General features: G+C 44.3%; 8 protein-coding genes across 10 annotated transcripts; all 8 read right to left on the bottom strand.

The window, feature by feature from the left end:
* Nucleotides 1–22,189: 22,189 nt before the first annotated feature.
* st6galnac (ST6 (alpha-N-acetyl-neuraminyl-2,3-beta-galactosyl-1,3)-N-acetylgalactosaminide alpha-2,6-sialyltransferase) lies at nt 22,190–40,651 on the bottom strand. Its single transcript, XM_079183362.1, is given in 11 exon segments — nt 22,190–25,086; nt 25,501–25,600; nt 25,797–25,880; nt 26,450–26,553; nt 27,182–27,320; nt 27,674–27,848; nt 28,372–28,390; nt 28,392–28,538; nt 29,821–30,109; nt 38,833–39,058; nt 40,383–40,651. Coding segments are annotated over 10 exon segments (1,380 nt in total). The 5' UTR covers nt 38,985–39,058; nt 40,383–40,651; the 3' UTR covers nt 22,190–24,915.
* Nucleotides 40,652–43,752: 3,101 nt separating this feature from the next.
* On the bottom strand, nt 43,753–60,410 carry cep131 (centrosomal protein 131). 2 transcript variants are annotated; one of them, XM_079181994.1, is made up of 29 exons: nt 60,277–60,410; nt 59,021–59,218; nt 58,753–58,847; nt 57,157–57,268; nt 56,746–56,873; nt 56,256–56,360; nt 55,958–56,137; nt 55,743–55,860; nt 55,517–55,633; nt 54,894–55,083; nt 54,630–54,724; nt 54,191–54,307; nt 53,916–54,093; nt 53,509–53,606; nt 53,239–53,418; nt 52,937–53,128; nt 52,677–52,814; nt 52,459–52,584; nt 52,254–52,370; nt 51,465–51,567; nt 50,516–50,717; nt 48,397–48,504; nt 47,607–47,724; nt 47,408–47,482; nt 46,894–47,036; nt 44,770–44,947; nt 44,480–44,676; nt 44,140–44,200; nt 43,753–44,027 (listed from the first exon to the last, which is right to left on the bottom strand). In XM_079181994.1, the coding sequence occupies exons 2-29, from the start codon at nt 59,204–59,206 to the stop codon at nt 43,956–43,958; spliced, it is 3,729 nt and encodes a 1,242-aa protein (XP_079038120.1). In that variant the 5' UTR covers nt 59,207–59,218; nt 60,277–60,410; the 3' UTR covers nt 43,753–43,955. The 2 variants fall into 2 exon arrangements, with proteins under 2 accessions (XP_079038120.1, XP_079038121.1); XM_079181995.1 differs by having other exon boundaries at nt 54,206–54,307.
* A 259-nt stretch (nt 60,411–60,669) lies between these two features.
* Nucleotides 60,670–95,016, bottom strand: rnf213b (ring finger protein 213b). Its single transcript, XM_079182423.1, has 65 exons — nt 94,974–95,016; nt 94,339–94,534; nt 93,607–94,256; nt 92,959–93,108; nt 91,818–91,984; nt 91,448–91,728; nt 91,121–91,368; nt 90,624–90,830; nt 90,305–90,518; nt 90,156–90,211; nt 89,911–90,076; nt 89,687–89,836; nt 88,828–88,926; nt 88,563–88,691; nt 88,000–88,153; nt 87,737–87,904; nt 87,498–87,647; nt 86,353–86,984; nt 85,986–86,145; nt 85,688–85,905; nt 85,461–85,604; nt 84,568–84,720; nt 82,779–84,084; nt 82,425–82,609; nt 82,189–82,341; nt 77,671–81,414; nt 77,438–77,574; nt 77,251–77,349; nt 77,018–77,130; nt 76,238–76,351; nt 76,066–76,112; nt 75,822–75,978; nt 75,470–75,605; nt 75,089–75,277; nt 74,676–74,809; nt 74,380–74,555; nt 74,095–74,298; nt 73,670–73,857; nt 73,465–73,585; nt 73,168–73,268; nt 72,868–73,044; nt 72,614–72,759; nt 72,417–72,516; nt 71,534–71,645; nt 71,152–71,356; nt 70,870–71,060; nt 70,171–70,293; nt 69,328–69,426; nt 68,989–69,231; nt 68,602–68,686; nt 68,472–68,506; nt 68,285–68,382; nt 68,050–68,200; nt 67,804–67,966; nt 67,614–67,708; nt 66,667–66,915; nt 65,971–66,103; nt 65,793–65,876; nt 65,107–65,263; nt 64,201–64,402; nt 64,034–64,111; nt 62,921–63,118; nt 62,329–62,418; nt 61,606–61,784; nt 60,670–61,070 (listed from the first exon to the last, which is right to left on the bottom strand). The coding sequence occupies exons 2-65, from the start codon at nt 94,426–94,428 to the stop codon at nt 60,932–60,934; spliced, it is 15,222 nt and encodes a 5,073-aa protein (XP_079038549.1). The 5' UTR covers nt 94,429–94,534; nt 94,974–95,016; the 3' UTR covers nt 60,670–60,931.
* A 7,439-nt stretch (nt 95,017–102,455) lies between these two features.
* LOC306713305 (uncharacterized protein) lies at nt 102,456–104,224 on the bottom strand (the record flags this gene model as incomplete). The annotated part of the gene is made up of 3 exons (XM_079182958.1): nt 104,106–104,224; nt 103,262–103,391; nt 102,456–102,711 (listed from the first exon to the last, which is right to left on the bottom strand). Exons 1-3 carry the CDS (start codon nt 104,188–104,190, stop codon nt 102,456–102,458), a joined length of 471 nt encoding a protein of 156 aa, XP_079039084.1. The 5' UTR covers nt 104,191–104,224.
* Nucleotides 104,225–107,353: 3,129 nt separating this feature from the next.
* Nucleotides 107,354–115,616, bottom strand: nploc4 (NPL4 homolog, ubiquitin recognition factor). The gene is made up of 17 exons (XM_079183102.1): nt 115,470–115,616; nt 114,151–114,231; nt 112,205–112,314; nt 111,777–112,025; nt 111,647–111,695; nt 111,455–111,549; nt 111,252–111,375; nt 110,741–110,920; nt 110,504–110,590; nt 110,083–110,154; nt 109,867–109,993; nt 109,258–109,418; nt 108,966–109,037; nt 108,791–108,883; nt 108,283–108,399; nt 108,004–108,106; nt 107,354–107,534 (listed from the first exon to the last, which is right to left on the bottom strand). The coding sequence occupies exons 1-17, from the start codon at nt 115,482–115,484 to the stop codon at nt 107,374–107,376; spliced, it is 1,896 nt and encodes a 631-aa protein (XP_079039228.1). The 5' UTR covers nt 115,485–115,616; the 3' UTR covers nt 107,354–107,373.
* Nucleotides 115,617–117,697: 2,081 nt separating this feature from the next.
* Nucleotides 117,698–118,128, bottom strand: pde6gb (phosphodiesterase 6G, cGMP-specific, rod, gamma, paralog b; the record flags this gene model as incomplete). The annotated part of the gene is made up of 3 exons (XM_079183272.1): nt 117,698–117,774; nt 117,864–117,904; nt 117,983–118,128. The coding sequence occupies 3 exons, from the start codon at nt 118,126–118,128 to the stop codon at nt 117,698–117,700; spliced, it is 264 nt and encodes an 87-aa protein (XP_079039398.1).
* Nucleotides 118,129–119,908: 1,780 nt separating this feature from the next.
* Nucleotides 119,909–122,124, bottom strand: oxld1 (oxidoreductase-like domain containing 1). Its single transcript, XM_079182226.1, has 2 exons — nt 121,961–122,124; nt 119,909–121,530 (listed from the first exon to the last, which is right to left on the bottom strand). The coding sequence occupies exons 1-2, from the start codon at nt 122,009–122,011 to the stop codon at nt 121,132–121,134; spliced, it is 450 nt and encodes a 149-aa protein (XP_079038352.1). The 5' UTR covers nt 122,012–122,124; the 3' UTR covers nt 119,909–121,131.
* Nucleotides 122,125–131,819: 9,695 nt separating this feature from the next.
* On the bottom strand, nt 131,820–141,447 carry gprc5c (G protein-coupled receptor, class C, group 5, member C). 2 transcript variants are annotated; one of them, XM_079182197.1, is made up of 5 exons: nt 141,283–141,447; nt 137,712–138,758; nt 134,786–134,886; nt 133,877–134,008; nt 131,820–133,380 (listed from the first exon to the last, which is right to left on the bottom strand). In XM_079182197.1, exons 2-5 carry the CDS (start codon nt 138,697–138,699, stop codon nt 133,348–133,350), a joined length of 1,254 nt encoding a protein of 417 aa, XP_079038323.1. In that variant the 5' UTR covers nt 138,700–138,758; nt 141,283–141,447; the 3' UTR covers nt 131,820–133,347. The 2 variants fall into 2 exon arrangements, with proteins under 2 accessions (XP_079038323.1, XP_079038324.1); XM_079182198.1 differs by lacking the exon at nt 133,877–134,008.
* Between the last annotated feature and the right edge of the window lie 1,419 nt (nt 141,448–142,866).

Raw genomic sequence — 142,866 nt, 5'->3', positions numbered from 1 at the left:
CTTTATGTCGATGTAGAGCCTCGGCGTACGCATGCACGGGGAAAAAAGACAAATGGTAGAGCACCACACAGGAAACACGGTGCACCTGAGTGGAGCTCGTTTAGCATGATAGCAGAGCACGAGCATGTCGTGATGTTTGTTTGTGGCTGTTATCTGGATAAATCATCTCAGTAGAGACTCAACAGAGCAGAGAAAATAATCACTATCACCCATCACAGACTGTGGAGCATGGGTTCAATTATCCCTCCATTACTTCCTCCAGTTCCTCTGAATCCTTAATCTCAGACTTCCTCCTTGGTCCTCGCTGCCTGTTCTCTTTTTCTACACTCACAGACTTTTGGATTTATTTATTTTCTCTTTCTCCTTCCATCGCTGTCTGTTTGTGGACGAGTCTCCCAGAGAGGAAGAGGGAGGCCACTCGAGCAGAATCTATCTCTTCTTCCTGCACTCTGTCCCCATCGGCACTGACTGCACACGCTCAGATGTGACATCGCGCCACAGATGCAGGGTCAATTACATAACACACACACACACACACCTCACAGGAGAGCAGCGCACACAACGTGATCTCATCTGTATAGTTGCAGCCTTTGCCGTGTTGTCTTGATGAAGGTTTGGGCGTGGTTCATTGTGTAACATGTGGTTAACGTTGTGAAGCGGTTTACATCGGACGTACATCGGTGTCGTATTTGTCTCTTTTCAAAACAAACTTCCAACAAAGGTTTACTTAGTTTTTAGGTTTAGTTGCTCAACAAAACTGCTTGGTCAGGTTCAGGAAAAGATCTTGGATGAGGTCAAAATAAGTACATTTGTTCCATAAAACTACCTTTGTTGTAGTAAAGTCTGGAAGTTACAGACAAAACTACGGTGAAGTAACTCAACTTTGACTTGTTTCTCAGCCTCCTGAGTGAAAGTCCTGTGTTTGTTTGACCGTCCACACTAAGTGGAATGTCACTCTGTTTATACTGCGTTGGTTGCTCAGTCTAATGCTGACGCGGGTTTACACTGGAGCTAGTTAGAAGCCTGGTGCGTCTCATGCAGACGCTAAAGGGTGCCTCAGCGACCCGAGGGCCAGTCCGGTCTTTGACGAGTCGGGAACCAGAACGGGAAGGTTCCTCCGGAGCGGGTGGAGGCCAAAAGCAGAGCTAACAGGAAATAACAACCCAAAATAAATCCTCCAGCACATGCTGGATGTATATTCAACTGAAATGTAAATCTTTGACTCAGCGCTAAACTCAGCGTAACATCAGCACAAAGAGTCATTAAGTCAGCAAACGGACTCAGTAATGTCAGTAGCACAGCAAGCTAACATCCATCTAACATCAGTCACTTTAAGCTACGGCTCATACCGGCTATAACCACATGAGGCTGCAGAAGTAAAAAGTGTCTTCTTGCTGCAGGAAACTGATCTGCTCCATAAAAAACGAACATAATGAACCTTGATTATTTAATAACGAGGCGGCGCCCTGCGGCTCTGAGAAGCCTTAAACCTGCATTCTCTCTAATGTCCACCAGGGACTGTGCTTTAGGGCGGGGCTGCCTAGTGATTGACAGGTCTCTACCGAGGCGTTGACGGTCTGTGTGTTTCTCTTCTACCTTTTGCCCTTTGACCGTGTTTTCACTTCATGAAAGTTAATTAGAACATTTTGGTCATCTAAAAATGTCTTATTCAGTGTTCTGTTGTCCTTAGCTCCGCCCTCTCGTGTCATAGTTACAAAAAAAGGCCAAAAACAAAGATGGCACCTGCCAAAATGCCAAACTTGAGGCTCATGGTGACTACGGCCACTTCTTATATACAGTCAATAAAACCTTAGCGTTGTATGATGACACAATAATGAAGAAAACTAAAAAAACGTATAACACAACTGGTCTCCAAATGTTTGCAGAACTAATAAAGATATGTGAGCAGATATTAGAGAGAACCACGGCATGTGGATGTGTTGACACAAATCAGGTTTGACTGCAGTGTCATCACCAGTATATTAAGAAAGAAGGGATGATATGAGTCACAACAACGTGTAGACGAAGAAGAAGAAGACTTTGATGAAAGGAAACTGCATTACTGGATGAAGTCAGCTCATTCAAAGTCCAACAAATCATTACTGCAGTAATTCTCAGCAGAACTGTTTAAATGTGTTGGTCTTGTTCTTGTGTTACTCTGGACATTTGCATAAAAGCAGCTTTGGACTGATGGAGCGTCTCCGCTTTAAAGGGCGTGTGGAGCGCACAGAGACCGCGGCGTCTTTTCAAGTATTAATTGAGAGACGCTGGCCAGGTTTGTGATGTGTGTCTGCCGTTATTATGTACAATCACAGGGAGCAGATCCGCTCCAAAGTGCCCCCTCCCGCACCAGTTTCGAAGCACGGTTGCCATGGAGACACTCTTAGTATATCAGGCTGTGAAATGGCTTTGTGGCCAGAAACATTACGCATCTGAAGAGCTTTTAGCAGGAGATCATTTAGTTCTACCTGTTCAGGAATGGAATAAGAATGTGCATGTTGAAGCATCACGTGATGAACACGTGCAGGCTGCTTTATATAACGGAGATGATCCGGCTCTGGCATGATGCTACAAACAGACTACATGAATACTCCACGAACAGAACAGCAGAAAGGGTTCTCCAGAAATGTTGTGATTTATTTTTCATGTTCACTGTTCGTGGGCCTAATGGGTTTCTTATGTAACCAGTTGGAAAAAAGCAGTGGTTGAACTGGGCCAGTGTCCCGTCTCATTCATACTTCTTATGGACCATACTGCCTATGACTGTCAGTACACATCTCTGATTAGAAACTTTAATGCACAAATCAATGTTTTTTATGACCATGTTTATGTGTAATGTTAAAGTGAATGAATGGAAGTGAGCATATCTGGACTGAGGAGGAGTGACGTAGAGACGCCGTATACGTCTCTGGTAGAGACCTGTCAATCACTGTGTAGCCCCGCCCTAAAGCATCCCCTGCTTTATGGTCTGTGTGACTCTAAATGGACCATCATTTACTAAATGAACATCACGCTGTATTGAAGAAGACTTGAAACTAGAGATTGAGACCATAAACTCATGTTTACAATGTTTACTGAGGTAATAAATCAAGAGAGAAGTAGAGTCATTTTCTCATAGACTTCTATACAACCAGAGGAGTCGCCCCCTGGTGGACACTAGAGAGAATGCAGCTTTAACACACGAAGCCTCGTCTTCACTCGGCAGAACTAGAGGTCGCCGCCTGTGCAAAACATAGCAAATAGTATTTTTTCCCCCCAAAAAAGAGAAAAGTATCCAACTCAGAGAAAACTCAATCTGATGAAGATCTTCATTGTTGCAGACTTCAGTTTCTAGTTACAGTGCAGATCACACTGAGCCTGTAGGTGGTACTAACAATGGCAGCACTGACTGCTCCCCCATTCACACTATCAAGATGACATTTAATTTGCCTTCACTGTTGGAAACAAGTCCCTCGTAAACATTAAGTCTGTGCCTTGAGTGAAAATGTCTCCCATTGTAATTAGTGTTAATGACATAAGAACTCATAATGCCAATAAACATGTTGTCAATGGTTTTGGTGATGTCCCTTTGAATGCTTGTGTACTGCAGTGAATTTGTGTCTACTTTCATACAAACATGGATTATAACCACCATTTATGTTTGTCCCCCCCTCCCCTCTATCCACTATGTTCCTTCTTTATATGCCTTAGCATGGCAATAACATGTCTTGCCAAAAAGAAAATTGAAATTATGAAAATGAAATTGAGTGTGTCTGTGTATCTGGAGGATTGTGGTCGTCCAGCTCCGGCCATGGGGGACTCGACTGATCCGGGCCCGGATGACTGACGTTCTAAATATTGGATGAGCTCATCTGTGACCAAAGAAGGAGGCGGGGGAAGAGGCCAGAACTAGAGAACTGGAGCAAATGCTGTCACACAATGTGCACTTACACATCCACCCACAGCAACTACACAGACGCTCCCTTTTCTTTCTCATTCTATCTGAAACCGACGTGTAAAATACAGTAAAAACATACATATGAATATATATACACGCATGTACACTCGCAGACTTAAACTGTCACATGCACAAGAAAAATGACACACAGACTCAAAGCATCTCCTCAACCTCCATCACAGCACAACATGAAGAGCCAAACTCCTCCAGCAGCAGCAGCTTCACTGTGGCGTCTGCCTGCTCATGTGCAAATTATAATGAAGCCTATGTGAGTGAGAGAGGAAGAGAGGAAGAGAGAGAGAGAGAGAGAGAGACACAGAGAGAGAGAGAGAGAGAGAGAGAGAGAGACAGACAGAGAGACAGACAGAGAGAGAGAGAGAGAGAGAGAGAGAGAGAGAGAGAGAGAGAGAGAGAGAGAGAGAGAGAGAGAGACTCGTTGTATTGACTCGCTCAGACCTTGATCAGTCAAAGAGTTCTGAAATGCTGAATTAACCTGTAATGAATGACACCACTGACTCAGTGAGATGTGTTGCTGTCTGCTGTGTTGTAACTACTGACGCATACGGTGGCGTATCAGCTGTGTGGGTGTTCAGTGGCCGTCACCTCACAGGGCCACCGCCACGCAGATCTGACATAAAGCGGATCTCTGCAGGTACAACAATGACGTGTACTAGTACACTTTCAATATAGTGCCTCCACACGGCCCTCAACATGGCGACGGCTGAGCTAACAGCGCTAACAGTGCAAACAGTGCTAACAGTGCTAACAGAGCTAACAGTGCTAACACAGCAAACAGTGTTTACCTGAGTGGGAACTGGAGGGTGGTTAGGGTCCACGCGGACGCTGTCGGAGTGATGCACGCTCACAGGCACTAAGATGCACGTGGCCGACCAGCAATGTCAAGAATAAAGAAGCTGCGATAACAACACACACACACACACACACACACAGGGAGAGAGACTTCATTCTCTGCTCAGGTAGACTTTACTCCTCTTTATCCGACAACGATCCAACTGGGATCGAAATGTGGTCTAATAAAACTAAATAGTTGTGCGGTTTGGAGTGAGTGTGCTGTGGTTTGACAACAGTTCAGAACAAATGAACGAGGATCAGAAGGTTCTAATACAGGGAAGATTTGGAGAATCAGGTTTACATCATTCTGAGTGATTTCTCTGCTTCAGTAACGGCTTCTCATTCTCCAAGAAAGATGTTGAATGAAGTACAACATCCCTCAGTAGAAACATTCTTGCTAAAGTTCATTAATACGACAAATACCGCTGAAATTGATGTCATTGTGGTGCTGAAAACCAATCAGCAACCTTGTCCTCTAACAATTTACATTTCCACACAACTAAAGTGCTCAAGTAGGTTTGAAACAGTTTGAAACAGTTTGAAACAGTTTGAAACGTGTTCAACAAAAAAAGTGCAAAAAAGGGCGTCCACAGCATGAGATGGATGGATACATATATATACATATATATACATGTATATACATGTATATATATGTATATATACATGTATATGGAGAGAGAGGTTTAGAAAGAGAGAAACGGGGAATTCAAAGAGAGCTACATTAAAGAGGACACAGAAGACAAAAGTGACATAAAACGGGAAAGTTTATGGTTTTAAAACCCAAAGAGGAGACGAGCAGCATCAACATGAATCACCAGCTCGTGTATTGATTGAATGCGCAGTCCTCCACTCAACTGTTGACTCGGCTGTCCTCGAGTCTAGTGATTAGCCTCTCTTGTGCAAACAGACTAAACAGAGCAGAGATGATAACTGGATGTCTCTCTAACCGAGCGTCGCTCTGCAGCCAATCGATTTGCCGTTAATGCCTCAGCTGAGAGGCTGAATAGGAACCAGGATATGAAATTATTCCATAATTACACCGGGCAGGCAAAGTAATAAAAGAAATCATAGCTCGCATGATTTCATCCGGAGAGCAAATGGTTGTATTTTGAGGCAACTCAGTGGAGCGATGAGTGAGGCGGCCGGTCAGTCTGGAGTTCTGCTGTTTTCAACAATTCAGAAGAAGGACGGAAGACGGAAGTGATGACACACGAGTGTATCAACCACTGTGTGGGGAATGTGATACCACGTTCTAACGCACATAAAATGCATTTTAAACGTATACGGTTTGTTATAATCTATATGCTTTATAACAATAATCATGAAACAGTAAAGAGCGTTTTATGATTACTTCTATGGTCAGTGCTACAATACTTCATAGTTGCTGGTCACTTACTGACTTTTCTGCAGAGTATTATAATTTTCATAGTTTATAATTAATTATATTCAGTTATAATGTGATTATAAGTCACTTTAAGCCTCAGGTTTGCTTATAAACACTGGATGTTCACACAAAAGCTCCACAGAGAACTTGATATAAAAGTCATCACAGTCCTGCACGCCGATGTTCACATGAAGGAAAACGATCCGCACAAAACGTATTTTGCAAAACTAGCCTCAGTTTTGTTCCTCGGCTCACCGTTTGTTGTCACTGTGGGAGCTGTCCATTGTGCTGAAACACCAACACAGGCGCTGTAATATGGGAGAGCACTCACACTCCCTCCTGTTCTACATCTGTGTCAGCTGGCCGGGAGAGAGATTACCCATCAGGCCTCTGTGTTCAGTAAACAACGTTCACTCTGAGACGCTTGAGACCGGAGGACGGAGCTGCAGCACACAGCAGATCTAAACAGGTGACATGGTGTCACGCTGCATCGTCTGTCCCGTTAGTCAGGCCTGCAACAGGGCAACGTGGAAGTGGCCGGCTAGTAAAACTTGCTCCGGGGCACCACGGCAGAGATCCTGCATCAGAGAGCAGAGCACGGTGAGCATGAAACGCTCAATGTGAGGATTAAGAGATAAAACAACACGGTTCGACTCCTGTTGAGGTTAAAGTTGTAATGCAACTCAAGCTTCAGCAGTTTATCATCATCATCATCATCATCATCATCATCGTTATCATCATCATCATCATCATCATCGTCATCGTCATCATCATCGTCAGCGTCAGTGTTTTACTGCTGGTTCTAGTATATTAAAGGTTTGTGAGCAGACTTCAACTGGATTATGATGCGATTAAACAATCTGAAACTCTTGTAAATTTCATCAGTAAAAAAGAAATGAACCATAAACCGATTTCCACATAAAACACGACACTAGAATCGCTCCTCAGCAACACAGCACATGTGGTAATGTAGTCAAAGACTTTCTTAACCGCTTCTCCTTTGACGCAATAATTATTAAGACGTGAAGGAGAACTACGGAAAAGACAACAGCGTTGTTCAGATAACGAGGCTACGCAAATATTTATTTACACGTTATATCTTTATATATTTCATATGCTTTACACTTTATATATAAAAGTCGTTTTCACGTCTCGATGACGATATCACAACATAGCTCGCTGGTTTTCTGACGTTTCAATAAATAAGTAGTCTGTGAAAGGACCACATGGTTTAGTGAACATACTGTATATTTGCATTTCGATTTTGTAATTGAATACTGCTGCAGCAACTACTCCATCAATAGGTTCTTCTTTGAGGTCAGTCGTCATTTATCAAGCAGAAATGCTACATTGTGAGAATTTTAAACTTCTCTCTGTTTTATCATTGAAAATTATTAAATAAACAATAAAATTAAGCAATCTAACACCTTTATTTCTTTTCTTTTTTTTTACTAATTTTAGATATTTGATGGACTCTATAAAGATTACTGGAGTAATTGAAAGTGTTTCCTGATTAAACAATGATAATGAGCGGTAACCTATTCTCTGATACAGTGAAACACAAAGACTCAGTAACAGTATGGATCATTGATCCCCGATCAGGTGTAAATGGAGATGTTCGATAAAGCGGTTTCAGATGCAGAGTGGTGAACCGCTCTGTTGTTCCAGCCTCACTGATGAAAGTCTTTGTGTACGACTGTTGTGACTCGAGGATGTTTACGTCGTCTTTCATTCACTGGAGGTTGACAGGAAGTCGCTTTAATCACTCAAATGAATGTGAGCAGAGGCGGAGCCGAATGAGAACAAGTCAGTTTGTATCCTTCAACCAAATTAGTTGTTGTACAATCAGAGGCTCTTATTCTCCAGACATACACACACACACACACATACACATACGCACACACAAACACACACACACACACACACACACACACACACACACACACACACACACACACACACACACATACACACAAAGAGGTAGAGTATAGCAATCAGCAGCCTCACTTATGGGAACGATTATGTTGTGAACACTCTGTTCTACAGAAACAGACAAAAGAACAAACGGAGCTCCACGGTCCTGTTCATCAGCTCGGATCAGACGAGTTGTTGCTAATGGGAGGTTTCGAGGTGATCAGGGGAGAAAAGCTTTTAGAGGCGGTTCAATTGCTGTAAATGGCACGAATCCAATTCATAGCCACAGCTTTGTGGTCTCCACTTCTTCAGCCTGCCAACTGCTCACCATTTACCCTGAAACATACCTATCATACCATATCTAGTATCTACTTTGAAAATGATGCAGCTTCTCAATCAAATCCCATCTCTGACCAAGTTACCAAAGCTAACCTCCAGCTACATCTCCTCCAGACGTACGTCCTTTAAGCCAACATCCTCTGGGTTTACCTGCTCAATAAGCTCCATGCTCGTGTCCTCCAGCACCTGGACCCGGTAGCTTCTCGATAGCCCGGAGAAAGAGAAGTCCACTGGGCTTTCAAACAGACCGTGTCGTGCTTTTGTGTCCGTATAATGAGAGTGTGCTTCTGTATGCGCAGCCAGGAGTCCACTGAGAGATGTGAAATGGATAACCTGGGGCCTGGGAAAGCAGCCAGCACTGCCAGTAATAAAATAAAAGTCCCCCCTCCACCACCACTGATACCAAGCCCTGCCTTAACTGGGCAGTGATGTCATTCCTAGACCCGCCTCCAAACGCAGGAGGAAGATCCAAGCTACAGGACAAGCACCTTCCTTCCCTTCTCTCTCTGCTTTTTAATCTTTTCTTCTTTGATTTGGTTTTTGCTTTGACATTCCCATTTCTTCTCTGCCTCCATCCTTTCATTTTCTTTCTCTCGCATCCACATCCCTTCATTAAACTCATCTGTGCAACTGATGCTCCCTCAGACAAACAAACAAGATGTGCCAGGATACGACCAGCAGCTCTGTCCGCTCACAACATGACCTTAATCAGGAACAGATAGACAATCTACTGGATGAAGGAAAACTGCATATCAAGTAGCACCTTTATAAAAAGAGTGAGTTTACAAACTGAGGATCAAAATAGTCTGACAAATATTTGACCCATTAACCGTTTACTCTCGGAAGAACATGGTGGGAAATTCCCATCACAAGTTTTTGACGTTTTGACCAAATGGCTTGATTTGTCTGATATTCAGACATCCAGATAAAATATTACATATATATATATATATACATATATATATATATATATATATATATATATATATATATATATTACATTTGATATATTCAAAGACCAAGAAAATCAGCAAATGTACTGACATTTACCAACAAGATAACGTTTACAATGTTTGTTTTTCTTTCGATAAACTAATGAATTTTAAGTAAAAGTCTTTTGATGATTGAGACCGTTCAGCAGCGACCAACAACCTCACACACATCAACACACTGTGTTTGAAGGAGATCTCCACACAGTTAACTTCAACAGCTGATCCAAGGCCTCATTTATGTCAAACTCAGAGACAAGCCTTTGAAATGATTCCTGTAATACTGGATACGTAATATGTCCAATATATGAAATGTAATATTTGGAAAGCTTGTCATAATACAGGATGTGTGGCCAGAGTCCATGTTTCTACAATTAAGGTCGCAATCTGAGATTAAAAGTATCGGAAGTTTCCTAAAAAGAATCCCCCGTCATGATTTCAGCACCGTGGTCAGCTCCATGACAGAGACTGATGTTTGAAGAGCATTTAGTCTGTAAAGAGTCCATTTTATTTCGGCCTTTAGTGCTGAAATCCTTCTCAGGCTGCATTTAGTTTCTCAGACTGTAGTTTGTAAAGTCTGTTGTTTTTTTAATTGCATGTATGAAATCGCTCAACTGCTGCCATCTTAGATCACCAACGTAAAACACATCTGATCTCAATCTGGTTAAATAAACACAATAAGCACAACTGGCAGTGTAGGTCTGTTAGAACACAAGTAACACTCACTCAGTCAGAACTAGCAAGAGATTTAAAAATAGAACATTTAAATGAGCCGTCACATCCACATGTTGTAAATGTAAACAAAGAGACGAAGCAGAGAATGAAAAGCTTCTGCTTCTCGTCTGGTCATCCGGTACAAACCAACTGCTGCCGAGACTAAAACGCTGGGATGGATTGATGCATTTGAATGAACGTGTTTGGAAAAGAGCAGCAGGGCATTATTATGGAACAAGGTGGCCATGAGCAGAGACCCACTGGAGCGTGTTTACAGGATTAAAACAGGATTCTGTTTGATGCAACTCCAGAAGATGCTTCGGCTCTGTGGGGGTGAACCCGTTGTTTTGAGACGCAAAGCCGGAGACTGCTGCACCTTTTGGTTGCCATAGGAACCATCTGAATGACAGGCCAGTAGCTGCTTATGCTGCATAATGATGAAATAGACGCTCGCTTTGCAGTGATTTCTGATTTATGTCCAAGATGGATGTGAGAAACAATGAGGCACTCTGCCTGCATTCATCATCTCCCACAATCCCGTTCTTTCCCAGCACTAATTGGATAACAGGAGCTGCACCGCCGGCTCCAATTAGAGGAAGCCTTTCTGCTCCCACTATTCACCTTTCACCTTCACTTCTGCCTTTCACCTTAATATGCTTTGCAGCTTTACACCAATCTGACCTGAGAGACAGATCTCAGAGCTGCATCTAAAAACAGACCGTTAATTACACATGATGTTTCCAGCTCGCTTTTCTTTTTATGCAAAAACATCAATAGGGACGCACGCGCAAGGACACACCGCGCTGACAATTGCGGATGAGGACAACTGCACCGTTTAAATCCGGTACTGATGTGTAGGCGTTTATCGGCAACCGATAGTGTTCATGCAAAAATAACGAGTGTTAACAGACAACAGCACATTAACAGCATTATTCTGGGATGTTACAGCGGAATGTCGGCTCACCTGAGCTGAAATGAGAGCTGAGGGCAAAGCCGGGGCTGAAAACCACCGAAGACATCGTCACCAGGAGCACCAACGTCTTCATATCGGTGTTTAAAAAAATGATTTTAAAAAGTAAAACTGCAGGGCTCGGATGGCAAAGAGCTAGGCAACACTATTTCTTGAACACAGCTTCATTTCCCCTCGTGATCTCTCTGCGCGCCCCTCCATCTCACACCGGCGTGACTGAGACAGACGCGGACAGAAACGCGCTCCTCCTCCGGTGTGAAGTCACCGCAGACCGAGGCCGGTGGATTTATGTCTTCCTCCTGAACTCTTCAATCGAGACTGTGGCTGCAGAGGAGCAGGAGCAGGAGGAGGAGGAGGAGGAGGAGGAAGAGGAGGAAGTCCTGTTCAGCAGTCAAGTTGATCCAGAATTTGATTTCCCTCTCTGGCTGCAGCTAATAGCGCACAGCTTCTTCACGTGACACCTGGCTGCAGTCACAATCATCTGGACGCTCTGACCGAACCAGAGCAGTCACGTGACACCTCCACCTCCGCAAATAAATATAAAACAAATCGAACAGACTCAGTTTAGAGTCAGAGCCGCCGGGAGCTGTCCGAGGTGCTGACAGGCAAGAGCGCCATCTTGCTCGCCAATGCGCCCAAATAGAATTTATGGAGCGCGTTTTTGCGCTCTCTGTCTGCAGGAGGGGGGGGGGGGGGGGGGGGGGGGGGGGGGGGGGGAGAGGCTGATAGGCTACTGTGCTGCCTGAACATGTTCAGCTGACTGAAACATACAGTGCAGAATCGGACAGTGGAGGGGGGGGGGGGGGGGACACTTTCTATTTACGTTGCTGAAACTGGTGCATCTTCACCTACAAAGTAAACATTCCTGTCATGACTTGTGTGTTGTTGTACTTCTGGAGGCAGAGCCTGCAGCTGTCTCTTCCTCGGCCTCCGTTAGAAAAGATGAGATTTATAAATAACAAAAGAAATCTCCCATGAACAGATGTGATGTAGCAGCAGAGGAAAGGCACACAGCAGGACTTGGCTCTCCGGACTATCCCCACTGTAATCCTACTGTTCATACATGTTGGATGAGGCCCCCTCCCCCACCCGGCAACATTCATCCTCTCCCAATCCCCCCTCCTCTCCTGCCTCCCTCATCCTCTCTTCCCATCAGATTCCTGGCAGCAGAGGGTCAACTTTCCCCTCGTGCATGTTGCACGCTTACAACGGTTGTGACAGAAATGTCACAGACTGAGCTATAACAAAAGTAGAGAAAGATCCGTCCAAGCACAATTGTCTTTGTCTGTTTCCCCATCAGTCTCCTTGTGCACGCTGCTCTTTGTTGCATGGATGAATAGTTATGCAATGTATCATTTATAATTAATAGACATTTATAGTCTCAGAGACTTTCAGTGCTCTGTTTGAAGGAGCTTCTCTTAAGAGGGCGGCCAAGATCACATAGAGACGTGCTAAAAGTAAGCAATTATGAGAAAACATCATCTCTGCAATAGTTCGCTCTATTGTTTTGTAACACAATCAGCTGACTGTGCACTCCATAACCAATATGATCACCCAACATTACCCTCATGTGATGAAGGGTAAGCTTCATTTTACTGTTGTACTGTAGATGCTTGAGTAAATCATATTGTGAAATGAAATATGTTTCCCAGCACATTTGTGCTGAGAAACAGGCCTTACAGTAACAGAATATTGATTCATATTTGATCAGCGCTGCCGAGTCTGATCAGACTTCACGTAGAGAGTCCTCGGCTCTGATTGGTTGTTTTTCATCCGGCGCGGTGGAAGCGACCAGAGATCTTTAGGAGCACTGAGAGGAGGAACCTGATGTATTCACTGATGATCTGTCTCATTTTCTACTGACAGGATATTGTGACTCTTAAAGCATTTTATTTTTATTATTATAGTCCAACTGTAGCTTCAGATGAAGTACTTTAGCAGATGTACTTAGTTACTTTCTACCACTGGTCTTGAAAAGAAGTCTACATTTTGAAGTTGTTGAGAGTCTACTGACATTTAGAGGTGGTCTAAAAAGACGTTTTGACGATTGACGTTCTAATGTGGTCTTGAAAAGACGTCTAAATCCTGGATGGAAGTCCAGATCCTAACCTGGGACAAAGGTGGGTCCAGACCAACCCGCACATTCTGAAAGTCCATTTGACATCGAGTTTGTATTTGATCCTTTCAAAAAAGTCACAACTTATCTTTTTGCTTTTAGTTTTCAGTTTCAGTGTCAGCAGGACAAAACCTCCCTCCATGTCTCCTCACATCAGAGCAGCTCCAGAGTCCAGTGCTCTCCTCAGGAGTCCTGGTCCCGGTCACGTCCATCCAGCTCTTCACCTGCAGGCTGAGGGTCCGGTCCAGGTCTCTGCGATCACATATTCAGATTGTTCCCTGAATGTGTCACCTGTCTGCACATCACAACTGAACTATGAACTTTTGAATGAATTCATCTTCACCACATGGAGGAGTTTCAATTTGCTGACAATCATTTAGAGTCAGAAGGACTTTTCTAGCAACAGAGACGGAGGACTGAACCATCAGTGACCGGGACATAATTGAGGTCTTTTTTGTTTCTGTGAGTTACTAAATGTGACATCTTCATCTTCCTGCAGAGACAGTGGAAGCAGAGGAACGAGGAGAGAGGGTGATGTATGGCTTCTCATCCCGGTCTCTGATTCCCTTCCAGACCCATTTACTTCTTAATGGAGTCTCAGTGTGATGAATAAGACCTCCGAGAGGACGAGGACGGCGGACGGACACAGTTTATATTTCACATAACGGTTCCTATTTTTGGACGTTGGATTCCTCTGACAGGAATATTCCTCCTAAATCTTTTCACTCCTCCTCCTCCTCCTCCTCCTCCTCCTCCTCCTCCTCTTCTTTCACCGTCTCGTCATGTTCCGCTCTCTGATACGTTCATGTCTGCCGTTTCCCTGGAAACAGCAAGCGGAGGACAAGATGGATTTCTCGGGTGAGACGGCAGCGGAGCGGTTTGAGCTTTCTAGTCGCTTCACCTTCCATCCGATGAAGAGCTTTAGGTTCACTATCACTGCACCTTTATATTTCTATCCAAGCACAAAGCTAACTGCACCTGCTCCCAGAGGAGCATCCTGCTGGATGTTCTCTGCACATCCGTCCCTTTAGTGAGAGGAACTGGAATTACACTGAAGGAGTTTAAGAGGAGAAAAACACTGTTGTTTCAATTCAGAGATTTTGGTCCATTTTTCCTCCGTAACTCGTCTTCTTTCAGACTAGTGGAAAGAAAACATTTGTTTTATTACTTTGTCTGTTCGCGTCTGTAGATTTCTCCTAAATTCAACAAAAGTTACCATTACATAATGCCTCATTTACATATTCAAACATAACATTTCAGAAAACTGTAATACGAAAAAGACTTGTCTTGAAGTCAGTGATGAACTGGGGAGGTTTGATGGCACATATATTAGTTGTTGTTTTTATCCTGTTGAACTCGGGTGTCAGCCGTCCGGCTCCATCCTCACCCCACATGTCAGAGCTGTCCCCCGGGGGCCATGAGGGAGGGAAACAGGGGCCCGGAGCCGGCTTTAAGCTCAGCTTTAACCTCGGTCACACCGAGCAGCTGCTCCTCTCTGGTTTCACTGTGAGGCTTGTAAAGAGTCTGGATCCACTCCACCGAGCTGTAATGTTTAGTTTACTGAGAGCATTTTACGATCGCTTCATGAAAAGCTGTCAGAACAGTTCAAACTGTTCGGGGGTCGATCTGAAAACAATGCAGAGTTTCCCTGAGGAGCTGAAAAAGTATATTTTCAGTAAATAGAGAGAAATTTAAGAAAAATCACTGCTAAACTTAAGTGACATGATTTCTCTGTTTCAGTGTGTTTTCATGCTGACATGGGAAACTCATTGTGCTCATGAGCACTGAGAGCCCTGCTCGCTGACTCACAGGCTGCTTCAATAACACATGAACCAAAGGAAGGAAGTGCTGGGGAATGTGCATGTTTTTGCTCATTTACTACAAATGTGCTTGGTTTACAACATCAAATCTAACCAATGATAAATAGAATAAGTGATTAATGAAATAACAATGAAATATATGAAAACAATTATGTAAAAATGTATTTCTTAAATAAAAGAATGAATAAAATGTCTTTAATGTGTATAAACCTTTGTAGATCAAAGGCCGGGCTGATGGTTCACGGAGCCGTTTGTGTAAAGATGATAAATCTACTTTGTGTTTATTATGGAGGTCGTTTCTCACTGAAAGGTGTTTCTCATGTTTAGTCCCGTCCTGTATGTGAATGTGGTGAACACTTACAGACTCAAATGATTAATAGATGATTAGTTATTGAAGATAACCCTGAGCAGCAGCCTGGAGGCTCGTCGTCTATTACTGGAGTGCATCTCGCAGGAATAGAGACGAGTGCACACATTCCCCCTCACAGCTCAGTGCAGCAGTGTTACACACAGAGTGACAGGACTCTGGCGCGCTAATCCACCGCGCTAATGTACGTCTGCTGAACGTGACGCCTCAGCTGAACGGCTTCATGGAGTCAATTTCAATCAGGCTTCAAGGCGACTTGTTGGACATTCATGGTCTTCATGGTATTAAATGTAGATATCGAGAGAAACAGGGTTTAAATTATAGATATCACCATGAAACCTCCAGTTGATTATTTACAGGAAGACGATTCTATTCTAAGTTTTCTTGAATATGATGCTTAAATATGCAGATGTGGCAATATCTTAATTCATTAATTATGTGCTAACTTTTCTACAACATGAATGTGAACGTTGGATGAGGCCAGGTTCAACATTCGTGTTTCATGTTGTTGACATATTAGTTGATTTAGTTCATTACAGACATTTAGAGACTCTACAGGTGAAGAGGGTCAACACATGAACTCATAGAGATCACCATGAAGCTTCACCACTTCATCACTCACATTAAGAGGAGGATTTAATGTATTACACGTTTTCTGAAATGTTATGTTTAAATATGCAAATGAGGCATTATGTGATGGTAACTTTTGGTGAATTTAGGAGAAATCTACAGACGTAAACAGACAAAGTAATAAAATAAATGTTTTATTTCTACTAGTCTGAAAGAAGACGTGTTATGGAAGGAAAATAGCACAAAATCTTTAAATTGATCCGGACATGAAAAACGATGTTTTTGCCTGCAGTGTCTCGCCTTGAGAGAATTGTGTTGAGTGTGACAGGAATGTCAAGATGTGGTTTCTCTCAGTGTTCAGTCTGCGCTCCCAAACCTTCAGATCAATGACATCAGAGTCAACCGACGTGAAGGTTTCAGCTCAGTGTGTCCCAACAGAACATCGCTCAGTAGAAGAGTCCGGACTCAAAACACCGTTCACCTGATGTTAAAGGCTGGGGACGCACACAAGCATGCTGCAGTGTACTGTTCACACACACACACACACACACACACACACACACACACACACACACACACACACACACACACACACACACACACGGTGAGGGCTTAAAGGCTGCAGTATATAGCTGTGCTCTCGTTTCTGTTTGATTTTCAGATCTGAATAATAGATCCTTCGTCTGACATCCTCCCTGATAACGGCTTTGAGTAGCGTCTCCTTCAAACAAAGCATGAAAATAATGTAAAAAGTATAAGCCCTGTGTGTGTGTGTGAGCGTGTGTGTGTGTGTGTGTGTGTGTGTGTGTGTGTGTGTGTGTGTGTGTGTGTGTGTGTGTGTGTGTGTGTGTGTGTGTATGTGTGTGTGTGTGTGTGTGTGTGTGTGGGATGACATCAGTGGATCACCCCGAGCAACGAGAATACAGTCTGTTGAAGGACACTTTGTAAAATGTTTTAAATGAACCAAAGTAAAATGTTTTGTTCTTTGTTTGTAGTCCTTTGTTGTGAACTGACCCTTTAACATGAAGTATTATTCACAGGTTCTTTATTACTCCTCATGTCCTTCTTTAGAAAAAGATCTTTCACTCCTGCAGCTCCAGCGGAGTCTGCTCTCAGAGGCTCTGGATCAATACTCAGCAGGACTCGAGCTCAAAGCCTCGACATGCAATCACAGAGGCTTCGGCTGCGTTAATAACCTGAGGTTACTGGCTCTTCTATCAATCACATCAGGAAAACATCTGCACACAAAAACAAAAGAAATTCACACATGTATCAAACTAAGCTTCCTCTGCTCTGTGATCACTGATCCTTCAGTGTTTCACTGCTCATGCGTTATTTAGCGCACACGGTTATGTAACTGTGACACGTTTCTATCTGCCTGCAGCTCTCGCATGTGACGCACGGCGAGCGGGCAGCAGACCTGATTACCTGCCCGATGCCGGCGGGGGGGCGGGACCGTCGCTCTGAACCGATTCATCCCTGAGATTCCTGATCAAAGAGGTGATGCTGCGTGTGGAATAGAAGCTCCAGATGTTCAGGGTCAGATATAATAAAGGGCTCTGACGTCAGAGTGCAGCACAATGCAGAACGACACACATGACATTAGAAATAAAAAGGAACTAAAGATTCACGTTCACGAGGTGGAATGGGAGAGAAGAGAGCGGACGAATACGACTCCTTTTTCAATCAGACTCAGGAAATGAGATGAGCAGTGAACTAATTGAACTACTTTAGCTTCCTCTTGCATTAGCTTGTTGGTAGTTCAACTATATTCATATTTGCAAAGTGATAGAAGAATTATTTTCTCCCATTTTTGTTTAGTTAAATGGTAACTTCTGTCTTTGTCTTCGTGACTAATGGGGGTATTTGTTTTATTGGTTGAGTATTGAGGGAGAACGATGTGACCAGCAACCGTGAAGCAAGCTGCGGAGACATGCGAACAACATAGTTAAGATAAAATAATCCTTTATTAATCCCACAGGATTACTGGATTACAGCAAAGTGGACATCAGCAAAAAAACAAAAGAAGAAAATAACAAAAGAAGTACAATAAATAGTCCAACAGTAAAGGTATAATAAATAAGCTAAAAATACAAGATAACACACATTGTAATTACATTTCTTTATCTCATGGTCGATATGATCTCTTTTCTTCAAAATGGTTTGAAGGACTTTTTCTTCGAAGCTTTAGTTCATCACACTAGATTCCTCCTCATGTAGCTGTTCTTTAGGCATCAGAGCTCCAGAAGAAATGAGCCGGTTCTACATGAAGGAAAGTGAAGGAAACAGGTGATCAGGTGAAGGAGTCAGGTGGAGAACAACAGGAAGGCCCGATCCTAATCTCCACACTCACGGACTCATGGATTTGGATGCAGGTTCCTGCAAAGTCCGTGCGGGTTTAGTTCTGTCCCACCGTCACATCTCTGAGTGTTTGAGGGTTTTCTCTCCAGCGGGTTTGAGGAGGTGGGAACGTGGCTGGAGGGAGAGGCAGAATGTGACATTTATAAAGACTTCAAATAGAGGAGAGGAGACACTGAGAGCAGTTCATCTCGAGTGGGACGTGAAGGCGAGCGCCACATGTCATGTCAATCCCTCCGATAAGTGTTGAGATATTTCAGTCTGGATCAAAGTGACCAAGAGACAGACATGTCCATCCCCAGAGCCGTGCTGCTAGACATGTTAATGATTATCATTTCATTTAGAGAGAACTCGATATAAATAGACATAAACACTACATGGACGAGCACAAAAGCATAAACCAGAGGCTCTGATTGGTCTATTTGGTGTCTCTGGTGACTCTGGTGACTCAGGCTTTGGTGTTTTGAGCCATTGCCTTGACGGCTAACCTTGAGAGAGAGATTCTTTATTGAAATGATGACTGCTGGCTGAAGGAGCAACTATTCATGAAATAGCAGCACTAATGCATTCAGGAATGACTTGCTGAAATGTCGCCAGTGCAGACTGCTAATAATCTCTGGATGCAACAGGCATTATGAATCATTTTCAAGCACCGTGCCAGGGCTGGCCCGAGCCCACCAATGGGTGTCTGTCCTCAGGCCTAATGTGTGGGGTCTAGTCTCAGTACATCTGGAGAGACGTGTGCCGGGGGAGGGTCGGCTGGACTGCTCCAGGAAACCTTGGATCTGGTGAGCAGCACTGGACAGGATGTGGTCAAAAGGGGGGAAATGGTTGCTGGGATGGATCTGGTGGAAATGATTTTTCATTAGTTTGTCAAAGTTGTAAACAGCCTGAGGACGAAGTTTTAATTTCTGTCTTTTTCTCTTCAGAACTCGTAGAGTGAGAGTGTTGTTTGATGGAGCGTCTGGATGACTTCCCCAATGAGAAACCAAAAACATTCATCTTGATGAGAAAGTACTTGAAGTGCAAATGATGTGAAATTGGAGCGAACGAGAAAAAAGAGGAAATGATGAAAGAAGCGTGGAGACGCAGCAACGCTCACCGGCTGCTTTCACATTCTGCTTCATTCTGTTTGCTCAACCAATCCACGACAGCGCTCGTCCCTTCAGATTATCCCCCATTACTGTCCGATGCTCGCATACCGATGAACGACGTGTCCTCTGACATCAGACGTTAATAAGATGGGGACCCAAAATACCCACGGCCCCCCTGCATGAATAACCAGCTATGGCTGATCACTTAACCAGGTAATTGAGGTCGTATTGATTTAGAGCGGGGCAACGTTTGATTCAGCCTCTGAGTCTGCAGGGAATTACAGAGAAGCAGACGCTTGTTAGAGATTCAGTGATGAAGTAAATCACCAGCAAGCAACTTCCTGTCAGTCATCGCTGTGTGATCAAGCCAGAAAGATGAAAAATACTCCATAACAAACCGCTTATATTGAAGAAGAGTAGGGTTTACTTATGCCTTGTTTTAAATGATTTAAGATCAGCTGTGAAAGAAAGATCAGTTAAAAAAAAAAACGAAGGAGAAAGGAGTCGAGTGAAGTCAGTTTTATTCATGCAGCCCAAAATGTACAAATCTGTCTCAGAGGCTTCCTCTGCTCCAACCTTTGACCCTCATTCAGATAAAGGAAAATACATAATAAATAAACAGAGGAAAGAAAAAGGGACTGAAGTTAAAGTTAAGCTAGACGGCTGCTGGCTTTAGCTTCATATTCAACAAGAGTGGCATCAGTCTTCTCATCTGACTCTCCACCTCTGGTTCTGAAGTGTGTTAAAGCTGCATTCTCTCTAGTGTCCACCAGGGGGCGACTCCTCTGGTTGTATAGAAGTCTATGAGAAAATGACTCTACTTCTCTCTTGATTTATTACCTCAGTAAACATTGTAAACATGAGTTTATGGTCTCAATCTCTAGTTTCAAGTCTTCTTCAATACAGCATGATGTTCATTTAGTAAATTATTAAAGCAGGGGATGCTTTAGGGCGGGGCTACTGTGATGGCTACTGTGATTGACAGGTCTCTACCGCCGCGATGTTTTCGTTTTGAACCTTTTCACAGTGTGTTTTTACTTCATGAAAGTTAATTATGACAATTTAGTCCCCTTCATGTCTGAAGGGGAAAAAGCTCACTCACACATTACGTTTTGTAAAGGAAATAAAAGGTAAATAAAAAACGTCTTCAACAGCTGAGTTGTAAAATACAGCTTCATTAAGTCTCTAAAGCAGACCCAACCTATGGCTCTGTCTCTCCCTCCTCAACCTCTCAGACATGGTGAAGATGGAGAAGAAACCAAAGAATCAATCCGTGCTCCAGGGTGTGACCAGAGAGTGAAAGACAGGAGGAGAGGAAGACGTTACAGCCTCCCTCAAAGATGCTCCTCCTCCTCCCGAGTGTGAGGATGTTATCATCAGTGCTGTTCGCTGAATGAAAATAAAGAACCAATAAATAAATGATTAGAGAAAAGTAGATCAGCTCAGGTTGTTCTAAACATATTTACTTCACTAGTCTCCTGGAAATGATTACGTGATTTGGTGCTAATTAAAGGGACGGTATGTAGGATTTGGCACCATCTGGTGGAACAGTTTCAGATTGCACCCCACTGAACACTGCGTTCACTCCCAGCTTTCAAACCTCTTTAGGGGCAACAGAAGTCAAACGGCGACCCAACAAGTTAACTAACTTGAAAAATATTCAACACGTATAATAATATTTGAGATCTCCTCTCTGGGGAGGAGGAGGAGGAGGAGGAGGAGGCCATGACCCCGGCTGTGTGCACTGATGGAGAAGCACCAACTCCAGAGATCTGGACCTTCATCATGTCACACTCTGGTGCACTGACCTGGTTTCACCACTAGGAGGCAGCAGTCAGTAACTCTTCATGTCTGAGGGACAGCAGCTCTCTCCCTTCAGCTTTTGAATCATTTACTTTCTATACAATGAATAAAAATGCAGACATGGAAGCTGCTTTCTGTGCTATTTTTATTTATTCAAACCTCGTTTTAAAAAGGCTGCGATCACAGATATGAGCTCATCATTACGTGAGCACATGCTGAGAAGTCCATGTTGTCACGGAGGAATAAGAGCCCACATTGGTTATCACAGAGCGGAAGAGACCAAAGCTACTTTTCTAAGATGTTTCTAAAACAAACTAATAAACATAAAATCTCCATCGTGGAACAAAAAGCATCAAGTGGAAGTTGATACAGCATCCACACTGATACCAGTTGTTCACCTGAAAAGACATGAAACTTAGAAAAGAAGGATCCACAACATGCAATAAATCCAAAAGCATCTATTTATATCTCAGCGTCAGAAAGGCCTCATGTTGCAGGCCGGTGGCTGTACACTACCAACTACAGTATGTAATTGTAACCTCCTGCTGCCAGACATCTTGGCATCGCTGCAGAGCCTGACTCATGCACTCCCTGGAGCAGCAGCCCCCCCCCCCCCCCCCGACCACACCACGCACATCTGGCTGTGTGCGTCTCCCTCCACGCCTCAGAGCCCTCGGACACAGAAGATGAAGCAGAAACCCAAGAAGTCGATCTGTGCTTCAGAGTGTTACTACGGAGAGAGAGAGATCGTCTCTCTCTGTGGATGTTTATCAGTTTGCTAAATGAAAATGAATAAAAAGGTAAATTGTTAAAACGACAGTCGACTGATTAACCCTCAATCTGAGTGTTTGCCTGTTAAAACTATAGAGGAGGCGTTAGCACACAGCTGACGCCTGAATACGTATTCCCCTAAAAGCACGGAACCAGACCAACCAGAAGAAATGAAAGAATCACAAACCAGCCGAGATTAAATCACAGTTTAGTTTATACAGATTATAAAAAGGTCAAAATCAAAAATTGCACTGTAAAGTTATCCCCTTTCCGGTTTGCACTTTGTTAAAATACGATCCCACACTTCAACAGTAAATGTTAAATACAAATGTTCCCTGATCTGCAGTTTGTCTTTGGTTCCTTCCATCTCAGACCGGCAGTGTGTCGTCATCGCCGTTATCACGATAGCATGTGATATCACTGCTGAGGATGTGACGCGAGTCCGGTTGGAGGTCGAGTAGCAACGATAAATCTGGAGGCGCGTTGGCCCGTCGGTGCCCCGGCTCAGAGGAGTCCAGGTGCAGATTCCACCAGACGAGTCCCTGGAAACCGCACAAAATCCACAACAGAGGGAAAATGCCAAACCACTTCCCGGTTGGTGTCGTTGTGGAAACGTCCAGAATCACCTCAGAAATGTTCATCTCAGCAGCAAACAAACTACTGAATCACAGTTTGTTATCGTCACACTGCGGAACCTTGTGGACAAGAAGTACACTTGTGTGCTTTAAGAAATCACAAAACAAATAAATTAAGTCCCTTTAACCAAATACACTTTCAGGTTCAAATGCTTTTCCCAATGAGCTCTTCAGTCACACACACACACACACACACACACAAACACACACACACACACACACAGTAATCTGAGTAAATGTCAGAACAGACTCGGCCACTGCCAGCAGGGCTGCGACCGTCTATTTAGAGACGGGGAGACGGGATATTTTAAGAAAGCGGCCAACTCAATTGCAGTCTTGTCAACGCGCTGCATCACACGGTAACGAGACGGGACTCTGACTCACACAGACGGATTGTGTGACACGCTCTGAACCAGTAAACATGGGTTTTGGTGATTGGTCCGGGTGAAGGGCGACTTTTGTTTCAATCACCGTTTAAGAGGTTTTCTATGCGACATTCGGAGCGTTAGTTAAGCAGCAAACAACTATCATCTATGTGAAGATACAGAGTGATGAGAACCAAGTCTCTCCCTCCGTGAGTGCTTTTATCAGAGCTCCTCTGTGATTCGTTTAAATAGCCGCGAGCCTTTCAGTGCACGTGAGCGTGCGTCACGGGTCAGCTAACGGCCGCCGCTCTGCACCGCTGTCATGTGGCGGTGATGAGATGCTGATGAGACTGTCCACCCTCCGGTTCCCCCTCAGGTGAACACCACAGCAGGCCAACCCAGAAGTCAGCACCAAACACAAAGATGGGAGCTTTCCACTGTGAGGCCGTGGCCATGTTGAGAGCCGTGCAGAGGCAATAGATGTGCTCCCACTTGAATTCAGCACCAGGGTAATAAGGCTGATGAGCCTGTGGAGCGATCAATACCAGGCGATCAAATGTAAATACAGAGAACAAATAGATTCAACGCAGACGTTGAGCTCCTGCTGTTGATTGAGGGGGAGGAGGAACATTAGGTCATCGGAATCAACGCTAATATCAACCGTTCCTCGATCTACTGGCATCAAAACAGGAAGTGGTAAAGCCAAGAGCGACGTGACAACGAGCGGTGTGACTGCGCTGGAAAGTTTCGAATATTTTGACTTTTATGGTTTTGAGGGCGTCTCGGTGTGATCGGGGCCTTTAATCTGAATAAATGTCCGTTAAGCCGCAACACAATGGTGATTAGAAGTATAACAATATTTATGTTTGCAGTATTATGAACCGGGTGTCTGTGGTCACGTTAACCGAACGATTGCTGCATTACCGCTTCTCTCCATTTTATTCCCACTAAAGATGCTGAACTATTTAGTTTTCACTCAAATAGAAAGTGTAAATCAACCGGCGCTGAGCTCTGAAGGATTAGCACTTTAAACGTGTGGCCGCTTTTTAACGACACTTTGAGGTTGACGAGGTTCTGTAAAACATTTAAAGGACTTTGTTTCAGACACTTCTAATAGAGATTAAAGTTCAAGTCTAAAAGGTCATTAAAAAAAATGTAGAAGCGTAAAATAAAGATAAAAACAATCTGTAAACTCATTGCTTTGACACGTTATCTGTACAAATTAAAGCAACAACAACTTAAACTGCTGACATTTCTCACTTATTTCCCCAAAACATGTTTCCATTCCTCAACCCGATTTCACTTTTAAACTAACCGCATCAAATAAACTAGTTAATGTCATTTTGATGCCACTTCCAGCGACGGTGGCTTTGACCGGAATAACATGCTCACAAATGCTAACATGCTAATGTTAGCTCACAACTTCTGTTTCCCGCTCACGTTAGCTTATTAGCACTAAAGGAAGTAGCAGAGGCTGGTCATTTTGGTCATTAAATATTCAACATAATTAAAGTTTGGACCCGACGAGGCCGGATTAAAATAATCTGGATTTTACCAAAGTTTTGTGCCAAATTAAATGGCGATCAATTCAATAGTTGTCGAATTATTCTATACAATCTTTTTAACCAAATTTAGTCTGGTTTTGACGTCTTCAACTATTTTGACCCACAAATCACCCAAAAAGAGATTTAAATGTTTCGTAACAAATACTAAAAAAATAAAACTAAAAAGCAAGTCTCCATGCTGAACAATACCCGCGGCCGTCAATAAAATAATATCCTCGTTTGCTTCATAAAAAGAAAACTTTTTCTTCTTGCTTTGCTCAGTTCAGAGAGTCTTGAACAAGTCGTCTTCAGGAAAAACAGGGTCGTCCATCTTTGGACTTCCTGTCGACGTGGTTCTCCGGTCGACCTGGATTCACCTGTGCATGTAGAGGCGTATGAGGCCCGCCTGGTGCAGCTGCTGCCACAGAGACATCTCCATACGCAGGTCGTGGTTGATGAAGAAGCCCACTCGGTGGTAGCTGCGGTCGTAGTAGTGGTCCGAGTAGTTCCTGTAGTCCGGGGTCATGAACCCGTACGCGCTCACCTTAATGAGCACAAGAAACAAGCGCTGCAGTCAGGATTAAACAGATCCCGTCATGTGAGAGATTAATCTTTTAACGACCTTTAGATCGTGTTTTAACAGTTTGTTTTTACCCCCCCCCCCCCCCCCCCCCCCCCCCACAGGTTGAAAAACGGGTTTTAAATGTTACGACTGATCTGTCTGCGATCTAACTAATGAATCATACATTCTGGCACAGCAGAACAACTTTAATGTTCCTCGAGTTCCTGGCAGCACCAAGTCGAGGCGGCACAAGTTCAGAGGATTCGTGCCTTCACAAGGCTGAGTGCTCGCGGTCAAAACATTCTCAGGTTATCAGGCGAGTGCAGTCTTGTCCCACAGTGAATGAACAGCTGACATTGAGCAGAAAAGTGCAACACAGTAATGATGCATTCCAACCTGGTCGCAGGTGTGCAGCGCAGCCAGCAGCATCACGGCACCTGTCGACGGACGGTAAATGTTCTTATATTTGGTTTTCAGAGCGCTGGAACGAAGGAATCTGAAACCGAAACAGTCAAACAACACCGACATTATTACATCTGCAGCGTCGGGGGTTAAAAGTTGCACAAACTCAGCGTGTGGGGGAACTCCCCCCCCCTCCCTGCAGCTTCTCTTTTAATCTCATTTCCAACTATTTGAAATGTGAGCCCGGCCTTTCATTCTGTCCACCTGCTCTAGCGGATCATTCCGCTCACCTGTTTCTGAGGTAACGGATGAAGTCGGGGTGGTACATCTTCAGCTTCTCCACGGACACGTCCTCTCCAAAGTACCTGGATGGACTGTGGGATAAAACACATCACATTATATGACATTAAGAGTCAAGGTTTATCAGAGAACGTTTACTGTACGAGCTCCTTTCTCTAGACGGCCACCGGGGTTGCAACATCCCAGGGTGTGAATGTGGAAGTGGTGGAGATGAGGTTTGAAGTTTTCCGTTGGTGAAGCAACAGAAACTAAGCGCCGACTTACTGACTCAGGTAGGAACGCTGCTCTGTTTCAGCCCAGAGAGAGAAAGACACCAAACTCCAGAACAATCCATCCAATAGCTGTTAAGACTTTTCACTCTAAACTACTAAAGACCAGCCTCACTGTGGCGTTGACCCAAGTCAGCAGGGTTCATCCTCTGGGGATCATGAAAACCCCGTCAAAATGTTAACGGCAATCTGAGCAACATTTGTTGAGATATTTCAGTCTGGACTAAAGTGATGCCGACATTGACCTCCCTAGAGCGAAGACGCTCGAGCGGCTGAAATGTCTGTGCGGCATTTCTAGCTGAACATCATCATCATCATCATCATCATCATCATCATCATCATCATCATCATGACAGCCGGTGGGTGTGGCTTACTCTCTGGCCCGATCGCGTCCTCTCTCCACTAGCCTGTGTGTCGCTGCAGCCTTCATCAGCAGGTAATCGCGGTCGTGATCCGGCAGAAAAACGTATCGTGTTTCCTGTTGGAGAGCAGCAGATGTTGTAGAATAACCTCGTGTAAATTGGCATTCTGAAACCAGCTTGTATTAACATGTTTGAAAGATAAACAGAACATGTCCCAGAGAAGTACACACCAACATCATTGGACTTGAAATAAAGTGTGAACCTGACTCGGTCAGCAGAAGGAGGGCATGATGAGAGGATAACACTGGATTAGTTCAGTCATGAGATTTGAATCGGTGAAATGTGGTGCGAGGTTTTGGACTAGCGTATAAAAGTCACATGTTCAAAATTAACTTCCGTCTTCACAGGAAGCAACGCAGTTAGGTTTAGGAGAAGGTCGTGAACAGCGGTCTCCTGGGTCACAGACTGGTCTTTGTTTGACCCGGGCACCGCTCTACTTTGTTCAGTCTTCAGACCTCCTGATCACGATTACATACAAATTCATTTTGTGACAGCGCATTCGTTTCTGTAGGTTTCGCTACGAACGCTGTATAAGAACCGCCTGCACGGAGTCATGAAGCCCAAACACCAAAAAAAAGAACAAATACAAATTGCTAAAACAAGACCAAAAGATTTACATAATACAAAATAAATAAGTAATTTAAGCATTTTATGGAGGAAAGACTTTGAATTTTGGGTCCTCACTTTGGACTGAGGGGGTCCTCTGTAGCCGGCGCCGGCGTAGCTCCTCATGGAGTTCATCATGGTGTTGGTGGAGAAGGTGTAGTGGGTGGTCCGAGACCCCACGTCCTGCTCAAAGCCCTTAATGATCGCCCCGTTGGTCCTGAAGATATACAAGTGTCCACAAACACAGATGAAAACACACAAACATCCTGGTTCTCTCTCCCGCTGACTTTCATGTCATTAAGATTTTCTTATTCTCAAACATCCTGCAGCATCACAGCACTAAACACACTTTCCATGTCGGCAGGAACTCCATATTGCCATCTAATAATCCGCTCCTCATGAATCTGAGGGATTTATACAGTATAGAAAAGATGTATTGCATTTTTAATGGGTTCCCTCATTGCTAGATGTTTTGTAGAGTGGGGATATTAAAAGCTGCTTAGAGCACAAACACATGCGGCTTTAGAAACCAACAAACAGATTAGACTGGAAGCTCTTCACAGCGTCTACCTGAAGACGTAGTGGTGCCCGTCGATCTCCTTCCCTTTCTTTGAGTCCTTCAGGATGCCGCCGTTCCCCACCGCAGCACAGCGGATACACTCCGACTGATTGCTGCGATCCTTCCAGTCGTCCAACAACCGCCAGCTCGACGAAGAGTTGAGGACGGACAGAGTTTCCACCAACGCTGTTGACAGACAGAAAAACAAACAAATCACAGCATTAATCTGGACGAGATTTATTCAACACACAGCTTTTCAAAAACAATCCTTGAATCATGAGAAAAAGATTTAGCTGCTGAACCGCTGATTATTTTTGTGGCTTTAATTGCATCCGCCCACAGATTCAGTTCTTTGTGATCGGTCTGAAAGAAAAGAGCCCCGAGGAGACACACGAAGCTACAATTATCTCAGCAGTGACGAGGCCCACATGTCCTCAATCAAATACCCACAATACTTTGCTTCTGTCTGGGTACATTTGGAATGTAATCAGAGAGCAGATTATCAGCTTTAGACGACCGCCGGTCTCTACACGACAAGTCCATTTGGTTCATTCTTTTGTTTACATTCTGATGTGTTTTTGTACAAATGAAGGGAAAAAAACATATAAAATAACATTTTAAAAATATTTAAAAAAGGAAAATATTGTAATAAATTAAAACAAATATGAAGAAAATAAGATATGTAGAAAAAACAAAACCAAAAACTCACTATTGTAGTCGAGCCCCCCCCCAGCCATGTGCTCCTGGGTACTGGATCAGGCGCTGGTGCTGTTCAGGAGTGACGTCTTCGGCCCACTGCAGGACCGGAATGTGTTCCAGAAACCGCTCACCAAACGCCGTCTTTGTGACCCGACTTCTGATATCGTCTGGGCATTCCTGAGGGAGGAGGTGACACCTTGTTATCAAACCACAGACACAAAGTACTTTGTCCACGCTCTACGTAGGACTCAGCAGTAACACACATTTGTGTCCCACATGATCTTTGCAAAGCCAGCATCATTAGTTCCACTTGGCAGGTTGCACAACCTCAAAATTAACCTCCAGGCTCTCACTGGAGCTAATTATCTAGGAATTACACGGCTGCAAAAAACAAACGCTTACAACAAGAGCTTTCAACCACTGAGAGACGTATTCATTAAGACATTTACATGCACACGTTTTGCTGACGCATTAAATATGAAACCACAAGTGGGCAAAACAAGGAAACATGAAAACATTCCACAAACGCAAACATGGCAACACACACGCATGGCGAGGCCTCATCTCATCAATTGTGTTCTCTAAGGAATCGATTATCAAATCAGCCTGTGTGCACTCTCCTCTTAAGTAACAGCTCGAAACCTAAACGGCAGCTTAACCGAGTTTACTGGAGGACAGCGTGTGCACGGCAGGAAACAGATCGGGATTCACCACGTTGATGCCTTATTCTGTTAAACTCTTAAAGAGCCCTGCAATTGCTCCCACCAGGTTCAAAGACTTAGAGGCAGATTTTGAGTTTCATCCTGTGGGTTTTCTTCCTCGGTGGACCATCTGACAGACGGACAAAGAGATGTGGCGTTGACGACACATTCAGGGAGGGAGTGGGAGAAAACAAGAGCCAGGGCCGAAGGAGTGGCTGTTTCCTACGAGGCGTTTACTGGAAACACAGACCCACCCAGCGGGGCAGCCGCCCGATGACTGCATCTCCAGCCCCGCGATGGAAACCAGAAGCGTGCGACCATCTGAAGCGCTGACGCTCAACATGTGTGATACACAACATCATGTGACACAGATCACAAGGTTACAAGGTAGAAATTACAACTCTCACCACCAAACCATGAGGAATATTTACACGTTTTCAAAACTCCAGTGGGGGATTTTTGCCATTAATTGGAGGATAAGATAAAAATCAACTATTAGCTGATCCAACCAGCAAGTATCTTCTCTGGACGTAAAATGAACCCATCAGAACATTAGAAATGTAGGTGAATCAATGAGTCTCATTTAGCGGCTGGCTAGCTAGCTAGCTAGCTTTTTAATCTGACGCAGGAACTGGACTAAAAGCAACATGTTTAATTTCCTACGAATAATGAATCAAATATGGAATATAAAGGTGCTGTAATCACAGAAACATAATTGTTAGAGGTCTGCACCAATGAAACCCAAACAAGTAACCAACCGTTAGCGGCGGGATGTCTTCGCTCATGTAAGTGTCTCCGATGAACGGAGGATCTTTTGGCCCGTCTGCCTGGACGAGCTGCAGTATTGGGGGGCCTTTGGTCCTGGTTCCGTCCGCATCATCAGACCTAGAACTGGACTTGGAGACCTCCGGGGCGTTGTTGTTCTCGGCTGGTTTGTGTTGAGCGGCCGTGGATGTTCGAGTCTTTACGGTGGAGGTTGGAGGGGGACGGGTCGACTGGTCTCTGCTGGTCTCTCTGTCAGGAGGCTCCTCATAGTCAAGTGAGCTGCTGTGGAGGACAGAACAAGAATTTGCGGTGAGCCCGACAGGTGACTGCTGGAAATAACTCCCCCCCCCCCACACACACACACACACACACACACACACACACTTCCTCTCTCTCTGTTTTCATGAGTCGTGTGCACGTTCTTAAAAAGGAATAGTTCAACATTTTTGGGAAACATCCAACTTTATTCATTATGTGCAATAAAAAGTTTATTATTTTTCAATATCGTCGCCGATATTACCAAGCACAATATTACCTTCGTATTTTAGTTTCTTACACTTAGTTAAATTCACCTCGGTCTCATTGCTATCGTAGTTCACACTGTCGTCAGTATAACGTCTTATACACTTAAGATTTATTACTCCATTGTTCATTTATGTTTACTTTTTTACTCTATTGTTCTCTTTCTTATTGTTGTAATCTTTGATCGATCTGTCAGAGATTATTAAATCTAATTATATCTCATCTTATTTGTGTTCTTGACTAGGGTTAGATAAGAGGATTGATAAGAATAATACATTTAATTTGTAAAACTCCTTTAGTGCAAGAAATGCAGCACAAGGTTTTACAATAAAGTAAGATAGACGTAGACTTAAAAGTACATTTTGAAAGTTTGAGTCAGTTCAAGTTCAGTCAGGGGTTTCACTGATAATAATACAAAAGAAGTTAAAAAGATTAGGATTGGTACCCATATTTACAACGAGCACACTTATAAATCAGAACATAAGAAATATAATAAATAATCAAGTGAAATACAACATTTTAAAAGAAGCGCAAAAAAGACTTTCAGGCCTTTTACAGTTTGTTAAAAGCTGAAGTGTAGAGATAAGTATTTAAAAAATATAAATGTTCAATAGCTTTGGGGCTTAACTGACAAAGTCAGCCGCTAGTTAGCTTAGCTTAGCATAGGGACTGGAAACAGTGGGAAACAGCTAGCCTGGCTCTGTCAGAGGTTTCCAGCTGCTCCAAATCTAACTGATCCTCAACACTTTGCATCTTGTTTGTTTGGAGCTTCACAGGTGCTGGTGGAGGAATGAACTTTGAGCAGTTTAGCCATTTCCCCAATGTTTCCAGCCTTTATGCTAAGCTAAGCTAAGCGACTGCTCACTCCGAAATCACATACAACGGACAGATGTGTGGTATCTATCCGACTGAGGAAGCAAAAATTCATATTTCCCTGAATATCTAACTATTGCTTCAAATGTATTATTGTATTTTATTGTATTTTAATTGACAGCATAAAAATATTTTACTGTTGAAAACTATTGACAGGCCGTCTGTGGCTAAAAACCACAAGGGGTAAATGGAAACATGCGTTTTATTTTGCAATTTGGAAAAACCAACCCTTTAATTAAGTTAATAACTTTCCACACAATAACACGTTAATCATGTGTGAGAAACTGGGAGAATCTGAGGTTTATTTTGAAAAGTACGCTGATTTATGACTCCCACTGCATAACTTAACTTATAACGTAACACATATTACAGTCATGAAGAAGAGGGAGGAGGCTGCATTTCATTTAATGTTTGTGGGCTTTTCTCAACTAACTCAAGGTTCACTTACTAGCTCCCCCCCCCAGAGCTTTTAGATAAATCTTCTCCTCAGCAGGTGGGAGCTGGTCAGGAGGGATGAAGCTTATTGGGGGGGGGGGGGGGGGGGGGGGGGGTTGAGGAAGGCAGCGAGATGCAGCTGAAAGTTCCAGAAAAGGCCAGTAAGTGGACCTTGATTTAAGGTTGTTTTTTTTGTTGTTGTTATTTTTGTCAAATCTTTATTGTAGAGAGGAATCCTGTAGTCTCAGGCAAGGTAACCTTATCTTTATCCCTTTATTTACCTTTTATAGCACCAGGTGCTGCTGCCACCCTCATAAAAGATGCAAACATGCAATAAAGCGGCTGAATTTAGGTAGGTGTAAATGGAAACTCGTTAATGTTGAACAAAGATCAAAGGTTGACCTGCGGAGGGGACAGGAAGACGTCACCTTAATAATTTATAAGGTATAAGATAAAATTAAAGCTGCAAGCAGCGATGTACGGGCCCTTGCATCCTCCCGTACGTCGGGGGTACTGGCGGGATGCCGGCAGAAGCGGCCATAAATATCTGCGACCATCAGACAGCGAGCCCACAAGTTAGACGTATTTCTAATGCTTGGACTGTGTGACACTGGAAATTATGTAGTGCAAATATTTCACCAGTTCCCCTATCCACTATGTGGATCCATCTATCTTAGTTTGCACATATTTAGATCAGAGAAGTCTTTTTCTCATGGTGTGCCCACAAACCCTTTTAATAAGTTCAGTGTTTGGGCAGCTGTAATTATAGAATCCTGCTTACGTCCGTGCTTATCAGTAGGTGGCGCTATGACTAGGAGTTAATATTGGCATGCAGAAGTCCTAAAGTCATGACAGTCAACAACCATGTCAAGTTTGGGACAGTTTTGACAAAGTACAGTTGAGTTACAACAGCTTGATGGATGATGGTGAACCATGTGAAATGGCTGCCACACCAAATCCATGTCTTTTGATGCAACCTAAAGCTTTTAGTAACTTTTAATCACTAAGGTCTTGAGATTGTTCTGACCAAATTCTAAGTTGATCTGATTAATTCCCGAGGAGGAGTTTGTTAAAGTAGAGCGCCTGGAAATTGCACAAACAACACTATAAATTCATAAAAAATTCAAAATGGCTGACTTCTGGTTAGGTTTAGAGCTCTAAGACCTTTTTTTAAGTCTACATGTGATACACCTTCTTACCAAATTTTATATATCTAGGTGAGACGTACTGCGAGGGCTGCATCGTTGAAATATTGTAGGGGGTGCTATCGAGCCGACTTGCCACTCTGAAGCATTAAAGTCACATCAGATAACTACATTCAGGGTTTTAAATGTGTTTGACAGGTTTTGTTATGTTTTGAGCATTTTTAGCCTCTCAAAAAACACCTTCATTTTTCATGATTTGTTTTGTTCTCCTTTTGTCCTCATTAAATGGTGTGGCTGGAGCTGGGTGACGTACAGACTGCTTTTTGTGCCGGGGTTGTTGTTGGTCGACTCGAGTCATGTTTATGGAAAAATGGAAATTTCTAGTATCATGCATAGGCAACGCAGTTACACTCTAAACAATTTCATCGTAAAATAACGGTAATTTACTGGCAGCAGGGATGCCAGTAATTTACTGTTTTTTTACCGTGAAGCTATTGTAATTTACGTGTACGATATTGTACCGTATACTGGATTACGGTATGTGATAGTAGAACAACTGGGTTTTACGGTGATTTTATGATATATGCCAGAATGTTACCGTTTATTTACAAAGGGTAATACAACCCAATAGTTTTGCATTTAAGTGGTATGCTGCTGTTGTTCAGTGGTAGGTACCTATCCCTGGAGTGGTATGCTGCTGTTGTTCAGTGGTAGGTACTGTTGCGTTTTCTCTCTTCAACAATAAACTATTGGTTATATTCCCTCAGTGTCCCAGGCTTCCGGGGAGGCTAGGCCGGTTTTAGCAAACCCTTTGCCCCTATTTCGACACCAGAGGTACTCCCACAATAGCCATTATCGCCTCTCACCCCCTAGGTTCCTTACTGTAAACAGTCTATCAGTTTACCAATGTTGGGTAACGATTTCAAGGAGGATTTTTAGTTTTTAGAACAACTTACGCTGAACTACACAAATCCGGTTCTGTAGGTTCACTTTGTGGGATTTAGGCAGACGTCTTAACTACCAGGACACTTAGGCAGAATCTGTGGGTGGATTTACCCCACTGTAAACGACCTACTTTTTGGTTTCTTTAGAGACGTTTTATATGGTTTGACCAATCACGAGTCTAAATAAGAATTCACACTCACCTCTGACGGAAGGCGCCCCTCCTGGTACGACGAAGGGGGAGAAGGAAAGAAAGAGAGGAAACTCTAGTTCTAATTTCCTTGCAATACTATGGTAAAGCAACTGTCTTTATTTCCAAAATCAAGTTAGTACAAGTTTACATGCTAAAGCGTGTAAGGCCCCACCCCCCTTTTTGGCAGGCTTCCTATCGGGCCCCCTCTTACATGACGTAATTAATTTACAGTAGAAGAGTAGCTGTGGCCGATATTTCCTATTATGGTGTTGAGCACATTTAACCCTCCTGTTATGTTGCGGGTCTAATTGACCCGTTTCAAAGTTTGAAAATCTAGAAAAAATATTTCAAAGTACTCTTTCTGTATGAAACTTCTGTATCGGTCCCTCCCTCTGAACAACAGCAGCATACCACTCCAGGGATCGGTCCCTCCCTCTGAACAACAGCAGCATACCACTCCAGGGATCGGTACCTCCCTCTGAACAACAGCAGCATACCACTCCAGGGATCGGTACCTCCCTCTGAACAACAGCAGCATACCGCTCCAGTTATCGGTCCCTCCCTCTGAACAACAGCAGCATACCGCTCTAGGTATCGGTCCCTCCCTCTGAACAACAGCAGCATACCGCTCCAGTTATCGGTCCCTCCCTCTGAACAACAGCAGCATACCGCTCTAGGTATCGGTCCCTCCCTCTGAACAACAGCAGCATACCACTCCAGGGATCGGTACCTCCCTCTGAACAACAGCAGCATACCGCTCCAGTTATCGGTCCCTCCCTCTGAACAACAGCAGCATACCGCTCCAGGGATCGGTACATACCCCTGAACAGTAGAATACCATCGGCCACTTTTCGATCTCAGCGACACTCCCTCAGACACTGAATCAAAATAGCATTAAGAGTGAAACGCTGAATTAAAATAGTATCAAGAACATTGTAATAGAACTGCATCACAGTCTAGCTTGTTAACAAGTCTTATACACCTTAAAAGAGGACTTGACTGCAGCGTCTGGCTGGTATCCTCAATCTCTGATGACGAGTGACTGTAAAAAAAATAAAAATAAAAGCTACAAGCACGTCGAGGGTACTGGCAGGACTCTGGTTGACGCGGCCGTGCATTTCTGTGACCATCAAACACTGCGTGCACGAGTTAGATGATATTTCCTGCGTCGACCAGCAGCGTAACAAGATCGTGTTGCCAGGTCTCAAGCCTCAAATGTGTTGAGGGTACCTCCAATACAATCATAAATGTAAGCCTGTTAAGATCATCAAGAAAATGAATGTGCGTGAATGCGCTTCAGTGTTAGTAACATAACAGACTGTCAGTTTACTGGGATGGGGTTCAACTCCCTGCAGTGTCCTGATTTTATTTGGACTTAAATGAAAGTTAAGAAAACAGTAGTATCATTTGCTTTTACTTGAACACTTTAATTTAACACAGTTTTCTTTTTAAGCTCTTCTGTAACTTTAGACTGTTTTGTGAAGCATTCATTGTAACATTTAACCTGATTCTCGTGTAGAAGCTCTGGACAGATCATTTATGCTAATGTCGACTGATATGGTTTGGAAAACATACTGTTATCTAACTTTTGCTCTCCAAGCATCTTAGTTTGCACATATTTAGATCAGAGAAGTCTTTTTCTCATGGTGTGCCCACAAACCCTTTTAATAAGTTCAGTGTTTGGGCAGCTGTAATTATAGAATCCTGCTTACGTCCGTGCTTATCAGTAGGTGGCGCTATGACTAGGAGTTAATATTGGCATGCAGAAGTCCTAAAGTCATGACAGTCAACAACCATGTCAAGTTTGGGACAGTTTTGACAAAGTACAGTTGAGTTACAACAGCTTGATGGATGATGGTGAACCATGTGAAATGGCTGCCACACCAAATCCACGTCGTTTGATGAAACCTAAAGCTTTTAGTAACTTTTAATCACTAAGGTCTTTAGATTGTTCTGATCAAAATCTAAGCTGATCTGATTAATTCCCTAGGAGGAGTTCGTAGTACAGCACCTGGAAATGGAAAAAAACGACACTATAAATTCATACAAAATTCAAAATGGCTGACTTCTGGTTGGGTTTAGAGCTTAGAGCCCTAAGACCTTTTTTTAAGTCTACATGTGATCCACCTGCTTCCCAATTTGTAAACATCTAGGTGAGACGTACCGCGAGGGCTGCATCGGCGAAATATTGTAGGGGGCGCTATTGAGCCGACTTGCCACTCTGACACATTAAAGTTACATCAGATAACTACATTCATGATTTTAAATGTGTTTGACAAGTTTTGTTATGTTTTGAGCATTTTTAGCCCCTCAAAAACACCTTCATTTTTCATGGCGAAGAATGCGTCGCCACGGCAACAGCTTTTCACGAAACAACAAGCTTTGAGTAACTTTTCATCACAAAGGTCTTTAGATTGTACTGACCAATTTTGAAGTTGATTCGATTATTTCCCTAGGAGGAGTTCGTTAAAGTGCACACAATGAGACAGTGTAGGTCACATGGGCGGTTCACTTTAATTACTTCCCTGGCAAGAAAGGTGAACAAACAGGATGCTGTATGACTAATTAAAGCCTGTGTATGGCGAGGACGAGGGTTTCATCCCTCCACCTTGAATGCAATTCTTTTAATCAGCAGTCAAGAAGCATGAAGTAGAGCGATCATTTCCTGTTTCATAACGCAAGAAAAGCACTTTGTGTGTGTGTGTGTGTGTGTGTGTGTGTGTGTGTGTCTACACAGCGCAAAAGTGACATGTCGTCACGGTGTGCTTTGTGCAAATACATGTTGGCTCTGTCTTTATAATATTTGCATTAGACAGTCTTGGCTGACGTGTTGGGTGAGGATGACCACTGTCTTTCAAAATTTTTTGACACGAATGTCTCTCTTGGAGGAACAGGTATGTCAGTTTCCTCATCTGATGGTTCATAATCAGCACCATTATAATCTGAATTGACCTCAAGATGGTCTTCATCTTCAGACACATCCTCTTCTATTTCACTGTCGTGATCAAGGATGTGATGATGTGATGTGATGTGATGTGATGTGATGATGTTTTATTAGGGCCCGAGCACCGACAACGTCGGTGCTCGGGCCCTAATAAAACTACATTACATTAAATGTTTGACTTACTTTTTCATTTACTAAAAAAATCTATTAATTGAATGAATAAGGCATTACATGCGTTTTGAGTGATGCAGGGTAAAATATTCTATTTCACTCTTTTGTGATTTATTTATTGTGATGAAAAATGATTAAAAACAATATAAAAATGTATCTTTAGTTTCCATTTTTAATATGTTTTTCCCACTAAACAGTTAAACATTACAAGGGTTTCACTGTGTTTGTCCCGTGACTATTTAAAACATATTCTAAGATTAAAATAGAAACCAGTGTCCTGAATATAGTTATATAGTAATAGATTAGTTTTATAAACTATACGTTTATTTAAATATTCACACTTTCAAAATATTGCATCTCAATAAAATTATGGCAAAACAAATGTATTTTATCTTCTAAATGTAAAAGAACGCTCGTCCATTAAAGACGTGGAGGTCTGCTACAGAAGGGAAGTGAGGAGGATCCTCGTGACCTGATTTTAAATGAAAGAACAGCTTTTAAAATGAGAGACCTGCCGGCTCCACGCGCCCCAAACCTACCATTTAGTGTCTGAAACAGACCTTTGACAAACATCCATCTTTTCCATTTCTTTCCCCTGAACTCAATGCGTTGTATCTGGAGCTGCTGGCTCCTAAAGCTGGAGCGCTGCCCGTTACAACAAAGCTTACGCTTCACATGCGCGTGGAAGAAACCACCTCCAGGAAAACAACTCCAGGGGATTTTTTTCATTACTGTGTGGCTCCTTTGTTAAAACCACAATGACACAACTAAAGAGGGAATAAGTGCTGGTTACAGACAAATACATCGAACCACTCATGATCTAGATCAGAGGTATTCAACTACAGTTCAGCGAGCTCCAGTTAGAGAGCGTTCCCTCATCCAAAGGTCCTGAACACCAACTAACGTCTCAACTTGATTCATGATTTAGTCCCACGTACAGTGAAGTAGCCCACAGTAGTATTAACGTCTGACTGTCAAAGCAAATAAAGAAAGTTCAATTGAACTGGATTCATTATAAATAATATATACTCTAATAATAAATAAATGTTCTCTTATTTCAAGTAACATGTAGGCGGAGTTACAAAATAACATACATATCAGTAAGCTTTTGAAAAATGTGACTAATGTACTGCTTCTAAGCTCACTCCATTGTCTCTGAACACACAATATGAGACACATACTGGTTTTAAACTGCCTATAGGAAGAATGAAGATATACCAGTCTGTACATTGGGGGCTAAAGACTCTGTTGTCTCTGTCCACATTTCTCTGCTTAGAGGACATCGTGTGAAATAACTTCTCTGACTGTTGGGTCTCTCTCCTGTGTGTGTGTGTGTGTCTTATATGAATACACGTATATGATTCACAACACATGTGAGTGGTCTGTGTGTCTGCTGGACCTCTGTGAACAGTCTCTGGTCGTTTCCCATAAAAGAGAGTTTTCTCCTCTCGCTGGTTTCAGTGGGCGCGGTTCAGTTGGGATTTGTGTAACAATGTGTTCATCTTCAACTTTAATTGTTGCTTATTTATCCAGGATTACTTTTGCAGCTTAAAGTTCATTTATTTTGTAGGAGGTGTAACCCTTTGTTATAATTAATCACTTTGCACTATGGGAAGTGTAGAATCCAGTGTTTTTGCAAGTTTCCTCAAATGAGGGTCTAAAAGTCGGCCTCTGGCCTCTGCTGCATTCATTTTGACTCTTTCCACCTGCAGCGTCTCCTCTTACAACCGTACATTGTATTTTATATCGTACAGGTTCGTACGGCCGTCCCTCCACTCACCTCTCGCTCGTTTCCTGTATGAAGCCGTGGAGATGTTTGATGGGCACCATGGACCAGGACAGAGGACTCTCCAGGTTCATGCACAGCATGTAGACGCACAGCAGGCAGCCGACGACCACCAGGCCGACCACCAGCCTCCTCTGGAGCGCCATCCCCGTCAAGGAGCGAGCGACCGTTGTGTGTGCTTGTCCCGCTCTCGGGAATATGAGGAGGTGGAGGACGGAGGCTGAGGAGAAAGAAGAGGACGCTTTTTTGGTCAGCCAGGCGAGGGGGAAAGCGAGGGGTGTCAGTGATGGTGGGGATTTAATTAGCCCACAATAGGATCTGGGCTCCACTCTGAGCTTCTCTCAGCACAACTACAGCAGGAGAGGGAGACGGGAGGAGAGACAGAGAGCTGGAACGAGGGCAAAGACTTCATCTTTCAGCGTCAAAAGAGTCCCAAATAATCCCTTTTTAATGAAACCTCTTCTCATGCCCCCGAACACAAAGTGCACGGTCACACGCTTCATATCTGTTTGTGTGCTGCTCTTATTCATCTCCTCTCTGCTCGCACTGAAGGTACAGAAGAGGAAACACTGTGGCTACACACACAACACAAAGTAAAAGATTAACACAGTGAGAGGAGCTGCACAGGAAGCATTCGTTCGCTGTTCCTAAAGCTGACAGAAGGAAACAGAAAACAGGACAGTCAGCTGCAGCTGATGGGCGACTGCAGATACAGGAAGCCAGAAAGCCCCAATCTGACAGGAAACTTGTGACTCGCAGCACCCGTTGTGGTCACACCAATGAGTCTCTCTGAAGAAGCTGAAGACATTCGCGTACACTCGGAGCACCAGCCCTCTCCACTTCTCACCTCTTGGTGAGTGTAATAAACGCTGCCGGAGGCCAGGCTCGTAAATCTGCTCTCTGAACTTTCAGTGAATTTTGAGGAGAAATCAGCAGTAAAATAAAAACTCCTAAATGTGGATTTGATCTCAAAAGGAGACGTGTTGAGGGAACTAAACAGCTCAAATCTGACTCAAAGTCAAGTCTTTGTGCTGCTTTTCTTAAACCCATCAATCCGCCCAAGTAGTCACTTGAATCAGGAGAATAATAACGGCACTGAGGACAATGTGAGTGATGTCGTTTCCCCCCCGGCCCATGTGAGTAGGTGCTCCTCCGGACTGAGGCTAAAACGGGGGAATGGAAAGAATGTGTTGCAGCGATCCAGTGATAAACTCAGCTCTCTGATAAGAGACAACAGGAACACTCTGGAGGAAGATAGCTTTCCAATCAAACTACTCAAATCAAACTAAACAGTTAAGAGTTTTCTACTTTAAATAAATGTCATAGAAGTGATTAAATAATCTCTAATGTGGCTGACAAAGAGTCAGAGAGACTAAAACAAGAGGAGAAAGAAAACATGCATCAGACTGTGACAAACCATGACTTAATGTCCTCCTTTTAGTCAGAGGACTCTACTCGCTTGTGTCTGCCTCTCCTCTCGTCTAACAGACGCAAAGCTCTTCAAAACAGAAGGTAAAGTAAAGAAGGAAAGCTCGTCCTCTCACCCGCAGAGAGTCCTCTGTGTTCCGCGGTCTCTCAGTCCGTCCTTCACGACAATGAAGACTTATTCCTCTAAGTTGGTGAGCTCTGCTGCTCATCTAGTGTGGAGCGGCTGCACTGCCAGCCTCTGCACTGTATGGGCGGGACCATTGTGAAATGAGCAACAGCTGCTGGCAATTGGACAACCCCCCCAATGAGAGAGAGAGAGAGAGAGAGAGAGAGAGAGAGAGAGAGAGAGAGAGAGAGAGAGAGAGAGAGAGAGAGAGAGAGAGAGAGAGAGAGAGAGAGGGAGAGAGAGAGAGAGAGACAGAGGGAGGGAGGGAGAGAGAGACGGAGGGAGGGAGAGAGAGAGACGGAGGGAGGGAGAGAGAGAGACGGAGGGAGGGAGAGAGAGAGACGGAGGGAGGGAGAGAGAGAGAAGCCCACTCCAGGTTGCAATAAAGTCATGAGCAGCTCTGAGGATCTCTGCTATGCTCACAATGTGTGGAGACCCTGAATCACACGCACACACACACACACACACACACACACACATGAATGTAAAAGGTCAGGTGACAAGCAGGAACATGCAGACCGAAACTTCCTCCACACAGCTGGCTCAGCGTTTTTTAAAATCTCTCTTCCGTCACGGGAGCCGTTCGCTCCATCCAGCCCTCGGTCAGCTGGGCCCTCCCAGCCGAGTGGGAGTCGATGGTCGGCGTGCCTCCTCCGGGTTCTGGTTTCCTCTGTGAGAAGAAGGGAAATTAGGCTGAAAGGAGAGACACGTTTTCAGTACGCACCACCGGTTGCTTTGGCTGTCCGGAGGACGTGAGCTAGCTGCAGGGTGGAAGAAAAAAAAAGAGTAGAAGAAGAAGAAGAAAGTGGGTCAGCTCTGCACATTATTCCAGATGTATAGGCTGAAACATCCCTGAGGTGGTTTTAACTTCCATAAAGGCTGCTAGTATTGTACCAAAACATCAATTATCAAGAAACTGTTCGAGGTTTACAGACATCTCAGGAATGAAGCGATGCATTTAAACGCTGAAGAAATGCTGTTAATAAATCATTTCAGGCTTCAAACCGACAGCTCTTTGGGCTCATGATTGGAATTCCCCAGCGTGTTGAGTGGATGTGACTGAAGACACTTCTTCGTCTCCCTCGACGCCGTGAGTTACGGTCGAGGGCTGATGGGAGGGATGATGGGAGGGATGATGGGAGGGCGGGGGACGGAAAACAAGCAAACAATTGTCTTGTTTTCCCAAAGCGAACAGAGACGAGGAACACAGCGCACGTCGTCAACAAGCCTTCGCTTCTTTGTTTTTATTCAGTCACCATCTTCTTCACAGTTTTTTCAAAACCATCATCACCACGATTAACGATCCAAACTAAACTAAAACAAGATGAGGAACAAACAGTGTGAAGAGCTGCGTGTTCGGGCACAGAGGTTACACATGAGAGAGACGGATCAGAACTAAACTACAACTGGTGACAGCTGGAATGGTTTGTATACAAAGTTACAAATGAATACAAAAAATACAAAATAAACTTGTGCTTGTGTGTATCTGACACCACGAGGGTCAGCTCAGGTCACAATAGGAGGAAAGCTGGCACACACACACACACATGCATACAAAAGGCAAGGCGCATTGGCACTTGTAGGGCGGGCATGCGCGAGGAATGCCAGCTCCCGTCGCCAACTCGCATCGCCACCGTCTGCTGAGCCAACACCGGCAGAGCAGACTGTGGCTGCTTCCAGGCCTGCGGGCCTCCACACCAGAGTCCTCGTGGCTCACAGTGGATCTCGGTTCGCGGCGACGTGTGACGCACATCAACCACCTCCCGCCTCGCTCACCGACCTCCAGTCGGGGCTTCTGTATCAGTTCTGCTCCGTAAACTTGGAAGTGATTTGTGGCGACAATCACTCTGATTTAGTGCTTCGGGTCAGAAACCGCATTACCCATAAAGCTGCACTACTCCTACCCTTCCACCACGTTACACTTCATATGAACCCTTTACATTGGGGCTCGGACGACTTCCGTGTCAGAAAAACCTGACGTACTGTATTTAAACCATCTACAAACGGCATAGTTTTAACGTGTTAGCGCGGCTGTTAGCCGCTCTGCTAAGTTACAGTAAAAACACTTGATGTGCTGACTTCAAAGGACCTTTGTGTGGACCAACAACACCACACAAGGTTGTGTAAGAGCGCTGAACTGGGAAATAAATAAAGAAATAAATATGTTTATATGTGAGGTCGAATTTGGGGCCTTTACAATCACATCAGAGTGATGTCATTTCACATCATGTTGCACCGAAATAACTTCATTTTCAGGTTTTTCTCATGCTGTGGACCGTTCTCACTGAAATCTGATCCACAGAGACCTGTAGAGTCAGTGAGAGGCTTCGACTCGTCTTCAACCAACGTCAGGGTTAAGAACCCCGATGAAGTACACGAGTGAGGAGAGCTGGTGGCTCCTGAGAGCATCACTAAACATCCCAACACAGGTAGAGTGTGTGTGTGTGTGTGTGTGTGTGTGTGTGTGTGTGTGTGTGTGTGTGTGTGTGTGTTTTGTCACAGTGCAGCCTCTGAGTCAGAGCGGTGAAACGTACCTCTGGTCACATGCTCTGTGCCCCCTCAGACCCTCCTACCACCCGGATCTGTCCCAGCTCTGCTCTCCTAATCCTATAAACATGTTTTATGCGCATTCCTTCCTCCTTCCGCCCCCCCACCCCTCCGATCCTCTCTCCTCTTCTTTCCTCCTCACATTCAGACACTTCCAAAGCCTACAATCCTCCGTCTCTGACCTCAAACCTTCCATCAGACGTTCTTCTTCACTCGTCCTTTTCCTTTCTTTTTTAAAGTTGTCCACTCATCAATCGCTCTTTCTATCAACATCCTACACTTCAGTCTGTAACCACGTGTTAGTGCTTCACTTCTAACGTCAGATCCACAGAAGAAGCAGCTCAGAGACCCGGGGCTCTGTGAGGGAGAGGTTATCCTGTAATTAGCACTCGCTCGCCTTCAGGGGGCACTGGGACAAAAACACACGACTCAGCAGATAAAAGGGGGCACCAGGAGCTCCACTTGGTCCCAACAGAAGATAATTCTATAGCTCTGACTGATGCCTGTTCTTGGTTGTAAGTGGTCCTCCAGAAAGAGCAGCCCCCCCCCCCCCAACCACCACCGCACCTTCTCCCACTTCAAACCAGCGCAGGTTTCAGAACATCTGGAACTGTTCTCCGTGGCAGCTCTGTGGGGAACATGGAGGCATTCCTGCACCAGAGGAAGGGGGGGGGGGGGGGGGGGGTGTACAGTAACAAAAACCTGCAGCAGTCCTCCTCGGGAAAGGAAAGAAGAAGAATTTGTGCCACCTGGTCTGTGGCGTGTAAATTAAGGTAGTTCCAACAACACGCTGCTTCACGCCTGGGAGGGCATCTTGTGTTTGTTTTTCAGATGAGGTAGGACGAGGTTCAGTCACTTGTTCACCCTTCAGAAGTTCCACAGGTTCAGTCTTGCATCCGAAGCAAAAACAGAAATCCGGTGGGGGCTTCAGCGACACAATGATAGAGCTGAGGGGGGTGGGGGGGGGGGGGGTCAGTCACTTCTCCAGCAGCTGCTTCCTCTGCTGCTCCCACAGGGCCTCCAGGTGGTCCGCCCTCTTCAGGGCAGCCTATCAGAGGAGAGGACGACGTTTAAACACACGCTGCCAATCATCTGTCATCCAACCGTGTTTTGTTATTGACCACGCTCTGACAGAACGAGGGGGGGGGGGGGGGCCTCACCTCGTGCTGCTTCCGGAGATGACTGACAGTTTCCTCTTTCTTCAAGATGGCCGACTTCACTCTGTCAAAACAAGAAATCACAGAAAAGAAGACGTGAATGAAAATGTGACTTCTTTTGATTTGTTGTTTTCACACCAAGCAGACATCGACTGACCACATTCAGAAAGAAACACAGGAGCAATAAATGGATTACATTATACAACTAAATAAATAAAAGTATAAATTGTGACTCTTCATTTTGGACACTACTGTCAACAGGCAGTGAATGTACCTTTTACTTAATCTTGATTTTTTTATATTTAAAACAGAATACAGCTGATGAATGATGAGTTAAACTGACCGTTGGTGGACTTCAGCCAGTTCCTCCTCCTTCTCCCTGGTGACTCTCTCCACCTCCAGCCGGAGCCTCGCTCGGACCTCTGACACCTCCACTTTCATCCTGCGGTTCTCCTCCTCCGTCATCACCAGCCGGTCGGCGAACTCCTGCCGTATCACCTCGGCCAGGCTGCGGCGCTCGTCCACCAGCTTGTCCCTGGTCTGAATGGATGTTCATGAGGAGAAGAGGTAACAGGATGGTGAGAAGAGGCCTTCAGAGGAAACATGGAGGAACACAAACCGCCTGCTCCTCACCTGAGTGACGTCCTCAGTCTCCTGCTCCTTCTGTCGGAGCACGGCCTGCAGTCTGATCCGCTCCCCCTCCGCCTCCATCTGCTGCCTCCTCAGCTCCTGTTGTTTCTCCACAGCTGCCCTCTCAGAGCGCTCCAGCTCCCTCAGCTCTGCCTCGTACTTATCCCTCAACCGCTTCACCCTGAGAACAGAGTTAACGGGAGATCGGTGTCGGTTAGAAGCCGTTGGAGGATTCACATCCAAAATTCTGCAAGGATGCTAATCACTCTGTTCACATCACATCCCTTACTCGTCTGTTCATCACGTTGATCTCCACTGAGGTTTCTTCATTTTTTTCCCCCATTAAAAGGTTTTTTGGGCGAGTTTTCCTTTATCTGATGTGACGTCCACAGTCACAGGATGTTGTATACCAGAGATATTCAATTACAGTTCAGCGAGCTCCAGTTAGAGAGCGTTCCCTCATCCAAAGGTCCTGAACACCAACTAACGTCTCAACTTGATTCATCATTTAGTCCCACGTACAGTGAAGTAGCCCACAGTTATATTAACGTCTGCATGTCGTCAACATCTGACTGTGAAAGCAAATAAAGAATAATATATACTCTAATAATAAATAAATGTTCTCTTATTTCAAGTAACATGTAGGCGGAGTTAAAAAATAAAATACATATCAGTAAGCTTTTGAAAAATGTGACTCTTAAAATACTTAACTTTAGAGAGGTCAATCAAAAAAGCCACGATATCCATATTATTCTCTTCTTCTAATAAGGGCCTTTATGTGTAGTTATTAAACAGATTGTTTCAGCTCTATCCTCTCTGTTAACATCATTGTTGGGCAGTGAATTCATGTGTCAGGATTCTGATCATGTTGGGCTCTGAGATGGTTTATTTGTTGCACCTTCATGTCAGACGTGAGTGGGTGCGTTTGCTCAAAAGAGTTGTGCTTTGTGTCGTAGTGACCCTTCACATCACTGCCTCTAAGCTCACTCCATTGTCTCTGAACACACAGAATGAGACACATACTGGTTTTAAACTGCCTATAGGAAGAATGAAGAATGAAGATATACCAGTCTGTACATTGGTGCTTAAAGACTCTGTTGTCTCTGTCCTCATTTCTCTTCTTCTTCTTAGAAATGTGAAATAACTTGTCTGACCGGGTTTCACTCCTGTGTCTGTGCAAATGTCACTGGAGTTGCGACGCTTATAGGAATACACATATGATTACACACACACACACACACACACACACGCATCTCAATGAATTAGAATATCATCGAAAAGCATTTAGAGAGTCTATGGAGTATTGTCAAGAGGAAGATGAGAGACATCCATAACACCTCAGCAGCACATTGATGCAGTAATTCATGCAAAAGGAGTCCCGACCAAGTATTGAGTGCAGACTGTATATGGACATACTTTTCAGTAGGCCAACATTTCTGTATTAAAAATCCTTTTTTAATTGGTCTTATGTAATATTCTAATTTTCTGAGATACTGAATTTTGGGTTTTCATTAGCTGTAAGCAATACTCATCAATACTCACTCAATTAAATGAAATAAAAGCATGAAATATATCACCCTGTGTGTAATGAATCTATATAATATATGAGTTTCACTTTTTGAATTGAATTACTGAAATAAATTAACTTTTCGATGATATTCTAATTCATTGAGATGCACCTGTGTATATATGATATGACGGATGTGAGTGGTCTGTGTGTTTCCTGGACCGCTGAACGAGTGACGTAAAATAGAAGCGCTCTGTTAGAATTTATTATTTATTAATTATCAATATTCGGTTTTAGGTCCGGGTCCGCATACAACGGCGTTTTGGTCTGGAACCGGAGCGCGGCCCGCCTATTAGTGGCCCCTGTTGAGCCCCAGAATGTAAAGCCCTACGAGGCACATTTGTGATGCTGGACTACACAAATAAATTGAATTGAACTCAAATCAACAACAAAAAGAGTTACGGATGTTCACTACAGCAACAAACTCCCTGAAGCATAGTTTAAGAACGCTCGTGTTTCTGACAACATCTTTCTTAGGAACTACATGAGCTCATTGTGATGTGTGAAAGGAAAAACATTAGAACTGGTCGTGACGGTGCAGTCAACACACACACACACACCTGTTGTCAGCTGCCCTCTCACACTCCTCCTTGTCCTTGCTGGTCTCCTCCTCCAGCGTCCAGATGGCGAGCTCGATCTCTTTGTCGCGTCCTCGTCGCAGTTCTTCTTTGAGCTCGCGCTCGCGGCTCAGCAGCCACGCTTCCTGCACACACACACACACACAAAAAGGTAATCGTTTACACACCCCGGCTCGGTTAAATGGAGAATTTCTTCCTTGTTGGTTAATTTTTCACTTATTAACAGCAAGTTCCTGCCTGGATCGGAGACTGATTCACAACCAGTGAAATGTTCCTCACAGTAACTCTAGAACTGATCCATGATGGCTGGTAATGCAGGGAGGAGAAGTTCTAACAGTTGAACCTCCATGTACTAGAACAGAGCGTCACCGAGAAGCATCAAATTCAAAAGGTTTGACACATTGTGTGTTAGCTCAGGAGGAAGCACATTCCTGCAGGAAGACTTCATCTTTACAGGATATTTAGTTTAGTTTCGTACACCTCACTGTGAACAAACCTCTTTTTTCTTGTAGTTTTCCTCCCACGTCTGCTTTTCAATGTCCAAACGTTCTTGTAAGGCCTTCATCTCCACCTGCTCACGCAAACAACACTCAATCAGGTTCCTGCTATCTGCCTGAGATTCGTGTGATGGATGTTAGAGGTGCAGCTACTAGTTGATGCTGCTGCTGTTATTCTGCACGGTTCACGCTCCTCACCTGGTGCCTCCTCTCCTGCTCCTCTCTGGTCTTGTCCAGCTCTTCTCGGAGGGCCCTCCCAGCCAGAGAGCTGTTCTCCTCCAGCTGCCTCCGCAGATCCTCCAGCTCGCCGCGCTGCCTGCCGGAGAAACGCAAAGAAGAGCCGTGACCAGGAGAATACAGTTGATTCACTCAGGAGGTTTTGGGAAACACCAAAAGGCTTCTGTGGAGCCCAACAGTGAGGTTGCATGTACGGGACACATTCAGTGTTCTCTGTTCATCACAGGCTGTCAGCATCATCCATGTGGGACTACATTTCATATTTTAAAATATGAAAAGTCAGCTATTATTGGGGGTTAAGCATGCAAGTACAATGAATTGTGTTCCAATGAACAGTCTGCATCCAAACATTCACATCGTCGTAGCATTTCATCTTAGTTCACACTGCCTCACGCCGTTTGTTCTTTTACTTTTAATGCGTAATAAGAGTTATTTCAGTCACTTGTGTTACAGCAACAGGTTTAATATTCTCTGCAGGAGAGACACCATGCTGGGTTTAACAGTTCCTGTACTACTGACACAAACATCTCTACAGCTGCTCCAAGGTTCTCCTCAACAGAACCACCAGACTAGACTGGAACCACAACTCAGAACACCCAGAAGAGTTTAATGATGTTCCCACTGATTCAGCTTCATGTTCTGGAGAATGACGACCGACCAGTGGAACATTCTGTGTCTCTCGTAAGAAAAACAACTCCGGTTAATGACTTCAGGTTTTCACAGTGGAAAAAGACGTGACCTCTGACATTACCTAGCAGCCAGCTGAGCCAGCCTCTCTTTCTCATCAGCCACCTCCTTGTAGAGCCGCCTCCTCTGCTGCTGCAGCGACAGCTCCTCCTCCTGAAGCTGCTTCTCATATCTGACACACACACACACACACACACACACACACACACACACACACACACACACACACACACACACACACACACACACACACACACACACACACACACACACACACACACACACACACACACACACACACACACACGAGCAGAAAGACACAGGCTGCTAAAATGAAGGTAAACTGGCAGAGCACACAAACATGAGAGCGCTGCCTTTTAACGAACTCTTTAACTCTGCCGGCCTGTTCCAGGTCCAGATCACTCCTCCTGCACCACGGATGCTAAATTTAAATATAAATTAAGAATCTCTCTTTGTCTCTGCGTGTCACTTCTCTGGCGGTACAGTTCAGGCTTTCAGCTCCACGCAGGCTGCTTGAGTTGGTACGCAACGATGTTCACTCTGAAGCTGCTTCCTGTCTGAAGAGCTTTTCTTTGTTTCTTTCACTTGCAGTTCAAAGAGCCCAGTGTGAGGTTGGAAGTTTTTAAGACAGTTGTAAGCTGACTTTTACTGTGTTAATATGTGTGTGCTTGCATGTTTATAGTGTCCATGAAGCTACAAGTCAGCAGATGATCAACTCTGTTATCTGTGTTCATGTACAGACCTTCAAGCACCAGGACAGAGACTCAGAGGACTTTATTGAGTCAACACGTTCGGTAGCTTGTAGCCAAAGACGACGCTTCGGTTTAAACAGTTAACTGGAGACTCAATGCATCCGTGGTTACTCGTAGTGATAAAGCTGTTTAAAACACCAACAGAACACGACGGTGTCCTCGTGAAAGCCTTCAGTCAATCATATACAGACTCATCTGTGTTTATTATCTAAGCCAGGGGCCACTAATAAGCGGACTGCGGTCCGGTTCCGGACCCAAACTCCGTTGTATGCGGACCCGGACCTAAAGCTGATAATTGACAGTTAATAACTAAAACATTTTACGTCACTCGTTCAGCGGTCCAGGAAACACACAGACCACTTACATCCGTCATATCATTCATATATATATATATATATATATATATATATATATATATATATATATATATATATATATATATATATATATATATATATATATATATATATATATATATATATATATATATATATATATAAAATCATATATGTGTATTCCTATAAGCGTCGCAACTCCAGTGACATTTGCACACACACAGGAGTGAAACCCGGTCAGACAAGTTATTTCACATTTCTAAGAAGAAGAAGAGAAATGAGGACAGAGACAACAGAGTCTTTAGCCCCCAATGTACAGACTGGTATATCTTCATTCTTCATTCTTCCTATAGGCAGTTTAAAACCAGTATGTGTCTCATTCTGTGTGTTCAGAGACAATGGAGTGAGCTTAGAGGCAGTGATGTGAAGGGTCACTACGACACAAAGCACAACTCTTTTGAGCAAACGCACCCACTCACGTCTGACATGAAGGTGCAACAAATAAACCATCTCAGAGCCCAACATGATCAGAAAAGCTGCAGCACAAAGACAATTCAGTTACATTCATTTCCCTAAAATTAAGTATTTTAAGAGTCACATTTTTCAAAAGCTTACTGATATGTATTTTATTTTTTAACTCCGCCAACATGTTACTTGAAATAAGAGAACATTTATTTGTTATTACATGGGACTAAATCATGAATCGAGTTGAGACGTTAGTTGGTGTTCAGGACCTTTGGATGAGGGAACGCTCTCTAACTGGAGCTCGCTGAACTGTAGTTGAATATCTCTGATTAAGTCAAGTTACTCCGAGCCGTCACCAGTTAACTCGATTACTCGTTTAACATAATTCAGAATACCAACATGTAAAACTTAAGTCAGCTGTTGGAATATTGATTCTGACAACTAAACACTCAACAACCAGACATTTTGATGCCGGTGACAGTTTGGATTCAACGTTTGAAGCTTGTAACTCGTCTGGACGGCCAACATGCACCTGCATATTTTTGATGACGTCGGCTGTGAAAGGTTGTACAGAAGGCCGTAACGAGCACTGATGGCGTGACGTGCCCACCTCTGTTTGGCTAGCTCCCTCTCTCTCTGACACTGCTCCTCCTTCTCCCTCTCCAGCTGTTGGCGGAGCTCCTCACACTGGCGGACGTAGCGCTGGGCCACCCGGTCGTCCCCCTGCAGCAGCTCCGCCTCGTGGAGCGTCCGCAGCTTCTTCAGCTCCTGTTTGTGCTTCGAGATCAGCTTCTGGATCTCTGGCTCCAGACCTGAGGGGGGGGGGGGGGACAGAATCCAGGTCAGGGCCTGCAAGATGTTTACAGCTCACTGGATAAAACACGCTGGGAGGAAAATGTGATGATTCACGTTTTGTTTTAATGACTCTGGAGAGTCATGAGTCAGAGGACTTCGAGGCTGGTTTATTTTAGGTCTAAATATTGGTGAAAACAGAAGTAAATACACCAAAGCAGTCACTGAGTAGAGAAACACACAGAAGGTGACTCTACAAACACTTCATCAGCTCTGGCTGACGACCGTCTGGGACTTCTCATCAATCCTCACAGGAAATAGTGGAGGAACTCGGTACGTTTCTGGTAACAAAGCTGCTCCTCTTTGTTCATGCCGCCCTTCACAAGCCAGAAACCGGCCAGTACAACAGATTCATTATGGACTAAGTGTGTTTACTGCATATAATAGATGCAACGCAGCGCGCGTCGTTGAGTTTGATGGTCAGAGTGAATATGAGTGCTGAACAGAAGCCGAGGTCATGACAGATTCCTGCTAAAGGATGCATGAATAAAAGAAGTTACCCCGAGCAAAGTAGAAGCACACAACAGGACATTACACCACGGCTGCAACAAACGATTTCCTTTCTTTGTCAATTATTTTCTCAATTGATCGATTAGTAGTTTGAGTTCGTCTCAAAGATATTTAGTTTACTCTCCCAGAGGAGGAAAGAAAGCAGAAGAACTTCACATTTAAGAAGCTGGAATCAGAGAACTTTGGGGCGGAAGTACCTTTGACAGTGATCTCTTTGATCTTCTTGGTTTTCTCGTCGATCCACTTCTCCCGGCGGATCTTCTCCGTGGCGCTCATCAGCTCTTTTAATTTCTTGATTTCCTGAGGAGGGGAAACGATGGAGGTGGTTTGGTGTCACAGAGAGGAGGATACATTAGCAGCAGGGTGTTATTCTCATGTAAAGCACGGGACGGACTTTGTTCAGCTTTCACTAGGTGAAGACAACAGAGATGAAGTCGAGGGGTATGCATGTTAAGATCAAAGAGCTCATTGAGAAACACCACAAAGGTAATAATAGGAGTTCAATCTAACACCACAGCATGAATCCAATAGGCTCTATATTTACATCTAGAGATGAATGAGAAAAGACTCACATGCAGACAGACTGTCCAACAGAAGTTGTGAGGGACAGACAAATGAAAGGAAAAAGGAATGGTAGAATGAGAGGGATGATCGCGCCATGATGACCAGGTAAGAGGAGACAAAATAAGTTACCTCGCACAAGGGACCCAGAATTTGCCACACCTAAAAGCCAGGGAAAAAAACAGATATACAGAAAAGGATGGAGAAAGACAGTGAAGAAGAAGAGGAAGAGGAGAGGGAAAAAAACAGTGGGAGATAAGACAGTTAGACAAAAGCAGCACTGCAAGAAAGCACTCGTTGCGACACGATGACGCGAGATGCAAAGCAGAAGAAGAAAACTTAGAAGTGCACGAGCAAATCCATAAATCTCCTCGGGAACATTCGATCACCATCGAGCTCTTCAGCCGGTGGGAACGTCTTCTCACCATTTCATGCTGCTCCTGCATCTGTGCAATCTTCTTGGTGTACTTTTGGTCCACCTGCTTCAGCTCTCCCAACACGCCTTCACAGCGCTCAGTCAACAGCTTTTTATCGTTGATCAGCTGAAGAAAGACAGAACATAGTTCAGAACCGCGAGAGCAGACGTGTGAGAAAAGCTGGATGCGGGTCAGGTTGTGTACGTGCAGCTACCTGATCGATGAACGTGAGGTGTCTCTGGATGGTGGCTTCATATTGTTCCCTCTGGAGCTGGAAGTTCCTGCTCAGCTCCTTCTCGGTCTCCTTCACGTGTCTCACGGTGAGCTCCCTCTGCTGGCCCTGGAGGAGATAAACACGATAAACAATCCTGAGCTCTGGGTCCGACCACGTTAGAATGCACAGTAATGTGTGTGTGTGTGTGTTTCCCCCACCAGTGCGGTCTGCAGCATGTTGACTGCGCGTTTCTTCTCCTCCAGCTCCAGCTTGATTCTCATCATGGAGCCGGAGACTTCGGCGGCGGTGGCGGACGCCTGCTCGACACCAACCAGCTCCTCCTCCGACAGCACGGCCTGAGAACACGCAGGGTCACAAGCACAAGCAGAGTGTGTCAACTTATTTATCGCTTTTGTTATTAATCAGGAAATCCAACAACAACGGGATTAACATATGCTGAGAGCGGACAGACGCTGACCTCTCTGTGCGACCCTGAAGTCACCGAGCGTGGTCGCTCCTGTTCAGACTTCTCCATCTCGTCCAGGAAGCTCATGATGCTCTGCAGCTTGGCCTCGGAGAGCAGGGCGCCCCCGTCTGGCAGCGCGGGATGGTGGCTCAGCTGGCCGTGACGCTCCAGGTTGTCGGTGGTCAGAGAGTTGGAGTCTCCGTCCTTCAGGCGAGACACAGTGGAGATGCGGGTTAAAGTCGTGACCAGAGAAGTCCACTCTGGCTGGTGATCAGCGCTACATAACTAGGAAATGAATACTGTATTAGTGTCACCTCATCTATCCAGGCGTATTTCTCTTTGCTGTAGCACTTGGGCTGTGACAGCCTCTCTGGCTCCTCCTCCAACAGCTTCAGGGTGTCCAGCAGATCGTTCAGGGTGGTTTTAGACGGAGCTCTGCTGGACAAAACTCCCTGCCGCTGGTCCTCCACACTCACCGACCTCTGCAGGATCTCCTGCAGCACGGAGATCACAAACAAGCTTATAACGGACGGAACGATTATTGGTCAATCATTTTTAAGTGCAGCTGGTTTTTAATTGTTTACCTGGGAACACTGGGAAGCTCTGCAATTGGACAAAGCTGGGGAAACTGCTCTGAAGCTGGAGAGCTCACCGAACTCAGCCACAACGTTCAGATTGGAGTCTGTGGAAACATTGAAACCGAGACCACGTCAAGACCAGGACCAGAGTGTATCGAGGCCGAGACAAGACCAAGACTTTGAGGGGTTGAGACCAAGTCAAGACAGAGACCAGGGTAGGGCGAGACGGACTCAAAACACGGGCAGTTTAGTGATATCAGCTGCAGAGTCTTCTTTGTCTGAGACCGAGACACCATCTTGAGTACTCCAACACCGCTACAGCTACAGTATTACAGGGTTCTTCCACATGATCTACTCAACATGTTTTGTAGCATCCTTAACTGGATATGTTGTTGGTGGTCAATAAGGCTCACCTGTGTTTTTAGCTTTCACATCGGTGGACGACGTCGGGCTGTTGTTGCCCGCTGAGGCTGGACCTTTGTTGGTGAGAGAAATCTTCCTGCGTCCGACCACGCCCGCTTGTCTCAGACTCTCCAGCTCCACCTCATGCTGAGCCTCTGCAGAGCGCTGCACTCTTTTCTGCTGCAGCTCCTGTAACACAGCACCAGAGGGAGACGTCAGCCAACAGCTGTGAGCCTCAACTCTGTGTGATCATTTCATCAATTAGGGTCTAGAACACAGTACGTACCTCAGGTGTGTTCACCTGGGTGGCAGCGAGGAGGGCCAGACGGGCTTTCTCCTTACGGATAGACTTCCTGTCGTTCTGCTGCTGCACCAGACAAACGTCTGCCTCGGCTCTGTCCTCCTGATCCCATAAAAAAAACACAGAGAGGAGGTGTTATACACCATGAGAAAGAGAGAGGAGGTGTTATACATCAGGAGAAAGAGAGAGGAGGTGTTATAGATCAGGAGAAAGAGAGAGGAGGTGTTATACACCAGGAGAAAGAGAGAGGAGGTGTTATACACCAGGAGAAAGAGAGAGGAGGTGTTATACATCAGGAGAAAGAGAGAGGAGGTGTTATACATCAGGAGAAAGAGAGAGGAGGTGTTATAGATCAGGAGAAAGAGAGAGGAGGTGTTATAGATGGTATGAAGGAGGTGGAGAGCTAAGCTGTGAAGGTATTTACCTGGGAACCCTGAGAGCCTCTGTGATTGGACAACGCTGGGGAAATGGCCCTGAAGCTCAGCTCAATTAAGTCAGCCGTAACATTCCAATTGGACTCTGTGGAGACACATTACAAATCAATACACTTATTACAATATCCACGGCTTGTGCTGGCCAGTACGAGTGCCCTTAAATACCACACAACAATATATCACGAGAACTATGAGGACAACAGACTTTTCGATGCCCAGAAGTCATAAACAAAACAAAGCAGCGGCATACAGACCGGTGTTCTTAGCTTTCCCCTCAGTGGGCGACATCGAGCTGTTGTTGCCCGGTGAGGCTGGACTTCTGTTGGTGGGAGAAATCTTGGGCGGCTTCTTGCGTCCAACCACGCCAGTCGGCCTCAGACTCTCCAGCTCCTCCGCTGCATGCTGAGCCTCTGCAACCCGCTGAGCTCGCTTCTGCTGCAGCTCCTGTAACACACCACCAGAGGGAGACACAGAACAACGCTGTGAGCAAACGTGTTCCAGGGAAAACAGCCGCAAAGACGCTTGTTTCAAATGTTTGGTTCGGGTCCAGTGCGTGACGTAATGAAGTAGATCTTAGCTCGAGCATCCACACAGTATTTGACACTGGAGAACCTCCACCTGGAGACTAGAATGTTTAAAAAACAAGACCTTTGTAATTTGCTGGTGACGTGATTTCAAACATGTGGACGTTTACAAAGCAAGATGCGTCTCACAAAAAGTGCTGCTGTGAGGTACTATGGGTGGAATTGGATCCAGTGTTTTTGGACCACGGCACAAGGATTAAAAGTCTGTCTCTGTCTCTGTCTCTCTGCTGCATCAGTGAAACTTTATGGACGTGCAGCACTAGAACGGCTGGAGGGAAATGAGAGCCGGGCACCTGGATGGCAGCCAGGCGGGCCAGGCGAGCTTTCTCCTCTCGAATCCGCTTCCTGTCTTCATCTCTTTTCTGCTGTTGCTCCGGGCGACTGTCCTCTTCTGTTCTCTCGTCCCACTCCTACAAGGGAAAGACAGAGATAGCGCGACAGTTGATACTTTGTGAACAGATAGAGAGAGGCTAGACCAGTCCAGGCTATGGAGAATAAGAGGTGAGGACGGATAGACACCTTTCTTTTACTGGCGAGGATGCGTTTGAGCGCCGCCTGGTTAGTGTGCCGTCTCTTGGCGTGGCGTCTGTACCAGCGCTGGATGGTGACCGCTGCCTGGTTCACCTGCTGAATAAACCTTCAAAACACACACAGGAGCTGCTATGAGTCACGGAAAATTGGACGGGAGAACATCAACGCCAACAGAGCAGTAAACACACAACCGTGGGTCTGACCTCTCGGCCTCCTCCTCGGTGACCTCCCTCCGTCGGGACGGGACGGGGCTGCCGCGCTGAGCCGACACCGGAGACCGGTTGTTGGAGGCGGAGGACGTTGAAGAGAAATTCTTCTGGGACTTTGTCAGGGAGCTGTTGTCTTGTGACACCTCATCGTTTGCTGTGGCCTTCAGGATGTTGCTGAAAGAAAATTAAATTCAATAAAATAACAATGACTTAGAAAATGTTACAACAACAACTCTGATTGTGATTATAATAAATGAATTAAGCAAGCAACGATGTTAATGTCAGGACATACTTAAAGGACGGCCTCTGGTTGGAGCTCTTGGGCGTCAGTGGTTTCTCGGAGTAGTTGTTGTGTAAGATGGTGGTGACGGAGTTCCCCACAGCTCCCTTGTTGCTCCTGGGAAGAACAAAAAGACACGGTGACCCTCTCCAGGAGACGCGTTTGTGTGATGAGAATGCCACTGAAACCTTTTCACACTTCACCCCCCCCCCCAAGGCCGTACAGTAACAAATACTGTACATGCTTTGACTTTCTTACCATATTACAAACTCAATTTGTATGAAAGAAAAACGTCTCAGTGTGTGGGTGGAATTCCTGAAGGCAGTATCAGCTGCAATGATCAGCAGGTATGAAATGTGAGAAGCAGCTAGAAATCTAGAATGCCGCAGAGCAAGTAGTCACCGGACGGATGTCAGGCTTGTCCCTGCTCTACCTGGTGTGTGTGTGTGTGTGTGTGTGTGTGTGTGTGTGTGTGTGTGTGTGTGTCAGAGCCGCTGCCCACCTGTTGTTGGCAGTGAAGGTAGCAGCCAGAGCGATGCCAGGCTCTCTTTTCTTCGGGCCGGTGGGAGAGTCCACGCTGCCAGTGCTGCGGGAGCTCGAGTGCAGCGAGAAGGTTCTGGGCTGATCGTCCTGAGAGACGGGAAACAAACACGCGTTACGTCTAGAACTCTGTTTTTATGTCTGGAAAGGAGGAAACGAATACTTTAGTAAAACTCTTATATTCTGGTTTTCGGCTATGTTGTTTAGCTATATAGCACAGATGATGTGATGATGTATATTAAATCAAATGTGTGTGCATTTATGGACCTATGTATTTATGTGCGGCTCTGTGCAGACTGTGGCAACACATTTCCTTGGAAGAGGACAAAAAGGATCTGTTTATATTAAACCAAATGTGGGTGAAGGCAGCTACCAGGATGTTCCATGTGGTTCTGTCTGGTGAGGCTTTGCTGAGGCTGGCCAGTTTCTGGCGTCCATCTGAGCTGCTGTCGAACAGGGCCAGGTAGTCCTCACTCTGGTCCTGACTGGGGAACACACACAAGTCAGCCACAGGTTTAACAATGGAACAAGACTAGCACGACCCCAAACCTGGGGAAATAAAACCTAATTTGCCATAAGGGTGAACTGTATTTTTAAGAGGCTGTCGTGGTAGCTGTGAGCGAGTATTTTTTTTTTAATCTGTCCTTTAAGTGGTAAAAAAAGCATTTTGGGCTCAATTTTCACACAAGAAGGGCTCAGCAGTGCAGATACGCAATTAAACAGCGCCACACAATGCAGGAACCTCGGGTCACGGCTTTCAGAAGATTAAATGTTGTAATGACAGCTGCAGAAAGGGGACTCATCCCCTTCTCTTCTCCTCCCCCAAGTACTGGAATTCAGTATGTGGCAGCTGACCGTCTGCGAGGGGGAACTCCGTTATGGATTCCATGTAAATGTGTACATGCATGAATTGATCCCGACGACCTTCAAATAGCCGTACACACCAGCTCCTCCATCAGGAGGCACAGATGTAGGCTGACCTCTTGTCTGGCCTGGCCTCCTACGGTATGTGTGCTGTGCTGTGCAGGGTGTCTGGAGAAGTATAGAAATGAGCATGTGTGTCTTCAGAGGGGGGTGAAGCCAGCTGGCCCAATGAAAAGCAATCTGACAACACAATTGAGGCAGCACATTCCTCCACTTTCTGCTGCGAGAGAGTGGTGCATGGAGGGGAGGAAGCAGTGGAGAGGCAGAGGGGCGGTGAGTGACCCAATGATGGCCCCGAAAGACTCAGAGACTTGGGGTGTGTGGGGGGGGGTATCGGTGGTACTTTAGCCCCTCTGCTCTGCATCCTCAGAGGCAGAGAGGGGGGGGATGGCGGCAGCTGCCGGACAATAGAACCAGAGCGTGCACACACACTTCTCCTTTCACTGGCTCCTACTGGGAGGGGGTAATTTGACCCCAAGGTCCCGGCCCTCCCCCCTCTAACCTGGGACAAAGCAAGTCCCTGCACCCCGCGACCCTAGCAACAGCCGCCCATCTCCCCTCCACTCTTTATCATGCCGGAGCTGGCGCGCCACAATTCCCATTGTCCTGAAGCTTCAGGGCTGCCAGCTGTTGCCCGCTGAAGAGAGAGACTCTGGTTTAAAGAGCAAAGACGCCGCGCCAGAGCTCCAGGGATTCAGAGCTCCAGCACCGTCTGACACACCTAATCTGAAATGCACACATTCTTTTCTCTCGTTTACAAAAACATGCGTGTTACTGTAAAGGTCATTTGATGATCCATCATGAGAACATGTTTTGCCTGAGGCTTTGCAGAATACAATCAGCACATACTGTACTCTGTGCAGTTCAGTGTGTCAATGTCAGTGATAAGGAATGAAGGGAAGAGTTCTGGCCCAGAGGAATAAGAAGGGATACCAATGTGTTACAAGCATGAATAGTTCCAGTGTTATTACATCAGCAGGTGTGTGTGTGTGTGTGTGTGTGTGTGTGTGTGTGTGTGTGTGTGTGTGTGTGTGTGTGTGTGCACCTTAAACTGATGTTGGCCTGCTGATTAACCTGCGTGGTGCTGTTGCACCGCCGGAGGTTCTTGATGGAGCGGGAGCTCCCGAAGCTGGCATCACTCTGTGGATTTAGAAGGTTTGTTTGCAAACATTACACACATCATGGAGTCCTGGAGAATCCTGAGACAGTTTGCTCTTTCCTGCATCTTGATTGGATTAGAACTTGTAAACAGTCAGCAGCTCCGTTCTGCCGCCAGCTCAAAAGTGCACATATGGCAGCAGACGGTTACTCACCAGGGTGTTGCGTTTTCCTCTGCTGTCACCGGCCACAGAAACCGACACGGACCGAGAGAAGTACTTCCCAGGCGACGCACTGCTGGGTCTTCTGGACATGGACAGCTGGGAGCCTGACAAGCTGAGGTCCAAGGCATCTCCTGAGGCCGCTGTCGGGATGGATGAAGGGCTACGTGTTGCATGCATCCTTTAAAAAACCTGAAAGACAGTCAAATAGGCTTGAATGTAAGACACACTTCTGCCACAACAACAGAGGAAGTAACATCCACTTTCCCCTCGACGGTTTGTCTCCCTGGGTAACCGACAACAAACCCACTCACTGCTCAGTCAATGCATCTGGGACAGTCTGACAGCAGCTAACGCTAAGGTTGTTAGGACCTGTTACTGTGTATCATGTTAGCTACGGACCAAGCTAACGTCAAGTACGTTAACTTATAGAAATACATAAAGCTATGAGGCTAACAGCAGCCTGGTGGTGCTAAAGTGTAAGATAAGATAAGATAAGATAAGATAAGATAAGATAATGCTTCATTAGTGCTGCAGTGGGGACATTTAAAGGATTACAGCAGCATACAGTGTATGTATATACACACATGTTATATATATATATATATATATATATATATATATATATATATATATACACACACACACGTTTATATATATATATATATATATATATATATGGACATAGTGGAGACATAGTAAAAAAAAACAAGTATTTTAAATAAGTAATAAAACAGTAAAGAATATTAAATAAGTAAATAAGTAAAAAATCCACAATAACATACATACAGACAGAGTAATTGCAGTATCGCAGTGTGTTTACACTGCACAGATGTTTCGTGTTGTTGTGAGGTCTGCTGGGAGCACAGCTGGTTGTGCATCCTGAGCTCGTGTAAGCCACACTTTGTTACCTGCTGCTCCACTTCGACAGGTGTGTGTGTGTTATCATCTTCCCATCACAAGCACGTGACAGGAGGTGTGATAATAAATATCGCTGCGTATGAAGCAGCACGAGCGCGAGCAAAACAACACATCTAGTCGTCGTTAGTTAGCATACTATTACATGCACGCTAACAGCTACTGGTACAGCAAGCTAACACGGTCATTATACCGTTAATAATAACGGTACATCTAACGTTAGTAACGTTATCTTATCGACTGTTACTGATTATTCCAAACTGATGCAACGTCATCAATCAACCGTCCCATCGACCCCAACAATGTCCGTTGTCGCTTTTCAGACTACTTACTTCTTCACAAGCTGGATGGCACCATTGCTGATACGCTCTGTGTTCGGTTTCACGGCTTTAGTTCCCGACACAATCCTCCTGATACCCAGAGAAAGTACTCCGTTGACTCAGTGGGAGCCAAATAACGCGTAACATCATCTCTGTGGTAACGAGGCGCATAACTACAGCCCCTCGACGTCTGTGATTGGCGGAGAAGGAACATTGTCTCTTTGTACGTGGATCTGATTGGCTAAGCCGAGCTGTCCGTCTGCTGTGCGGATTCCAAGGGGCGTGGCTCGAACAACGGTTTGGTTGACTTTGCAAAGGGAGGTGTGAGAGGGCAAAATCACATTTTTGAGTGTTGGGAAATACTTGAACATAAAAAACAACAACTTTGATTTATTTATGGTGATTTTATTATTTGTTCCCAGAAGTCCTCATTAACAGAATCAACATGTAACATAAGGAATAAAAATAGGCCTGCTTCAAATGCATTGATTTGCACTACCCCGGTCACTTTCAGACATCTCATCATATACAGAACGATTTAATCAGAACATGCCCTATCATATGGAATGAATTACATTCAATATCCAGATATCCCAACAGCAACATATCCCAACAACAATAACAAAATAAATCACAAAAATATCAGAAATAAGTCCGTAGAAATAATTTATCTTCTTTTAAACTCCACAGCAGCCCTCCACACGTCGGCCCCGTGTCCCAGCGTGATGTCCTCTGGTAGAAGCTCGAGCCCCAGCAGCACTGGAAGGTTTTTCTGCTCCAAATGGACCTCTAAGGTGGACCTGATGCTGGAGACGACAGGGAGAGGAGGGCATGAGGAAAAACAACTGTTAGCACTGCCTCCATTGTTTACACCACACGCATGCTATTCACTTCCTTGTCCAGCTGCTGCTTCAATAGGAATGACCTGTGGCTGAGGGGATACAGCTTAAGCCCCTTTCCCCTGACAGATGGCTGCCTGGAGGGGTCACGCTCTCTGGCCCTGGAAGTCAGAAAGGCTCCAAATCCCAGGGGAGAGCCCGGGGTGAGACCTCCACACTTTGCTCTGATTAAAGCTGTCTAGAATCAATGGATTCCTTTAGACGAGGGTGGTGATCTTTACACTGACGATAGCCACACGTCTTACATTCATGAGCTTTCAAACTAATTCTCATTCCTATAAACACCTCTTGGGTAAACTAGGGAATAGATGTAAATAATGCAAATGTTTTGGGGATTGTTTTACCATTTGGCGCATTACTTCCTACAAAAGCTAAAGTCACAAATGGTCAGTTTGGTTGTGTTTTCACTACAGAGGGGGCAGTGCAAATGGTTAGTGCTTACTCCCAGTGTGGGTGGTAACCCTGCTCCTGCACGGCATTGCTCGTCTTCAGCAGCAGAATTTCATGCAGCTCCAAAGAGAAAGTGTCAACATCTGTGCCGGCGAAGAAAACCTTCAGCTCCTTCCCCTCTTCCTCAGACAGCTTCTGCTGGAACTCGGGGGGAAGCGTCCGAAACGGGTCCTGAAACATGAACGTAAATTAAGTGTAATCTGTTCTGTAGCAGAAACTGCTGTGCGGACTGAATTCCTCAAATTCTGTTTTTATTGGGGTCAGATCTGGGGGCGCCGGCCGTGTCAGACGGCACACTTTCAAAGGATTACAGCCCAGAACATTTAACTCTCCCTGGTGTTTGGGGTCAGCCACTGGCAGCCAGCGGAGGTCACGACTGAAGATGCAGTCTAAAAAACAAACGCTGTGGTCACTACGGGAGGAGTTTCTTTCATGGATGTTTGGCGTATGCACAGTTTAACAGTTGTTTAGGCTTAGTGATAGGCTTATTTAAAATGTCTAAAATAGTGGGTAATAAAACGACGAATTTCTATACAATGCTCAACTCAACTTTTGAGTTAACATATCTTCATTTGGGGGCTTTTCCACACAAATATTGATAGATGTGAATGTTTAAGATTACATCAGCGTATATATATATGTTTATATTTCTGCCACCCCGTGATAAATAGTTCTCTTGATCCGCCACCGTATATACGTTACATGTTTTACTTACTTGATTTCTGTTCAGCATAAGCTCAGATTTCCAAGAAGTCAGGAGCTGCCAGGTGAATACGCTGTGTTCCAGTTTGCTCTCCCCCAGACCCTGAAATGAAAATCAAACAGACAAGTTTTAATATTTCACAAGAAACAAATCGGTTCATTTAGAGTTTTAGCTCCTCACTCACAGCTCTTCAGGGGTTATTTATTGTATTTTTTTGTTTGCAGCCTTTTGTTTCTATTCGTTTCTGTATGAAAACTAGTGAATCTTGCTTGACTTGTTTAATCCATCACAGTGAACATCCGCACTGGTACATTATCATTGCATGCTCAATTCTCCCAAAAATAAAAACGTAAGATTTAAAGTACTTATGGACCTGAATACTACCTGTTTTAAATAGCATCAGAGCACCAGAGCGGGCAGTGAGATTTCATTTGATTTAATTTATTTCCACACATTAGAGTCAAATAAATAGTATTTAAATGTGTGTTTTATAGAAAGAAAAACAACCCTGTAGAGAAGCACTGCTTACAAAACGATGTCAACATAACCCCATTCTTCACATAGCAGTGTCGTCGGTCACAGCTGTGGGTCTGGAGGTTTCTACCTTGGCTACAGCGCTGGAAATCTGTGTTTCCATCTGCAGCGAATCAGCGAGGTAGGACAGCAGTTGACCTCTCGGATCTCCGCCCGTCTTTCCGAGAAAGCGAAGGCCGATCTCCACCACATACACGGCACCGCAGACGTCCGTGTACGAGCGCAGCACCGTCCTCATGGCGCTGCTCACCGAACCCTTCAGCGGTTCCTGTAGGACGGACGGGAAACTGTCAGCAGGCCAGCGAGAGGAGAGCGAAGGGAAGGAATTTGGCTTCTAACAAAGCGGCCTCACAGAATCCCACAGGGGGAACTACTGTGAACATTCTTCATGCCTTCACACACCGAGGGCGTGCAGAATAAACAACACGAAGATGCTAAATAATGCATCAAATCTATTCGTACCGGCAGCGAGGGGAATTTGAAACGGTTGAATGTTTTGATTGGATTCACAGGCAGAGGACCAACATCCAGGATCCTGTTGACGCAGAGCAGCGTCTGACGAGCAAACTGTTGTGTAGCTTCAAGAGACTCTAAGATATTTTATTGAGTTTCCTCTGAAAGGCTCCGAGTTCATTTGAGTTGCCTCTGGTAAACAGTTACAGTGTCTGTGTCTGGTACTTTTATTGTGAAAGGTAAGAAGGGAAAGAGTCGATCTAGCTGCCTTTGTCAGGATTAGAGTAATAAAGTTTGCCGTCTTGGTTCGGACTAGTCTACACTTTATCGTACGTTTTTAATATGTCCGTTCCTCGCAACGTGATTGGTTGATTCTTTTATCTGCGGTGCGAAAGCTAAAAAAAAACTTTTTAGCAGCGCAATATTCGTGTTCTGTGTCAAAGTACTCATAACAGAAACACCCAATCACACGATGGAAACAGGCTGGTGTCTGGTGTCCATCCAGGTTGATTTTTAGAAAGACATGTTTGTGAATTGGATCAGAGATTGAAATCAGACTTCTACAGATGTGTCTGAACTCCAGCTGCTCAAATCAGATTTGTGGAAGTACCGATCAGAATACATGCTCACAGGATTTGAGAAACAAATGGGATTTGCCAGCAGTCTGAACGTAGCCTAAAGGTCAGTTCCAGATGAAGACTCGGGTATCTTAAAATAGAACTGGTCTCACCTGATGGATCTTGTCCCGGACCTCGTTAAGAACCACAGAGAAGTCCTGCAGGTGTCTGTTCAAGTACCTCGAGGTGTCCTGATCGCGATCAGAGAGGAAAGCAGTGCTGGTCAGCGGAATGTTTGGTTTCACTTGTGTGATTGGTTTAGATTCTTATTTATTTTTACCGCTTGGATGAGCGGTTTCCCGGCCAGGAAGCGGCGGGCCAGCTGGGTCTGGATGCCCAGCAGGTCGTAGTTTCTGTCCGTCTCCCCGCCTTTCTTCAAGGTGTAGTGGCAGTGGGATAACACCAGAGGCAGCAGCTCTCTTTCTGGGCTGCACAGAGTCAGCTGGGTTTCTGAGACGCTCTCCAGAGGAACACTGTATTCACTGGGGAAAGAAAACAGGAGCATGTCCGTCATCAGCCGTGTTACAGGTACAGGTGAGTTTGTATGACACATGCGTGAGTCTAAAGCACACATGCGTGAGTCTAAAGTATAAATGCGTGAGTCTAAAGTACACATGCGTGAGTCTAAAGTACACATGTATAAGTGTAAAGTACACGATTCAAGGATCTTTTATGATCACCGGTACAGAGCAATGTGTTTCACTCAGCATTCAATTGTTTTGACAAAACAACCTAAACTCAAGGTCCACTTACTCGCTTGTTCTGGAGCTTTCGACCATGTTACATGCGCTTCATCAGCGGATTCTTTGACACTCTACTGAGACAAAGCAGTGCTCAGGATCATGAGACTTTTTGGAGAATCCCGGATCCTGAGCTGAATCTGCTGCTGAAGACCGTGTGAAATGGTCGCAAGCTCCAGAACAAGCGAGTAAACGGACCTTGAATTAATACTGATGGCAAACTGCTGTCAAACTCCTTAAGTTTTGCAAGCTTCAGATTTTTTACCAGTTCAAGACAAGTTTGCAAGACGCATAAGAAGCGTTCAGAAGAACACTAGACGGTCAGCTGGTGGTAAGTAGCAGCTTTTATGTTTCACTGTTTTGCTCGATGGACCCTGTGAATGTATTTTCATTCTCATTCTTAAAAACCCAACAGCCTCCACACTTTGACCCCGGGATGTACCGACCTGTCCTCTTGGCGGCTCGCTCTCACCAGGCTGTTGTGAGTCTCCGACAGGAAGTCCACCAGAGTCCGGAGACACGAACCCGGTCCGTGTCGGGACGGAGTCAGAAACTCTGCAGAGCTCTCGGCTGTCAAGTTCACATCCACACCCGAGTCTGCTGCTGTAAACACACACACACACACACACACACACACACACACACACACACACACACACACACACACACACACACACACACACACACACACACACACACACACACACACACACACACACAGGCATTAGAGACAAATAAAGAATAAAATACAACCAATCACTACTCTGCATGCAGGAGTGAGCTTCTGCTTTCACACCAATTCAATTAAACAATTAGTTTTACTCTCAATTCAAACTGATTTAGCTCATTATGATTTGATTCAATAACAAATAAATCAACAGATTAATTAAACACATTTACATAATAATGAGAAATGATCCTCAGTCTCTTACAAGTTGAAAAAAATAGACAGAATTATGTCTGAAAATAAGAGACAAAATGTAACGTTTTCACTATTACCCGAACATTGTTAGTGTTACATCAGTAGGAGGGGTAGCTGTAATATTCATAGGACTGATTATTGTTTCTTTTGACAGATCAATACATGATCAACAAAGGAACAGCTGTTCACACATCAGAGCTAAATGCTTACAGCTGTTGGCCACCTCGGCCCGGAGGCTGTTCCACACCTCCATGAACGTCTCCAGTCTCTCCAGCAGCATCTTCTTCTGGTATCCTGACGAGGACAACGAGAAAGCTCAGTGTGTGTGTGTGTCCCTGTCTCGTGGCTGTTGTTGTTCGTTTAACGATACATTAAACCGTCGACGTACCTGCAGGTATCCTCTGTAACATCTGAGCAACGGTCTGATCTGCAGAGTGTGAGGTCAGAGGAAACGCCCGCAGCAGGTCGGACTGTAACGCAGCCAGCTCAGGTAAGTGATGGAGCCGCCGCACACAGCGGATCTGTGTTAAACACATCATAACGTATGTTATCATGATAACATGTAGTGATTAAACACACATTAATATTCACCGAGAAACAAAACACGACTTTAAGGAAAGCTGCATGTGGCCATTTAAAAATCCCTTTCATCCAATCTTCAATAAATGTGGTATATTTGGTATATAGAGATATTTTTTGTTAAACTTACACACAGAGATTCTACCAAATGTGATTGTATTTGGAGTTATAGGCGGCTCTGAAACCTCAGAGGTCCTGGTTTGAAACGTATTCTTGCCCCATTATTCCCGGCCAGGATTTATGTATTCTACAAAAATCTATTATTGTGATTTTGATGCAAATAACAGTCTCGGTGCAGTTTCTATTATTCAAATAACGTATTTAAATGATCGTGTTGGAGGTCGTCCCGATAGCTAAGTGGATGTTTCGTGCCATCAGTCTTCACGACCCCTCAGATCAGGATTTAAAACATGTCAGATCTGGTGTACCGAGGTGTCGGTTCCTACTTATCCTCCACTGTGTCCCAGTAACAGGATCTCACATGGCCCCTGATGAGGGATCGTACCTTCTCGAGGAACAGGCTCAGCAGGGCTAAGGTGCTGCGTTCCTGTGCTTCTCCCACCAGCTGAGTGAAGCGCTCCACCGTCATCGACTCCGGCGGAGTCCAGAAGGAGGAGCGATGCGTCGGGCAGTCGGAGGGGAGGGACAGCATGGTCCCCGGGTCCCTGAAGAGGAGAGTCATCAGGGGACTTCCAGCGAGTCCGTCGTCGGCACCGACTCTGTCCTGAGCTTCAGCCAGATTCTTCTGCAAACGCTGCAAACGGAAGAAACAAGTATTGAACCCAGTTACAGCAATCAATGCACTGCTTTAAAGCAACTAACCACTTAGTTCAGCTGAAAACCAGCACATATGAGTATTTAATAGTGTTTTGATGGATTTAGGTCCAAATTAAGTATTTGAATCACCAGATAATCACTAATCAACACTGATTCCTCAGGTTTTGTAATGTGTTGATGGCTAAATTTCAAGTCCACAGAAAAGAAGGAAAAGGCCGACTTATACAGGGAGTGATTGAGACCCCCTTAAAGCCTCAAGAGCAAACTTTCAGGGGGGTCTCCTGAAACCTGCCTTTTAAAAGCTGACTAATGTCCAGCATTTATTATTCAAACTGCAAAACATTTATTAAAAAATGTGAATCGTGAGAGTGAGAGCCGTAAAATGACACAGCCAGAGATGCTACAGGTTGCGGGAAGCGAGGGGACCTAATTGGACACATTTGATCCAGACCAGTGCCTCTCCTGAGAAGCTGGATTAAAGCCGAACCTCGTCTCTCTTCTTCTTGGACACCAGGACGGTAACTAGAAGAAGCCGAGCGCGTGTCGGGTTCGAGCGTCTGCACGGCGTCATGGTTGTTACTTTTTTCACGTTCTAAAGGGGTTTTTACTTTGTACTTAGAGGGTCGAGGCCCCGATAAGCAGGTAGTTACTCCTTAAATACATCGTATTCCTCACTTGAAGCACTGGGTTGATGACAGAATCACAGACGAGCTTCTCCCAGCGCTGCCGTCCTTGTTTGGAGGACAGATCCGGACTCGCTCCGCGGGAACCTTTAGTTAACATTCAGCAGAGTTATGTCACTGTTTTTTTCCTCTATGAATATTAAAAGCAGCGAGCTGAACATCGTTGGTAAACTTAGTATCACCTGGAGACTCTGAGCATGTGTTGAGAATCAGATGAAGTGTGACCGCCGTGTCGTCCGTGTTCTGAGCCAGCGCCTGGCCCAGCACACGCAGGTCCTTCTCAAGGTGTCTCCACAGGAAGTCGAGAAGGTCACGGGGCCTCGGGTGGATCATGTCACCGACTCCCTACAACAAACCACCACAGGAGCATTATTAAACAATGCCATCGTCTCAATACCGCTGATATAATATGTGGTGCAAAGTCTCACTCTGTCGTTTGTCACTGCGCCCTGAAGCATGGCGAGGTGTGTAAGCAGCCGCAGGATGCAGGACTTAGCGTACGTCATCTGTCTCTCTGGGGCTTCAGACCTCTGGTCAGCGTCTCCTAAGATGTGTCCTGTCCGCGTTTGATCCCCGACACTTTATGCAAACGAGGAGGAACAATAATGAAATATTTGACTGAAAATACCGACACAAAAGCTGGACGACTGAAGAGATTCATACCTTTGTAGAGGAGTAAATCCTGCCACTGGGTTGTGATTCTCCCCACCAATTGGGACTCCACACACGTGACAGCTTCCTCTAACCATCGGTCTGCCACACTATGGGACAATAGAGGAGCATTAAATGTTTTATTTATTGAACTTCTCTATTGTTAATGAAACCCCGTTGAGAGGGAAACAGCTCATACCTCTGTCACAGCGAATGTATGTCCATTAGCGCAGGCTGTAAAGATGTAAAACACATTATATTTATAACATGATGGACAATTTAGAGAGAAGTGATGATATAATAAATCCTTTATACTGTAAAATACTTACAGTACAGCTGTACCCTTTTTTCGTTAGTCAACCACTGTTTGACTTCACTCACGTGATCATCAGGCATGGTCGGCAGGAAGGAGTTCTAGGAGGGAAACGTGAGTTGAGTTAATGTTCTACATTCATGGAGTAAGATATGATGAGCACAAGGTCTCTACTTCACTCCTCCTCAGTCCAGATATGATCACTTACGTTCATTGTTTGCGGGAAAAAAAACATAGCGACTGCTGGACCCCCCTGCCTGGTGAAGACCCACGTCTTTCAAACTCCACTTTGTCACAGTTTGTGACATCATCACAGTGTGTGTGTGTGTGTGTGTGTGTGTGTGTGTGTGTGTGTGAAGTTTGCTGAAGAACCTCCTTTCATTGAAGATAAGAAGTGTCTTACTGTAACATTCTGAGGCTGGAAGGCGATCTGATGAAGAGGAACCAGTAGAGGGTTTCCACTGAGGAGCACAGAGTCCAGGTGGACCAGCAGCTCCAGGAGGGTTTGTCTCTGAGCAGAATGAAGCGCGTCGACGCGGAGACACGATCTCGGTCCGCCGATGTGATTTGACAGAAGCGCGGTGCAGAACTGCCTGAACTCCGGCGACTTGACGTTCTTCAGGAGCTCCTCCAGCCTCACCAGCTCCTGTGTGTTCATGTAGAGCCACGTGTTTAAAACAACGACCGAAGAACGTAAATCTACTGCTGACACATTCAACACGATGACATCATGTATTCTGACCTGAGCGGAGGGAAGCATGCTGTCAGGTGATTTGTAGCGACAGGTGACCTGTCTGAACAAGGCCGGGCCCAGCAGACTGACCCGAGAGCCGCTCAGCTTCTACACAGAAAACAAAACACAACAGAAACCCTCAAGATGACGTCATCCAAAACAGACACACAGACAGAACTTTCTTTGGCAGGTCATTTAAAAATGGACTGATCACGTGATAGGAAGTACCCAACAGACACATTACTGTAACCCGTATTCAGCATTTATAAGCCACATTTATTAAACGGTTTATAACATTTATAATCTAGTTGTAAGCCGATAGAAGAGTTCATTCATGTATTTACATCTTTAACTGCCACTTGAAACGTTTTTTGTTCATGAAAATAATTCACAAATGTACCATAAAGACGATGAAGCCTAATTCTTGCAGCTGCTAAAGTAACATTTAAAGAATAATTGTGAACTTAAACTTAACCAATGCAATGCATTTATATGTTAATCTCAGACCGGAGGGCAGATCTCACCCTGCATGTGGACATCCATCAGTGGAGGCTGGTGCATAAACAAATAATGAATATAAATAACATTTATCACTCCTCTTAGTAGTAATACATATTATCAAACATAAGAAATGTTCTCATATATGTGTGCAACTAGATAAAGTGTGTTAATAGCCATTTATTAAATGTTTGTTTCGTGCTTATAAATGCTAAACAAGTGGCCTTTCTGCCCTCTAGTGGTCGTTAGGAGCCATGACAGCGTCTCCTCTAAACAGAGCACGCTGCTAAATAAACTAAACGTCTTCATAGTTTATTATGAAGAACATTATTTCAGCCGTTGAGTCTCTCTGACCTGTATTTGTGTCATGAAGGAGTCCGATCTGTTCTCCAGCAGAACGTGGCCCACAGCGTCTCTCAAGGCTCGGTACGGCGCCCCGCAGCAGAGGAGCTGGTCCACGTGAGTCGGAGTGATCCTCTGAGCAGAAAAAAATATATTTTAATGATTTAGAGGAAAAATCCTCTTTGCATAGTTATCAGTTCCAGCTTATGGATCTTATTTTAAGTTCATAGCCGTTAAGAGTTCCACGGTGTGTAACACATTGTACATTCTGCTCTAAAAAGCTCAGTTTACATTAACTGACAGCATGAGTTGAACTAATTAGTCATTTAAGTTTATGGAAAAAAACACAATTGGTAACTATTTTGATAATCTTTTATATAAAATGATCCTCTCACTTTGGAATATCTGCCAGATTTCTCTGATAGTAAACTGATAATATTTGGATTTTGGATTATTGGGCAGCCAGAATAAGTGATAATAATAATAATAATACGTCAATTTAGGACTTCAAAATTAAAAGCGTTTACATTTCTCTCTATTTTCAGACATTTTATAGACAAACGATTCATCCAGCAAACAATGGAGAAATTATTCAAAACTGAAGATAATAATAAGCCGTCTCTAAACACGTCAAAGCGTTAACACACTTTAAATTTAAATTTTTCTCTCATGACAATGAAGAACATTTGGCTGCTCTGTGTTTATCTCTACCTGAAGTCGCAGCAGGTCTGGAGGGAACAGCCATCTCCAGGCCGGCTTGTTCATCATGGACAGAATGCAGTCCACACCTGAGAGCCTGTGGAGGGCTCGCAGCAGGTAAACCCTGTGCCAGCCGTTAGCGCCGCTCTCACACACCGCCTTCACCTGCTGCAGGTACTGAGCCTCCGCGCCTGCAGGTCTGCCTGCATGTCACCAGGAAACACTGCGCTTTATTTCCCTTTCAGAACCCCAGCGCTGATGCATCACATGTCACTTTAAACAGAAGTTTCCCACCTTGAGCCGCGGCCTCCTGCAGCAGCCGGGCAGCAGAGCTCAGACACAGTCTCAGTCTGGCGACGTTGAGCAGGAACTCTGCTGGGTCCTGTTGTCTGTCTGGAGTCTGTTTACCGGCGACGCCGCTCAGGAACGCCGTCTCCGCTCGTCTCTGCTGACCTCCGCTCTGTTCCGCTCCTCTCGCTTCTGAGCACAACAGAGAGTCCTGGAAAAATAATAACTTCTTCAATGACAAGCGATGGCGTTTGATTGTGTGTGAATACATGTTTTTGCAGACACGGTTAAAATGTCAGAAAAACAAGAATCAGCAAAGACGAAGCCAAAGTAAAGCAACAAGAAGGATCCTCATCACTTCAAAGATGGAGGACAAACGGACTTTTACCTGGAAGCAGTTGACAAACAGCAGGTAGAGTTCAGTGCGGTCTTCTCTGGTCAGAAGATTCTCCTCCAGGTTCTTCAGGTAGGTCTGAATGTGAGTCTTCACCTGCTCAAAACTGATAGAAACACACCACCATACACACACACACACACACACACACACACACACACACACACGTTACTGTCGTCACGATACGTAAACACCTGTAAACATAAATAATGATCCCGCAGGCATCGAGCTATTCTCAACCACTGGTGGGGCTCAGAGCGCCATCTAGTGGGCCGCAGAGGTACTGTCAAAGGGTTAGATTCAGTTTTACAAAATGATGTTTGGATAATTTACAAAGTGAGTTATTTTAATGTCTAAATGTGCTTAAAATTCACGCAAAAGTGAGAAGTGAGGAATTATGACCCTAAATACATTACATCTGGATCATAACAGCAGTGATGGGTATTTATTTTGGTCACTACAGCTGACAGAAGCCTAATACATATTTACAGATTATTTTGATCATGTTATGTTTATTTCTTATTTATTTGGGACGGTGGTCCTTGGACATATTTTAGACTACTTCCTCCACTTCTCTTATTGTTGTTATTGCTGTTGAGTGAGCAGCTCTTCACGAGGCTTTATGATAATCTACCTGTAGAGAAGCTCACGACCCGTCAGCTCATCTGAGACTATAAAAATCACAAAATTGGAAATATGAGATTTGTCCCCAAACAAAGTGAATCTCCAACTTTGGGATTATTAATGAATCTATATGATTAAAATCACTATGAAGCAAACTGTTCTGTACTTTTCTTTTTTTCCTAACGTGGTGTTACTGCTTTTCAATGAGCAGAGGATCCGACTGCTTCCTCCACTCGGGCTCGCTGACCCTCACCTGTGCTGCAGCAGCAGTTTTGGCAGCACGGATCGCACCACTGGACTGTTATCCACACACTCCAGGAAGGGAGTGAGCGCTCTGGTCCTGTACACGTCTCCTGCATCGCACAACGAGAATACAGGGAGGCCGACTGTGTTATCATCGCAGCATCATCAAATCATCAGTTATCCTCATCGACTTATTCCCTCACTGACCGTTAGCGGAGACGAGCAGAGAGAAGAGCAGCTCCACCACTCCGTCTCCGGGCGTCTGTCCCTCTGAGAGACAGAACCTGGACACCACCTCCAGGAAGAAGGCGTTACAGCAGTCCCTGACCGCTGCTTGCTGCTGAAGCGCCGCCCTGAACCACGAAAAAGAAAAGTCACCATGAAAGCTGAACGACAGCGTCGGACAGCCAGACGCATCGGCTCTTTTTTAGAGAACATTTAACACATTTGTCTGAACTCACTTGACGGTGGGAGAAACAGTCGGCGTGAAGTCGGGTGGCACGTCCGTCCTGCATTTAGGACAACGTCTTTGCTCCTGAATCCAGCGTTGGAGACACGGCAAACAGAAGACGTGCTGGCAGGGCAGGACGGCCGGATCTGTTAACCCCGAGAGGCAAACCGGGCAGGAAATGCCCAACCTGCAAAATATCACGAGAGAGATTCATTATTAGACTGTGAGATTATAAAATAAGAGATTCTAGTGGTATTTATTGTTATTATTAATATTGTATTGAATTGATATTGTAAAGGAGGATCCTGACCTCAGATCTCGGCCGATACTCTCATCATGAAAAGAATTGAGGATCCGGATCAGCTGCTGCAGCGTGTCCATGCTCCTCACATCAGGGGACTCCTGCATCAGCTGTTAGTAAATGAGAGAAAAACTGATCTGAAGACACGTCTTGTTTTCTCCCGTCTGACCGCAGACAACTACCAAAACATTTGACTTCTGTTGTTCACTATGTTCACGAGATGCGTCAGGATCTGGGAGGCTTACAACCTCAGCCAAAACATTTCCTGGAGGGAAACCTCTTTCTGTCCAAGATGAAAACACTTACGTTCAGGTGAAGGTTGCAGTGTTTCAGAGCCAGTTCTCTCAACCTCGAGTCATTCTGTTTCACTCTGAAGATGACGTGCTGGATGAAAGACGCAACAACCAGCATCCCGTGCCACAGCGACCTGAAACAGCAAAGAGGTTACCGAAAAACTTTAAAACACAAAAAAAACATTATTTATACCTGCTGCACATTGTGACAGACTCACCTGATGGAGTCCAGATGCTGCAGACAGCCGGCGCTGCAGAGGGTTCTGTATTTCTGACCGAACACTCGGTCCAGACACGGCTGCAGAAACTCCACTCTGCTCACAAAGGACTCGCACTCCTGCAGCGACGTCACGGTCAGCAGTTTGGTCTGTTCAACACAGACACCGAGCGCTCCGATGTCCTCCACCTGCAAACCATCGACGTTTTTAGATCTCACAACTCAGGATTATGCTAACGTTTAGCATGTTAGCTAAGGGTGAAAAGGTTACAGAGATTCCACACAGTGTTGCCAACTCCTCAGTAAGGAAAGTAGCTTCACACAAGTGTCTGCGCAGCTCTGCTTCCAACCCACTTCATATTTCAACAAATACTACAATTACATCCTTCAGCTAACAACTAAAAAAAACATCAAAATTGTTCTCACCATTTCTCGGGGCTCCCTATTCGACCCCTGCTGAGCAACATCGGTGGCTAGCTGGGGCTCCAGCAGAAACATGTGGCAGAGAGAGTCCAGTCGGGGGGCAAAGTGTTTGGCAGCAGCTGTTATCCAAGCAGGCGAGAGCTCCGCGGCGGCACCCACAGATGTCTGGAGCTCGGACACGCAGCCCAACATGGCCCTGGAGAACACCTGGACAAAGATTAAGAGATTATTACCGGCTGTTCCCCCAAAATACGTTGCACCTAAATGTGAGGCTCAAAGCGTCGGTACCGTCAGCTCGTCGTTTGACTTGATCTTCAGAGAGATTAGCAGGAAGTCTTGGAGGTAGAGCTGTCCGTACTCCCGTCGCTCCTCGTCGGAGAGTTTCTGTAAGTGACCGCCCAGCTGGCTACTGGAGAAGGTGTTCACAAACTGGAGAATCCTCCCTGTGCCATCCTCTGTTGTTACTGAGGAACAAGTCATAAAAAAACATTTGTAACCATACTGTATATACACTTTATCTGCTCATAGTAAAAGAGACATTATATATACAGTAGTGTGTAAAGAAGTCTAAGATGAAGGCAAACCTGGCATGAATTCTGATTCTTCCCACAAGCCTTCAAGGTGAATTCTGACGAGCCAGCTGAACGGAGCAGCGCAGGATCGTTCTTCACCGTCCAGCATGAAGTAGTGATGCACCCGCACCTCCTGGTCTGACTCGCTGGAGATTATGACAAGCGAAGAAAAAGTTGATTACTTACTTTACTTTACTCAGACAATTATTATTTGTATTACAAGTTTTCTGAAATTAAGCTTTTTCTTTTTTTAAATATGTACTAATTTGCATACATTACAAATCTGAACATTGGATAAGGCCAGGTTCAAAATGATTGTTTCAATTTGTTGACATATTACAGTCAAACATTTTTACAGTAGGAAATGTGGATATAACAAAATCTGGGAACGGTGGGAATTAGACAGAACAAGTAACCCTTAATACCTTGAGTTTTGAAGAGGTGTTAGGCCTGAAATCTGTGAATCTGACAGGATGTCCAACCACAGCTTTATCAGGCCCTGGCTGAGTCTGTCATCAGACAGCAGGTCCAGATTTGCAAACCTGTCCATAACTTCCAACATGTTGGCCAAGATTGGAGTCACGATGGACTGAAGATGGCGCCACAGGGTGTATCTGTCAGTTAAAGACCCAAAAGAAAGCTCCACTTCATCAAATCATCAACTAGAAACCCTTAAAGAATGCACATGAAGCACCAATGTGGAGAGAGAAATACTAAGATCCAAAACTGGAGCCAAAGCCATACCGAAACAAATCACTCGATCCGGTATATTAATCTTTATTAAAACGTTTCCAAGTTAACTTTACCTCAGAGTTCCCCCCTCCTGCAGAGCCTGGCGTTTCATGGCTTCTCTGCTCACCCACTCCTTAGGAGAGCCCATAATTTCTTCTCTCTGTTTCAAAGCCTCGGCCAGTCTACTCAACAACACCTCCTGAAAGTGAGCTTTAACAAAGTATATCGTTGACATATATCAGACACAAATGAGGGATGTAACAATTACTTCTACATCAGAGTCAGATGTTGGCTTATTATGGACAAAATGAGTAATTCCCAAAGAAAGTGATTAGAAATAATCAACAAACCATCTCACACCTGCAGATACATTCTGGTAAATGTGCAAACAAAAAGTATTCTCAGATGATATATATCTATATTTACCTCCTATTTGCACTTGACCAGCTCCCAGAAGAGTCAGAAGGATGTGCACCCGCTGCATGCTTCGCGATGTCACGCCATCGGGGTCCCTCAGCAAACCCACAGCTTTTTGGATACACGACCTCACTAAGGCAAGGCTGTGGAGGTGGGCTCTATCTCCCTGTACGCAAACACAGTTACATTTGTTTTTTACGCTAACACATATAAAGAAACATTTATTTACCTTTAAACTCACTTTTGTATCTACCTGAGAGTCTCTACTTGTCCTTGCAGTTTCTTCATCGTCATGGTGTTCTATTAAAGTAAAAACATACGGTTTATTTTAAAGTACAAATTAGCCTAGAGAACAGTAAAACCACTTTCTTTCCCATTTGTAATACAACACACTTGGTAATGACCAGATGATGAATAGTTTCTACCTGACAGTGCAGGGTGGAGTAGGTTGCTGATGAGAGTTCCACAGAAAACCAAGAGGTTCAGGCTCATGTCCTCTGAATCCCTCAGGTCATCAATGTGCACAGAGTGCCAGACTCCTTCGGTGCGAAAGACAAAATGTTCCTTAAGTCTTGTTATAGGTCAAGTTTAATGCAGTCAACAAATAATTGACCCTCCATTAAGCCCACTGCTACACCGTCAAGCTGTCAGAGCTACATTACCATGGAGCCCACACTGTCTCCCTGAATAAATATCATCTAGTTTTGGAAAAAACTAAACAATTATTTCAGAGTGAAGCAGACAGAAGGGTCTACATTATGTTTTTGAAGGATATATTCAGCATGTCAAACTGATTCAGCAGAGATAACAGGTTAAATAGATAAAGATAGAAGCTAAAGCTACAGCTCACAGTGTAAAAATGAACCACTACATCACCTGGAGATCGAGGCAAAAGACAATGATATTAAGAACAACACTGCAACGCTGCAAAAGCAGCATGTGTTTACATTCAGTATACCCTCAGTAGCTAGCATAGAATAGAAGTGCTAATGCTAGTTTATGTTGTGCTAACGTACTCTGCTAATGTTAGCTCCACAGGTTCTTATGTTGGCATGAGAGTCTGTGGAGCAGAACTGGATAGTTGTCGGACCCTGGTCAAAGATGGCCGATGCTATGCTTTGATTGGCCAGTCTGCGTTCGAGGGGCGGGACTTAGCAAAGGATCAATTGCATTGCCATAAACATCATATTACACGTAGTACTCACCTCCTTGGAAACCGATGTACTGAGATTTGCTTGTGAACCTAGAAACCTTCACAATGAAAATCACCCAACAGGTCTGATCCTCCAGTGACATCAAGTAGTTCATGGTGCAATATCTAGAGGCAGGTGAAATCATAAACACATCTGATCTGAAACGCCTGAAATGTACTTTTTTTTCACGGAACATGCATAAAATCATATTGCAATCTGTTCAGGATGTTGTCATTGAGCCCTACTTTGCTGATGCTATGAGCTCATCACTGCAGTGGGATTCCTCGAGGTCCATCTGGATTAACAGGATGCGAAGAGAGGGGCCAGCATCTTGAAGGAAGCCCCTGACACAGAAAGGAGAGTGAGAGAAAGATTTAAAGACAAAAATTATAATTTAAAAAGCCATGTTCCTGTTATCCGAATAGTTAGTACCTTATCTTGTTGCAGAAGGAGACCTCAGTGTCAAACTGGTGGAGCGAGAGAAGGAGAATCCTCTCCTCAAGCAGTCCTAGAGCAGGAGCAACAACCCTGACATCCGATCTGGTTAGCAAGCTGGAGAATGTAGTTATCTGTGAAAACCCACAAAGCGGACAGTGGCACCAGCAATTTGTAAAGATTTTAAACAAGTGGCAAAAACTAAATTGGAGCAGTAGTTTGTGGCTTACCTCTAGAAACTTGCTGGACCCCTGATGCTTGTTCAGGCAATCTTCCAGGAAATTTCGGAGGGAATGGTGATGCTGATGCTGGAAATACATTCTCTGGAGTTTCTCCTTCTCTTGGTTTGCTAAATCTGAATACTTGAGCCTCATAACAGCGTCAGGGGTGGCACAGTTCAACAGGAGACATTTTGCTAAATCAAAGATCTCTTCTTCCTCGTTTTCACTAGCAGCAACTTTGATCTCCATCAATTCTTCGCTCTCGGACATCACTTTGTTCTCGTCATCACATATGTCCATTGACTCAATTCCTTGTTCTTTTCCAGCAATCTGTGTGTCCATTGCATCCCCCAACTGATCGTCAGCTACCTCTTTCTGTTCATTGGAATTTGACTCAAGGATTTTGTTTGGTTCATCTTCTTCCAGTGAGTTGCTTACTGCACCGGCTTCAACTTTTTCTGCTCTCCTTTCCAGTGCTTGCAAGATAGCGCTGGCACAGGCATCGCCATGGTAGCCGACAAAAATGTCAGATTGCTTGAAATCTGCTGAGGCCTCACCTGAGAATTCCTCCACCCACTCCTTCAGTTTGTGGAGAACCCTGTGCTGCCACGGTTCCAGGTCGGTACTCCTATCCACCCTGTGTTTTTCAAGCCTGTTGATGAGGGGCATGGGAAAGTGCTCATATACTTTCTTCTGGTCCTCTACTACCACCAGTCTAAAGTTTGTATGGACACGACATTTGACTCTGTGGGAGCCGAGACCGAGATCAACGTACTGCTGCTTACTGAGGTAAACATAGTACTGGTTCAAGGCATCGTACAAGCTTTCGTAAAGATTTTGCATGTTGAGGAGGATGACAGTACGCCCGGTCTCCATGCACGTTTTCACCCGGTTAACGTTACGACAGATTTGGGCATATTCCTGGTCCTTTGGGAATCCCGAGCCAAAGACTATTTCAGGTGGTGGATTGTCTCCTTTGGCAAAGATCTGTTGCTGAAGGATGGGGAGAGCTGCATTGTTGGTGGTCAGCAAAAGGAGGTAACGGCTCTCCTGGTTGGTGTCAAGGTCAAGATTCTTTTTCACCATTTGCAAGGTGCTTGGTCTGGGAATTTCCATTAGGTTTTGGAGAACCTCTTGGAAAAATATGACAGGGTCAAAACCTTCTGGTTGTCCACTGAAGTTACGCAAGATGGCCTCTACCAAGTGTCCACCATCTGGCTCGTGTTGTGTTGATTTGACCACGGCAAAGAGCATTTTGACGAGGCTGTAATAATCCCTTAGACCAAAGAACTGATTCTTTGTGGTCTCTTTACATATGCTCAAGAAGGCCTTTGCCAAAGATGGGAACAGGTGTTTGATTTTCAGGAGAATTGGGTTTGAGGATGAACAAATTCCCTTGGCAGTTTCCACAAGTTCATCCTCACTCGGATCCCATCTCGACACAAATATTCCTCTGTTCATCTTTGCTGGGTCAAGAGCCCAGTTGGAAATGCCAACAAAGCCGACTTTCATGTGTGGATCTGGCTTGTCATTGTCAATGCAACCATCCTCCAAGAGAGGATGGAGGGTCTTCAGGGGCATCTGAGGAGAATCTTCTGCGAGTCCTATCTCATCAAGCACCACCACAGATACATACTCGTCCATGTTTTTGTCCTTCTGGAAACGGGCACAGTTCTTGAATGTCCCTATGATGCCTTCCGGACTTGAGTGAGGACTGCACTGGAAGGAAACCATATGAACTTGCTTGAGTTTCTTGAATAGTTCACAGTGGGAGGTCTGGCCCTGCATGGCATCAGCCACCACTGTTTTAGCAAGCGACTTAGAGCTGCCTGGCTTGCCAACCAGAAAGAGTGGGATCCTGAGCTCAATGCAAACCACCATGAGAAACACATTCTCTTTGAGTGCAACATTTTTGGCTATGGTCTCCCTTGTCTGAATGTTCTGAAGAAAGAAGTCCTGACAGGATGAAATCTCTTCCTGCAATGCTATTGGATAGCAGAGAGGGTCTGGGAAGTACTGACAAATTACAGAGAGGTACTTCTCTTTGTCTACCAGAGATGGGTAGTAGCAGACTCCAACTGAAAGAATCAAGCACTTCAGTGCTTTATGAGCCTCACTGAGATGAGAGCAGTTGTTAAAAAGGACCTCGCTATGCTGGTAAAACCAAACTAGCACTTTCATAGACCTCTCCACATCTCTGAGACTCACAAAACTGCACTCATTTTTCTGACTTCGCATGTATTTCTGTGAGTCTGCCAGCACATTTGAAATGATGTCCTTGCAGACCTCTGGCAAACGATGGTTGACAACTTGCTTCTGGACAATCTGTTTGATGTAGGAAAGTTCAGTTGAATCACTCAGCTGACCAAAGTCCCACACCAAAGAAGCCATGCTTGGAGGCAGAGGATGAACCCTGTACACCAGCTGTCGCAGAGGGACTTTGCCGAGGCGGTCTTCTGTTTCATCTGCCTTCACCCTGTATCCTAAACCAGCACGTTCCAAACGTTTCACCATTTCAGGTGAGTGCTTCCTGTAAGGATTGCAAGCAACTATTATTTTCAAGCCACTGTCTGCTTTCAGGGGTTCCCCTTTCATTGATTGGTCACACAGGATTTCCTTGATGGCAAAAATGGCCTCTGTGGTGTTGCCTTCGTCGAGGAACAAAATGGTGTCCATCTTGTGCATTCTACGGTTCTTTGCGGCAAGTATCTCTGCCTCCCTCACCTTTCTGTAGATCATCTCTGCTGTTGTTCCACCATGTACCTTGACAAGTACCATGTTCTCCACTGGTTTTTCCTCCCTCTGCAGAGCACACAGGAAACGGACTAATCTGGTTTTCCCACAGCCGGTCTCTCCCATGATAACAACTGGAATTCCACACCGGAATCTCATGTGTATGGCCAACATCTTCATCACATTGTCAGCAGTGAGCTCATATGTTCGGTCTGGATCAAATGTTCTGTCCGTTATTCCTTTGTTTGCACCGACAACGCAGGAAATCCTTTTGATTTTGTCAGTACGTGGCAAATTATCAAAGTTTTCAGTGAGAGAGATCCTTTGCCTTTCCAAACCCTCAAAAAGGTTTTGTGACATCACGTTTTCTATCAGGACCTTGTGGCTTTGAGGGTCAACTGCATTGAGCGTGTTTTGCCTCTGACATATCACATTAAAGCCGAGGAAAGACATTGAGAATCGGTCTGCATTAAAGAAAATGTACGGATGAGACTCATTTTCCCAATGCTTACGAATTGTCAGACGGGCAAGAAGGTCATCCTTGCGGCTTTCATCAGATGTATTCAGAGACGGCGAGGCAAAATCTCTTGACATTAGGATCATGAACTTCACAATGAATCCCTTGAAACCAGGCAGCTGGTCTGCCAGATAATTTGGATCACAGAAAACTGAGTTCTCACAGTCTTTCAGTTGCACATTGAGGAACCAGGAGAAGTTCTTCAGCTCAGCCCAAGATGGATCTTGCATTCCACAGTATTTCAGAAATTGATTGACACAATCGATGGGATCCCCCTTTGTGGATCCCTCCTGGTAGTTAAAACGATCCAGATTCTGATTGTTGCTGTAGAGCTTTAGGTATTGATAGGGTCTTTGAACCCCCTCACTGCAAAACTCCTGCTCATCCATGAGTGGATCAAAGGTCTGTTTTGACAACACCCGACTACTGGCCAACAACTCCTTCACCTCTTTTGGAGGTCTACAATTGATGGTAGGCAGAATGTCAAGAAGTCCAAGCTTCATCTGTGTGAGCAAATTAAACACAGATTTAGAAAATCAATGGCAGCCTGAGGTCATTTTGAGAATTTCGCTTTAATTTGCATTTTAATGCTTATATTTGGTTTAGCTATAGAATTAAACAGACATTCCTTGTCAAATAAACAGCGGGATGGTCAGAGTGGTGGCCATTTCACTTCCATAAAACCTAAACCAACTTGCTGTAAGTCGCGGACTCACCGAGTTGAGGTTTTACAGTAACAACTACAATCGGCAGTAGAGTAGTAACGTTATGAGGCGTAGATAGCCAGAGGAAAACTTCATGCTTCATCCACAAACTTTTGTCACAGCGTAGGATCGCCCATTGCTATCGCAAGATGATGTAACCAGTGTAGCAATAAGGCATGCTGGAATTAACAAGCTAGCTGGCTAGCTAGCCATCTAGCAGGCAGCTGGCTAGTTACCAAGCTTGCTAATTCCACGATGCTTTAATGTAACACTGGTTACAGATAATGAGCCCAACCACGGGCTGGTGTCCAGCGGCAGGACTTGGTCTGACAGTCCCTCCGCCTCACTTCTCGCCGCTCTGGAAAAGGACAGCTACCTAGCTAACTAGCTAGCCATCCGTCTCTGGCGCTGCATTTCCTGGAGAGCCGCTACAACACTTTATGGCCCCGCTGACGTCAAGTCAACAACCGCCATTTTCTTTTGTACCCCAGAAAATAGTACAATGTCAATTCTACTCAAGCTCTATTTCTATGGTTTTGGAATTTGTTTACAACCTAACCTAACCTTACATACCTCTTTTGGCTGGTTTTGAGAGGATTTGTTTGTTCTCAGGACTTCAACGGTGGTCAAATGAGCGACATTTCTTCTCCACAGCATGCCATGGCTGTCGCTCAAACAGCCCAGCACTAACAGATGGAACAGGAGCTCATCCAGACCTGAACGAACCTGACAGGAAACAAAAGTGAAGGAGAAGACTGTCAAGTACAAGCAACGACAGAACAAGTGATCTGCAGAGAATGTATACTTACTCCAGCGGTGTCAATGTGCAGGAGAACAGGGTCCTGCTCTCTCAAGGGTGCCAGTTTCTCCGATAGACTCTTAATCAAAGAGTCTATATCAACACATGGCTCAATCAGTCTGATCCTGATATGATTTGCTCTGGGAGATTTCTGCTGGAACTTCTCAAACAAACGATCCACATAAAGGGATTTCCCTATTGATTGACAAAAAAATGCATTCTGTCAAGAAAAATATGCCATGCCCTTATGTTTAATTTAATTTTGTAACAATTTCACGCGAAATATATTAACAAAACAACACTGTTTTTACAAACTAATAATATTCTACCCCTATTGATTAAGCATTTTCAGGGTCACCCTTACCAACTGCAGGGCGTACAGATGACACCGTCCAGACTGAGAGCTGATCTGGAGAAACCTGGGCGACGGGGCTTTGTGGGGATGTGTTTTGTGTGAAGTGGCGATGTAGATATTTCCGAGCAGTTTCTGCTGTTAGACTCACACCAGCTTGTACTTTGTCATTGCTAAAGTAAGAGGGCACATATCTGTGCTGGTGCTCCACCGGACTGACTATGATCAAGCGATAATGTGGATTCCCGCATCTCTGAAGACCCTCGAAGAGCTCCCCCGAGGCCACACTGACATCATATCCCAACAGCCCTGGATTGACGAGAGAGTATATCTTCTGGCAGTTTCTAGCGGCGCCTTGGCCGAGAGCTCGCCGGAGAAAGATCTCCACCTCCTCCTCTGTGGTTTCCCCTCTGCAGACTAGAACCTCGTCAGTAGACGGCAGAGGCTGCTCTGGATTCTGCATGTAAAAAGACAGGACGGTGGTGAAAACTTCTACATCGGGACAAAGCACAAGATTGGGCCTCCCCTCCTGGAGGACTGGGGGAAGGTTCCTGATCATGTGCTGCTGGTTCGTTTCAGAGAGGCACGACAGAAAGTGGGCCAGAGACGAGATGTCCAAGTACTCATTGAGGTACTCCGGCATGTCGTCCTTGAATTTACACCACAGTTCTTCAAGACTGTCCTCAATGAGTAGTGAGCCCTCTGCGGCATCCTCATTGAATTCCGTTAAATCATCATCTTCGTCCTCTGAAGAAAACTCCATCAAATCTTCCATGTCCTCTTCGCCGTGCCCTGGTGAAGCTGGCATTAAGTCCAAAGGAACGAACACCAATTGATCTTCGTTGTCAAACTCAACATCTTCTGGTTCATCAGGCGTTGAGGTCCGACTTGCTGCATTAGTGTAAGCGACTCTGACATCAGTTAGAGTGCACTGAGGCTTTATGGGAAAAAGCAAAAGCCATAACTGTGGAGGAACTGGCGCCTGCCGGTGACACACTTTGTGTATCCAGTGGCACAGGTACACCATCTGCTCTGAGGTGTAGTGGTTCAGCAAGTTGAAGTTGGAGCGCATCTCACCGATGAAGGAGCGCCATTCCTTTTGGCAGCTATCCATGGAGTGAGCCAGCGTTTGCAGCCGCTCGGTCACCTCGCCGTCGTACGCCATCTCTTTACCCTGCAGGGATAAGAAGGTGGCTTTGATGCACGGCTGATGTTGTGGGCAGCACTGGACCTCAGCATGCCAATCCCTGAAGAGCATGTTGCCAGACGTTTGCATCTGAAGAAGGATGGTGCCCAGTCGCTGAACTCCTTCAAAAACCTAGAGAGCAGGAGAGTAAGGATTAACAAAGTTAATCTCAAAAGATAAACAAGACCACACACTTTGGTCTTAGAGGCCTTTGCACGCTTTTTTCTTTGTGTGATTAATACGCTTGTCAGGTTAATTTTCTGAGCTTTCGTATCGCGAATAAAGGCATCAACCAATCACGTTGTGCGGAACATATTAAAATGTTCACTATAGTGTACAACAACACGGAGTCTCCGTAGTCCAAACCAGGACGTCTGGTCACCGTATGATGAACTTACTGTAAAACTACCGTAAATCACAAAATATTCATCCTGAGCTACTTTAATGTAATTTAATCACTTAAGAAAATAAAATGACCTGTTGGATGAGAACATTTGTATCCATTTTTATTGATTTCTGTTGACATACAACATATTCGCTGTGGTTCAAAACATCCTCTGAATAACCTCTTGCAGAGAGTTACATAAAACACAGTCTTTAATAAATGCCACTGACCTCTGTGAACCTGTTGACTTGCTCTCGGCCGTGCTCCCCTTTGGACGACATGAGCATGAGTTTGTTCTGCAGCTCCAGCAGGTCCTCCAGCTTGTAGCGCTTCTCCTCTGAGTCGCTTTTCACTGTGACCGCCACCATGTTTTGTAGACATCTCTGCAAGCAAGTGTCATAAAGAAATCATAAATATCTATATAATATTTTTTGGGACGGAAGTTTAAATTACAAAACATATATCAGCACAAGGGCAATTATCCTTCTTCTGCCGTCCACACATTTTTCAAAGTAGGTTAAGTGTGCACACAAGAGCAATGGAAAATATGTCAGAGGGAGACTTGAAAGGAAATAGAATAAAAATCAGGGGTTTTACATATTTGACGCACTTGGTTCAGAATTTAATTTCTGAAGAGGAAGAGAAGAAGTAAACCTTTCCAGAACATGAATGTCATTTACTTTATCTCTACTCGTGTATCTTGAGGGTTTCAGGAAGTAACCAGCGTCTTGTGAGTGTTTTTCAAAATGCCAAACACGTAATCCTCATGACGCCTCACCTGAAAAACTATATTTCCTGAAATCAATGTGGAAAATTGCGGATGTTAAGTATGTTCTTTAATGCTTTGTGAGACTCTGAGGCTTTGCATTTCTGAACTTTACTCACATCTAACCAGAGATTTTCTTCTCGTTCCCATTTCTCTATAATGCATTCTGTAGTGAGGGATTTTTGTCAAAAGGCTTTTCAAAAATAGAAAAAGATAACACTTTTTTTTTTATCATAGTTTATTCTCACTATCGGATCATCAACGTCTCTTTTATTTTAATGTTCCAAGATCACATTCTTTCCTCAGGTCCTTTAAATGTCCCTTCTCTGTGGACTTCTCCTTTAATGACAGACTAACCTTCTCCGTGTTGTGAGCAGACCATCCGATGTGATAAACTCCGTGAGCATTGATGGAAGAAGCCAGGGAGAGGGAGGACTGCTCCACAGAGCCGTGGGTCTCCTTCAGTGCTTTCAGCCAGCTCAGCAAGCGAGTCGACTCTCTCTGGAAAAACAAAGGCATCGTTATCACTCCGCCACAGTAACGGGGGGGGCTTCATGTTACCGCAACACGGGAGAGGTCATTACCAATTTGTCTGCCAGCTTCTCGTCTCTCTTCTGGGTGTCCCACACCTGCTGAGCACACCTCATGAACTCCTCAAAGCCGGCGTGATCGGGGAGGGCGTAGAGCAGAGGGGCGTAGCCCATCACCGCGTCGTGGAAACAGGCCACCTGGTCGATCTCCGTGTCGTTCTCTCCGGCAGATATGGAAGCTAAGTCGACGTACACCTTCACGTCGCTCATATCTGTTAAAGGGGGCAGAGAGGTGAGCAGGCAGGCGTCGTCTGCAGAACTAACACAATATAGTTATTTTTGTTCCGCTCACCTTTCAGGTTCTCTTTGACCCAGCAGACCAGAGTGTGGCTGGCTAGAAACTCCTCCAGGCAGGCGGTGTGCTGCTTGGTGACGGTGGAGAGTCGCCGTTTGGCACGAAACAGCTCGTCGCTGAGGGACCCCAGGGCCCTCTGCTTAAATGTGTCTTCTTCCTGGTTTCAGGATTCAAAGATTAAACATTTTCTTCAAGAGAATATCAAGAGAAAAACAGTTTTCTCCTGACATTTCCTTATTATTATTGTGTTCCAAATGTCACTCTTCACCTCCTGCTATTCATTCACTATTTGTGAAATTTGTGAAAGAAAGAGTATGCTTTCTTATGGCAACAACTTTGTAGGTCAACAGATCAGGAGACTCACCAGCTGGCTCAGAGTGTCGATTTCTGTGAAGTTCCCAGAAAGATTCATTTTTTCAGCGATCTTCAGTATCGCACCGGCTGCAGCCGCTGCCTCGTGCAGCTGTCGATACTCCTGGACCTGATCCAGTCTCGGCTCCACCCAGCTCTCCTCGGGTTTGGACCGTCCTGACTCGCAAACCGTCTCGGACATCAGACTCAGCTCAATCTTCAGCAGCTTCCCGTCTCCCTGGTCGCCAGAATCCACCAAAACCTGATCCAGCTGCTTGAAAGTGATGTTCGCGTTCGCGAAGCTGGCGCCGAGTTCACAGAAGTCCGTCAGCAGCGGCTTCCAGATGTTTTCACAGATCTGTGTTAGGCTGACTGGAAGAGGAGACGAGCCGCTTTGCCTCCTTGACGCCCAAGACGCGGCCCCCTCGACCCAGCGGGACAAGATCAGGTTGCTGTGATGCAGTTTGAGCATCTCACTGGACATCTTCAGGACATCCATGCTGGTTTTATACCAGAGGACCTGGGAGGGGCCCGGCTTCCCCAGCTTCCCCTCAGCATCAAAGGACTGAACCAGCACCAGTTCGTTCAGGCTCACCAGCTGGAGATCTGCACTGTGCTGCTTCTCCAGAGGAGACATCTCAGGAACTGGTTACATAAGAACCGGGTTACTGAAGAAAACCGCCCATAAACCCACAAAACACAACAAAGTTCTCTCACTTAAAGGACCAGTGTGTAGCATTCCAGGGGGTTTATTAAATTAAATATAATATTCATACCTATGTTTTCATTATGAATAGTTATAGATAGCTTAGAATAAGACCTTCATATCTACATAGGGAGCGGGAGGCGGAGTCCGCCATGTTGCATCGCCATGTTTCTACGGGAGCCCAGAACGGACAAACCAAACACTTACCCAAAGGTCGGGCTAAGCAATAATTCAAGATGACAATTTATTGTCTTTCAATTTTCAAGCTTTATAAATTTACCTTTGCGCAACACTCATTTTTCTGATTCATCCCGGTGTACTTTTGTGACGGCGTTACCACGGTTTTGCACTCGGCGGCTCATTTTACTGCACCGCACCTCTAGATGGCACTAAATCCTACACACTGGCCCTTTAACAGAATCTAAGTGGGCAAAGGGTTTCTCATGACTCACCTGTGATGCTTTCTGTAACCTTTGCTATCATCTTTATCAGCGTCTCCATTTCCTGTCTCCGCTGCATGAAAGAGTTCAAATCCATCTCTCTCCGAGACAAAACAGCGTCTGCATCGACGGGAACCGGCACACTTTTGGTGTTTTTCTTGTCTGTGGACGACACGATGCAGCCGTTATTGAATAACACCGTTTCATTTAGTAATCACGGAAGACTTATTCTGTGATGTTATCGCTCTTACACTGCTGATGAAGTCTCTTGAACTCCTTCTTATATTTCAGGCAGGTCTTCAGGTGTCCCAGGGGCACGTGTCCCTGCAGCAGAGAGTCCACCAGAGACTGCAGTGCAGACACACAGCTGTGGACGACCTGCCCCGCGGCGTCATCCACCCGGATCGACGTCCAATCACCTGGAAAACAACGACATCGTGACCATTACAAGCTGTTAACCTCAAGGAAACAAGCCGACAAATGAATAGATAAAGTAATGAATGAAATGAAGTACTGTGGGACAGCAGGTGGTTGATGGCGGACTGAGGATCGAGCAGCTGGACTACAGAGTTGTCTCTGAATCGAGCTGCTGATTCAACCACAACAGCAGACATGACAGCATCAGGAGGGTCCTTCATCTTCCTCATCAGGTCTCCCTCCTGCCCTCTCTGAACACATTAACGTAGCATCATTTATGTAGCTTTATCATTATAGTATTATTAAAATAACCCAATTCCATTTCTAGATTTTGGTCCATTTTTCTTCCGTAACACGTCGTCTTTCAGACTAGTGGAAAGAAAACATCCAAAAAACACATTTAGCTGTTTATTATACTACTTTGTTTATTTGCGTCTGTAGATTTCTCTTAAATTCACCAAAAGTTACCATTACACAATGCCTCATTAGCATATTTAAACAAAAATTTCAGAAAACTTGTAAAATAAAAAACAATCGTCTTAATCTCAGAAGTTTCATGTTGATATCTGTCCGTTAACTTTTTTACATTATTCACTTGTCTCCCCTTAAAGGAGGCTGTATTATTACTAGACATTTATATATGGTTATATTTATATGTACCTGGCAGATGTTCTTGATAGCAGACTGACACAACTCGTCGAAACACGTCCGTACAACATCGTCACTTTTCCTTATAGCTGCTGAGGACGACTGAAAGCAGCAGATCAGCACTCTGTCCTCCTCGCTGGCCTGCAGAGAAACCAGTTCAGACGTGCTGGAGAAGGGCAGCATTTACCTGCTGGCACTAGACTCCTGTAATCTACCTCAGATGTCACTAAAACAACACTAACGTCTATTTCACACTGATCAATAAACGGTCGCTGACCTGGGAGATCCTCTTCTTCAGTTCTCTTTTCAGGCTCGACGTCCAGCCGGAGGAAACTTCCTCAAGAGAGCAGTCGGCCTTCAGCAGCGCATCCCACATCTGATTCAACACAGTTATTACATCATCATAAATAAACATGGTCGCCATGTTCCTTTTGGTTTTCATAAAGAAATGAGGTCAATTCATCTGTTCGTTTTCAGAAGTAAAAATATTTGCAGCTCAAACACTGCAGACCAGAGGTTCCCGACATTCTGCAGCTTAGAGCTCATTTCTGATGGTAAAAGAAGTTTCTATACTATTCTACTTCTCTCTTGATTTATTACCTCAGTAAACATTGTAAACATGAGTTTATGGTCTCAATCTCTAGTTTCAAGTCTTCTTCAATACAGCATGATGTTCATTTAGTAAATGATGGTCCATTTAGAGTCAAACAGACCATAAAGCAGGGGATGCTTTTGGGGCGGGGCTACACAGTGATTGACAGGTCTCTACCAGAGACGTATACGGCGTCTCTACGTCACTCCTCCGTTTTACAAATAAGGTAAAAATCCTGTTCATTGGTTGCAAAACAACAACACGGCGATGCCAAAATCGCCGAATTCGAGGCTTCAAAACATCAGTCCACAAACCAAAGGGTGACGTCACAATGACTACATCCACGTCTTATATACAGTCTGTGGTTTGGGTACATAAAATCAGAGTGAAAGGGGTTCACACATAGCTGGGTTATTTGGGGTACAATAACTGAAGACCGTGTGCCTTAAATAGAGACGAAAGCTTCCTGTAAGAGCTTGTAAACCAGAAACCAAAGTCAACGGAATAAAAACATAAACTGCTGGTGAATATTCAGACTGCGTACCTCGATTTCCTTTGGATAGCTGAGAGATTTTGACGGCGTCACGAGGGGTTTCTGCAGCAGCTCATCGCTCCACGCTCTCATTCGCTGCTGCGCTGGCTTTAGATCGTCCAGGAGTTTCTGCTTCAAGGTCTCAAAGTCACCGTCTGAGGACTAAAAGACACAAAAAGGAATAAGTTAAAGTCCCACAATGAGGCTGAAGCAGCACATGATTAACAGACTTTTACCTCTTTCCTCAGCTTGGCAGCCAACATCTCTGCCAGTTTCACCACCAGCTGGTAGGAGAGAACCGCGGCCTCGTAACACTGGACGAGTCGCACGACTAGACACGTGTAGTTCAACACTCCGATGCTGCTCATCAAGGCTGGCTTGATGTTTCCACCTTCCATCATTCTGCAGACACGAAGCAAACAGTTACAGGGAGCAAACCAACAGCACGGTGCATCAGAGGGGATGTTTCAGACGTCCTCACCCGTCCTTCTCTCTGTCGAGCTGCTGCAGTATGTGGGTCAGGGTTTTCTGAGCGTGCTGCACGTAGAAAAAAACACCATAAAGGATCAAAGATAAAACTAAGCGTACTTTGAATGTTAAATATTGTCATATATGTATTTTCTGTCCCACCTTTGCATTCTCCTCTGCTCTGTTGTTGTCCCTCGACTCGCCACATTTTCTCAGTCTGTAAAGCAGACTCTGGATCAGCTGTTCTGCAGGTATTCCCGTCAGGTCTGAAAACTCAGGAAGATCCTCAAAAGCGACCAGAGAGGACCAGCTCATCAGGAGCAGAGGCGTCTCTTTAGCCGAAGGTAAGCGTGTCCGGATCAAACTCAGCACTCTCCTGTGAAAAGTGTTACTGAATGAATACGGTGTGATGCTAACGGTTCCCTCAACAAAAAGACAATACAATGTCTTTATTGGAAAGGTTGCTTTGAGACAAACTCACCTTCTCTTGTCAGGGCTGGACTGTATATTCTCCCTGAAACTGCAGAAATTGACCTTTTGAAGTCCTGACCAGTTCTCCTCCTCCACAGATGGACCGAGTCTCGCTGCGTCGGCTCCTCGGCTCCTGAGCTTGAAGAGCAGAGGAACGAGCAGGACGAGCTCCGACACCTTCTGCTGCGCACAGCGGTTCATCAGACCCAACACGGTGCTGACGGGACGACAGAGGAGAGTGAGACGGTGTTACACAAGGTTATACATTAACGCCTCAGATGAAGATCATGAGTAGGGATAACCCCCGAAACTCTGTTCTGAACGGGAACCGATTATACAGCAGTAAAAACCCGGAACATCGATGCAGTCTGGAGTTATCAGTTCAGTAAGTGTATCGATAAGGTACCGAACCGATAAGCAGTATGGACCCTAACGATACCGTCCCTACTCATGAGTGCCTTTAGGATGTCAGTCAGTGGATCTCCTTGAAGCTTTTGCTAGACTCACTTTTGTAGTTGTGGGAAAGAACTGAGCATCTGGTCCAGGTTTGTCTTGTCCGTTGCGGTCTCTGAGGACACCAGGAGACACAGCTCAGACCAGCCTTTCAGCCCAAGGTTGATGCTACAGCTTGTGGTGACCATGAACACAGACAGGCCCTGAGCGAGAGGACCGCTGCTCCTCCAGCCGTCGGGGAGTTTCTCCTTCGGCTCTCCTTTTAACATCTGAACCAAAGTCTCAGCAATCAGCTCTGATGTCTGTGAATAAAATAAAAACATGTGGTTACGGGTCGAATTTTGGATTCATTATAAAACGAATGCTTCTTGTTGCACCTACTATGACTATGGGAGGATGTGAACCGTCTGGGAATATCATCCTCGCGGGTGCAGAACCGAGACTCCAATTAAAATGCGTCAAGCTCTCACACAAGCTCTCGGTGCTCTGTTTGTCTGACGGGCACCACTTCTGGAAGATTCTGTCCAGCAGAGTCCTCGCTGAGGCCTGCCAGGCGGCTGATACCTCGTCACCTTTTGATTTCTGGAAGCCGAACATGCTACGGCCACTTTGCCAAAGACTTGTCTCGTGACAAGTGATGAATCCTTCGTAAAGGTGCACCTCTAGAAGAAACACGGGCCGGTTCATGTTAAAGACTCAGACCTACAGGTGTGTGTTGACGTGCTGACGGTAAATTACTTGCTTGTCTTACCTTTAATGTTTCGGTCGAATGGAATTTGAAAGTGTCTCTTGGTAATTCCTGAAATATCTTTGTGTCGCTGCTTTACTCCGTACCAATAAGTCCACCATTCGCCTCTCCTGAAGTCCTTTTCTTCAACGAAAAGACTTGCTTCTACCAGATATCCATGTTTTAGTCCACTAAAGTCAAAATAATGAACATTTGTTAATATCGTTGACAGTGTAAGAGGTGTAGTCACACACGGTCGGGACATTGATCCTGAATATACAATCAAGACAACCAGGGAGTCTGCAGGGCTTTAATCCAAGTCAGACACAAGACCTGACATCAAGACATCACAAGAACGTAAGTGACCATATCTGGACTGAGGAGGAGTGACGTAGAGACGCCGTATACGTCTCTGGTAGAGACCTGTCAATCACTGTGTAGCCCCGCCCTAAAGCATCCCCTGCTTTATGGTCTGTTTGACTCTAAATGGACCATCATGTACTAAATGAACATCATGCTGTATTGAAGAAGACTTGAAACTAGAGATTGAGACCATAAACTCATGTTTACAATGTTTACTGAGGTAATAAATCAAGAGAGAAGTAGAGTCATTTTCTCATAGACTTCTATAGGACCAGAGGAGTCGCCCCCTGGTGGACACTAGAGAGAATGCAGCTTTAACACATGAAGCTTTGACTTTAACTCTTCAGAACCGGAGGTTGTCACTTGGCTGCAAGAGAGCCAAGACCAAACAACTAACGATTATTCAAGAAATAATCGTTAGTTGTTTGGTCTATAAAATGTCTATAAATATTCAGTTTACTCTCACAGAGTAGGAAAGAAACCAGAAACTCACATTTAAGAAGCTGGAATCACAGAATTTTGACTTTTTTCTTTAAAAAACACCAGTTGACTAACCCTTTTGGCCATTTGCAGACAAGTTATAAACTGCTGCTGAATGTCGCGATCTGTGTCCATCTCCTATTTTGTAACTGTCATGTTGAAACAGGAATGTTCCCCTAGAAGTTAAAACACACTGTAGCTATACCGCCACTACTTTTAAGTCACTGTGAGGATGAAAATGGCCACAGGCTCTACACTGTTCATCTGATGTGAACGTAAACACCCTGAAATGAAAGCTGAGAGTCAAACAGTCAATACTCACACGAAATGCGTCATCTTTAAGGGTAAAGACCCTCCGTCATAACACAGCAGAAGCGTGTCCTGGTCTTGGGTGAAGCGAAACTTTTTGTCCAGCACAGCGTAGATGTGGAAGGTGAAGGCGGGAGCAGGAGCTCTCACTGGGCTTCGGTCGCTGATGAGAGAGAAGAAAACACGTTTATCGGAGGATCAGAGGATCAATCAGTGTTTAATGTAGCTGTGAAACTGAAGCCACGTTATAAAAACTCTCCACAGTCAGTGGAACAGAAGTCTGTGTGGAATCTTTTTTTTTATTTCACACAAAATGCATTCTCTTTTTCTCATTCATGCTCCACCACCCGACATTATATGGACCATTCCAACAGCGTCAAAGAGAGACGCTGGTTAACAACATGATCCATGATTGTGGTCCTTATCTGATCAGAGACCAGCGCTCCTGGTCTCCCCACAAACCGGTTCTCATGTTTTCAAATCAATCTGAAGCCTTTTGTCTGTTTGGTAACGAGAATAAAAGCACGACGTCTGGGTCGGCTTTGTTTAGAATGATCATTGTTTCATTTTATTGTAAATATTCTGCTATACAGTTCCACAGACTGTTTGAAGAGTTTTGATTGATGCACGCTAATTAAACAACCTGTGACACCGGTCTTACCGTTTAGTGTTTTTATCTGCAGCTCTGGAGGTTTCCTGACCTCCTCCCTCAGACGCAGCTTTGGCGTAGGACTTCGCTTTGGCATCTTTTTCAGCTTCGCCCGAGACTCCAGCTGTTGGACTCTCCTCTTTGGACTTGGACTCTTTCTCTGGGTTTTGGTCCTTGGCTGAATCCGAAGAAGCTCCGCCGTCGTCTGGACGTTCATTCTGCTTTACCGGCGTCTGAGCGGCGTCCTTCACTTTGGCCTCAGGTGTGCCTTCGTCTCGCTTCAGCTGCGTCTCGGCCTCGTTCTTCTTCGTCTCTCCGTCGCCTCGTTTTGCACCAGAGACGTCTGTCTGTGTTTCCTTGCTGCTCTGAAAAACAGCTGGAGTTTGTGTGAATTTGTCTGCACCTTTGTGTTTCCTCGTCTGAGTCTGAGCCGGCACCATCTTGGCGTCTTGTTCTCCCACAGTTTGCACGCTGTCTTCAGCTCCTGCGGGGACACCCTCCTCCGTCTGGCTGCCTGTGGCCTCCACCGCCTCCATCTCTCCTTCACTTTTCCCCTCAGCATCCTCTTTAACGCTGGAGACGCTCTTCCTTCTTCCTTGACTTCTCTTCTTCCTCCTCTCTTTGTCTTTGTTCTTCCTGCTGGAGCTGCCTGGTCCTCGTTCCTGGAACACAAACGTGATCTTAAACTGAGGATCTGGTTTTAAATTATTTCATGCTCTGAAACCTGTTCTCATGCATTTTTACCTTATTTCTTTTCCTGCGTTTTTTGGTCGCCACATCCTCCATCTTGTTGGATCCAGCGGTGCCGTGGGGGTCTCCTGCACCCTCCTCCATCTGTAGGGGACTCTCCTCCTCAGGGGAGTCCCTGGTCCCCTGTTATCTGTTATCAGTCTCTGGAAGTATAAACCACAGCAGCTACGTCCTCCACGTCCGAGTCAGGCTGTTCAGTCAGTAAGAGAGGGGCAATGAGAGACATGTTTACCAGCACAAGTCGTCATCTTTGTACTTTGTACTTTGTACAAGCATCAATGACTTTAATTGTGCATGAGTGGCATCATGCACAGTTTTTCATACTGTGCATGATGCCACTATCATAAACTAATTATGACACTGAGTTAGTCTGTAATACATCAACCCATTATTGTTAGTATCAATAAATATTATTATTTTATTACATATACTATGATTTGTTTCCAAATCAATAAAATATACTTTTATCTGAGCTAATTCCAGTAAGTTTGACGTTTCTTTAAGTCAAACAAACAGATGATTTTTATCATTCATAAATAACAATAATAAAATCAGAGTTGTGTTTACGACGTTGCTCAGCTTTTAATAATCTGCACTAAATATAAAACATAAGTGTTCTTGTTTCTTACCTTCTCAGTTTCAGGTAGACTCGGTCCGTCTGTCACAAACATTGAGGAAACGTTTGTTGTAATCGCCGTAACGTCCCGTATGTAACCTCAAGGGAGCGTCGACAAGTTCACACACTTCTCTGAAGTTGGCGGTTATTTCTCCACGTAAACTGTGTCAAAGCTGAAGTGTTGGTTCATAAAATCTGAGTCAACATTTAAATCCTCTTTGATATGTTTGTGGTTAAAATATCACCAGTTAATTCACGTTTTTCTGCCTCGATTAAGTATCTAATTTGACGACGGTCCCTAAAGCATAACGAGTCTTTTCAGTTTCATTTCTCAACAAACAAGAAACTTATGCTGCGTTCAGGGGCTCATCGGAAGTTTTCCGTTTCGATACCAGCAGTCTCGAAACCTATGACTTGTCCAGGTTTTAAATGATTTAGTATTTCAGTCAATTATATGTTGTTTTTTTTTAATCTAAAATGAGGTAATATATATATATATATATATATATATATATATATATATATATATATATATATATATATATATATATATATATATATATATATATATATATATTATATGTATATAACAAAAGCTAAATGTGACCTTGTGTTTCATCAAGGTATGCCAGCAGTGGAATTTAAACAATTATTATTTACATATTTAATACTACTTTATAGGCCTACATACAACCCACTAACAGATATATTGTACAAATATTTTTTCTTGTCATTTTTTCTATGCCATGGTTATATTTCTTGACTTTTGTAGGATTTGCTATTATTTTTCTCTTACTATCCAGCTGTGATCAGCTGATCCTCCGTCATCAGAAACAGACGTCACTTCACGTGAAGCAACTGAGGAGGAAACAGGAAATTGGACGACTTCACGAACAGTAAAATGTACATATTACAGTTTTTACTTGTTTTTCATATCTGTTACGTATTCAGTCGTTCTTCAAACTCGGTGCCGACTGATTTGGAACGATGTTTGAGTGCAGCTTGGACAACAACGGACGGATTATGTGGCTGAGATGACGAAGAATCGGTCATAATACACATTGCAACGTGCCGCAGGGGGGGGGGGGGGGGGGTGTTTCCATCAATGCCGATCGGAGCTGGATCCGATAAATACCGAGACTACTGCAGTCATTTGTCTGATGAGTGATCGTAACCTTTCCCACTAAAGACACAAGCCAGATGTTAGTGTCCAGTAGGAAATGGGCTTCCTGAGCACAACAAACACTTATTTCATACCTTATCATCCACTCTCGTCTTCTTTCATCTACTCAGCTTTCTTCAAATTGCAAGCAACATAATAAAAATGTTCAATAAAGTTAAACAAACAGGGAAACTCACATATCACGGAAAGTGCAAAAGGAATAAAAAAAGATACCGCAATGAACAGCTTCTCGTTTCATTTGGCAGAATGGTCTTGGGTCCATCCTTTTTTTAACTAAGCTCTCTTATTGTTTCCTTATTTTTAAATGAATGCTAGGTAATAAGCGCTTCCTAGCCAATAAAAACAAATACTAGGTGTGAAAGGAAACAATAGAGTAGCAGAAACATGCTGCACAGCTGCACAAGATAGATGCAATTAAAACCTCTTATATGATCAGAACAGAGTGACCTGTGCCGGAATCAAATTGCTCACCAGTGTGAATTCAAAGTGGTTCCATCATTCACTCTTCAAACAACTGCAAAATACAGCCAGTATGCTAGTGTGTAGCAGACCTGGGTTCATTTTATGACCTATATTTCTATACGTGCAGACTATCAAGTCTAATTACTACGGGACGAGAGCGTCCTGTTCGACGGATTTGAGTGTGTGTGTGTGTGTGTGTGTGTGTGTGTGTGTGTGTGTGTGTGTTTGAAATTAAAAGCTAAGGTCTCAGAAACATACTATTTCTTTGTCACTACCATGCTGTCATTTGGTCTTTTACTGGAACGTGTGGTTATTTTATTTCTGCTATGCCCACCATCGCCAGCAGAGGGCGCTCTAGGCAGTATACTGAGCATCAGCCGCTAACGTGAGTAGAGCAGAAGAAAGCCGTCACTACGCGATGAGGTAAGATCCAAACAGAGAGCGCTTCTCACCTGACCTGATAAATGTCATATATTTACAGGTAAACTGTCTTTAAACAGAAACATGTTAGATATAACATCTGTATTCACTTGAGAAGCCGTAGTAACTGTAAAATGTAGACATTGTAGTCGGTAATGAGTTTCTTTCGCGGTTTTATTTTTAAAATGGCGGAGCTCATTTAAATAAATCTGCTGACTAATGCCAATCTAAAAGACAGTCCGGTTCTATGAGAGCTGAAGTTAGTTATATATATATATATATGATTTGAGGGAATGGTTATAGAATAGTTAAGGAATGAGCCTGTGTCAGGGAGAGCTAATTACATGTAGCTACTGCTGTTTGAATGCTAATCGCTGCTAGCATGCTAACGTATTAGCTCATGTTATTAATACTGCTATCCCTCTAAAGCCACGGGTTCAGATGAGAATGTTTTAAGCTATATCTTTGACAAAATAAGAGTTCAGTCAGTATTCACCGTTGAAGTTTCTTTATTAACATTTCTGTGAGAAATGTGTGTGAAGTTGGAATCCTGTATTAGCTATTAGCTTGCTATTTGTGTGTGTGTGTGTGTGTGTGTGTGTGTGTGTGTGTGTGTGTGTGTAAATGTAACGCTGCATTTTGTTGCGCTGCGAATGCTTCTGGCAATGAGTAGTTTGATACAAGTTTAATCTCACTGAAGAAGGTTTATATTTCCACCTGAATCTTTTTTTTTGCATGCCTACAGATGACTATATCTGGTTCTGTCCACGCAGGAACATGTCCAAGGTCCAAATGCTGAGATGTTTGGTCAACCAGCGACTAACTGCGGCTGCTGAGGAGATCGTTGGTCTGTTGGAAAGAACCATAGCGGAGTACGAGGAGGAACTTTCTCGTGCAAAAGAGGAGAACGAGCGAACACAGAGACAGCTGCGCGCTTTTCTCATCCCTGAAGTCCGGTTACACAGAGCAGGTTGGTTCACTGTTTATTCTCTCAGCTTCTATATGACAGAAAAGATGTACACGTTGTTCTCTTTGATAACACCACGTGGATTTTCAGCTTGTTGAATTCTAAAATGATTTATATGTTCGTGGTCACGTCCACGGTTACGTTGTGGCTGCTTCTGCAGGTTCTATCCACTGTTCCTACGGTGGCAGGTTTACGTTCATTAGTCAACTATAACTGCCCACATGATCAGATCTCAGCCGCACTTCATGCAGGATGCAGGTTCTTTGAATACTTAACGATGTTGGTAGTGCCACACTTTTTGCCACGTAAACTATTGATGACCTCATTGCTGCTGGTGCGTTGTCTTTTCAATTTGTGTCGGCATGTGTGTTTGGTAACTGTGCACAGGGAGTGTAAGAGGGAATGATGGCAGGAAGAAAAAGTGTACGTACAGGAGACTATTTGCTCAATACTAAAATGTCTTTGTCACGTCTGTGTGTGTGTTTACTGTTTTCCTGCAGACGTCCAGCAGCTGTTGGTGGTTAAAGAAGAGGTTCCCCCTGAGCAGCAGGAGGGGAGCTCCAGTCTGGACCAGGAGGACCCAGAGCCCCCACACATTAAAGAGGAACAGGAGAACCCAGAGCCCCCACACATTAAAGAGGAACAGGAGAACCCAGAGCCCCCACACATTAAAGAGGAACAGGAGGAACTCTGGACCAGTCAGGAGGGAGAGCAGCTTCAAGGGCTGGGGGAGGCCGATGTCAAGTTCTCATTCACTCCTGTGACGAGTGAAGAAGATGAAGCGGAAGCTCAGTCCTCACAGCTTCATCAACGACAAACTGAACAGATGGAAACAGAAACTGATGGAGAGGACTGTGGAGGACCAGAACCAGATACCGATGAGAAGACTGGAGACTCTTCTGACAGTGATGACAGTAATGATTGGAAGGAGACCAGAGAACCTCGGTCAGGTTTAAACTCTGTGAAACCTGATGAAGTCCCTGTCAGTGATTCAAGATGTGGTGCTGGTGAGAAACTATTTACATGCTCTGAGTGTGAGAAAACATTTAGAACAAAGGGAAATCTGAAGACACACATGAGAACGCACACAGGAGAGAAACCTTACAGCTGCTCTGTCTGTAAGAACTCTTTTACCCAGCATTCAGATTTAAAGTCACACATGAGAACGCACACAGGAGAGAAACCTTTCAGCTGCTCTGTCTGTAAGAACTCTTTTACCCATCGTTTAACTTTAAAGAGACACATGAGAACGCACACAGGAGAGAAACCTTTCAGCTGCTCAGTCTGTAAGAACTCTTTTACCCATCGTTTAACTTTAAAGAGACACATGAGAACGCACACAGGAGAGAAACCTTTCAGCTGCTCAGTCTGTAAGAACTCTTTTACCCAGCATTCAGATTTAAAGTCACACATGAGAACGCACACAGGAGAGAAACCTTTCAGCTGCTCTGTCTGTAAGAACTCTTTTACCCATCGTTTAACTTTAAAGAGACACATGAGAACGCACACAGGAGAGAAACCTTTCAGCTGCTCAGTCTGTAAGAACTCTTTTACCCAGCATTCAGCTTTAAAGTCACACATGAGAACGCACACAGGAGAGAAACCTTTCAGCTGCTCAGTCTGTAAGAACTCTTTTACCCAGCATTCAACTTTAAAGACACACATGAGAACGCACACAGGAGAGAAACCTTAGAGCTGCTCAGTGTGTGATGAAAGATTTCGCAACAGGTCGGCTCTGAAGTTACACATAATTATATTGTGTAATGTGTATTGTACTTAATAAATACAAATGAACTGTTGCCTGTGTCACTTGGTCTTTTGTCCTGTAAGTGGAAACTGATGATGTGTTACTATGACTTAAGTATTTAGTTGCTACATATTGATCTGAGAGCATTTCCACATTTGAAATAAGGTGATGTTGAAAACTTGGTTAAAAGTGGTTCAAAAGTGAACGTTTTTTCGCTGACTATATATAGACGTTGATTAAACGTTCACGTTTAGACCAGATTTCAACGGGATTTCCAATACTGGCTTTCAACTGATATATGTGGATGTGATTTCTTAGTACGCCTCTAAAATGAGGATATACTATTATAAGCACAATGACGAAAAATTGTAGTATTGCAAATCCCGTTGAAATCTGGTCTAAGCGTGAACGTTTAATCAACGTCTATAAATAGTCGGTTAAAAAACTCACTTTTGAACCAATTCTGAACGTTTATTCAACGGTGGGCGTAGACGTCTTTTCAACGTCTTTTCAACGTCTTTTCAATGTCTTTTCAACGGATAAAAGCTCACTGGGCTTAAGAGGAGTGGACTTGTCGAAAGTGAACTTTCTGTCACGACCGTCACTTGAGCTCGTTTCTGACGAAGTTATCGTGCCGTTCTGCTGAGGAGGTTGAGTACGGAAAGTGTTTTGGATAATATGAGCAACAATTTGGACCTGCTCAAAGATCTGGAGCCAAGATTAAGGACCACTGTTTGTATATTCACTGTTTGCCCAACTTAAACCACTGACAAGTAGTTAGTGGATGAAAAAGTATTCAGATCCTCACTGCGGTAAACGTACTACCATACTGATGAAACAATAATCCACTACGAGTAAAATACCTGCATTCAAAACCTTAGTCAAGTATGTTATTATCAGCAAAATGTACTTTAAGTGCAGAAAGTAAAAGTACCCGTGCAGTAAAATGTACATTATTTTCCCCTGACCTGTAGTGCAATCTGAAAATCTCCCCCTGACGTCTGCGTCAGAGCGATATCCGGTTTATCCAAAGACGAGGATTGTGACCAATTAGATGTAGAGATACAATGGAGACTGGGTCCGCCCACTTACTGTCAAAAAGAAAAAAGACTCGCGAGCGAGCAGGTCAAAGTTTCGAGAGGGACTTTTACTCTCCGATGTATTGGTCGGCCGTGAGAGCCGTCAGCTTTATATAAGGCGTCTATGCAGTTTATATGTTTAATCACTTCTATCATGAAATAAAACAATGTATATGTTTAATGGTTATACTTTGAAATCAAAAAAGGTTACAGGTTATAATAGTAATACTTTTATGCTTTCATATTTTTCTACAATCTCTTGACATCCTCTACTCTCCTGTGTTGTGCTTTTGTGTCTTGTTTTCTGTCCCATCTTGTCCATCCTTGACCTGCCCGTTCCGGCCCCATCTTGCCCTGATATGTCCTGATCCTGTGCTTGTTTCTGAGCAGACCAAAAACCCAAAAGTTGTCCCCCAGGACGGCACGCATACATGTCCGCCTGTTACCAGCTTTCCTCTACGACAGGCACCTGGGACGATGCCGCAGATGACTGTGAAAGCAAGGGATCCCACTTGGTGATCTTGAATGATGAAATAGAAGAGGCATTTGTGATTTTTCTTATAAACCTAATAACGGAACTTAAACTTTAACGGAGGGAAATGAAGACGCTGTAGACATCTTAACGCTGATTGGCCAAGACTCGACACGTCACATCAAAGATGTGTTATTGTGAAGATCACGTCATCATCTTTTCTCCCCCCCCCTATAAATACTATTTACAGATCAATGCATCATTAATAATTATATATAAAAGTCCATTTGAGTAAATGTACTTTAAATACTTTTGCTAATGATATTTTTACTGAATAACATTTGTATTACAGTATGGAGCATTATTGTAATAAGCAAAAAAAGGCAGAAAAATAAAAACTGATCATCGTTGACCCATAATGATCATTTCTCCGCTGTTATGGAAAACGTTCTGGTTTCAGATGACGTGCAACAAACTTTACCAGACTGTATCATCAATAAGGTGATATAATAATATAATATAAATCATAATACTGAGAGGCTTATTGTGTGAATGATGCTGCCGAAAGTCTGATTGACATGGAAACCAGTTTGCACAAAGTTGTTTTCCAGAAGCAAATGAATTTATTGAATTTAATCAGATATCAACAGGTCAAATACGCAAGAGATCATATTGCCTGATTCACCTTAAAGTGTACAACAGAATGTTAATATTCATATTTACACAAGTTTATGGACTAAACCCAGAGTTCACATTGACGCTGCAGAGCCATCTGGTGGTAGAATAGACTTTATTATTACAAGACAAACATGTATAACCTTTATACAGGGAGGTGAGAAAAGATGAATACATTAATTCAACAGAGGAGTCAACTATGTTTCCACCACAAATACAGTAATAGTTGTATTTGATCATTTAGGTGTAATAAGAGATGAGAAACAACCTCCCCTGCAGCATGTTAGAGGCCAAGCATCCAGTTTCTGCTTTACTCTTCATGATAATCAAGTCAAATCTAGCAGGTGGTGAAAAAAAAGAAAGAAAAGATGTATGAACTCATTTGGAGACTTTATTAAGAGAAACTTCCTGCATAAACATAACATTAAACCACATCAAACAGGATCGTGACGCTGCTGCGTCTCAAAGCGTCATCATCTCCGGTCCAGCTTCAGTCCTGAGGACCTGCAGGTTTCTTGATCCTCCGAACTACGACCCTGGTTCTTCTTCCTTGAGGTCGACCCGCAGGCCGCGCCTCTCCCGGGGGTCGGGGTTCCCTTCGGGGCGGTGCGGGGTTCCTTCCGGATCGCACGCCGTCCACGAAGCCCTCCACTCCGTCAAACTTGTCCGTCAGCTCAGAGAGACGCTCCTTCAGGGCGTTGAACTCCTTGTAGAGGTCTCCCAGGGCGTTGGACAGCGGCTGGATCCTGTAGGAGGGAAAAATAACTTCCATTACTGAAAGCATCTTACAATGACCATGGGAGAAGAATCTACAACGGGCAGAGATGGATTACTGAATTGACCTATTGGGCACAGGGCCAGGGGCCGTAAGTGTCAGGGGCCCCCTGGCCTTCAGCTACGAAATCCCAACTCAAAGAGACAAGGAGACAAGGAAGAGATTCAAAAAGACTCACCGAAAAAATCAAGGAGACAATGTGACTACAAAGAGACATAAAACAGCTATAAAGAGACACAAAACAAGTACAAAGATACAAACAATGAGACACAGTAACTACAAAGAGACACAAAACAACTACAAAGATACAAACAATGAGACACAGTAACTACAAAGAGACACAAAACAACTACAAAGAGATACAAAGTGACCAGAGACACAAAATAAATCAAAGACAGACAACTGCAAAAATACAAAAGTACAAAGAGACACAACAAGAGGCTAAATAACGATAAAGTATGCATGTCTGTGCCCAGTGGTTCTCGGTCTCATGAACTTCTAACACGAGGAAGCGTCCTCACCTCCCGTAGTCGGGCAGCACGGTGCTGTGGTCATGAAGGAGCAGATCTTTGACCTGCGTCATGATGGCGTACTTCCAGTTGTCTAAAACCAGCGTGAGGTTGGAGCATCCTCTGGTGTTCACTTTCTCTGCTTCAGGTGAGTCAAACAGAGCAGAATGAAATGTAATCGAGTATTCAGAGACGGACGGTTACTCCTGCTGCTGGGCAGAATCATTGAATATATGAAGAAAACATTTACAAGAAAAACAGAAGAAACGTAGAAGAAAAACAAACAAAAGGAAAGAAGAAGTCAAAATAATAATAGTATGAGTTACAACAAGTTGACCTTTTACTGAATGTAAAATCTAAATCTGAGTCGTCAGTTTTGGTGATTTGCAGGACAAAAGACAGACTCGGCTGAAAGTAGTTCAAACATTTTAGACGTATAGATTATATAATATTAATAATAATAAACATTATTTCTTTATCCTGATTCCTGCATGAAATGCAACACATGGTTTGTAGCCAATAATCACAAACATTTACATACAAAAGTGTAAATACCATAAAATATGATTTAAAAAGACAGATTAAAGAATAAAGAAAAACTCTAAAACTAGAAATATGTCTTACGGTTGCGTTTAAAAGCATCAACAGAGTCCTCAACGTACAGTAAAAATAACACCTGAAGTGCATTTATTTTATCTTTACACTATTTAGGACCTGCCGTTAAAACAAGCATAACCATTTAAAACATTTAAAGCACTTTCCTCCGGCTTTAAGGCGAGACAGATCTTAAACCTGAGATTAAGACGTGACTAACTTTAATGGTTGAAAGATTAAACTCATTTATTACTTCACTAACCTTCATTCTTGTAAACCTCTGGTCTGTGTTTCTGAGCAGAACTCAGAGTCACCGACAAGAACAACAGAAGTCCAGCCGTCTTCATCCTTCAACACACGTCTGAGTGTCTTTCACTTTTAAAAAGAAACAACTGAAGAGTTTAAACTTGTCTGCAGTGATTAAACGTAGGACATGTACCTGCAGTGGCAGCTCGGAGTCCAACAGTCCAGTGAGGAGGTTTTCTTTGAGGGTATTCCATCTGGAGGAGGGTCTTCAGTCTCCACCTCCATCAGACAGCATCAAATATCTTCACTTCAAACCTCAAGTCTGTTTCCTATTAGAGTCTTTAATTATCGTTCAGCACCGGAGTAACGAAAGCTTTTGTGAAAATGTGTCAAAACTTTATAACCAACATTTAAGGAGAACAGGAACAAAAACAGGAATATGAACGCTGCGATCCGGAGAGGCGATCAAAGGGTTTACGGTGACGACTGAACTCACACATTCCTGTTCTTCATCTGTTGTCCATCTGCAGTCCTGAGGAGGCCACCAGAGGACCGGACTGGACCGGACTGGACCGGCTCGGATCGCTCGTTAAAAGACCCATCATGGCAGAAACCCTGACGGGGAAACCTGCATCCAACCCGGAGACTAGAACCTCCACTTTACTAGACTGAGCTTTACACAAAGTGTGTTTTCACTGTGGTGAAACTGACACATGCACAAGAATCAAACCCATCAGTCAAGATTAGCTACTTGCATATTTATCTGGAGGTATATTTGTCGGCTCATAAATAACAAGAAGTTGGAGTAAAAAAAGTTCATTTAAAGTCGAGATTAAACGTAAGAAAATACTTTTAAATTATTTTAGATCAAATCTTCGGTCCTAACCAAGAGAAAATCTCATTATTCGTATATTTATAAAAAATGTTATAAAATGTTTCACGCGCTACATGTCAAAGACAAAATAAACAAATTATTAATATCAAAGCAATAAAATAAATTCTTCAAATAAAAATAATGTTTTGAATGAATTATGAACAAAAATAAACCTTAAAGATCACTTTGAATGATTTTAACTAAGATTATAAATACGGTTTGGGGAAGATGGTGAAAAAGTAAGTTGAGAACTACCATCGCAAAGGTGCGCCATGTTTTTTTTCACGAGCCAATCAGAGCAGACTGGGCTTTTTCTGGAGGGGCTCTTAAAGAGACAGGCGCTAAAACGACTGTGAATAAAGGTGTAACACACAGACGGCATGAGAACAATGTGTTCTAAGAACATTAAAACATGTAACTATGGATCTAAAAATGAGCATCGGACGCCCCCTTTAAAATGTCCCGTGTTGTCCAAACTGTCCTAAAATAAAAGTGATACTTTGGTCTTATGGTTCCCACTAAAAAATAAAGTGTTTCATAATCCTTCTGTTCTCACTTGTTTATTATTCTCCTAAATGTGCAACAAATGAGAACTCCAAGTACGTACTTTCTGGTCTATTTGGCCGAACAAATCAAACAAGATTATCTGCAATAAGAACTCTTTGTTTTTGTTTTTTTATTATTTTGTCTCAAATCCAGGCGAGCAGCGTTCGGGCTCCTCAGCGAGCGTCCGGCTGTCGCTCCAGGAGAACGCTTGCTCAGCAAATAGAAAAGGAAAAGGTCGCCGATAGAATCCGATAAAACGCTCTCGAGAACTCAACACGGAGGAAAGAATCACATCACAAAAAACAAGCAGTTTTAAATGAACCTACAACTAAAAACTATATTCTCACTTCATCAATGGAATCACTGTCAAGCTCATGAATAGATCTGCAACCAACGACTCCTCAAGAGGCCGTTTCAATGACAGAGTGTGTAACAGAGTCACAAAGTTGTGCGTGTGGGGAACAGAAAGGTGAACGTTAAAGTGTTGACGAAAGGTCTGCAAACGTATCGAGGACGAGGGGCCGCGAGTATTTAAGTAAAGGGAATGTGCAGCTTGTTAGCTTTGTATTTCAGCATCAGTGTCATTAGTGATTTAGGGTCAAATGTGTCGGCTTCAAACCCACACTGGCTCCTCGTGTTATCTCTGCAATGCTGTTAGACTTCATGACACCTTTACCTTCCTACACAGCATCAGTGTGTTTCTGCTGAACGGGGAAATGTCAGGAACGCGACGAGCGTCGACGTCGTGCAAACCAGAGATGAAGGTTCTCGATCCACCCGTCCCGATACATCTGCTGCCGACTGAGATACGTTAACGGGTTCGTTAAATGTTTTTTGTTTAAATTGCAACTTTGGGTGAAATGAGTCTTTGAGTGAAGTTTGCTATTTTTAATGCCCATCGAGGAGCGTTCAGTGCTCTTCACATTGTTTTAGGCGCCGACGACGGACGCCGCCCACTCGTCATCCTGCTCACCGATGTTCAGCACAAGACACCGGACGAGACGAGTCGGCCATCTTTGAGCCCGTGGAGCAGCAGAGTCTTTGAGGGCCGAGCGATGGAGAGACCCCGAGGGGCCACATCAGCAGAGGACGAAGAGCACCGGCTGTTTCTAGAAGCACCTCGCGGCTAAAAACAGTGAGTCAGTGACGATGTCGTTTTTATCAGAGACAGAACATACAGCTGAGAACATAAGCTACATATTGTACCCGCTCGAGTTCAAACCACAAAATCCAAAACGCTACAACTCCAACAAACCAGCAGGAGATGTTGAGGAGTCATCACTCATCGGTGGAGGACGAGCGAGGGCCGAACAGTAATTTAATACTGAAAATATAAAGTCTCCGTCGGTGGAATTACTCTGCAGCTCTTCAAAGAGCTTCCAGGTCTGAGCTTGATGAGGATTGTACTCTTAGGAGACCAGGACCTATAAAGACCTGACCGACGCTGGAGATTCTAAATGTAAAGCTACAGTCTGATAAAAAGCAAAAGAGAAGCTCAATTAAATAACAGCATCATTCCTCAAATGTATTTATACACAGCGAGAGTGAGAGGGGCTCTGATGTGAGAGATCCAAACACTCCAGGATTCATGTGAGGGGGGCTGATCATTCAGGGGGGGGGGGGGGGGTACAAAAGAAACACAGTCTGGTTTTATCTGATTTACTTGATGAATTCGATGTAAACGAGTGCATCCTCTGGACAGACGCTCCAACGGGAGGCCAAAGAAAACAAAAAAGTGTGGGGGGAGGGGGGGGGGGGGGGGGGGTCCGAATCTCGCAGCTGGTCCTGGTGCAGCGATGATGTCACTGGCGAGTTACGAGGAGGGGGGCGGGGCATAAAGATCAGGGTTCTTCCTTTTTTTTTTTTAACTGTGGGGCAGGCTGCACATCTCACAGAGCTCCGTGCCGGGCTGGTTCATGAAGGTGCAGTGGAGGCAGGACCACATGGCGGAGGACGAGGCCGGGACCGAGGGGCCCCCCATGGCCCCGTAACCCTGAGAGCTGGAGGGCTGCCCGCCCACGGTGCCTGGAGGGACGGGAGGGGACAGGAGGGGACAGGAGGGGACAGGAGGGACGGGTTACACCACTCAAAACGACTGATTTAAACTGTAAATGAGCTGAATGTTTTCATATAAAATGTTCTGCGGCGACTTTAAACTGATGGTTTCGTCTGAGCCGCTGGGCCACACGTTTGGTAGTTTCTCTGGATTCAAGAGGATCCATGAGCAGAAATGGAATTTAATATTTTCACGAATCAGCAGCAAAACCTTTGTTCTACGATAGAGAAAGATCCTCTTCATTATTAGCAGCTAACGCAGCAATAGAGCAGTCATACTTAAGACCATTCTAGACCTTTTTAACCTCTTCAAAACTCCAAAACTAAGACATTAAACTGGATTTAGGCAAGAAAACTGTACATTTGAGATTATTAACCCTGTGGATGTCGTGCACAGACTGAACTGGGATCAGGTCTGGTCTGGTTCAGAGGGACTTACTGCACAGCTGCTCGATGGTGGCCCACTGCTCAGACTTCTTCCAGGTCTGAGCCAGATCTTCGTCAGAGGTCCTCACTGCGTCTAGTAGCAACCCGATGCTGTCCTAAAGAACCAAACACCACACACACATCACTAGCATCTGGATGTTATAGAGAAGCTGCTCATAATCGGCCTCTTTTGATCGTCATGATGAAAACATTTCTCACACCAGTAACCGTCTCCAGCCTGGAGGAGAACGTTATTCTAACGGGACAAACTGAAATGGAAGCGTGGACCTACTCTCAGAGGCATGACTTCATTGGTGACGAGGAAGAGGAGCAGATGGAAGTCCGACACGATGTCCAGGAATGCCGTGGAGGTGGACTGAGACAGGTACGTAGCTAAACTGTGGAAGTCCTGCAGACAAACACAAGAAAACAAGCGTTTAACTTCCTCTGAGCTCATCCGAGTGAGTTTTAGTTGAGGTGTCGAAATGATGTGTTTAACACGAGCCGAAGAGATCTTAACGTTTAGTTCTCTGATATAAAACAGGTCAGTGAATCTAGAACACTCGTCCTCCTTTAGCTCAGTGGAGGAGAACGCTTTGGTGGAAAAAGAACAAACAAGAATTTTGCTTCTTTCAGGATGAAAATGTTTTCAAACTTCTTTGTGTTCAGGAAAAAAAAATCTTTAAACACAAATAAACTATATTTGACAAGATAACGTGTGAATTCATGTTTTTACGCCACTTCTATGAGGTCATTGTTTAAATGTCGTGACTGGTTCAATCAGAGGTTTGAAGTCTTACTTGCGTCTCTCCCAGGATATCTCGGTTCTCGATGGGGAAGCGTTGTGTGGAGCAGAAGGTGTACTGGGGGTCCTTTGGAAAAGTGGTAGTTATCTGTAGAAGAAGAAAAACACAATCAACACACACACACACACACACACACCTGCTGACAATAGAACAAATAAACCCTACTCACATCTATGATGAGGTACTCCACAGGAAGAGGCCGAGCTAGAAACGTGACATCATTTCCAAACTTGTCTTTGTCCTTTTGGATGAAAGGAGGAAAAAACAACAACAACAACAACATCATCGTCATATCTGAACCTCTGGAAAGAAAACATCTGGATGGACCAGACTCATAATACCTCGACAGCAAAGTAAGCGTCTGGATGTCGCTGTGTATTCTCAACCACATGAACCATACTCCATTACGTGCCGTCATTAATACTCTCCTAACGCAGGTCGTTGCTCCGTGGAGGGCTCACCTTGTAGAAGACGTCCGGGACGTACTGCTCCGAGCAGGACTCTTTAGCGAAGCCCAGCTCCGGAGCGTCTTTGCAGGGCAGTAGGCACTCGTCTTTCACCAAAGCCATGCACTGATTGGACACCTGATATCCCTCAAAGTGCACCTGGTTGTCTGGACCACCTGCACACAGAGAGAGAGGCAGCAGCTGCAGTAAAGAGGCGGTCGAGCAGCAAACAACATGATTGAACCATTATTGTGTCGGTGTGCTGCTCTTCGTCGTCACACACGAGGCTCATTAGCAAACAGACGACGTCTGTACACAAAGGGAAAGTAAAAACAGCTGGCAGCGGATGAGTCGCTGTGACGTCATTAAAGCTCATTAAAGCCAATGGCAGTGATGAGGTCACCGCTACCATCAGGTGGTCTCTTTGTGAAGGAGGGAAAGCGTAAACTCTTGGCCTCCATCCCAACAGAGCATCTGGTTTGTGTTGCGCTTCTAACTTCTTCATGTCCGAACTGGATCATTGCAGCTCATGTAACACGTATTCATTCACACCACATGTCGTGGTTTAGACGATAACTACGGTATGAACAGGAAGAGTTAAACTCATAGTGAACTAAAACGTACCTGTCGCCACCACGGTGACAAATTTAGAGCCAAAATGTCCGTCTCGAGAGAGTCTGCAAGAGTTTGAGTGTAGATTCTGGAAGTATCCGGCTGTGATGCACTCCTCCGCGCTCAGGTAGTGAGACTCCTAAACAGCAGAGGGGACAGTGTGTAAACGTGGGGGGGGGGCAGCTGTTACTCTGATGAACAGGTGGTCTTTAGGGGGTTCATCCTCACATGGTTCCTCACGAAGCGGACCGTTCCTATCCTCGTGTCCTCAGACAGCAGGTCAGTGAAGATCCAGCCCACCTGGAGACCACGCAGAGCAACACGCACACAATGAGTAGAAGCTTGAACGGTTTGTTAATCTACAAAGAAATGCGAGCGTTTTACGATGTCGCTTTTCTGCTGCACAGATGTGAATATTTGTCTTCTATGAAAATAAACTGAACACAGATTTGTTTCAGACCGTTGGTCAAAACAAGAATATCTCTTCTCTGGCTTTGGGAAATGATTCTGGACATTTATTTCACAATTTATGACATTTTTAAATGATTAATTGTGAAAATAATCAACAGATTAATCAATAATAAAATAATAGTTGCTTAATGAAGAATAAATCACAAAGGAGAACACAGAAAGAACCAGCAACTCCCACCTTGCACAGGCCCAGTTTGGCAGCGATTTCGTCCACAGCAGCAGCTTTAGGATCCTCCACCAGCTCCAGGCTGTTCTGAGTCGCATTCTGAAACACAGACGAGACGAGAGCGCTCCCGTCACAGTAAAACCAGAAGAGCGCTGAGCACGCTCAGAGGCGTTAACGCTCGCCGTACTGCTCGCTGCTTTATTCTCCTAAAGAGTAGAGTCAGTGATTCATTCACAGTGAACGGCTCACCTGTGGCGGCTCGTAGATGGCGGCCACCTCGGCTCTGATGCCCAGCGGGATGTCTTTGTGCTCGGTGTAGCGGCCGTACAGGTAGCCCATCCTCTGACTGCCCGTCTTCCTCCAGAAGTCCAGGAAGCGGTCGGCGATGGTGTGGTTCTCAAACATGATGTTGTCCACGTGTCTGTATTTCTGGGAGAAGAACAGAGGAAAGCTTCAGGCTCATGAGCAGAGGTTTGTTTCTTCAATCACAGACTCAGCGTCTCTCTGAGCGCGACACCGAACACATCGCTCCTTCATTAAATTCATTTAAATAATCCTGCTTTAGATTATTCATTGATAGAGTTGGTCCTGATGTTGGTCCCGTGTGATTTTTCATTCTTGATGTGTAGTATTTTGGTCCTTCCTTCATAAACTTATAATTTAAACATTGATTTATTTGTACGACGCTGAGAGATGTAAAGCACTTTGGTGCCATATAAATAAATAAGGTTTATTATTATTATTATGATGATGATGATACCTGTCTGTTCAGTGTGAGGGCACTGGGCTGGCACTTGGTGCAGATCCCCTCCGGCCAGGGAGGGTGTCCCTCACAGCCCGACTTGATCTTACAGCTGATGTTCTCCAGAGCGGCAAACTTCCCTCTGCAGGAGACAAAGAAACACTTAGAACGGAATGTAAATATGTGGATCTCCACTGAAAATAAAAAGGAAGACTTCTCACTTATCAGCTCCACCGGTCAGCTTCCGAAGGTATGCGTGGAATGACATGTGCTTCACTGGAGGGTCGAGGTGATTCAGGTAGTCTTCGTCAAAAGGCTGATAATAATAAAAAGGAGAAGAAGCCAGTTTCAATCTGAATAAACCTGAAAAGCATCACAGCCTCAGTTGAAGAAACAAGAATACATTCTCTCACCTCTAACGGTACACAGTGCACACATTTTCCAAGGGAACCATGGTGACATCTGTAAAAGACAAAGACAATCATTAGTATCTGATATTTGTGTTTGTTTCGGGTGTTTTCCTCCAGCTGCTCTCTTTCTTACAGCTGTGGATCTTTGTTTCTGTAGATCTTTCCGTCTTGCTTGGTCAGATACTGATCGATCTCGTCCTCCTGGACCTGGGGCGCTGAGAAGGACCGGGGGATCATGGAGGACGAAGAGGAAGAAGAAGAGAATGAAGAAGAGGATGAGACGGACGGTTGGGATGAAGAGGAGTGCGGGGTGGCAGTGTCCATGACCTCCGCAGAGGAGGAAGAGGATGCTGAAGGGACCAGATACAGCATGTCGCCGTGCCTAGAGAAGATCAGAAAACAAGTAACGGGTGACAACGTGCACGGCGGCTGTTGTTCCTTTAAGCAGATACATCGTCACTGATTATACTTTTAAAAGGTTACTACAGGTGTGTCTTTACAGTGACTCAGTTATAAAATAAACTTTATTAGCACTCAACGACACGGTTCGCTCTCACTTACTTGATCTTGAGCAGGCTCATAGTTTTGTTCTGGGAGAGGATCTCGTCGGTCTTGTTGCGGTTCAGGTAGACAGAAAACCCGTTGGAATTGAACCCGAACTCTTTGCCCACCTGAGAGAGAGAAATGATGCCGTGTGCTGATTAGACCGGATGAAAACATTCGGTCATATGGCCGAAAAAATGAAAATACAGCTAACTTTCATCCCCATGAGAATCAAAATACACAATGATTTAAATCAGTCTCAGCTGTTCAGCTGCTTAAAGTCTCAGAAGCTTTATCTCCATGTGCCAATGAAACAGCTGCATGTTCAACCGATGACAACCACTCGTAGGCTACATCCACACTAACATGTTTCAGATTTAAAATGGGTGGGCTGAAGTCCCTGTCGAGCTGGAGAGCATTCTTTGCTTCAGTTCGTTTACAGTTTCTTTGTGAACTTCACAATAGTTGTGCAGAATAAAATAAGCATTGAAAAGATAAGTAAAGTCCTTTGTTTTGTGTCCATCGTCCTCCTCAAAGCCGCAAACCGTGACTTCAAACGTCCGCTTCGTAGGCCGGCCGGCCGGCGCCGCTGGACGCGCTATTTTTAGCTTTCTTCCGGCGGTGTGACGAATCAGGAAAGGACACGTTGTGACTGCTAGGACCAGATCAAGTAATGAACGTCTGTGTCATCGTTTTTCAAAAAGGTCCACGTATCTGCCCGTCCAGACTAGACCATCACCCGGGAGTTTTCAAACTAAAACAACGTCAGCAGCTTTTTTTAAAATGTCTCAGTTTTAGGGTCACAAGGTAAAAGTGATTCCTTTTAAGACAGAAACATAGCGGGGTGGATGTGGCCTTAGAACAGAAGAAACTCGGTTTGTAGGAAGAACTTCTGACGTCGTCACTTGAGGTTAACTTTCAACGCACATTAGTGAACTTTTGTAACGTTAACATAAGAGCACAATGATTATCTTGGTCATGATGACACTTAATACAGAACACTATGCCTAAGACCGCTGCATGTGACATCTAAACCAACAGACAACCACAGACATCTACCACTGGATCCTCTTCATCTTTTAAAGTCAGTGCTGGTAAAACAGTCAGAAGCACTAAAGGTTCTCTGAAGCCACACAAAAAGAAAACCACTGTAAGATATTTTGACTGTATTCTGGGTGAAACTTTAGACTGTAGACTGATGAGACAGGACATCATGAGTTTCATCCGTTCTGTCTCAGCTGCAGAAATAAAAGCTCAGACTGACTGTCTGGTTTTCTATTCCCACCATCGCTGGCTGCAGGGAATGAAGACTCCCCCCTACATTGATCTGCAGGCTACACCATCCTAGCTTAACACGGATGCATACATTTTTAATGAGGTGCTGCAGCAATGCTCCGCTGTGACAGGAATGCAGTTTTATTTAAGGTTTTTAAATTGATTGATTCAAATGCATTTGTAATTATTTTTTGTGCTTATGTATGAATATAGGTGCGATGGAGCCAAAGTTAGAAAGGATTGCTCTTACAAAAATACAACGATTCAGGACCAAATCATCCGTTCTGTGTTGATCATTCCCTGTAGTGCCTGGTTTGTAAACCACAACCTGCTACGCAGCCGTGATAACAAGTGAGTGAACCACTACGCTCCCCGGAAAGCCACGCGTTAATAGTGGAGGTAAGCCGACCACACAGGAGCCGTGCAGGACTGACCTGCTCTGGTACTTTCTGCACAGCTTCTCACACAAATGAACAATGGTCGGCCACAACAGCCAGAGAAACACTAATATTCTTTGTGACAACAATGCACGTGTTGACGCTTGCATTACTGTAGAAATAGTGCCTAAAGATGAGGTGTACATGTTTAGCAAACAGAGATTTATGCATAAATTGACGCAATAATTTAGCGTTTTTAAGGAGTCCAGAGTGTTATAAAGGTTAAATGACTTTTATTATTGCATACAGTACCTTCTTTAAAAAAGCAGCAGCTGTCTCCCTCTTGGTAGAAGCAATTTTCTTCATCCCATCTGGGGATTGTACCCTGACGATCTAAGAAAACAACACAAAGACATGAGCGTTAGTCAGAATCAGAATCAGCTTTATTGGCCGTGTGTGTGTGTGTGTGTGTGTGTGTGTGTGTGTGTGTGTGTGTGTGTGTGTGTGTGTGTGTGTTTGTGTGTGTGTACGCATACATGGAATCTGACTCCGGTTTTCACATTGCTCTCAACGTACATACATAGAATATACAAATAACAAATATTTATATACATAAAACAACGACATTAAGACAAAGTAGGCCAGAGAAACTAATCATAAACATTTAACTACTATGTACAATATAAAAATATATTGAAGAATATATATGAAGATAAAGAACAACAACAATGACAATGGATTTGGGATATTAGTGCAGAATGAAGAGGTCTAAGTAGTCAGAGGTCTAAGTACCTCAGAGGTCTAAGTTACTCAGAGGTCTAAGTTACTCAGAGGTCTAAGTTACTCAGAGGTCTAAGTTACTCAGAGGTCTAAGTTACTCAGAGGACTAAGTTACTCAGAGGTCTAAGTTACTCAGAGGTCTAAGTACTCAGAGGCCCAAGTTACTCAGAGGTCTAAGTACTCAGAGGCCCAAGTTACTCAGCGGTCTAAGTTACTCAGAGGTCTAAGTTACCAATTCAGACAACTGGGATCCTACAAAGCTCAATTGTTAGCTAGTTAAAAACTAAAATAACGTGGAGATATTATAGTTTAAATATGACTTTACTGTGGTGTTGGTGTCAGAATATTATGACAACGATGACAATGCATAAAAAAAAGTAATGTTGACATTAACCTCGGAGCATCTCCTGTTAAACAAACAGCTTCTGTATTGTGACATTAAGATGTCGACGTTAAACCAGACAACGTTAGCTAAAGCTGTCACAAAGTATCACTTTTAATGAATCAACAACATATTGTCCTCCACTAAATATATATATATATAAATATATATATTATACTCTGGCTAATATTTAGCTAATAACCTGTGCATGCTTAACAAGAACCGAGTGATTTGTATTCTTGAATGTGCCGGTTATGTAGCTTTATTATTCGGATGTCGTAAGCTAAGCCAAAGAGCTAATATTAGCCGGGTTAGCTAAACAAGGCCCCACTAATAGTCACTGCTAACGTTAGCTACCAAGCTAATTCTGCTGCCTCATCACTCCGGACTTCGGGCTAACAGGCTAAGCTAACGTTAGCCGAGTCGACCCCTCATCACGGCCGTTAGTACAACACTCCGTCATACTTACAATAATATCCGCCATGTTGCCGATAGATATCGCTGCGTTAGTAGACAGAGACACTAAATATAAATTTCACGTAGCGTTGCTGTCAGTCAACGAAACTCCATCCCACAACTCAAACACTGGGTGTTGCAGACATTACCAACCGACCGACCGTTTCTCACACCGGTCCCACACCGAAACGAGCACGGCCGAAACAAGCTTGTTTTTTATCGTTCCACTTGTCATTGTAAATGTAGTGGGTACATGTTGTACTACAACTGCAATGGAGAGGACATATCATTTTATTGACTGGAAATGTGTGGCCCTGACTTATAGAGATACATCTAGAACTTCATCATTTTAGCGCCTATTGTACTCACATGATAAATACAATTGTGTTAAATACTATCAGAGACACACCAGCAGTACTGTTTGGGTCCTGGGTCTCTGGGCATCATTCATATCATTTGTTTAAGCTGTAGTGTGCACTGTAAGTATGACATGCTCAACTTTAGCAACACCACTACTTCATTTAGGTCTATGGAGAGAGGTGATGTTCATATAGTATAAAAGTAAGAATCCTCCTTTTCCTATAACTGTCATATATTTTATATAAATGAGTTGCAATAATCTTAAATAGTTGTGATGTGATTGCTGTTGTTTGTAATCTAATATACATAGTAACACTACTATAATGTCATGATATGGAGAGCTGATATATGATATTAAATAATGTTACATACAATATTATATAATGCAACCTACATTTTCTTCTGGTATTTGTTGTGTGGGTTGTTTTTTAAGTTCTTGAATATAATTAACAATAAATGTCAAATAATATTTGGCTTCTTAGAGATCACATCACCCAAACCTACTGTTGAAAAACTGTATGAGAGCAACAACTATCAAACCCAATATACATATACATACATATATATATATATATATATATATATATATATGTATATGTATATATATATATCAAAATACACACTCATAATCTCAGGAACCATTTTGAATAATAATGAATAATAATAGATAATAAATAAATCTCCACCTTCACGTTCCTGTTTTTATGCTTTATTTTTCTCTCCTCCTGTAGAGAGGACAACGCTCCGTCAAACATCAGACACTCTGCACACATTGTAAACATAATTTATGAAGACAAATCCAGCAACTCTTCCATCACCAGGCAACAACATACAGCAACAGCTTTGTTATTATCTTCTCGATTTGAAGTCAGGATAACAGAAAATGAAAAAGGAAAAGCTAAATGTAACTCAAGCTGTGCTCGCGCTGATCTCATGTGAACAACAGATCGGTAATTCTTCAACGTCTCAACATGAACAGAGCGAAGCATCAGTGACGATGACGAGGACAGCGGAGATGAAACGATGAAGAACAGATGAACGTAACACTGAATGATGGATGAAAGCTACAACATTGATCTTAAAGACACAGACACACAGTGAAAGCGGTAGGAATAAACATGAAACATATACATTAATATTAAACAGATAAGAAGGGAAATCAAACACAAGCGAACACAATGATGAAGCAGAACGATACACACTTCTGTCGGGACATTTATTCTCTTCTCAGCTGGTTTTTAAGATGTGAACACCACATGCATCTATGATGGAAGAAGATTTAGAGGAAAGACATAGCTGGTGGAGATGAATGTATCCTGAGGGAAAAGAGGGATATGATGAGGACCACTGAGCTCAAGCTGCTGTCCGTCTCTACAGAATTCAGATTTTTGCATTTTACTCGTCCGGCGTGGATGAAGCAGGAACCCCCCCCCCCCTCCTCTCCCACACACACACACACACACACACACACACACACACACACACACACACACACACACACACACACACACACTCTCCACGGGTCTGTCTCTTAAACTCAACGTGAGGGGCTGCCTTGCTTGTTTCATGTTTTGTCCGTGAGAAGATAAAAAAGAAGAAAAAGGGAGATAAAAAAGGAAGAGCAGTGAGAGAGGAGAGGAGGAGTTTAGAGATCGAGTGAGGATGTGAGATGCTGAACGTGAGCAGAGGTCGTGAACTCTCGGGTCAGAAGAAGAATCCCGTGAAAGAGGGCCGGTGTTTTTTTGTAGATTTCTTTTTCTCTTTTTCCATTTTTTTTGTGTTTGTTACGTTTCGTTGCGGTACATTTGTGTGGACAAGTTGGGTTTGAAGTGTCCGGACGTGTCCCGTGAATCCCGGCGGTGAAGGTGCAGGAAAAGGGCTTCAGATGATGCCGTACTTGGCCAGCTCGTTCAGCTCCAGGTGGTTGAAGGCCTCCCAGGGGCAAATGACAGTGATGTCTGCAAAAAAAACAAAAAAACAAGAGGCAGAGGTTATTCAGATCCCACGCAGATCACAGCAACCCATGAGCAGCCTGAAGGGAACTCACCTGTGCCTAAGCCCTCCATTCCCGGGATGTCATCACCAAATCTGAAAAGAACAAAACAATTACACACGATATTTCTAAACCTCAAAGGAAGAAAACAAAGTGCATCATGGGAGACATACCCCTGGATTCCCTTCTTCGGAGGCTTGCTCTTGAACTGGCGGGTCTGCCGCTGCTTGAACTTGGGCGGGCCCTTGCGCGGGGTGGCGGGGCCTCCGGTGACCCGGGTGGCCGACTTGATTTCGGCTTTGGGCGGCTCCAGGTTCATTTCTCAGCGGCTGTGGTTGTCTTGTGAGCAGACTGCTGGCTTTGCCTCTCTGAGGGGCGGTCGTCGTGATGAAGGCCTCTTTCATTTTGAAAAAGGAAGAAAGACTAAAGTCGGTTCCATGTTGGGATGAAGTGTTGGTTTCATGGGACTGATAGCGCACGGCCGCTGTCACCTCTGTCTGACATTACAGACATTAATCCTCTCACTGATCTGACACCAGGACTTACACTCACATTTCACACTGATTGAATGTCTCAGGTGGACTACCTTGTTCTGTGAGGATGACCCAATTTCCCATAATCCCTGGCTCAAGTTAATAAGGACCCCCCCCCCCCCCCTTCTCTGTTTCAAGCTAAATGTAATCTCATTAGAGAAAGGACAACCCAGAGATCTGCTGAGCACGCTCTGAGGGTCTAAATGATCAATCCGTCCTGAGCGAGGCTTAACACAGCGGCTTTCTATCACAATGAAGGTGATGGAACATTGTTCTTCATGCTGATTTTGTGCTATTTTTCTTCCATAACACGTCTTCTCTCAGGCGAGTGGAAAGAAAACATTTATTTTACTACTTTGTCTGTTTACGTCTGTAGATTTCTCCTAAATTCACCAAAAGTTACCATTAGATAACGCCTCATTTGCATATTTAAACATAACGTTTCAGAAAACGTGTAATACATTAAACAATCCTCTTAATGTGAGTGATGAAGTGGTGAAGCTTCATGGTGACATCTATGAGTTCATGTGTTGACCCTCTTCACCTGTAGAGTCTCTAAACGTCTGTAATGAACTAAACGTCTCTTTAAAGGACGTTTTCTCTCAATGAGTTTGTTCTCAGACTCTGATGATAAATCTTCAGCAGCTCTTACACACCAAACGTTACACGTTCACTCCTCTCTGTGTGCTGAAGGTTCACACATCACTCACACACTCATCTATACATTTATTAATAACAACATGGAGGACATTGTTTAATGGTTGTTGACAGTATTTTCTGATTTATGAAGTGACACAAAGAGATATTTAAAATTCCATTTGTAAAAAGCTTTGACTACATGTCAACAAAATGAAACAAGGTAACACACAATTAATAGGATAATGCCTCATTTGCATATTTAAACATAACATTGTCCACACTGGTAAAACATTCAGACTTTTCATGTCCAACAGTGACGCTGCAGCCACGTATTACATCTTATAATCTGTAATTCTTCCATCAGACAGCTACTTCTTATGATATTTGAGAATCTCTGTCTTCTCTTGAATGAAGGAAAGTGTGTTGAAGTCAACGAGACCCTTTGTCCTCTCAACCATTCTGTTTCTTCTCCATCTTTTCAGATCCTTTCCGCTCTAAAGTATAAAGATTGTAAAGCTCATAAATCTCCACTGACCTCCATCGGTTCTCTGATTTTGTTCCCTCTGACCCTCAGTGAGTGTGTGTTGGTGTTGGCGATGTGTGGCGGAGCGTCTACTCACCGGCTGCTCGGGAGCAGGACGGCCGGACGAGTCGCTGTGAGCGCAGCAGATGTGAGGAGCTCTACGCTGGGCTCGCTGTGAGGGCCGGCCGGGGCTCAGGGCCCCTCTTATATACGCTGAGCCGGCACCAGATTACAGACGCGCCCGCCTCCCGGCTCCTCATGTCAACGGGCCTCGTGTTTGGGGGTTTGGGTCCAACAAAGGGGAGAGTGTACAGATGTGCACGGTCATCGGAGAATCATTTAAAGTCAGTTTTCTGGATGAAAATCTGTGACATTAGCCAGTCTGCTTTATTTAATGCCTTAAAAGCTGTCGTGCTCTCACATGAGATGGTAATAATAAACAGTCACCAGCATGAACACTGAGGGTGATGAGGTCTATGAATGTCTTGTGCAGTTTATATGAGTGATATAGAGCTGATGGTTTATCTTTAGATACAAGATGCTGTTTTTATTTATATCATTTTAAGTTTGAGTTGTTCATTTGTCATGATCAGACATTATACTTCACTCTCATGACAGCAGACAGACAGACAGATTTATTTAACAAACAACTCGTATAAATAAATTTAAAATACATAATCAAAATATACTCTTAAATATAATGAAGATCAGAAAACACAAATATGTTTTCAACACTTCAGTTCAAACTTCTGATAAATAAAACAAAATGTGCAAAATGTGCTTCATGACTAAAGCACCACGAAGATAAATCAAAAGAGTTCAAATAAACCAAATGGATTTTCTAACAAGGCCACAAAAACATAACCAATGTTATTAAAAACATAACTAATGTTAATAAAAACACAAGTTATTAAAAACATGCACTTTTAAAATGCCACCACGTCAAGCACCTCATGAAATAAAGAACAGATTTCTGTGACGGTTCCACCAGTAATGAGAGGAAACAGGAAACACTGAAGGAACACTTCCTGTCAGTAACAACACTCACTACTAACGGCTGACATCAGGGAACCAGACGTCACTCAGAAACAGGAGAGATCAGCCAATCAGACCAAACACATCTCCAGTTATTCAAACTTATTGAGGAGCAACAGTCACATGGAAACATTTTCACAGACTGAAAGTCAGTTTAGAGAAACTTTCTGCTTCAACGTTGACCGTTCTAACCTCGGTGCTACTGCTCCATGACGGATTATGTTCATCCTTTCAGGAGAGCTCTGCTTCACTTTTACCTCCAGATGAACTGTTGGTTTGTTGTCTGATCACCTGACTGATCCTGTTTCCTGTCGGGCTTTGTCGTAGTGATGTCAGCTGTTCAGAGTAGAGTGATATCAAAACAAATAGAATCGATGGATAAAGTCACTATAATAAGATCCTGCCAGCTTGTGTCACTTCTCTGAAATATTCTGCAGAGGTGACCAGTGTGAGCCACCGGAGGAGGGAGTGATGAGATGAGGAGGTAAAAGCAGTGACTGCAGCGTGTCAGTAAGTGATGAAACCGTTACTACGAACGCTCACAACACTCAGCCGACGCTGTGGTCGAAGCCGCTGGCAGTGAAAGCTTCCCTCACGTCTTCTTCTTTAAGAGTCGTATCTCCATCTTCAGGTAAGTTTTAAGGTTCTCATCCAGGACGTTCTCCTCGATGGCGGCGAGCGCCTGGTCCCCTCCGTCGTGGTAGTACGCCAGCAGCTGCTCCGCGTGTTCGATCCACACACAGTTGTGGCAGCCGCTCATGCAGCAGTGGGTGGGAGCCGGCGGCGGACCGTCCTCAGGAGACCAGGGGGAGGCGACGGGGCCGGGTTCTGGTTCAGAGCAGTCGGAGGAGTCCGTCGGCGTTGAAGGAGCAGAGGAACCCGGTCCAGGAGAACCCGGTCCAGCAGAGAGGCTGCGTCGGCCTCTCCTCCACGACGGCACCGGGCAGAGATGGGACCGATGTCTCGTGTGCAGCAGGGAGAGGATGCACAGCTGAAAGACAGCACGATGAAAAATGATCATAATCAAACTCTGTCAACACTCCATGCAGTCATGTATTCTCCTCTTCTAACCGGTTTATTTAAGTATTTAAATCTTTGATAGGTGGCAGTTAGAGAGGACAGCGAACCCATCACTATGCTGCAGCTTGTGCTCTGAGCACATGTCAATAAAGTTGAATCTTGAATCTAAAGTTCATGTATTTGTAGGTGTAAGGGAGACAGGGCTGTGATGTCATTGTAGTTGAATTGTTTGTAAGTTTCAGTAATATTATATTTCAGTTTAACTTGCAGCCATTACTATTATCATCTCACACATAACTCTGTATAATTAATCAATTAACGTTAATGTATACTGTTAATATTACCCAACAGTGTGACCCTTCGCTACCGTTAGCTTAGCTACCGTTAGCTTAGCTACCAACCTTCTGTAAAGACAACGACGACCTCGCCACATTTACACCCACACACAGCATCGTCGCGGTAAACACGAGGCTCGGTTACGCGTCTGTGTGATTCATTTTCTCTGAACTGTAGATGTTATAAAGTTGTTTTCCTCCAGCACGTTAAAATCCACCGCAGCAAGCTAGCAAATCGTCCCGGACTATGACCTTTGTGTGTAGCTATAAACAAAAACGTTGATTGGCGCCCTGGAAATAATGTGACCAATGAAATAGCACTATTCTGAATGTAAACCAATAGAAAGCGCAGAACAGATTTAGGGGGCGGTTCCCAGAAGACGAGCTGCATTATCAGTCTGTGTCCAGCAGGTGTCGGTGTTTCACCTGTTTGTCCTGCGTGATCTCACAATAAAGATCATCACACACATATCACATCAAGCGATTACTGATACTAACGCCATATAAATAAAATATATCGATGAATATCTTAAACTATATTATAATACATATTATTTACCCTTTACTCAATGATATATGATCTGATAAGTGAGTTTGTGTGGGTTCATGTTATTTTGTATTGTTGCAGCTGAGAGGAGTGAATGTGCCTCACGTCATCAGCTAAATGTATAATTCAGCCAAACAGACTCAACACTATGATCGGGGCCTATTTGTTTGTTTTTCCTTTATTTCCTTTCTCTGTGTCAATATGCCTATGTCACACATTTCATCAATGACTTTCCTTGACGCAGGTTTTTATGGCAATGTCATAACAATAAAGGCATTTTAATTGTTTAAAAATAAATTGCTTTTGTGTTTTTCTGTCTTCATGTGTCCGTATCCAAAGAGCACCTCAAACAAACTCTATTTGAGTCCAGGAAGCCGCCCTACCCAAACATTAGTTTTTTTTTTAAATCAAATCTTTATTGTCCTGCAGAAAGCAAGAGTTAAAGCACACAGTCATCACATGACACCTCGGATTATCACATTTAAATGTAAAAACTCAGAGAGCAACAACATTCATATTAGAAATGACAATTGACTGTACTGTAACCGCATAAAGGTGTTTATTTGAAAGTAATATATATATATTAAAATCATTCTGTAAATGTCCTTTTCTAACCGTCTAGTTACTGACTAGTTCAGGATCTAAAACAACCGTCAGGACTTGAGACTTTCAGAGGAACTGATATGTTTCCCACACACCTGTACTGAAGCTGAGATCATACGTTGGTGACATAATGAAAGCAGAAACCATTATTAGAGGCTGAGTAGATGTTTGTTTGGCCTGAGGTATGTCCACTGCTCTACATTTAGATGTATTATATGTCTCTCTGCTCAGAAAGAGCATTAACACCACAGTGAAGCAGATTTGCTCCGTGAAACGACTCCTTTATGCTCATGACTGAAAGTAAACCCTCTTTTGATCTCGTTTTTTTTCTTTGTGTTTTCAACGGTTCTGTACCGTAACCTGCCGGTTCCTTCACTATTTGACCCATTCACTGATGCGTGAGGAGATTGGTGTGTGTGTGTGTGTGTGTGTGTGTGTGTGTGTGTGTGTGTGTGTGTGGAAGAGAAGCAGTCTGAGCTCCCCACAGGCCTCAGTGTTTGCAGGCCACATCCATGGTAACGTGGTGTGGAAACACGGCAGCTGCTCGGCCTGGCAGCAGATACCAGGTGTGTGGTGGGGCATGTTATCTCACCAGAGGCTCACAATGCCACTTCACCCCGAGGACCGGTTTCTCCCTCAGTCGTAGAAACGCAGACCTTTATTACGCCGCATAAAGCAAACCGCCACTGAAAGGCTGCTGATATTGTTGTGAAGGAACAGATCTCTGGTAATCTCAAATAAAAGGAAGCTGAGTACACACACTGTGTGAACAAAGACTTCAATGATTCACCATTCAATGCATTAATCAGCATCATAACAGAGGTTTCTGTTGTCATGAGGCGAGTCTGATGGTTCATATTTCATCCTGCGAGAAGGACGGAATAGATTGAACTCTATTTATAGGACGACGTCATGATGAGGATATTAAAAGTGTTCACAGAGTCTCATCAGCTGAGTGGGACAGTTAGAGTGCAGACAACAGAATAGACCTTCAATAAAGGTTTCAGCTGGAACCCTTTCAGAAGGTTCTACTTAGAACCCAACACAAAGACGATCCGTAAAGAGGTCAAAATGAAACACCAACGTTTGGTTTTACTCCTTCAGCTCAGACTCCAGCAGAGACCGGTCCACCGTGGACAGACCCAGAACCTCCAGCAGAGACCGGTCCACCGTGGACAGACCCAGATCCTCCAGCAGAGACCTGGTCCACCGTGGACAGACCCAGAACCTCCAGCAGAGACCTGGTCCACCGTGGACAGACCCAGAACCTCCAGCAGAGACCTGGTCCACCGTGGACAGACCCGGATCCTCCAGCAGAGACCGGTCCACCGTGGACAGACCCGGATCCTCCAGCAGAGACCGGTCCACCGTGGACAGACCCGGATCCTCCAGCAGAGACCTGGTCCACCGTGGACAGACCCGGATCCTCCAGCAGAGACCTGGTCCACCGTGGACAGACCCGGATCCTCCAGCAGAGACCGGTCCACCGTGGACAGACCCGGATCCTCCAGCAGAGACCTGGTCCACCGTGGACAGACCCAGAGCTGAGTGCCCTGCAGACCCAGGCCCTATTGCTGGACCCGCTGGTGGGAAGGGAGGCACGGGAGAACCAGAACCAGGACTGAGAGGCGCAGACTGTCAGACCTGCTGCAGTACAATTAGAGGTTTTCTAAAGAGACTCTGGTGCTCAGAAACACTCTACCCCCCCCCCACCCCTTCAGTCCACAGGGACCACCAGAATAAACTAATTAAAGTTGCTTGTAGTAGCTTTAAGTATCTGAATACTTCCTCTACTACTGACTGTGTGTACTCTGTGTACAGGTACCACATTATGACATAACACGATCAAAAAGAGTTTAATTCGTGCACGAAGAGATTGGATATAGGTCATGGTTAAGATGATCCAGCAGTGTGCTTGGTATCAGCTTGTGTAGGTCAGCTCAGAAGAATCTCTTTAAGTATGTCGGGTATGTGAGCACTGAGGAGGCTCACCCCCCCCCCCCCCCCCCCCCCCCCCCATAGCCCCGCTGCAGGATTAGGTTTCTCTCAACACCTTTTCCTTGGAAACCCCGGAGCCTTACTTCACCTCCGGCAGGCGTTTCCTGAGGGGCCCTTTGCCTGCAGATTGAAGGAAAGACAGATTAAGTCGGGCACATGACAAACACTCGAGGGAGGGAGACCGTTTGGGATTCAGTTTCATACTTTTGTAACTTTTCACATGACCGGGCGGTTCCCAAACTGTGGCCTGAGGACTCCCGTGGGTTCTGAGGGAAATCCTGGAGGATCAACATTATTCCTCTCCGTGGAAGTTGACACAAAGATAAGATTGTACGTATAAAGATGACAACTTTGCTAATAGCCCTTATCGTATACTCTGCGAAGTTATTTAGCGTTGCAAGACGTCTGTAACAGGTCAGTCCAACACTTTGGTCCACAACAAACCATCTAAACTACTGGATGGACTGTCGTGAAATGTGACACAGATATTGAAGGTGATCCGCTGACTTGTTATTGAGCAACCATTACGTTGACATTCGTGGGTTTTGAGTGAAATATTCTAAACAGTTCCCGGATTGACTGATGATATTTGGTTCAGACATTCATCTTCTTCTCCGGATGGATTGTAATAACTTTATGTGATTGTCTGATTTTTACTTCATCAGGTCAAAGTTTGGGACCAAATACCTGCAAAACTTTCCCAAACATTCCCATCAACCTCAGCTATACACTGAGTTTAGTGCCAAACAGCAAATGTTAGCATGCTAACTTGCTAAACTAGCTGCTAGCGTAGCAGTAGACTGTCAGAGGAAATAAACCTTCATTGATGGATTCTAATGCACAAATTGTTTTGAGGGATTCTTGAAATAGAGAAAGCTCAGCGCCGCTCTGGCTGCAGGCGTTCTGCATGAAGAGGGATTAACTCGATCGCTGATAATCCTGCTCAGTATTTCTAACAACTTGTTGCCATGATGGACTAGTGAACGGGCCGACCGGGCTCAGGTCCAGGGGCCCAAAGTGTCAGGACCCCCCCCCCCCCTGACTGTCATCTATAACTTGTCACTCAAATAGACATTTAGAACCAGGAAGAGACACAAAGAGACACAAAAAGACTCACAACAGCTATAAAAAGGGACAAAACAACCACAAACGGACTCACAATGACCAAAAAGAGAAAAACAAACACAAAAAGAGAATTTCAGAAATGCTTCAATGTGAAACAACACCGGTTTGTAAGTCAGGTTATCTGAGCTCCTGTAACGTTCCTCTTGTGGTGCTTAAAGCCTGAGGAAGTGTTTTCTAGCTGCAGCTGTGTCAACAGTCTGAGCAAACAGCTCCTCTAATCCTTTAAAACGGGGAAAAGTGGCAACAAGGTTTTTCCTGTTTCACTGAAAACTCTTTATGTGCTGAAATTCACCCAATCAGCAGCTTTTCCTCTTGTGTATCCGCAAGAAGGACGAGCTCAACATGTGACCGGCTGCGTTAAAGAAACAGCGTATCAGCGAGGTGTGTTGTTGCTCAGGTGTCCTTCATCAAGGTCTTCCTCTGCGACTCACAGCAGCAGCTTTGTCCTGAAGCTACAAAGACCTCCCTGTTCTCTGACCCCGAGTGACGCGTCCACAACACACCTGAAACAGTCACTGCTGGTCAGGAGTCAGCAGAGACGTGTTGCTGCGTCCGTCAGGAGGCTGAAACAGGAAGAGCAGCAAGAAACAAAGGAAAAGTAGAAACAATGTTGCTCAGAAATCAACATACGTCGTTAACGTTTGTTACATTTCTGTGATCTTTTTTTCACATTGGGTCTTTCTCTGTGTGATGCCTCCTCGATTCCTTTCCTTGCCTCCTCACCTCCTCCGCTCGCATCTCCCATGGGCGGGACTAAGAAGCGAGGACACGAGGGGACAAGGAAAGGAATTGAGGAGGCACAAAATGAGAAAGAAGGAGTCGAGGCAACAGGCATTTAACAACTGAGACATCCTCGCCTCAGAGCGACATTTTAAAGCGACGTCTATTAAATATGACGCTGATCAGCTGTCCATTGTTTAGTTAGACCCCATTTTATGACTTATAAGATATATATATGTGTATATATATATATATATATACATTAATTCAATTTCAACGTGGCATAATGTGACAAGAACGATCGGTTGTCACACATTTTTGATCTAGAACACACACTTACAGGCTAAATGTGAGAAAGACTTTATATATTTTATCGTGTGATAAATGTTTGTATGAAAAGTATTCATACAAATAAAGAGTGACGTATACTATATGTGACTGATATATATTATACACATGAACACAGTCTGTCTGTGTGACGATAAAGTGCTGAATTTAAGAGTCTGTTCTTATTGTCATAATGATTTAACGTCCGCAGCTGTTAACACTCGTACACATCGTGTCAGGATTACAGCAGTGAAGCTACATTCAGTATGAAGACACCGGTATCGGGTGAATGTGGTCCGAGCGGAGACTCGTGAGGAGCTACAGAAAGTCTGATTCATGCTCTGAAACAAGATAAACAGGACTTATGAAAACAAAAAGGAGCCGTTACATTTGCAGAGTCCAGCTGTGGTTTGAGATCATTGCAGCTGCACGTCACACCTTTTTATTTGTCTACGTGTGCAGAAAGCACTTCCGTAGAGGACGCACCGGTGTTTCCTCCTCACAGCTCCTCCGGCCTGCCTCCTCGACCCCTCGCTCCTCCAGATGCATTTGAGGAAATAGGACGTTTCTTCAAGAAGAAATCCATTTCTGGGTCACAAGCCGGAGGATCTGCTTCTGTTTCAGGGTCGTTGTGATTCTCATCGTTAGTGTCACCTGTTCAGTCAAAATGTCTCCTCCTATTGGTGTTCTCTAGTCTCGAACTGCTGACGATGTCTTTTATTTGATATATATATATATTCATAAAAGAATTAGAGACAGACAAATATAAATACAAAGTACCTTTGGTACATGTACAAAGGATCCATTTTTAATGTTGGTAAATGCTGCACTGCTGAAAATGGTAGATGCCAATCATAGTAAACTGTGAATCTATTGGAGTGTAAAGGTTGAACACGGTTGTGTGTCGTATGCTCAGGGTCTCAGAAGATGTTGATGACCTCCATGACACCACAAAGGCTTTTCCCTCAGAGGACGTGGCGGTAACGAGGCCAACAAGGACCAGAGGAAGAGTCGAATAAAGGATTATCTACAAGAGCTACTGAGAAGTTTTAAAAGGTTTTTGTAAAAAGCCATTTCTGTGTTCATGGATCGATAAAGACTCATCTTCTCTTCTTTCAGTGAACCCACTCTGTTTACCCCGAGAACAGGTCGGGTCAAGCTGCTGGTAAATCATTCTGCAGGTCACACAGAGGTCTGCACCGGTTGAGTCATTGCAAAATGAAGAATGCGAGAAGAACGGGTTTCAGTGAAGGTGCATCGACCAATCAGTGGCCCCGGATACCGACACCTCGCTCACTGAACACCTGCAACCGCTCAGACCTGTGAGTGAGCAGCAGCATGTGAAGCTGTTAATCAACAACAGGCTGGTTTAGAAGAAGGGCATCACAAGAGAACCAGAGAGGTGGAGCGTTGAGCCGTGGGAGCGAGGTTTGGGGGGGGGGGGGGGGGGGGGGGGGTATTTATTTTGGAGAGACAGAGGTGCTTTGACTCTGTGAAGTGCCGGAGCTCTGGGTTCTGGTCTGGCTGCCAACTACGCCGAGTTCAGTCGGTGCCTTAACGGGGTAAACAACAGCGAAAGAAAAATACCGTCATGGAAGTAGATTTACTAAAGAGCGTTACTTTAAAACAAGCTCTGAGGCAGTTTAATGTCAGTATTAAAGCTGCACTGATGCCACAGACTGTAGATAAGAAGTGGACGTAGTCGTAGTGACATCACCTATTGGTTTATACGCTGCCGTTTTGAAGCCTGAAATTTGGTGTTTTGGCCGTCGCCATCTTGGCTTTTTTCGGCCAATGAAGCGACCACATCTGGACTGAGGAGGAGTGACGTAGAGACGCCGTATATGGTCTCTGGTAGAGACCTGTCAATCACTGTGTAGCCCCGCCCCTAAAGCATCCCCTGCTTTATGGTCTGTTTGACTCTAAATGGACCATCATTTACTAAATGAACATCATGCTAAGTTATTTTTGCAGGTAGCTTTTTCTTCATCTGCTTGTGTTGATCTCCCAGGAACGCCGTAAATTAGCCCCCAAGTGGCCCAAAAAGTACGTACTGTGTACTTTTACTCCACTACTTTGATATATGTCGTACTTTACAGTCCCGTAACCACAATGAATAAATATAAATAAACAGAAGATGCAACTATTGTTCCACCGCTGACAAACTGTACAAAACATTGAAATGAACACCGGGGAGGCTGCTTGAATAGATTCTATTGCACCGAGTGGAGAGTGTGTTGATGACATTACGTTAAAGATACCAGAGGCTGCTTCTCACAGCAGCTTCCTCTCGTGTCACCACGGTTTTCTCCTGAGCTCCATCACACGCCATGTTTGTGTGTCACCATAACTAATTGGGACAAAACCGCTCGGTGTCTTGGATACATGCTGCTATCAGCAGGAAGCAGACGCTGATGGCTTCTAGCACCAATTAGCTCTCACAGTGAGGCGTTAGCTCTCACACTCCTGACACTGCTGTTCCATATTCCCCCGGACACACAGCGACCAAACAGAGGTTCACACCTCTACTGTCACATCATCATGGAGAGAGAGAGAGAGAGAGAGAGAGAGAGAGAGAGAGAGAGAGAGAGAGAGAGAGAGAGAGAGAGAGAGATGGCTGCAGGGTGATGGAGGTCAACCAGCACTGGTCCATCCATCATCACTCCATGTTTCTTTTTTTAATGTCCAAGATATAAATATATATATATATAGAAACCAGGAAGAAGAAGACACTGGATTTAGATTTAAACATAGCTCTGGCTTTAGTAAACCCCTGAAACCCTCCAGGAACTACGCTGCAGGCTTTGTGACAAATCTCACATACGAGATGTAAATAATGAAAAGAATCCAATAAATAGTCATAACTTTAATCATTTTTAATAAGACATCATTGTTCGTAGCTGCGTCTCATTCCCTCATCATCCTCAAATGGAAATCCTGCCGTCCACCATGAATCACACACATCCGTCCATCAGTAGGAGCGTTTGGCCTCACGAGGAGCCGCTCGTATAATCTAATCTAAACCAGGCCGGAAGTGAAGAGCTGCGTGTCCTCTGTTCACCCTGCAGACCTCACATGATATATTAGTGCTGCTGCTGCTGCCTTCTGTACAATAAATACACGTCAGAGCCGGAACATTATCACAGAAGCAGCTGCATGGAAAAAAAGGAGGAAAAAGACGAAGCATATTGTTGCATATTCCATTTATCTTCTTCAACGTGTCTTATCTGGTCTGCAGCAGTATAGTTTTGCAGAACTTTTACTGCTCCGTCCATCATGTTCAAAGTGAGAATCAGTCCACGTAGCAGGGCCGGCTGATGTGTCCGTGAATCACCTCCTCAGAGACTCGGAGGTTATCAGGCCACAGCAGTCGGATCGCCTGTAAATCACAGACCAGCAGCTCGAGCCAGTTCAATAAAGACACGAGAGATATGAGCGCGAGGCGGTCGGGATCTGTTCTTGTATGATCAGAGGGACGCATGTGGTAGATTAAGGTCTAGCAGCAACTGATAATGTTGTAAACTGCTAGTAAATGTGATCACATTTAATAGAAAAATGTCCGTCTCAATGGGTCAAATAGAATAAAATACTCCATTCAAATGTGTTTTACTTTGCCTGATACTTGTATAACTTCTGGATCTACACGACATCTCGTCTGTCTGTTAGAGAGACTCCTCATCTGTTGCTCTTGCTGAAGGGAACAAGGCTAGCTGTTTCCCCCGGTTTCCAGTGTTTATGCTAAGCTAAGCTAACTACCTCCTGGTTTGATTGTTAGTATATCATTAGTGAAATGTGTCCATCCTTAAAGTGACAATGTGTAGCATTTGGTTATAGTTGCAGATTGCAATCAACTGAACTCCACCCTCCACTCTTCACCTTTTCCCAAACTGTGGCGACGCCTCCATCAATAAGCTCTCTGAGAGTTTGTCTGTTCTGTGCTGCTGTAGAAGCTTGATGGTGCAACATGTCGGACTCCGCCTCCTGCTCCGATTCTTAGTTAAAGTACGCTAACGAAAAAACATATAGATCCCCTGACATGACACACACAGGCCCTTTAAGAAGTGATAGACGTCAGGTTTGTACGTTTATTTGTGGATATATTTCTTACATTTGAATATATAAATGTAGTTTGTCCTAAGCAGAGACGTTGCTCTGCGTTAATCCCTTCAGTGTCGGACGCTCGGCATCGTAGGAAACAGATAACTGAAACCATGATGGAGTATTTCCGTCTCCTCTGACCACATTGGTGAATTCAGCCATCTGAAGTCAGTGGGCCCGGATCAATAAATGTGTTGACGAACATGATTGAATTGTGTGTTCCTGCTGTTATTTAATCTCACCAAACACTGGACCTGTTTGAACCACAGTCACGATGTGTGTGGAACAAATATAACCGTCTGGCTCACGTTACAATCAAAGACTTCAGCTTTATTCAAAGAGATGAAGTATGAATGTGGTAAATAGTTAAATGCCGGACATGTTTCATAAATGCATCCTTCTTCCATAGAATACAGGACGCTTCCTGTTACACCCTCTGACTGCCCTCATCACCTCACAAGAACATCAAACATCAATCAGAAAAAGCACGATTCATAACAAGTGGATCTTTATTTGCTGTATTTTAAAGTCATATCACACGGTGGCTCCACATGAAGCCAAAGGCTGAAGCTGTGAGATCTTTCCTCTTCAAGGGTTTCTCTCGTTTGTCTTTCTAAAAGTTAGAACATGACACATTTGTTTTCTCTCGATAACTAAACCAAATGTTGTGTCGACTGTTTCCTGTTTCCTTTCGTTAGAATTTGCATAGAACTTGCATTTTTCTGTTCCAGCCCGGCGTCACGGCAGTTTGTGAAATAGTCACGAAATGTAATCTGTTGGTTCGTGTTCACGGACACAAATTGCCTGTTTTATCATATTTCGTAAATAACGGCAATGGAAGGTCAATTAGGAGCCGTGTTCTTGGTGGACACACAAATGAAATGCATCAACGCGCCGAAAGCAACAGTCAGAGCAAGAGACGCACTTTATAACATCCAAAAAGACGACTGTCAGCTGGATTTGAGTTGTTTGCAGATATGCAAATATGCCAACATCTCTTCCTGGAGATGTTTCCATCAGCACCAGGAGATTTAATCTAGAACGATCCCTGTCTGCACAATGCATGATGGGAGTTAGCTTTGAGTAACCAGTAAGATCTCAGTGAACACTCAGACAACACAGCCTATAGAAGACTGCAGAGTGAATAGTTCATGGTTTTGTGATAAATCCCTTGACTACAACTCCCATGAGGCTTTGAGGGTGCTTTTCTGTGGCTAAAATGAAAAAGCTTCTCTAATGTTGCTGTCAGTGAACATTGCAGATACATATTTATTTAGGAATATGGACACAAGCGTTTTCTTTATAGAAAGATAAATGAAGAAACCTTCGGTGAGAACGTACATCGAGCGTTATAAACCGGTGAAAATAGCTCTATTTCAACTCTATTTCAACTCTATTTCAACTCTATTTGCGTGATTGTTTGATCGGTAGAAATAAGATTAAATCATCAAATAGCACACAGTAGTGCTATAAATAGTATTAAATATACATATTCATACAATGCCTTCATGCAGCGTACAACACATTAACAACATATTTACATCAATCCAACACCAGCTGCTCCATTTCATGTGTGACCTTTGTGGTTATTAACAATATTCACAATCCTAAGTGAGTCAATAAAGTTCCACCGGTGCTGCAGGTTTGTTTGTGGTGTGTTTCGGGGGAGGATGGGGGATGGGGGGGGGGGGGGGGGGGGAGGATGGGGGGGGATGTCATATATTTGTGGCGTCAGCAGCGTCACTCTTCATCTGTGTCATTTGGGTCCAGCAGAGAGCTCACAGTCCGGCGACCGAAGCAGAAAGTCTTTGTTCGGACGTCCAGATGAAGCTTTACACTGTCTGACACCCGGCCGGCACAGACGAAGCCAGTCAATAGAAGGTTTGTTCTCCATCAGTGTGTGTGTGGGGGGGTTTAGCTCTACATGTCTGGTCCTCTTAGATCCAGCTTAGAGGACCAGAGAACACACAGTCAGCGAGAGCAAAACGAAAAGACCAGAAGTTAATGTGAGGAGGTGTTGAGAGCGTCGGCGTGTTCACCACTGGGACGTCCTATGAAGACCGTTCCCCTGCAGAAGAAGAGAGGCGGTTGATCAAACAGCAGTTAATGAGACTTTACATGATAACAGTTTAAACTAGAGGGGGGGGGGGGCAGCTTTGATCCACAGTCACAGACGATTCAAATCTGTAGGCGACCAAGCACGTGTTCCACACCTGACTACAGGTCACAGCCTCTTCAGAAACACCTTTAAAGACTCGAGGAGAGCGTTTCATACTCACAGTCGGACATTTAGAGGACACATGTTCAGTACAGAGAAATATGGAAAAACATTTCTTCTCCACTGAAGAGGTGGAAGAACAGAGTGAACGGAGTCCAGACGAGGTGAAAGACAAAGAGAGCTCCAGCAGGTAAGAAAGAAGAAGAAGAAAAAAAAACAGACAAAGAAGTGATTCATGGTCAACCGGTAGAAGAAGTTGCCATGGTTACAGCAGGAGCTGAGAGGTCGGGGGGGGGGGGGGGGGGACAGGAGGAGTCGAGGAGCGAGGAGCGAGGAGGCGACCTACGCTGTTCCCGTTGGTCTGAGTGTGAGCGGCGCCGCCGGCCTCGGCGTGCGTGGACGGCGTGCTGCTCCCGCTGTCGGCTGCTGAGTGGGTGGACGCTCTGGGGATGATGATGTCGTAGGCCTCCGGAGGGTGCTGCACATCGGCCCCGTGACACAAACATCCAATAAACCGTTTACCAGAACTCAAGAACCTCAGAGGCCAAACGTGTAATCTATCTCTGCTCAGGTGCACGTCCATGATTCGTCTCTTTGCTCCATTTGAAATTACTCCTCAAAGCTTCTTTTAATTCCTGATTCTAATGCTTTAAAAAAAAATGGTTTATTTAGTTTTTACTCGTATTTCTTACTGTTTTGTCTGCTTGTTTTAATACGTTTTATTGTTTATATTCACGTTTGTAAATGTATTAGCTGCTTTGCTAATTGATTTGTCTCTTTTCCCAAATCTTTCATTACTTCGCTCTGTTGTAACTTTGCTTTTGAAAGATGCTAATAAATAAAGTGAAGTTAATTTATTATTATTATATTTATAGAGCTCCATGTACGCTGCTTTATTGTTTTGTTTTTAACGGACCGGTATCGGATCACGACTCGGTATTGGGAACCAAAGAAAGGTATTGGAACATCTCCAACTATTAAGACAATTAAAACTATCATGTATCATGTAATAGATGTCAAAATATAATCTGGTCCTTTTATGATCCTTCTGGTAAAATATTGCCCTTAAAGATGAAATCATCTGCTGCTCACACAGTGAACCTTCACGTTTGTTTTCACTGTTTCCTCAAACTGCTCTTTATTTCAATAATCATTTTCCTCCCACCGGACACACGAGCGTGAACCAGCTCTATATATATATATATACGCTCTCTAGGCCACATTCAAATGTGTGTCTCTGCAAACAAATACTCACGTTTGCCACCGCTTTGCTGATGAGAGCCAGCTCAGTGGGCTGGTAGACGGACCCGCGCAGCTGCCCAGTGTAGCCGCTGTACGGAGACACCGGCTTGGACGCTGTGATGGACAGACGGGGACGACACACGTTAGTAATTTGTCCCCCTCAACAAGCCTCTTTGATTCACAGCAGTCACAGCTGATTAGAACCTACAGGCGACCAGTCAAAATAAAATCCCTTAGTTGAACCAAAACGATGTCGTTTCCATCATATCGGCACAGTTCCAGGAAACAAACCAGCAACACAAAACTCCGAGAGACGAACTCTAACTAACTCTCACAGGCTGGACGAACTGAAAGACAGCGGAGCACCAAGACTAAATACACAAGGGACTAATTAACTAATGAGACACAGAAAACACACACAATACAGGAAGGAACACCAAACACGACACACAGGAGAATAAAATCACCCATTTATTATAATCTATAGAAAAAATATAGTAGATAAAGTGTTCATTATGTAGGAATAGTGGTACAGCATTGATGAGAACAAAACTGAAAAGTTATGGAAATATCCACGTGTATTCTTGCTGTTTAAGAAAAATATGGCTAAATATGGCTTAGTGTGGTTCGCTTTTTTCACTTGTCACTTTTATAAATGTAGTTGCATTTGATATGATAAAGTGCTAACTGTGCTACAAACAGCAGCAAACTGCCTACCAGGCGAAAAAGTCCAGTTCTGAAAAGTGTGTTAAAGCTGCATTCTCTCTAATGTCCACCAGGGGGCGACTCCTCTGGCTGTATAGAAGTCTGTGAGAAAATGACTCTAGTCTCTCTTGATCATAAGCCCTCTGAGTGACATCTTTAGGGCCTCATTCCGTGTCTGTATACAACAATCCCTTCAGATACTTAATCAGCAGAATAAAAACCCGGAGGAATGGATGTGAGAGATGCGTCGTCGCTCTTTTTGAGTCTCCCCCGACGTCAAATATTCTCCTCTTGGATGAAACTGTCGCCACGCCTCATGTTGCTGTGGAGATGATGCAAACACAAGGCGTGATGCTTCTGCTGGGAATCAAGAGTGGGAGTGTTGGTGATAGGGACGCTCATTAACGGGAATGATTCAGACGACACGCTGCCTCTGAATAACTGACCGAAACTCTGACGGTCCTATCGCGACTGTTGTTGACTCTTTAGTCACAGAGGTGAGCTATCTGAGGGAGTTAATGAGGAAGCATTAAGTCAAAATGTTGCTGCACCAGATATGAGAGTTGTGACATCACACAACAGCTGTATAATTTTAATTATAATAATCTTAACAAACAAATCTCGAGCTTTATGGAGTTTCCTTTCAGATCGCATGTTGGAGAATATAAGGGCTGGGAGGAAGAAGGGATGAAAAAGAGAAGAAATACAAAACAAAGGATGGAGAGAAAGAGAAAGACAGAATGAAACTCTTGTTTTAAATGAATCTAAACTCTTTATATGATAAAATGAATCCTAAAACACAGAAATGAGTCAGAATGAGTTCACTTCCTGTTCTCTCGTCTCTAAGTCAATGTGTTTCTTACATGTGTTTTTGGTTAGACGTTAGCTTCTTATGCTACACTTCAAACATCATAAACGTGGAGTTCATTAGTGAAGACGATCTTGATGAACATAACCTGTCAGAATCATTAACGTTTAGAGATTATTTTCTGCAATAACCCAAAATCCAATCGAACTGGACCAGTGTGACACCAACTTCCTGTTGGACTACAGAAATACGTCCTCCCTGCATCTCTCTGTGTCTTAAAGTCATTTAAATGTGTGAAAAAGTGAAGATTGTTCTGCACGTCGACCACATTTATCTCATGTTGAACATCACAGCTGAATCTTTAAACAAACTCTTCTATTGTTCCATAAACGTGGCCGGGGCACAAAGTGTGATTTCCTTTCTCGAATGTTGCAGAGAAAAAGCTTCAAACGTTCTCCCAGAATGGAAACACTTTGAAAACAAACTTGAATACAAAGTTATTTTCCACCTCGGTGACTCGAGCTGACAGACTGGTGAAAGAACTCTCTGTAACCCTCGAGGACACCAGCAGCCACACAACACCGTCTGTGATCAACCTGAGAGGAGACAGACTCAGTGTTCTGGTCTCGTTTAGCGCATCGGATCAGGACTCAGACGAGAGCGTCTCGGGTTCTGTGGGCTCATCACATCGATGCAAATCAGCCTTTTGAGGATTTTGCAGGGTAATCGCTCTGTTTTCAGGTTTTTGAGGGCTTTGAACTCAGCGTTCGTCGGTGCAAGGTCACTGTGTGTGTTCTGTGGTGAACACATTGTAACACAAACAGTCCCTGCAGCGACGGGAGACGACACGTACGATTCAACGTTCCCAGACGAATCAGAAAATATGATGCAATACGTCATTTTAAGGAACTTCCAGAGAGTGAAGTGCAGTCGGGGAGGAGACTGTGTGAAACTGTGCAAAGTGAACGTTTGTGACCTCACAGACTAAACAAACTATCTGTTGACCAGGCAAATATTTGCTTTACAGGGAATAAAAGGAACTGACAACGCTTTGCATAAGACCAGAGTGATGTCATAGCTGAGAGAATACAAAGAGTTTAAAATCATTAACATTTACAAACAGCAGCCCAAATAAACCCGTCACGATAACTACTTATGTTGGGTGATATATTGTTCCAGAAATAATTGCGATAATCAATGTTATTGCCATTTATGCCACTGATATAATGCTAATATGATGCTAATGCTAATATAATAGCACAATAATGCAAGTACACCCTTTCAAAAAGCGGTGAGCTCTCAATTCTTCTTGATGTTATATAAACCACACAACCGAAACAATGAGTACGATGGAGGCTTGAGCTCCGTTAACAAAAACTGCACATTAACAAAGATTAAAAGGTGAAATAAGCAGCAGGCTACGCACCTTGTTTGGGCTCGTCCATAGAGAACGCCTTGTTTTCCACGAACATGTTCTGGGAGCTCTGCTCCTTCAGGATCGTCTCGTAGCCGACTCCTCGGTTCGGGTACAGGTCTTCCCCGAAGCTCTGCGGGACCTCGTCGTCGCCGGTCAAGGTGCAGATGTCAGGAATCGTGTAGAGGACGAGGAAGGCCCACGCGTTCGCCACCAAGGCGATGGCCAAGGTGGGGTCGTCCCACGTGGGCCCGCCTCTCCTCTCGTTCCCGTAGACGTACATGACGATCCACGCCACCCAGATGCCAACAGAGACCCCGCTGGTCAGAAGGATGAAGGCGCCGTCCTTCTTCCACTGGTTGTGTTTGCCCGCCATGACGGCGAGGCTCGCCACCACCACGGCCAGGATCAGGGTCATCACGTAGATCAGCGCCATGACGAAGTCCTCGTTGGCGACGTTGCAAGGCGTGGCCGTGGCTCTGCCGGTTTCTGCCGTGGCGTTGAGCGGCCCCCACGGGTGGCGCACCACCGTGATGATCAGCCACTCCGTGTTGATGACCACCTCCACCAGCCACAGACCCGCCGCCGCCAGACACAAGACCCAAGCCCGGGGCCCGCTGTTCTGCCGGGCGAGGACGTTCAGCCTCACGCACTGCACCAGGAGGCAGGCGAAGCAGCCGCCGAACAGCACGCCGAAGAGGAACCGCCGCGAGGCGCACGTGGAGAAGTCCTTTCCCACGATGAAGGCGAAGGTCAGGCAGAAGAGGCCGGCGGTGAAGACCAGGAAGCAGGCGTGGAGCGCCACCGAGCTCTTGCGGTTCTTGTCCCGCGTGAAGGGCACGCTGGCCAGCAGCGAGATGAAAAGCACAAAGGAGACTACGATGCCGGCCGCCGCGAAGGCCTCCAGCACGATGCCCCACGCGGCGTTAAGGTCACACAGGTTGTAATAGAGGGAGTCCAGGTTCGGGCCGCAGCCCTGAGGGGTGCTGTTAGTAGCCATGGGGTCTGGGAGAGACCAGAGCTCAGCTTGGACGAGTTCTTCTGGGATCCTGACGGCACCTGTACAGACGGAGGAACAGTGACAGTCTGAGAACCTTTGGATGTGGACAGATCTTAACAAAGACTTAAATACGTCACCAATGCTGCATTACGATACTGTTGTCTCCACCCAATAAAGCAAATATTACACTTATGTGAGTCAGTACACACACAGAAACACGTGGTGTGTAAACCTTCATCACGGAAAATGACTTAACTGTTCAGAGCTGGAAAGAGTCAGAAAGCTCAGAGACCTCGGCAGCCACCTAAAATATCAGAGGAATGTCAAACTATGGACTCTTCCCAACTCTGCCGTTAATCATTAATAGAATCGGTCGACAAATATTGCTTCTGTACATTGTGACTACAACAGAATCGATGTGGTGAAAGTGCATTAACCCTAAAGTGGAGTGAGTCTCTGGGCCACATCGATGGGAGTGTGGGCGGCGGAGGTTTCGGTCTTTCTAACTTCCTGTGACTCAAAATCTTTTCCCGAAACAAAGAAATCCACCTTTTCTGGTTCTCCGTGAGTTGGTTGGTCCCTTTGGTTTTGTGGCTGTGCTGTCGTTCCCTCCGTAGACTATAGTTCACTGCTAATATGTTTGTTTGCATTCGGGGCGTGACCTCCAATCACGCACGTAGTTATCGGTGTTCATCTCTAGATTTCAGGCCTTCCAAACAAAGTTATTTCCTCATCTGTTACCGTGGAAAGCTCAAGGACCAAATGTTTTATGGCATGTTTGCATTTCTGCCAGCTCAAGGTAGGAACACACACAAAAAATGAAAGAACACGACAGCAGTTTGGCTTTCCAAATATCTCACAAGCTTCAGACGACCTAAAGAACTAAAGACTTTGATGTGAAACTGAGGAATTTCCTTTTCATACAAAAGAGATAAAACGTCTGATTAGACTACTTTAGGCCCTGAACTACACCAAGTTCTCACTCCCAGTCGTCAAATACAGACGTTTGGCCTTTAGTGTCTGTGTGAGTCGCACCAGGCTTTGTATGTAAATCCATCATTGTTAGACTCTCAGAGTGACGGACGTAGTGATTAAAGAACGAGAAGTAAAACAGAGGACTTTCACTCAGGAGGCCTGACGACATCATGTCGATTGACGCCGTGTCACATGACGTTACGTCGCGTTACGTTGCAATATAACTTATTTAAAACCAGACCAGGATGTTTTTTCAAACCCTAACTAAGCGGTTTTGGTGACGGATAAACGACACGAAAATATTCGCTGGCAGGTACCAAAAATAATTGCAATAATCAATGTTATTGCAATTTTATGCCACTGATATAATGATCATATAATAGCATATTAATGCGATTACACCCTTTGAGTGTTATTATAATTTACAAATGAGCACACGTGTCTTAACTGATTTCTGTCTAAAATAAATATAAATAACGTACTGAAATGAAACATTCTGGCCGATATGAAAGGCAAACTATGTAGAAAGGCCGGTCCGACATCAGAATTGAAAAGAAATATCTTAAATAAATAAGATATGTTAACACTGTTAGCGCTGTTAGCGCTGTTAGCACTGTTAACACTGTTAGCACTGTTAGCACCAACAGCTGCAAAACACAATTAGCTTTTTCACCGCTTAATATTTACGTTCTTTGTACCCGAGACAAAAACAACAGCTCGACAAAATGAATCATCCCAAGAAAACAAACAAACATGTAAACAGAATTTCAACAAAAAAAAAATATGAAAATGTTTTTGACGAAGATTACCAACCCTGCCTTTAATATAGCTGCTGCAGAGCTTTCAATCACGTCACGTGGTCTTCATCAGCATGGCTTGTAAAAATGAGAAACACAAAAACCTCCACCAGCTGAAAAGATCACGTGATGTGATAAAAAGCTCGTCAACAGTTACTATAATGGAACCTGAGAAACGTGTTTGTGTTAATGCAATCACACAGAAATCAATTTGATGTTCTTAAATCTGTCACGTGTTTGTTGTTCTGATCGGTACTTAAACGCAACTTGGTAACACAGAGACGTCACGGCTCATTTCTGCCCTTTAGGTTCTTCAAGAACACTTTAGACCCACTGAGCATGTTGTTATCAATAATAAATCCATCTCATCTGTTACACACATAAAACACACACACACACACACAGGTGCAACTCCTGCACATCTGACTGCAGATCTATGGTGATGCATTTAATTTACCAACAAATTAATGCTTCTACTTATACTCCTCAGATGCACTTAAACATCAATATGAAGTATTTCATGTATCTAAACCTTTAAGAACAGATTCAAACACACTTCAGGATGCGTTCAGGGACGTAAATGAATATTATAAAGACTTGAACCTGCACACAAACAGTGCTTAAATATCCGGAATAACATCCTTTGACATCGGACACTTCCTCTGCTCCTTTAAAACCGACACAAATAGCTTTAAGAGTCACTGAGAGGAGCCCGCGTGTTCAACACTGAACGGGATTCATGTGAACACATCTACGTTGAATGTCTGAATCATTCACACACAACATGATGGTAAATCTGATGCTTTACTACCTGAATGCGTGTTGATCTTCTTCACCTGCTACACACAGTTGACGGTAAATCATCCAGAGTTACAAATAAAAATAAGAATAAAGTCACACAAAAAGTTTCCGCTCTTCGATGAAGCTCGTGCAAAAAGTCACCAGACAGAAGTTTCAGTTCAGTGATTTAAGAGAAAGTTTTAAGAATCCTCCACGAGCGTTTTACAACGATCGACTGCTGCGATGCTCTCCCCCTCTTTCTCTCTCTCTCTCTCTCTCTCTCTCTCTCTCTCCCTCTCTCTCTCTATAACACACACACACACACACACACGCAGACTTTAATGCTTGAATTTGCAGCTTTCCCACAACATCTCATTGAACCGCTCCTCTCTTCCTTTTGTATTTTCATTGTTTTTATTAGAGATAGTTTTACTTTTCGTCACATAAACAGATTTGATCACAGCGTCACATAAACATCTCGCACGTGACAGAGGAGAGTTAGTGTGTAGCGACATCTGGTGGTGAACATGAGTTTAATCCTGCAGCAGTTTGGGAGCTTTAGTCCCATGAAGGAGTCATTAAATAATACAATACAACATTTAACTCATAGATATCACCATCAAACCTCCCCAGCTGATGACTGACATTAAGACAATGATTGTACAGACACAAACAGACAAAGTAGTAAAATAAATGTCTGAAAGAAGTCGTGTTATGGATGAAAAATAGACCAAAATCTCAAAAATGTGCATGAAAACAAAGTGTGTTATTGTTTGTAGAGTCTCACCTTTATAATTATATTATTTTGGGATGTTACTCCAGTTTGGGTTTCATGATATGATGCTACTTCACATCTAGGTGGCGCTGTAGCAATGAATTACAAATGTCGCTCTTCTGCCACTGAGCCTCTGCAGGGAGAATAAATATGAAGCAAAACTTAAATCATTCCCTCTAAACTCAAAAGAAATGTGGTTTTAATTGATTGACTGATTAAATGGAAAAGGCTGATATAGAATATTAATATATGTGAGACGGTGAGATGGTGAGAAATGAACCTTAAAGCTACTTGAGGGGGAAAAAGAGGAAAACTGGATTTTAAGGAGTTAAACGTTCGTTTAAGTCAGAGACCGTGAAACAAAATCTTCATATTTAAAGACAGGATTTGGGTCGTCGGTCAGATGTTAGTATTTGAGGTTGTTGGTCAATGATTGAAGGACCGGTCTGCCCAGTTCCTTTTTGCTTGTTGACTTGTTGCTCAAGAGCTGATTATTCCTGCTTCATTTCCCTGATCTCTAGCTTCCCTTCTCCTTTCAGCTTCACGTGTCTCTCACTGATGACAGTGAAGGTTTTTATTCTCCTTGTGGCCGTCGGATTGGTGGTTAAGCCTGAGAGGTCTGGTTCCAGATATAGATCAGTGTCTGCAGTCTGTCCTTGACCTCGTCCCACATCATGTCACATGGAGGTCTTCAAGGCGGTTTTCTCATTGACCCATTCATCGTCTCCTTGAACCAAAAACCCCAGAGAGACATTAGAGAAGATCTGTAGCGGAGCGTCCTTCATCCTTCATCCCGCATCTGAGGGGACCGACCAGACGGCAACCTCCGGTTCTAAAGAG

The sequence above is a fragment of the Pholis gunnellus genome (assembly GCF_910591455.1).
Source record: "Pholis gunnellus genome assembly, chromosome: 21".
In the NCBI taxonomy this organism is placed as follows: domain Eukaryota; kingdom Metazoa; phylum Chordata; class Actinopteri; order Perciformes; family Pholidae; genus Pholis; species Pholis gunnellus.
Note: the sequence above shows the minus strand (reverse complement) of the source record. Positions and strands in the feature narration are given on the sequence as shown.

What these genes read in the sequence shown, in the direction of transcription:
- cep131 (XM_079181994.1), bottom strand. Translation starts at nt 59,206, where the DNA reads ATGCATGCAACACGTAGCCCTTCATCCATCCCGACAGCGGCCTCAGGA. An exon ending in GGGGAAAGCTAAGAACACCG is followed by an intron (nt 54,725 to 54,893) that starts GTCTGTATGCCG and finishes GTGTCTCCACAG; the next exon opens with AGTCCAATTGGAATGTTACG. An exon ending in CTGGCTCAGCTGGCTGCTAG is followed by an intron (nt 47,725 to 48,396) that starts GTAATGTCAGAG and finishes TTTCTCCGGCAG; the next exon opens with GCAGCGCGGCGAGCTGGAGG.
- rnf213b (XM_079182423.1), bottom strand. Translation starts at nt 94,428, where the DNA reads ATGGAGGAGGGTGCAGGAGACCCCCACGGCACCGCTGGATCCAACAAG. An exon ending in CAAGAGACTTCATCAGCAGT is followed by an intron (nt 87,648 to 87,736) that starts GTAAGAGCGATA and finishes TGTCGTCCACAG; the next exon opens with ACAAGAAAAACACCAAAAGT. An exon ending in ATACATTCGCTGTGACAGAG is followed by an intron (nt 68,383 to 68,471) that starts GTATGAGCTGTT and finishes ATTGTCCCATAG; the next exon opens with TGTGGCAGACCGATGGTTAG.
- nploc4 (XM_079183102.1), bottom strand. An exon ending in CTGCTGCTTTTTTAAAGAAG is followed by an intron (nt 112,315 to 114,150) that starts GTACTGTATGCA and finishes TCTCTCTCTCAG; the next exon opens with GTGGGCAAAGAGTTCGGGTT. An exon ending in CTGACCGGTGGAGCTGATAA is followed by an intron (nt 111,376 to 111,454) that starts GTGAGAAGTCTT and finishes TGTCTCCTGCAG; the next exon opens with AGGGAAGTTTGCCGCTCTGG.
- oxld1 (XM_079182226.1), bottom strand. Translation starts at nt 122,011, where the DNA reads ATGCTGTGTGTGGGTGTAAATGTGGCGAGGTCGTCGTTGTCTTTACAG. An exon ending in CGTCGTTGTCTTTACAGAAG is followed by an intron (nt 121,531 to 121,960) that starts GTTGGTAGCTAA and finishes GCTGTCTTTCAG; the next exon opens with CTGTGCATCCTCTCCCTGCT.
- gprc5c (XM_079182197.1), bottom strand. Translation starts at nt 138,699, where the DNA reads ATGGCTACTAACAGCACCCCTCAGGGCTGCGGCCCGAACCTGGACTCC. An exon ending in TATGGACGAGCCCAAACAAG is followed by an intron (nt 134,887 to 137,711) that starts GTGCGTAGCCTG and finishes TGTCCATCACAG; the next exon opens with CGTCCAAGCCGGTGTCTCCG. An exon ending in TCAGCAAAGCGGTGGCAAAC is followed by an intron (nt 134,009 to 134,785) that starts GTGAGTATTTGT and finishes GCCGATGTGCAG; the next exon opens with CACCCTCCGGAGGCCTACGA.